Source organism: Neovison vison, chromosome 12 (genome assembly GCF_020171115.1).
Source record: "Neovison vison isolate M4711 chromosome 12, ASM_NN_V1, whole genome shotgun sequence".
Taxonomy (NCBI): domain Eukaryota; kingdom Metazoa; phylum Chordata; class Mammalia; order Carnivora; family Mustelidae; genus Neogale; species Neogale vison.
In genome coordinates, this window is record NC_058102.1 from 45,708,764 (window position 1) to 45,848,254 (window position 139,491).

Sequence of the window (139,491 nt, forward strand, 5' to 3'; positions counted from 1 at the left end):
ATATTTTTAAGTTAAACATCCCTAAAATATTTAGTGATAATTATTCACAATTAAGCAAAGGAATGCTCCTTCTGCCCATTATGAATTAAACACTAATGAAACAGTAAAATTCATCCAATTATTTTTTCATTCAGAAAATATTAACTGAAAGTCTACTATGTACCAAGCATTCTTCTAGACACTGGAGGTACAGCAGTGAACAAGAGGGGGAAAGATCTCAGCTAGAGAGATGTAAGAATAGAGCTTTTGACAACTATCATATGATCTCCCTGATATGAGGAAGTGGAGATGCAACGGTGAAGTGAGAAAAAGACTGAAACATTACCGTGAGGATCCTGCAATGTGAAGGTCTGACAATTTGACTAAGTTTCGGTAGAGTGGTAGGGGAAGAAACTCAGTTGGCATGAGGTCTAAAGAGTGGGAGAAGATGGACAGGGTCAGTAGGTATAAATAGCTCTTTAACAATTTTTGCTAAATAGGGGAACAGAGAAATGGGGCAATAGCAAGAGGGAGAAATGCAATTTTAAAAAGTATATTGGGTTGTTGCTGTTGCTTTTTAATGGTAAGGAGAATAGCATTGTGTTTTTTTCCTATGCTGATGAGAATGATCCAGAGGAAGATGAAAATTTAATGAAGGAGAAAGACAGAAGGTTGATAAGTGGGTGAGAAGACAGTGTAGATGGAACTAGAGCTAGAAAACAAGTAGTTTTGGATGGAAGCTTATGGAAAGCCTCTTGACTACTTCTATTTTCTCAGTGGAGTAGGAAGCAAGGTCAGCTAAAAGAGGGGATAGAGCAGGAGATATGTGAGTTTAAAGAGAGAGGAGAGGGGCGTCTGGGTGGCTCAGTGGGCTGGGTTTCTGCCTTCGGCTCAGGTCGTGATCTCGGGGTCCTGGGATCAAGCCCCACATCCGGCTCTCTGCTCAGCAGGGAGCCTGCTTCCCCCTCTCTCTCTGCCTGCCTCTCTGACCACTTGTGATCTCTCTCTCTGTCAAATAAAAAAATAAAATCTTTTAAAAAGAGAGAGAGAGAGAGGAGAAAGTCTGACATAATCAAAGAGAGTGGGAAAGTAGATGGACCACATAAGGTCAGGCTGCATAAGCGCCTCTTGGGGTGAGTGATCACAAATTTAAAGTGAGACCAAGCAGGGGTGCCTGGGTGGCTCAGTCAATGCGGCATCTGCCTTCATCTCACATCATGATTCCAGGGTCTTGGGATCAAGGCCTAAGTCGGGATCCCAGCTCCATGGTCTGCTTGTCCCTCTCCCTCTGCTCTGCCCCCGGCTCATGCTCTTTCTCTCTCTCAAATAAATAAATAAAATCTTTCAAAAAATAGAAAAATAAAGTGAGATCAACCACCGTTGTGTGTTTGTCTACAATCACATTCTGTTGCATGGTTACAGGCATGGAGTAAGAAAACAGTACGGCTTACCCAGGTTGGGATTTTCCCCAGCAAAACTCAGAAAGCGAGAGCGTCCATCAAGGCAGTTGAGGGTGTGTGCGTTATCACTACAATGACAGACCCTGAAATTTAAGCTGGAGAAGAAATGAAATGTATACAAAGGGCAGGTGAGGGAAAATGAAAAGAGGATACCAGGACTTGCATGGTTGAGGTCACCGAAGGGAGCTGCACAGTTGGGGCGGTGGTAGGAAGAAGTTGTTGGAAACAGAACCTACAGAGAGGTTGCAGTTACCGGCGACAACAATGTTGGGATACGCTGGAAAAGGAAGAGTCGTGGGAGGCTGGAAGTCAGGTTGCGTGGCGCAGAGGAGGGCAAGGAAACTCGAAGCTAGTGTATTAAAAGATTCATCCAGGCTCTGATGTTAAATTGCAAAGAATCCCACCAAGAGGAATATTAGAGAGAGAGCCAGTGGAAAAAAAGATAAAAATCTTCCAGAAACTCAAATTAAATGGTTTGGGGTTTCCGCAAAATATTTATTTCCCACCTTAACTGAGTTCATAGTAAGTAGCATTCAAATTTACCTGTAACACATTTAACAGGGATCCTAGAAGTCAAGTGGAACTCTGTCAACCAACCTCCACTAACCAGTTTGCCAGGTTAGCTGATACTCCCGGGCTCCCTCATGGAGCCCAGAGCCGCAGAAAGCCGTGGGGCCGAGGCCACGCCCCAGGCAGTTCACTCAATGGGGCTCCCATCAGCAGAACTGGGTGCTTGCCAAGGGCCTCTCTGTTTGTTCCCAATTCTGTTGATGCCATTTAACCTTGCTTTTGTAGTTGTATAATTGCACAATTTAATGAAATATCATGTAAGTTCATGATGTTGAATGCAAAAAAAAAAAAGCCCTGTCTTTGAAAACCATGTTGAATGTTTGGGAAAGACTTCATAAAGGTGAGTCACTAAAAAAAATATGCTGTCAGATTAGATGTGAGTGAGACAATCGTAAAGTATCTTTAAAAGAATCATAAAAATGAAGGTGTCAGTACCCAGGCTGCTGTGCCCATGTCTTAGGTTATTGCTCTACTTGAAGAAGCCAAAGCAGAACTCATAGACAATAAATTATGGTTGGGGCTGATGCAAGGAAGATGATGCCGAACTCCAGCCAGGGGACATGGACCCGAAATGAAGACGGCGGATCTACAGGAGAATGCTGGGGAAGGAATATAAAAGTATACGTTTTTAAGGTAAGTAAAATCTTTAAAGTGTCTTTTTTAAATAATCTCCTGCTTTAAACAACTTCTCCAGTTAACCAATTTAACTACTGCCCTGAATGCATTAGATTAAAGGGCTTCTGATGTTACTTTAAACTAGACCGGTATCTAGACAGGCAAACCACAGAGATGAAACGATTCATTCCTGAAGTAAGTCCATTCCAAACACGGAAAGAACATTACCTGGTTGAACTGGGCAGTGACTTTGATCTTCGCTGTTATTTGTGTAAAGTCGTACCATTACCAAAATGGGAACCATGTTACACAAGCATCAGGGCCACACACTGGCCTTTAAGGCAGGCTGCTCCTGAATCCCTAAATAAATGAGAATCCCTGCCTTGAAGTTTCCCTTTGATTCCTTTCATATCAGAATAAGAGTTTGGGTATGATGAATTACGTTGTAACGTTACAGTCATCATTCACCAGGGTAGGCTGCGTGAATGTGGTTACGAGGAACGTAAATAATTAAACTTGTCCAGAAGGATCTATATCAGTGTGACATCGAAATATGACCGTGATTATACTGCTGCACAATCTGACCAGTATTTCCACCCAAGTCCAGAATGTTAGCTGAACCAGGCAGTCCAGAGGACAGAGACAGACGACCCTACAGGGCAAACGCTGCCAGTATAGTAAGGAACAGATGAGAAGCATTCAGCGTGGGGAAAAGAGGAAAGCCATGTCTTTTGAACACTGTGATGGACTCTCTATTTTAAGAAACAGAAGAAAATGAAAAATTTGTTGCAAATGGTAAGAAATGTCCTGTTCAAAGGAAGCAGCCTTCCTTCTAAGTAGAACAAGATCCCCATGAGATACACAGAAAAGGATAAAAGAAAAAAAGTTGTGTGATACAAAGAAGAAAACTGGAACCAAAACTCTTTGCTCAGCCACATTTAACTAAGGTTTCTGCACATTCTTTACTGAGGATGATTGAAATTCTCATCTCATTATCATCATTAAAATGTACCACATGTGCTTAGACTGAGGTTAACCAAATACTACACTTTATATAGTTTTCATCTCAGAGCATGAATTCAGTCAAAAATTTCAAAAGTAAGGAACCCTTCCAGGTCTTGTAGGAGCTATGATTCAAGACTGAGTTATAACCTTATTAACTACTGCAAGCAAGACCCTGGCACTCACAGATGATGGTATCTCTTTTAGAATAATTTAGTGGTATCTATCAGGTACTATGAATTCTTCATACCTATTCACCAAGTGATGATACCTCCAGGAAGCTAGTCTATAAAAATGGAGAATGGACAGGCATTTATACACTAAGATTTAGAAACAATTCACATTAAGAGCTTTAAAGAAATGGTTAAGTAATACAGTGGTGCATTTGTATGTTACTGGGTCTTCAGCAGCCTCACAGAAGTCCCAATACATATGCATAGAGATGAGAATACTTGTTATTTTGAGAGTTGGGCCCCGAGTTCTTATTCACATAGAAACTACTTCATCATGGGAAAGAAGGAGCAAGCTTATATGCTAAAAAGAGAGGAGCAAGTGACAGAAGTGAGTGAGATGGCCCAGGTCTAAGAGATAACATGGAATAGTGGGAGTGGGGGTGAGGCTCACTGAAGGGTGTTTCCCCAGCTATAACGACAACCAATCCTCAGCTCCGTCTGATTGTATCTGGGAATGTGCACTTGTGTAGCTGGAAATGTTGCATCTCTTCTGATCTTTTTTTTTTCTTTCTGAAGGAGCTAACCACCTGAATTTTTTTTTTAGGCTTTTTGTGTAATGGCCAATATTGTAAAGCACCACTTAGAGCTCAAGGGCTGCCAGGGTGACTTAGTGAGTGTGTGTATGTGTGTGTGTGTGTGTGTGAGAGAGACAGAGAGAGAGAGAGAGAGAGATAGCAAGAGAGAAAGAGAGGGAGAAGAGAGCTAAATGAGGATAGCCTGGGTAGACTGAGACTAGCCAAAGAATACATAGCTAGACTATGTATTTTACTGCAAAAAAGTTTCACTTGGGGTTGAGGGAAAAAAGAAAAAAAAGAGAGAGAGGAGAGAAAATAAAAAACCAGCTAATATAGCCATAGACGGGGTACGAACTTGGAAGAACAAGGATTTTTTAAATATCCAATTCTTAGGGGTCACACAAATTTTCAGCAAAGAATGCCATGTGCACAGGTAGCCTGGGTACAGTATTAGGGGGAGAGAAAAGGACAGAAGCTCTTTGTTCTTCCACCTGGCTTAATGTGGTCAAGAAAGAAAGGAACTACCTTACAAGTGGAGAGATAAATGAGTTCTAAGCTTTAATAAGAGGAAATCAGAGAAAGAGGTATCATAAAAATATAATCCTCCAAGTCCAGAAATCATTGCTAGCACATTGGACAGCCCACGAGACAGAAATCAGTGAGTGTATTAAGGTAACCTTATCTCCTATTCCTAGATCTCAGTGGTTTAAAACAATAGAAATCTATTTCTACTGCACATCACAGTTCACTTGGTGATGCAGAAGAGACTAGTAGTTCTGCTCCACACAGTTATTCATGTTCTCAGGCTGACAGACAATGTGACACATGAATTCCAAGGTCACCCAGGGCATTTGGCTAGCTCTTGGTAGGAGAGGGAGAGAATAGAGAACCATGCAAATTATTTCTATTACCCACATTCTACTATCCATAATTCAATCATATGGCCATACCTAACTATAAAGAAGGCAGAAAGTGTGGTCTAGGTGTATGCCCAGGAGGAAAGGAAAACTATCTTCTCTGACCCAGTTAATTCAAGCACATTTGTTTAAATCTTAAGGAACTGGGTAACATGTACATGGATGGATGGTTGGATGGATGGATGGATGGATGGATAATATATAGATTATATATTGGATATTATATAGATATTATATATATTATATAGATATTATATATTGGATAATATATAGATTATATATTGGATATTATACATGGATATATAGATTTGGAGGACTAATCCCCAAATATTTGTGTATGTATTTATATGTCTGTATTGGGGGGAATATATATCTTCATACATAATAGAAGTTTGTATGTTTGCTCCTTCTTAGTCTTCTCCCAGAACCTCTATGATGTTTCCATGGTTCACATGATCCTGCCTCCCCAGACAAAGATTGACTAAATAAGACTGACTAAATACCTTACCCATCCTAGACCAGTCAGAGCCCCATTATGTAGAGTTTGGAATTAAAGAAGAGAAGCTGCAGTTTGAGTTCTTTTTTTCTTTTTTTTTTTTTTAAGATTTTATTTATTTAAGGGAGAGAGAGAGTGAGTAAGAGAGAGGCAGAGGAAGAAGCAGGCTCTCTGCTGAGCAGGGAACCTAACACAGGGCTCAATTCCAGGACCCTGAGACTGACCAGAGTCAAAGGCAGACACTCGACCAACTGAGCCACCCAGGTGCCCCTGCAGTTTGAGTTCTTGAATTGGGAAGTCCTAGCAGAGACTGCTAGTTGTCCACAGCAATAGGGTTGTAGCTGGATACCTGATAGCACCTTTGACATTTCCCAGCTTCCAGTGGCAAAGTGTAGTTAAGTAGTTTAGTACAGATCAAAGGACTGAGAACAGAAATTCGGAAATTCGGTATGTAACTTCTAGATTATCTCCTACTTGAAAGATAAGCCCTTTCTCCTAAACAAGTGCTGCCTCGACTCCATCCCACAAATTGAAAACTTGGATATGCTAGTGAGCAAATTTCAACCAGGCAGACCCTGTCAGTACCCCAGGGAACGGCAGAGCAAAAAGACGGAAGAAACCTAGAATCCAAAATGGCTACATGGAGCAGACCTACCCCATCACCCTGGAGAGAGACAGAAATACACTTCTTTTAAGCCACTGCATTTCAGAGGCTCTTTGAGGCAGGAGCTCAGCTTTTACTGAAATAATACAAAGGCCATGAACTAGAGTAGCCACATGCATGTCCAAAACTGAAAAAAAACCAGTATTCAAGAGCAGAAAAACACCAAAAGGAAGCAAAGATAAGAAAACGTTCTGTCTTAGAGAAATGAAAAGAGTAAACATTATTGCTGTCTTGTCAAGGACCAGAGCCCTTCCTTCTTGATGTTCTTGAAGTTCATGGATAGCCTTTCAATAAATGTCCACTTTTGCTTAAGCTAATTTGAATTTCTGCTGCTTATAGCTATAAAACCTCTAAAACTGTAAGAGAGCATGAGTTTCAACAGCAGCTGTGTCTGTGAGGTATATAGGTCATATATTTTTAAGTAGGCTCCACAGCCAGCATAGAGCCCAACACGTGGCTTGAACTCATGACCCTGAGATCAAGACCTGAGCTAAGATCAAGATCAAGAGACTTGAGCCACCCAGGTACCCCAGTGTACATATCATTTATTTACATTTCGTTCAATTTCCCAAACATCTTATAATGAAAAGACATTGCTTTTTTTTAATAGGAGAAAGGTTATATTGAAATTTTTTTCTACTACAAGAGGGCTTAAATAGGAAAAATAACCCTTCTAACAGAATTCTCTCTTAGCTATACTTCTTGTCTGGGTGTGCCAGATAATACATTAATAGTAATGATACTCTTCACCATATATCTATCATGGGCAAGACACTGTTACTATAAATTTTTAATATGTAATCTCATTTAATCTTTGCACCAAGTGTATAAGAAAAATAATATCTGCATGTTAAGAATAAAGAAATTGGTTAAATAACTTCCTCAAGGTAAGCAAAATTAAGCCACCCTCTAAAATGTCCATATTCTTAATCTCTGGAATCTGTGGATACCTTAGGTGAGGGAGCAAGAAAGAACTAAGGCTGCAGATGGAATTAAAGTAGCTGATCAGCTGGCCTCAAAATAGGGAGATGATCCTGGATTAGCCAGGTAGACCCAGTGTTCTCACAAGAGTCTTGAAAGTGAGGAAGGAAAGTAGAAAAGTCAAGAGAAAGAGATGTGATCACAGAAGCATGGTCAGAATGATGCAAGGTAAGGACTCCACCTACCATTGCTAGCTTTGAGGACAGAAGAAGGGGTCATGACCCAAAAAATGAATTTAAAAATCTAGAAGCTGGAAAGGGCAAAACAGAACAACAGCAACAACAACAACAAAATGAGATTCTCCCCTACAATCTCCAGAAATGAACACAGCCTTATCAGCACCTTGATTTTAGCCCAGTCAGATCCATGCCAGACTTCCAACCTAGAAAACTGTTGTTCTAGCAGCTAAGGTTGTGATGGTGTTAGAGTAGCAATAGAAAAAAATAGAACACTATTTCTGTGAGAGAGCGGCTTGTGGACGTGGAAAGAAAAGAAAGCAAAAAAAAAAGTTTTATCTGCCCATGTGGCTCAAACTGGCCCCAGAGAAGGTCTCCTAAAAGTGGTCAGAGAAAGTTGCAATTGGTGATTGAGGTATAGTAAGGTCTGGTGTATTCTATGGTGGGTGGACCCTGAGAAATAGTCAAGAATCTTAATACACTTTCTGGCAGATTCATCACCTCTGAAAACCTTCAATGACCATATGACAGAAGAATAGGTAGGTTTTATGGAGTCTGGGAAAGATCTGACCTAGAGATATTGTTATAGATATGTTAAATGAATTTTGAAAGTGGAAGTAGTTTAGTGGTTATATAATCCAATCCTCTTTTCCAATTTTTTTATTTATGAATATTTTAACAGCTTTACTGAGGTATAATTGAGATACAAAAAAACTGCATATATGTAATGTTTATAATTTGATAAATTTAGACACACGGTGAATCCATCAGCACAGCTAAGGTACTAAACATATCCATCACCTCATATCCCTTTGTTTTCATTTTGGCTTTGGTTTTGGTTTGGGGACTGGGTTTTTTGGGAGGTGGAGATAAATTCTGGTAAGAACACGCAACATAAGACCTATGCTCTCCCCAAAACTTTAAAGTGCATAATACAGTGTTGTTAATAGGCATAGTGTCATATAGCAGATTGTTGGAACTTATTGATCCTGCAAACTGAAACCTTCTGTCCATGGATGAATTCCCTATTTCTCCCTCCTTCTCAAACCTGGAAATCACCAGTTTACTCTCTGCTTCTTTGAGTGTGACCATTTTAGATACTTCCTATAAGTGGAATCATGCAGAATGTGTCCTGTGGTTGGCTTATTTCACTTAACATAATGTTTCCCAGGTTCATCCTTGCTGTTGCATATGGCAGGACTTCCTCCTTTTTCAATGCTGAGTAATATTCCCTTTTCTGTATAGAAGAATTAACCTCATGTTCCAAAGAAAGGAAAATATCACTCCTGGAATAAGGTAGAAATCTGAGTAGGAACATATGGTCCACATGCATGGAACTTGACTGACTATGCTCATGATTATATCCAGGACACAGGTGCTCCATTCATACCTCTACGTGCCAAGGGCCCAGTTCTTTGGAGTCCATAATCCCTTAACCCTTAAAGTTCTTCTTCTTTGGCTTCTAGGACCACACATTCTTGATCCTCCTACTTTTCTTCATGCTCCTCCTCTGTTCTCATTTTCTTTCCTCTCTGCTCACCACCTTAAGAGCCCACCAAGGGGTCTTTCTAGTCTGCATGTTAGATGATGTCAAGTATAAAAGTGGGGAGAGAGTAAAGAGGGGGAGAATGGACTGGCCAGTGGTGGTGTTACCACTAGTATAAGCTCACTTCATCCACTCAAAAAACTAGGACATTAGATGAGAAATCAGTACATGCAAAAGGGAGTGATTAAAATGAGATATCGGGGGTAAAGACCCACCTGAAGCCTCATCATTTAAGATCTAGGGACAAGCTCCATTAGGCACAATAATTTTTTTTTTAATGGGGCAATAGATATAGTCTGGACAATAAAAACCTGTTTGAGTTTCTACCCAATCCATCTTCTCCCAGAACCGACTCCCTGCTCATAGGAAACAGTCTCTGCAGTCATATTTAAGCCACATTACTCTTCCATTCTGTCCACGGTCAATTAGACCATAAACAGAGGCTGACCCATACTGGAGCAATCAGATTCTCTTTCCGAAGAACTTGAAATCTGAATTTAGATGCAGTGAGTCTGTCTTTAGCTAAAACTACAACATGTAAAACTCGGGAGTTCTGAAGTCCCCATATTCTACCATGCAGATGGGTAAGTATGAAAATCCCATCTGCAGATTTTAAAGAAGATTAAAAAAAATAAAAAGTCCCAGAAAGTAGAATGAAGCAGATGTGCAGAGAAGGCAAAGGTGAAAACAGAGAGCAAATCTAAAGTCTTTCCAGTTACCAGCTCTTTTTGCGGGCCCACTGCACCCCTGCTCTTGGGCTCCATGAGCCATATGTATGAAAGCTCCCCATCATTGGCCAAACCAACCCAAATGATACAAAATAATACAAAAACAAAAGTCAACAAAATAAACATTCAGGAATGGAAGATAAAGTTGATCAGTTTTTGATTACAATGTTTCCTGAAATGAGGCTTTATTTCAGTTCACATGTCCAATATCCCTTCTCCCCACATGTCAGTTTTTGTCCCACCTAAACTCTGTCCTCATGTAAAGGCGATCACAAGGATAATGTCTACACTGGTGGTTAGAAAGAGCACTATATTCAAGTTGTTTAATTTAAAACCAAGATGACAAGGATGTCAGAATAAAGCTCCAAGTAATTCTAAATCCAGCTACAGCTCCCCTTTCCATATTAGAATATTTTTCTGAAAGTGAATTCTCCAGGGAAGAGGACATCACAAAGGAAACAGATGGTTATTTTAAGGCAAGTAGGAGACACTCCATATTGCCTTTCCCTCGCTCCTTCCTTAAACAGGAAGGATTTAAGCAGTTACGGCTATTTCTCACACACATTTCAGCCATCCTGTTTATGCAGTGCAGTAGATAGACAGATAATTGTGCTACAGCTCTACAGAACAAGCAGCTGAATGTGCAATGGGACTCCGAAATGGAAACCTCGTCGATTCGCGTTAGCGAATCATCACATGAAACAAATTGTTCACTTTTTGTTCAGTCCATTAGCTGCAAGGATGAAGGGAATTGCTCTCCCAATACATAATATTCCAATTTCCTCTTTTCACTTAGCACCTCCCTTTCCTGCTTTACAAATAAAATGCATTTATATTCTGAACTTAATTTGTTCCCTCTGACCAGGACTTTATTCTCATTAGAGACAGCCCTAAGCAATTGCTCTCTGAAATGAAGCCTTGGGAATGCAGTGCCTCTGAGAGAGAAGAGGTTGGCTGGGCCTGCCTTTTAGTAGAGGGGCTGATGACTAAAACATGGACCCACCAACCATTCTGCCCTCTGGCTCAGTTTTTCTGAGATAGAGTTGTAGACTGGCCCAGAGCCAATTTATCATGATTCAATGAACTTTGAATAATAGTTTGATCTTCTTAGTGTGTTTCTTCCAGAAAGTTCCAACCTTTTATATTGTTCCATTAGTTTAAACAGGTTTTTATATTTTTAGCCCCATTTCATAGATACAAATTTTGATGTCCAGAGAGAAATTGAAAAACATCTCTGAAGTCACTGAATCAGGGAATATCTGTTGTCTTTGAATTTCCAGGTAATGAGTTAAGGCCATCATGCAAATGATCACAAGCCCACAGATCCACATCTGAACAAGACTCAGTTCTATTAACATCTGGTCAAATGGAAGTATGAAAAGTCACAGAAATAAAAACAATGACCCATAGCACTGGATGGTACTTCTTTGGGCCATTAAGATACAATGATTTCATAATCTAAATTGTGAGAAAAGCTAGAGATGTTTAAGGGTTCATGATTTTAAAACAAGAAGAGAAAAAAATTAATGTTTGTGATGTAATTTTTATGGTTAGAGATATATATATGTAAAATTAATTTTTATGATAATTCTATAAAAACAAATTCTCATTCCCCTTTGCAGAAAACGAAACTGGAGCTCAGAAAGTGTCAGTATATCCATAGAAATCACCCAGCTAGAAAGCAGAGAAACCAGACTATGTACTTCCATTTACCTGACTCCAGAGCCCATGTTCTCTTCCTAGAATCTGAGAATTTTTGTTTAGAGCTGCTCAATTCAACTGCAAACCAGATCCTCCTAACACTTACAGTAAAAACAAAAACAATGACAAAAAAAAAAAAAAACTGGCACAAAAAGTCTTATCCAAGTATCTTAAGTTTAATTAGCCTTGATGTTCTTTTTCCATGGGACAAATCAGTGGCCTCCAGATTGAATCTCAGAGAGCCATTTAGAATCCAATTAAACCCTTCCATTGAGCAAGTTTGCTGACCACATCTTACCGGAAGAAGTCATACCACTTCCAGCATTAGAGGAGGATAAACAGGTCAGACATCCCAGACTTCTATGGCACAGAATAAACCAAAAGGATATAAATAGTACTTCTTCAGGAAGCTGTGATTTCCAAAACCAAGAGGAAAACTGAAAAAAAAGCACGTCTAAAATCTCCTGCCTCTCCTTTTTGTGCTTTTATCCTAGGCATGAGTGCTTTTTTTGGAGCCCATGGCCACAGCAGGAAAATGAGAGCAAGGGAGGAGGGGCCATGCATTAGCTCACAGACCTGGCCAAGTCCAGGTGCAGCTAAATCCATGAGCTTGACAATAGCATTAAGACATCATCTCTATCTCTTGCTCTTGGTCCTACATTCTCTGCCTGGTGGCTCCTAGAAATTCTAGACTCATAAATTACCACCTTCTAGTCATGGAAGAAAGACAGCAGCACGCCTCTTTCCCAAGAATTCCAGAAAAGGCCAGGGTTTGACTTTAATTGGCACACCTCAGGTCATGGCCCATCCCTGTACCAGTCACCATAATATATCTCACTGACAAAGCCTTGGCCATAAGCCCATCCCTGGAACTGAGAGAGTCAGCTTTACCCAAGGTATGAACAGAGTGTAGGGGGGTGTTCCCAAAAGGAAAGGGAGAGTCACGGTTACTGGTAGAAGAGAGGCAAACAGCAGCTGGCCAGTGTAAGCAGAGCAACAACCATCCTCAAAGGCATAGTTCCAACATGGAAAATCCTCTGTCCAGGCTCCGTAGGAGTCATGGGACTTTTCCCTCTGTTCCCAGGCAGAAGCTCAAGAGGCAGACTCATCCTGGCAATTAGCTGTCAGCTGATCACCAATGAAACATGCTGGAGTGGGCTATGCTGATGATCTGTACTTGCTGTAATCATTTGGCTGGGTGAATCAAATTATACTTTCCAATGCCACTTCAAATCAGGATTTCTGTGTCTGCACTGGTTTTCAGCAGTAAGTATTACCCTGCAAGTTATTTTCTTTGATATTGACTGTACGTAGGGAAAGGGAGGAATTTCAGCTTCTTTTAAACTCTGTTCCATGGGAAAGACCAAAAAGTTTTAGAGATTTGTGAGGAGGCTTAATTAGGATCCATTCCAACTTAATGGCTAGGCTTTCACACTGAAATGGATAGGGGAACATGTTCTGCCCTGGCAAGGTAGAGATTTTTCTTCCAAGTACCTATCTGATTGGGGAACCTCATTCTTTCATAATGCCATGTGCCGTGATCAATCAGATGTAATGATCAAACGGAAGTTTGCCTCGATCGATCCCAATAACAAATAACTGCTATAGTGGCAAACCTAATGTGTTCTTCACTTCAAATTCACTTGCCAATAATTGGCCTCATTAACGTCTGTGAAGTTAGCTGTTCACTAAAATTGGGCAAGCTGTACATTAGATGTGTTCAGTGGTTTTCAATCCTTTGGGAATAATAGACCTACTGAATCAGCATCTTGCTAGTTCCATGAAAATTAACAAGCTAAAAAGTAGGAACTGCAAGGGATCTGGAAGGAGTGAAGGAGGCACCAGGAAATTCCCACCACCTTCCTATTATTAATATTATCTTTCCTAACCTAAAACTGAGGGCTAGGTTTGCATCTGTTTTAAAGATTTGATTCTGACAGAAAATGAACTTGATTTCTCAGTGCCATGAGCTTTGAAATTACCCTACCCACATCTGTCAGATGTTTTCGTTGTTCAATTATAAAAACTGTATCCAGACTGGATTATGAGACTGCTATTTGCAGGCATATCATGACCACAGATGCCCTTAGGTCAAACATCAGGCTCACCATGATCTTCCCCAAGAAGGAAATATACACCCTGCTGCTGTACCAGACCCAGCCTTCTTGGTGAGAGGAAGAAATCACAATAAGGGAAGCTTTCTGGGGTACCTGAAATATGTATCTGGGGAGATGGGAAGCAGCAAGAAGAATGGAAATAGACAACTGACTCACTTAGACTTCCATGATCCACTCCCACCCAAATGGCTGGATGGCATGGTGAACACAAAAGTTCAGTGTACCAGGAGATGAGGAAGCTTTTTTGTCCTGAATTATCCTATATGTCAGCACTACCCATCAGCACCAAGAATGCCTCATTTTCTACTTTTTTTTTTTACTTACGCAATTAGTATTTGTGATTCACAAGGGGAAAAAATCGGCATGGCTTTTTACCCTTAAAAGTTGGCCATGGAAAGTGTAACATGATGTTGCTTTGTCAAAGGAAGCTTTCCATATTTGCAGAAGACACAGGATATCATTGAATATCTGCTTCCCGGTCAAATGATAATCCAGAAACGGCAGTTTCCTAATTTTTCATCTGACAGTTCTAATCCACGCACTAAATTTAGCAACTTGTTTAATCACAACATCTTTTAGTAGTGTCCACCATGATCCAGCAAGATACTGTATTGCAATGGCCTCCTAACTGGTTTGACCCCACACTCCCATCCCATCCCTCTTCAATTCATTTCCACACCACAGCCTGAGTAACCTCTTAAAAATGTAAATCAGATCTTGCCACTGTCTTGCTATGCCCCCCCCCCGTTACTTTCCACCCCATTTAGAACATAACTGACCTCCAAGCGCTCCTGAGTGGGACAGTCTGCTAAGCAACACACTCTTGGTTTCTGCCTCAGGTCATGATCTCAGCATCATGAGATCAAGTCCCCTGTTGAACAATGTGCTCAGAGGAGAGTCTGCTTAGGATCCTCTCTCTCTCCTTCTGCCCTTCCCACTTGTGTTCTCTCTCTCTCCCTTTCTCTCTAATAAACAAATAAATAAATAAAAACTTAAAAAACAAAAACCTGATCCCCTCTGGAACCCTGTATTCTCTCATCCTTGCCTCCAAGACTGCCCTCTTGTCCTTCCTCTGAAGCCTTTCCATGGCTATAATCTCACTGCCCCCTCTTCCAGAAACCCTCTTTCCATGGGTCTCTTCATGCCTGGCTTCTTCTCATCCTATGGTTCTTAGTCAAATGCCATCTGCTCAGAAAAGCTTTCCCTGACCACCTTACTCCTTCCCCCTGCCCATTGCTCCTTATCCCTCCAATTATTTTCTTCATAAAACTTGCCATGGTCTCAAATAATGTTTTTTTTTCTCCTGTATCTGTCCACCAGAATATAAGTTCAAGATGGGCATAAACTTCTCTGCCTTATTTACCACTATATCCTCAGTGTCTAGAAAAGTATCTCAGATAGTCCCCGATATGGTCTAAGCCACTGAATAAATGTTTTGAGACCCCAAGTCATATTATAAAGCATCACTGTTTGATGTTCCAGAACTGGTTTCTTTTGAACACACGTAAATCTAATATTAGAAGAAGTGTAATAGTCTCACTATTAATTCCCTTGCCTCTTCCCAGAATACGTAATCTACACAAGAATCATTTCCCAAAATAAGAGAATGCCTCTGGAAATTGAAGAAGGAGAAAAAGAAAAAAACAAAACAAAACAAAAACTCAGACACACTAGAAAAGTCTGGGCTGCTTTCTTTTTCATTATAAGTAAGACAAGGTTCATGAGAGTAAGCATCAGTGTTTGATTCTTTAGAAGTTGAAAATTAGATCAAATGAATTGGAGGACAACTACATCGAGTGTTAATGTTTTCTTTCTCGAATGAAGAAAATGAGATGATGTGAGCCATGACTCCATTTGAAAATGAAACGTTGTATTTCCATTTGCTCCCACGTTAAAGCACACTGTTTTTCATTTTAGACTTTTCATGTTGGTAAATGTTGCAATACTTTACATTCATTAGGCTGAGGCCCATTTACTACGTGCAAGCAAGACAAGCACAAATATATCATCCCCATCAAGCATCATTTCTAAATTACACAGTAAATAAATGAGACTAAACCAGAAACTTAAGTTCCACAACCTTTACCACTAGTGTAATAAATAAATAAATAAATAACAACCACCTTGGGTCAAAGTTCCCTACTTTAAAACATGTAATTTATGGGGCACCTGGGTGGCTTAGTTGGTTAAGTGTCTGCCTTCGGCTCAGGTCATGATCCCAGGGTCCTGGGATCAAGTACGGCAACAGGCTCCCTACTCAGCAGAGAGTCTGCCTCTCCCTCTGTCTCTACCCCCTGCCTGCGCTCTCTTTCTTTCTTACTCTTAAATAAATAAAATCTTAAGGAAAAAAAAAGATGCTATTTATGAACAATCTATTGAACTCTCATTATGCCAAATAAACTGATCATCCAAGAATGTATTGGATGCCTGATCCTAACTCATAACAGAAAAAATGCTCAAAAAAAAAACCTGGACTAATCAGATTCCGGCTGTCTTTTGCTAATTTGTGATGCATAAAAACCTGGTCTTACTAGAAATCTCTTTTTGATTTCTGATTAGCTTGTTATAGAATTTAGCAGCAAAGTCAAAATAAAGTAGCAATGCACAATGAGACAACAGTGAGCAAGTGTCTTCAAATTTATAATTGTCCTTGATTCTATTTCATTTAGCTTTAAGTCATGAGTCATAATGGAGACAAATGGTTACACAGAGCAGGTATCAAATATGATGAGAAGCTAGCTGTGATTATCTTGTTGTACGATTTCCATTTAGGGACTTTTTCTGCCAACACTTTTCCTACGATGGCTATTAAATTTTATAGGATTTTTCCCACCATTAGTTGTAATGGCATTTGTGTGTTAAATGCTCACAACAAATGAAAACCATGATTCCATTGTTTCACACGGTGAAAACCATCATTACTGATTTTCCAAATGGAGAACAAGACTAAAAAGAATCCAGTAATTCCTCCACCGTGTATGATACCTACATAAGCTCTGTGGGAAAGCCTATTTACTTTGCAACTCTTCTATTTTTGAAACAACATAGATTTTGCACATATTAAAAGAAAAGAAAAGAAAAGAAAAGAAGATGCCACTATAAACCAAATCAGAAGATAGCTCAAACATTATTTTTGTTGAGGGTGTTTGTTTATAATTAATTATAATTCTTCTTTTAGTCCACTTAGCTGAAAACCTCGCCTTTCATGGGGCTGGAAGGGAAAAAACTAATGGCTATTTATGGCTTTTTTGTAAGGGTGAGTAAAGCAAACCCAAATTATGTAAACAACATAGAAGGCAAACAATAAGAGTTTCTCAGCCAATTTCCTTCTTTGAGAAAATTCAGCAACTAGTTCTGGAAATTTCTGGATTTATTGTTCTGGGTTATTCTAGGTTAGTATTTATAAATAAATAATTACTCAGGATCATCTAAATCTAGCGAACAAGATATAAAAAATTATGTATTTGGGGACCTATAAAATTACTGAAATGCGCAACTACTAGATCATTCTAGGTCCTCTTGGTTCAGCTAGCTTAACATTTCTCTAACACCAATAATTTTTCAAGGCACTATCTCTTTCATCTAAAATAGCATTGAAGTACTAGGTGTTATAATTAACTAATGAATCATTGAAGACTACATCAAAAACTAATTATGTGCTGGGGCACCTGGGTGGCTCAGTGGGTTAAAGCCTCTGCCTTCAGCCTGGGTCATGATCCCAGGGTCCTGGGATCGAGCCCCATTCTGGGCTCTCTGCTCAGCGGGGAGCCTGCTTCCCTTCCTCTCTCTCTGCCTGCCTCTTTGCCTACTTGTGATCTCTGTCTGTCAAATAAATAAATAAAATCTTTAAAAAAGAAAAAACTAATTATGTGCTATATGGTGTCTAACTGAACATAATTTACAAAATTGCATTTTAAGTTGCATGACTCTCACTTTCTGTCTACCAAATCCCCTTCCAAAACTCAGTTGTTCCAAGAATCCTTCAGAAATGAAAGATCCTCCCTCAGGAGTTAAGGAACCTCTATTCAAACCTCTGATTTATTTTCACCTACCTCTCTCTGAGTCATATTTTTACTCTTTGTCATGTCCTCCCTGAGTATATGTAGTCCAAAAGTTTCTGACTCCAAATGGCCCCGTGTGAGTATCAATTAGTTTGAAATTACATGCAATTTGTTATTAAAAGAACACCTTGGAAACTGCATAAGTAAATATTTTAGAGCTGTTAACTTAAAAATCATTTGGTCATCTTTTTCTTCTCTTCTTTTCCCCAGCCCCCCTCCCCCCACCCAGCATTCTGTATGACGAAAGGAGCGAGAGAGGAACCGTGGTTGTTTTTGTTCAGAGAATCAGAAGAAACTTATTCACTCATTCAGTAGTTTTTTATTTGTTCACTTAATCACCTGATGATACCTCTTAGGGCAGAGATAACCAGACATGTGTGGTGTATCACTACCATTTGCCCAAATCTGCCCAAACTTTGGGCAAACCGGACAAGCCCTCAAGAGACCTGGCTTGGCTTGGAGCTGTGGGGGGAGACAGCTGTACTACTGGCAGCCCTGGATCACAAACCAAATCCTCTTTAGTGATAAACCTTAGTTGTGAGAAGTATCAGTTTCCCTTCTCTGACTACACACAAATCCACCAGGTTGAACTTCTCAGCGATCCAAAAGTGGGGTGCAGCGGGCTGTAAATGTTAGTGCATGCTGACTGTGCCTAGCACTTCAGCTCTCTGAGATCCATTTCCACAGCTCTGAAATCGAGGCTCTCTGATATTAGTGTTCTCCAAGAGAAATGGGCTAAACAATTGAGCATGATAATCTACTTTATTCCAGCATAAAATTCATAGTCTCAAGATTTTTTTGCCCACCATTTAGTGTTTCCTAATGGCCCCTCTAGAAGGATTTTCTTCCAAAATTCCTTGGAAAGCATGTCACCCCTCAGTTTCTACGTGGTCAATGTCCCCTATCTGTTCCATTTGTAAGATGTTCTCTTTTCTTACATTGTATAAATACTCAATTGAAAACCCATTCCAACTAGTGTGCTCACGAGTTTTCCCTTTTGAAACAGAATACTGAATCTTTTGTTAATGTGGTGGGAGGTTTCACACAATTCTGGGTTTATCTCAAATAATGCTGTGGAAACACTGGGGCTATAGAAACAGTTTACTGCTATTTTCATTTTATCTAACGAACATAGGGGAAAAGCTCAGATCTGAGAAGGAGAGAGTAATAAGCTAGAATCAGAAGAGGACTATTTGTTACCAAGTTTAAAGAGCTGCAGTTTGGTTAAAGACACCAAGCAGGAAAGGTCAAATCTATTGAAGACGTTTAAACAGGTTACATTTCAAACAATGAGTGGTTATCTGTAGTCACTGGGTTCCTTATGATGTTTCACACATTAACACAGTAAGTTACACGTAGATAGAGATATACAGAATTGCATGCTTACTAGCCAAGCCATGACACAACACAGAAAGTCATCAGTGTTACATGACATTGACTGAATTGCTGCTAAGCCCCCAAAAGATCACACTGGCAATGACACTGGTTCCAGGCATCAAATCCCCAGATACTGGTTCATTTTGTTCAAGGCATCACACACTGTGTTCAAATCACTGCGAAGGTCCTGCACCACATTTTCAATACTTCGGGTGTCTTTCAGAATTTCAATACTCTGTGTGTAGGGATTGAAGTACACGGAGAAGGGACGGGTAATTGACTTTGCAAAGTCCCTGCAAAATAAACGGAGATAGAAGGATATGCGATCAACTCTCACTGGTAGAAGAGACACAGAGAGAAGGAAGGAACAGAGCCAGAAGAAATAAAAAGGTATTTTCTGTAGATGGAAGAAAAACAAGTCTACCTCATCTTTTCTTTGGCTTCTTCAAAACTTTCTGAAACAAAGTAGGCTTCCTGGAAAGTGGTGATAAGGCATTCCTGTAAGCAAGTTGTCTTTGGGTCAAAGGCTTTCACACATGCCTTGTCAGAAAGAGCATGCTGCAAAACACACCACAAAACCTGTTAAACTCCATAATGAGACTTCCAAAGTGCCATGATGTCGTGTTTCTACAACACAGATCAGTATTTTTACAGAATTGTTCAGTTGCTAGTCGGCCATGAAATACGGTACTCTCCCTTACGCAAGGTAAATTGAGTGTTTGCGTTTTTGTTTGCTTTTGTTCAAATCTTTTCGAAGCTGGGGGGGGGGATGAGATTATGGTATTACTTTATATATTATCAGACAAATTCATAGGGAAGGACAGTTTGGAGCTATATCCCAAAAGAAATGGAATTTTAAAGCTATGCTATGAATAGAAGCAAGGAGAGAACATAAATATGGCCCTCAATTTATTGCCATAAGCAATGTACTGAAATTTCACTCAAATGGCAGAAGTAATAATTACCTGCGTGGAAAGGTAATTGGGACTCTGACTGAACTATTTGTGGCCTCATTACGAGACATTTTAAGGCCAGGTACTGTGTATCAACAGAGTCTGGAGTGGGCTTGAATATTTTAAGGATACTTGCAAAGCATTCATTTCCCTTCCAGCAAGCAGAGCAGAGCAAAATGCCACAGATAAATATTGTCAGGTAGGCAAAAAGAACTAATATTAATAGTTATAGTTATGCTCAGACCAGGCGTTAGGAAAACAGGGAACTCAGTGCAATTACTCTTTGAACCATCATTAGCTCCATTCAACTCACTACATGACTGCCACAGAGAACAGCAAGGAACAGTGAATGATTATCTCCTCGAGATCAGTTCAGCTAGGCTAAAAGTGAGTGGTCACTTCCTGCCACGTGCCACCTGCCTTTTTATAAGCCCTGGGTTAATGGTTCTCAACCCTCATGTGCGTAAGAATGACTGAGGGGCTTGTGAAAAAAAAAAAAAAATACAGATACCCGGCCTCAATTTTATTTAGCAGGTCTGGGTAAGTCCCAGAAATCTGCATGGTAGAGGCATCCAAGGTGATTCCGCCCCCAGGGGTTGTGAAGTCTATTTTGAGAAATATTCCTCTAGATGTTGTGTTTTCCTGAAAGGTTCAATTAGCTGGGGGAGAGTGGTGGACTGAAAGAAGGGGCAGCAGGAACCTCCCTGATCTGAGAGAAAAGGGGCTTCACTCGAGATGTTGCTGCTGTCACGCTGGGTAACTGCGCCATGGTCTTTCACCTCTCTGTGCCTCTGTTTCCCTAACTGTAACGGAGAGGCTTGGGCGGGATGATTCCTGAAGACATGGCATTCCAGCTTCTGGGTTTCACCCTAAGTACTTTTCCACCTTCCAGTGTAAGAGGTGCATTGCTGAATTAACCAGAGAAATGCCACAAACCTTTCCCGTTTCATTTCTTGGTATATTCCCCAACAATTTCAAAAATGCACGGCATGATTCGCACCCTTCCACGAATAAGGCTGCAGTTCCCTAAGTCTGAAAATGTAACTGCAAACCAAAAAAACTGGCATGTCTGAGAAAGGGCACGCGGCCCTGGCCCACATGTGATTTGCATTCCCGCAACGTTGTGTTATCCACATCGATGCATCCGTGCATCAGGGGACGTGGAGGGCCTCTGGGAATGAACGCATTCTTTTTGGCCCACAGGACAGTTTCATTAGAAGTAGAAGGTCACTACACCTGCAAATGTGTTTGTGCTAGATTCAGTCCAGGGCAGTGAACATCAGGGGATTTGGGTTCCACATGACTAATAATTCTGTCCACATTTTATTTTTTTTTTAAGATTTTATTTATTTATTTGACAGAGAGATCACAGGTAGGCAGAGAAGCAGGTAAGGAGAGAGGAGGAAGCAGTCTCCCTGCTTAGCAGAGAGCCTGATGCGGGGCTCGATCCCAGGACCCTGAGATCATGACCTGAGCCGAAGGCAGAGGCTTAACCCACTGAGCCACCCAGGCGCCCCCTGTCCACATCTTAAAAACAAATTCACAGTTTCAAGAAACAAATGTCTTTTTTGGAGAACTGGCGCCACTCTGCAAAGAACAGGCTTCCTACCGACTTGCTGTGGTGCTCAGAATTAGAAGCGGCTTCCTTCGCGGCCGCGGACTCGGGGCGTGCTTGACTTCGGTGCGTCATTCTAAGTGTGCGGTCCCCCACCAGCACGTAGGAAAGGAAGGACAGTGACTGAGTCAGTGTCCTTGATCTTTCTGTTTTCTCATCCTCACAATCAGGGACATGGGCAGAGCAGCAGCCGGACAGACTGTGAGAACACTTAAACCACTGCTGATGAGAAGGAGGTGAAACTCATCTGCTTGGGTCTGAGAGGCTTGGATGGGCCCTTAGCAGGCTTGGCAGCCACCATGTATAACAGAAGCCTCCCGAATGTGTGTCTACAGCAACAGGGACGGAAGTCAGTGTAGCGGTAGAAAGAACTGTCATGTGACATTCCACGGGATACTCAGATGAGCCTGTGTAGTCATTTTAACTAGTAAAGAGGAGGAGAGGGGACCAGGAAAGAGCCCAGAGGGCAGAGCCCTCTGCCCCAGACTTCAAGGACAGTCAAGGACAGGCTTCAAGAAACCTGAGGCAAAGACCATCAGGCAACGCATTTCACACTTGCCGAATGTAATATTCCAAGGAGAAACTGGGAGCTGAGTGTTGCAAGCTCTCAACAAGGCAGTCTACCCTCGGGAGCCTGCTGGGTCCAACATGCTAACTACCTACTGGGGACCCTCCACCCATGGGGTGTGGGACCAACGCTGCTCATCGGCTATTACAAAAGGGAATGATAGTGGTACCTGTATTAGCCTGGAGCATGACAAGAGCCTGGAGTTCGGGGGGCAACCGCCGAGTGAGGCCGACAAATGAGGGGCTGCTCACGCCTGTGAGGGGTCGCATTTCCCCGACAGCGAGCTCTTCTGCGGGCTGCCTGCCAGGGACATCCATGCAGCCTGAATACTAGAGTGTGGCCCCAAGGCTAGGAAAGGTCCACGTCTCTACTGATGCCCCAGGGGGTGAAGCCCTGTTGAGCTCCTGTCACGTCTCTCTCTCCGCTGCCTCAGCTTGAGGGAGCAGCCCTCCCCTCTGTGTCCACAGTGGATTCTCTGTAAACATTGAGCCACACTGCTTGATGTCCCCAGGGAACTCTGTGGTGCCTCCTTCCCAAAGTGTTAACAGTCTGGTATCCTGAAGTCCACAAGAACTCATCCGGCTTCAGCAGACAGAGGCCTTCTAAGGCTAAGAGAATGTGGCCGACGGTCCTTTAGTCTTACACCACTTTAAAAGTGCAGGAGTGCTTGAGCATCACCTGCCGTCATCCAAAGTCTCTCTAAAAAGACTATTTTGGATTTACCCAGAGTGCTAAAGTGAAGTAGGCAGGACTGGGAGCTGTGATACCTGGGTCCTAAACACACTGTCCCAGAGGCATGATATCAGAGGAGTGAAACTTCCCCAGGTGGGGACAGAATTTCCTCTTTCAGAAACTGGAAGGACCGATCTACATGAATTCCAAAGCTCTCCTTGCAGTATGCTTTGAAAAGGGCCTGCAGATACATTGCATTTCCCGGCCTCTCCTCCCTCTGCCCCAGGTGGCCCAGACTGGCCGTGGCAGCCTCTCCCACTGGCCTCAGCATGGCCTTCCCCTCCTTCCCAACAGAGGTGGCCATTAGCAATTAATCGGCTTCGGTGCACAAATTAAGGCTTATTTGTCATTCCAGCCTTTTAAATACAAAAATCTTTTTGCAACATCTAGTTTCCTAGAACCAGTTGTTATCTCAAGTTTCTGCATGACTTTGGGTAAGTTATCCCACCCTCTAAGTCTAGTCTAGTATTCGTCTTGGAAATGGGGATACGAATAGTATCTGTAAGCCAGGGTTGTGGTAAGAAACGAGGGGCACCTGAGTGGCTCCGTCAGGTGAGTGGCTGACTCTTGACTTCAGCTCAGGCGGTGGAGATCGAGTGGCATACGGTGCCCTGCACTCCACGTGGAGTCTGCTTTTCTTTCCCTCCCCCCAGTGGCGCGCTCTCTCTCTCTCTCTAAATAAGTAAGTCTTTAAAAAAGGGGGGGCGGGGGGATGGGACGCCTGGGCGGCTCAGTTGGTTAAGCAGCTGCCTTCGGCTCAGGTCATGATCCCAGGGTCCTGGGATCGAGTCCTACATCGGGCTCCTTGCTCGGCAGGAAGCCTGCTTCTCCCTCTGCCTCTGCCTGCTTCTTTGTCTGCCTGTGCTCGCTGGCTCTCTCCCCCTCTGTCTCTGGCAAATAAATAAATAAAATCTTTTAAAAAGGGGGGGGGGATTAAAAGAGGTAATGCATACAAAGCATCTGGCTCATGGGAGTGCCTGGTTTCCTAAGTGATCATGGACAGTTCAACCTGGAGATGATGGCATTCAACCCCGCCTGTCACCACTGGTGTGGCTCTTCTCCCCCAGGGGTCCAGAACCCACAGAGAAAATAACATGGCCCCTGCTATGAGGCTTCCAGGTTTCAGACTACAACAGTGCCTCCCCTAAGTTCAATTTAAAATCTTCCTTCCTCCCAGCCACCTGCCTTTGCAGGCACCGAGTTACTATCTCAACTATTCTCCATGGAAATCCTGTGATCATCACCCTCTATATTAGGACTGGTTTAAGCTGGAAAAAAGTCAAGCGTGAAGTCAGGTTTAGAGGTAATTTGGGCCCTAGATTCTAAATAAGAATTTGCAAACACTCCCATATTCACATTGTAATCTTCTTTTCCCCCATCAGAACAGCAAATATATACATCTATATATGTACATAGGCATGCATGTAGATAATATTTTTTGAACTTCCCTCAAATGTCCCTCCTAGTAACCAAGTACAAAGTGACATCAACACTGCTATTGCTCAATCGGGTGATAATGGCATCACACCTTTTTTTTTTTTAAATCAGTGATGTTGCAAGTTTCATCAATTTGAATAAGCTGCAGGCATAAGGGGAAAAAACTCTCTCTTCAAACAATCTCTTTATAAAAGCTAAAGACCTGTTTCCAACTACTCATGCTCCAGAGTTTGCTCTGTCTTTACTAACAGTGCTGGTTTCAGGAAAAGTTGGGTCGGGGGGAGGGAGGTATGAGCCATCTGTGCAGGGGAAAAGTGGGAGAGCTCTGCAGTGGTGAGTCCTAACTCTAGCCATACTGGTGACAGGATCCACAGGTGCCTCCAGCCTCTTCTATACGGCCTAGTGGGAATTCTAGCCACTGGACGGAGCTGCTGCAAATGGCTATAAACAAGAATGATTGTAATAAACACAAGTCTGTTCTTTGAATGCTAATTAGTCTATTAAAAAGGCAGTATGATAAAGTCAGTGTGCAAGGAAGTCCTAAAACTAGAGCTGAAAAAATAATAATAATGAAAAAATTTAAAACTATCAGCTTTGTCAAAACCTGAAAAGCAGAACAGATGGGTTGGTATGTACTATTTCAGCAGCTACTACGGGGTAGGTGCTAAGGCTGTTTACAAAAAAATCTAATCCATGCCCTTAAAGAAATAGAGAACTAGACTTTACCTTTACCCATAAAAAAAGGAGAAATTGCCTTTTTGCTTTTTAGACGTATTAACGTTTTAGGATAAGACTCAGCCGTTTCCTCGGTTAGCAATCAAGTCCTTACCACCACCAGGAACAAACTTCACTGCTGCTTGCCTATGACGCTTGAATTCGACAGCGACACCTATCAACCATTTTCTTAGAATCTCCCTACTAGAGACTCCAAGTTCCTTGAAACATTAGAACTTTAATTGTGGGTTTGTTGAATAAAGTGAATAAATAAATGAGTGCATAATAAATTTAAAAATGAGACATAATATAGTAGGGTCACTTCGGAGATAGAAAAAGTGGGAAAGACATATGCTATGGATAAACACCAATCGAGCATCCTACTTTCAACTTTTTTTAAAGTCAGACTTCCAAATGAGTTAGCTCATTATCAGCCGCTCCCCAGAGTGAGGAAGGTATGGTAGAGGCCCTACCAAAACACACTTTTAGAATTCCCAAAAATATATCACAGAACAGAGAAGAGAGAGGGCAACCACTGATGAGGTTAAAAGAAGTCTTTGTGCTATCAGATGTAGCTTGTACAAGCTTTTCCATATTTAGTTTCTCTCTCCAAAGACTGTCAAAAAACAAGCATTGTAATCATTGAAAAAATAAGAGGAAAAATGAAAGTTATCCTCCGAACTATACATACACCCCTTGGGAGTACTTGGTCAGCTCTGAAGTACAACACCTACGCCCAGGAAAATTTAGCCTCTTAAAGCAAATTTTAAAAAGTGTTCTGTTCAAGGAAAGAAGGTGCATTATGGATATTTATGTAAAGTAATAAAGATTACACCAAAACCTCCCACAGCTTAGCTGGGACCTACATTTAGGCTACAGTTGGAAACAAGAGATCTTCCACTGCAAAAAGTAACTACTTTTGAAATTGTTAAGTGTGTTTTACACAGGAATTTTTATAGTGCTATCACTAAAGCTTCTCCCTATCCTGAGTTCAGAATTATCATGTGTCCGTTCAATTAGAAGTTAGACAGAAGTACTCAGAAGCTGTGAGAGAGTTCTGGACATTTGCAGAGATTGCAGTGGAGATGAGGAGAGGGAAGTAGGTATGGGAAGCATCTTGTGTTATGTATTCTCTGTGAGTAATCAGAAGCTACTTCTCATAGCAAGAATTTCTGAATTGTAAAAATGGTCCAAAGTAGCAATCACTGGGAAGTTGGAGTGGAGAAGTTTGAGAATGGAAGAATGCTAATGACCAGAGGTGATGGACCAGAACAAGATTCACGGCAGACAATGCCCTTTGGTGTACGTAGCCCTGGCTGATTTCCATTTCCAGACATTTCTGTCCACACCAATTGGAACAAAAACAACACACTCAACCCAATGCTGCCTATACATGCCCCATTAACCTGATTAGAGGACCCTGTCGAAAGTCAGGGCAATGAGAGAGATTTGTTTCTTTTGTTTCTGGCATCATTTATAAACCTTCTGAGAATGTAAATAGATGTAGCTCAAGAGCTAAACCATTTTCTAATTCTTTTCTCATGGAAATCAAGAAGCATTCTACAGAAGGCAGGGGTCTTCCAGGGATATGACATCATGCTATTGCTGTGGGCTTTGGCCGCTGTTTTGTTGCTGTACAGAACTTTGTTTAAAAAAAAAAAAAATCAACACATTACATCAGGCTTTTGTCATGTGAAATGTTATCATCTATTCCAGCTACATGGAGCTCCAGCAGCTCCCCAAACAGGCCAGGATTTGACAAGAGCACACATGCTGCTGTCCACTCAACTGTTCTGTGCATCTCATTCACTCCTCATTCATCTTTTCCACTCCTCAGGAGTCAGCGTGGGCAGCAAGGCCCTTGTCCGGAGCCTTCCCCGGCATGACCCAGTAAGTGCCAGGCCCACCAAGTGCCTGTCACACTTGGCATTATCTGATTGGCTGCTTAGCCCTTGCACTAGAAAGTAAACCCTCTGATAACAGGGACCCCAGGAAGTACAGCCTACTGGTTAAGGGCTGGGATCCTGCAGGGTAGACCACCTGGACTTGGGTCCAGCTCCAACATGCATTAGCTGTGTGATCTTGGGCAAGCTCCTTAATGTCTTTGTGCTTCCATTTTCTCATCTATGATAATAATACTGATAATCTCATGGGGTTGTTATGAGCAATAAGTGAGTTAATATGTTTAAAGCACCTACAATACTAATTGAGGTCTGCTTAAGTGTCCACTTAAGTGTTGTGGACACTTCTTCTTCTTCTCCTTCTTCTTCTCCTTCCCACTCCTCCCCCTCCTCCTCCTCTTCTTTCTCCTCCCTCTCCTTCTCCTCCTCCTCTACTCCTCCTTCTTCATTATTTCTATCCCCAGTGACTGGCACAGTACATGGCACATAGTATGTACTCAACCAAATGTTTGAGGAATTAATGAATGCCTGAATGGAATTATAAAGTGAACACTCAATAAGACAACAGTTAACACTGTACCTTTCAAGAATATAAACAACCAAAAAGTTCCAATAGTCATCTATTTCCCAACTATATTATATAAGGATAAACAAGGTCCAAATAACAACCTCTGCTTAGTCAATAATCCTGATCTTAGTCTCAGTAATCAAAGAGAGAGTAAACTATGTTTAATACCATTTCCAGATTATACATCATATTGCATTCTAAATTCACCAAAACTTGTTACCTTCCCATGGTATGCACAGCAATTCTTAAGTAACCAGGATATTTAAATTATCAAATGATCCAGGCCCCAAAACTTCTGAATAAATGACCAATTTACTGTATTTTAACCAACTGAGCCACCCAGCACCCCTTTATTGTCTTTTAAGACCAAAAAAAAATACCATTCCTTAGGCATTACTATACATATTAGCTACCTTTCTGAATGTAGGTTCATTTAGGGTTTTTTTTTCCCAAATTGTATATGTCCACAAATGTTTTAATACACATTAATTTTGAAAAGGCTAAAATAATCTCAAATTTCTCTTGGAGGAGTAAATTCTAGGGTATCCATGGGAGCCACGGGGATAACAGAAGTGAAAATACCCAAGATATCCTTGCAAGGAAATTTCAATCAGGAGGATCACTGCTAACTTGGCTGCCTACTTTTCAGCACTCAATTTAGGCCAGTCATATGTTATCCAACATTTAAGCATACATTCGTCCTTCCTGTTGGTCTGCGCACATGGCTGCTCGACCATCTGAGTCACACCACAAACCTAGAAAGGCATGACCCATTTTCAGAAGTGCAAAAAGTTAGGTCAGTACCCACATCCGAGGTGCCAAATCCTCTGTATTAAATATTTATGGGGTACCTAGGAGTAGAACTGCTCAGACAAACAAATCAATATTTCCATGACCTTGAACCAGTTTGCCTGGGAAGGATGTTTTCGTTCACAGCCTCGTACCTTTAATTCTCCAATGGAGGAAAGGAGTCCTGCTCCATATGCCCGCAGTTGCCCTTCTTGCTTGCAAAGGCCAAACTCGATTGTGAAAAAATAGCACTGAAAAATAAAAAAAAAAGAAAAAGACATGGACATACATCCAGCGAACTAGTCAACGTTGTTCTTCTATAGAATAAAATGGCACCCAAAATAAAATGGTGCACTGGGCATAGTTTCTTCAACAGTGTTAATTTAAACACATTTGAATTAAGAATATTCATTGAAATCTATTCCCTTGCTTAATAATCCCTCCCTAGGCTAAATGTGTATGGAAAACATATTAATTACTAAGAGATTTATGCTTAGCAGATTCAGAAACCCCATAAGTCAAATCATATCCCCAGCAATAATTTTTTAAAAATCACAGACTTAGAAATAAATAAATATGTCACAGTCATAACACTGCAAGAATATGCTACTGTTGAGGCACCTGCGTGGCTCAGTCTCTTAAGTGTCTGACTCTTGGTTTTGGCTCAGATCCTGATCTCATGGGTCATGGAATCAAGCAGTGCACAGGGCTCCATGCTCAGCAGGAGTCTGCTTGGATATTCTTTCTCTCTGCCGCTCCTCCCACGCACACTCTCTATTTCTCTAAAATAAATAAATCTTAAAAAAAAAAAAAATAGAACATGTTACTGTTTACCAAGTTGTGTTTCAGCTAACATAAACAAAGTTCATGGAAATGTGGAAAAATAACTTGGAACCCAGCAATTCCAAACTGATTTTTGCAGTTTGTTTATTCATTCAGCCAACATTTGGTGAGTACCTACCAGGTGCCAATGCTAGGCAAAGAATCGTGGTAAAGAAACAAGAGTGAGACCAAAAGTCTCACACTTACCAAGTTACCCAACCAAAATTTTAGTATGATTTTTTTTAAGATTTTATTTATTTATTTGACAGAGAGAGATCACAAATAGGCAGAGAGGCAGGCAGAGAGAGAGAGAGGAGGAAGCAGGCTCCCTGCTGAGCAGAGAGCCTGATGCGGGACTCGATCCCAGGACCCTGAGGTCATGACCTGAGCCAAAGGCAGTGGCTTAACCCACTGAGCCACCCAGGCGCCCCTTTTAGTATGATTTTTTTAGCAAAATCTTCCATGTATATCTACATATGTTACACACATAGATACATGTATCTGTGTGTATATGTAAAAATATATATATATGTATACATATAGTAAGAACCACTTCATTGACTGAGTTTTGCCAGCATCAACTACTACAGCTTTCCCAAGATACTGAAGTCTATAACTGTTTCCGTTGATTTTAGGAAACCAACCTAGACAGACAGAAACCTCTGTACAACCAAAAATCTCAGGATGCTCTTGAGAGAGACTGAAATCACACTACTCTTGCCCAAGAGAAAAGTGAGAAGTTGACAATGAGTGAGCGAATTGCATCAAATTAACACTGTCCTGCATGAGTAACGACAGAGCACTGACAGTGTTGAGAAGGAAGAATTTACACAGCCCCGGAAAGTGGAAAATGGTAATTATTTCTGGCCCACGGCAGTTTGCTCTATTTTCATTTGGAGGTTGAGATGTCCCCTGGCTCAGAAGGGTTTTATACTTCTTAGGTGTGAGGAGGATCTGGGAGGTCGAGTGGGTTGACCCCGAAGGACTGGTCCCTGCAGGTCGTGGCGCTCAACCTCTCGAGGAAAACTTCCTTTCCTGATTCACCTCCTCAGAGGGCTAAAATTAGAGTCCTTCCTACCCCCATCAGTACCCGCAATGCCCGTCTGCTCTCCCGCTTACCCTGCTCTGAATGTTCTCTCTTTTCCATCATACCCTCTTTTTGACATGGTCTTTAATTTCCGTATGTATGTTCCCCATAGTCATGTGTCTCCCCACCCTAAACTCTGTGCTACTTTGTAGGACAGCACCCCCGACCTCCACCGACGAGATGTCAGCAGCAGCCCCCACCCTGCTTGCAACAGCTAAAAAGGTCTCTAGACATTAAAAAAATGTTCCCAGGGGACCAACATCTCTTCTGCCTCAGAACCACTGATACAGAACTGTGTCTGAAACATACTAAGGGTGCAATAAATAGTTGGTGAATAACTAGCAAATGAGAGAATTATCTCTAAGTCAGGTTTGCTGTGTGGCAGGGTGACCAGGAAGAAAGACAGGCAGGGGCCTGAGCTCTAGTCTCTGCCCTGCTTCTTTTTTTTTTTTTTTTCTATTAATTAACACATAGTGTATTACGAGTTTCAGGTGTCAAGTTTAGTGATTCATCAGTTGGGTATAACACCCAGGGCTCATTAAATCCCATGTCCCCCTTAATGTCCACCACCAGCCACACTCAAGTTTGTTCCGTACAGTTAAGAGTTTCATGGTTTGTCTCCCTCTCTGATTTTGCCTTATTTTATTTTTCCCTCCCTTCCCCTATGTTTATCTGTTTTGTTTCTTAAATTCCACGTATGAGTGAAATCATACGATATTTGTCTTTCTCTGACTGACTTGTTTCACTTAGCCTAATGCCCTCTAGTTCCAGGTTATTGCAAATGGTAAGATTTCATTCTTTTTGGTGGCTGAGGAATGTTCCATTATGTGTGTGTGTGTGTGTGTGTGTGTGTACACATACAATATCTTCTTTATCCATATATCTGTTGACAGATATCCGGGCTCGTTCCATGATTTGACTATTGTGGACATTGCTGCTATAAACACTGGGATGCAGTTGCCCCTTCAAATCACTATGTTTGTATCCTGTGGGTAAATACCTACTAGTGCAATTTGCTGGGTCATAGGGTAGCTCTATTTCTAACTTTTTGAGGAATCTCCCTACTGTATTCCAGAGTGGCTGCACCAGTCTGTGTTCCCACCAGCAGTGCAAGAGGCTTCTCCTTTCTCTGCATCCTCATCAACATCTGTCAATTCCTGCCTTGTTAATTTTAGCCATTCCGAATGGTGTGAGGTGGTATCTCATTGTGGTTTTGATTTGTATTTCCCTGATGCCCAGTGATGTGGAGCATTTTTTCATGTGTCTGTTGGCCATCTAGATGTCTTCTTTAGAGAAATGTCTCTTCATGTCTTCTTTGGCCCCACTTTTAATTAGCTCTGTGACCATAACCTCTCTGGCATGTAGTTTTTCTACCCATGACATCCATCCATTCATTCATTCATTCTATAAATACTCCTTGAGCACCTATTATATTCCAGAATTTGCTTTAGCTGCTAAGGATATGCAATGCACACAGCAACAAAGTCCTTAATCCCATGAAGCCTATTTGCTACTGGGATGATATATAACAACAACAAAAATCGATATACAGGATAGTTGCAGGTGGGATATGCTATATAAATAATAAATCCACATAATGTGTCTGGTATTAAGCAGCAGAGATGACTGCTTTAGACAAAGTGGTCAAGGAAGGCCTCTCTGGGGGAGTGATATTTAAGCCGCAACCCACTTGAAAAGCAGCCCTTTGTGCAAGATCTTCGAGAAAGAGCATTCCCAGCTGAGGAGGCAGGTGCAAAGGCAGGAACAGATTTGTATTTCTAAGGGCAGTGGGAAGTCATGGGAGGGGTTTCAGGCAACAGACAGACATATTCTGATTTCATTTCAGAAGATTGTGCCGATGCTGGGTACAGAACAGGCCGTTGGTGGGGCAAGAGTAGAAGCAGAGAGATCAGTGAGGAGGCAGAGGCAGCCAAGGAGCTAGGAGGTGAATGACTTGGAAAAGGACTTGGGCCGGGGGGTGCAGGGCTTGGGGAGAAGTCAGTATCACAGAGACCTCAGCAGAAGAACCAAAATAAGAGATCTGAGTATGTGTCGAAAAGTTAAAATACAGCCCTCAAGTCTGTCTCCCCATCCCAAATTTTTATATATATATAATGTTTTTATTTTTTAAAGTAGGCTCCATGGCCAGTGAGGAGCCCAACACGAGGCTTGAATCACAACACTGAGATCAAGACCTGAGCTGAAGTCAAGAGTCGGAGGCTTAACCGACAGAGGCCCTCAGGCACACCCATCCTCCAAAAAAGTCTTGCACAATCCTGGGCACAATGAAGAGAAGTGATTGTATTGTCATAGAACAAGAGTTCTGGAAGTTCAACCTCCCATTTCACCAAAAGGAAAATTCAAGTTTAAGGAGATAAAGTGATTTACCCCAGGACAGGTCTAGATGGTGACATTTAAGAGATCCAGAGCTCCAACTTTGAAAGAGCTCGACCTCCGTCACCTTGGAAGTTTCTAGATAAAAGATTAATAGATGCGTGGTTCTCCCTCACCACCAAAATGGAGAAATAAAAGTCTAAAAGAGGAAAACTAGAGTTTCAGGCAACTTCTTAGTGTGTTTTTGGTTGATTTCCCTAATATATATTCCATTTATAGTGCATGAGGTAAAACCCTTGGAGGCTTAACGTTAAATACAGAAGAGTTTGTAAAAAAAAAAAAAAAAAAAAAAAAGAGAGAGAGAGAGAGAGAAAGAAAAAAAAATAAAGAAAGAGGGAGAGGGAGAGAGAGAGCACGCTGTCATGTTCAAAAGCCTCCAAAATAGCCATACGGAGCCAGCTACAGGAGCATTCAGGTCAGCCTAGTAAGGGCATTTTTAATTTTCCTTATGCGACATCAGTGCATACAGAATGATCTAAATCAAAACAGGCTGAGAGAGCCCCTAAGAATGTCTGGGGAGCCACACGCACGGTCTTCACATAGATCTGGCAGCCCTAACCTATTTTAAAACAGGAATTTAAAGGTCTGCATCGACTCAACTAAAGGTTCAAAGTTACATCTATCAGTGTGTCTTTGGTCCATGTGCTTCTAGAATCAGGGCAAGCTCAGAGGAAAGAGTCACTGTGAATCTTCCTTCGCATTATTCCGAGTGTTCTCTGGCCCCATACCTGGTCTGGGAGTCCTTCCAGAAACTTTGACCTTACAAAGCTCCATCTGCTCTTTTACTCTCTGTTGTCCTCAACCAAGGAAAGCCTACATGCTAACTTCTACAGCCTCTTCCCCGGAGAGAATTAGACCTTTGGCTTTAAGACGGTTTTCCATTTGCAGCTCCATGTGTGGCTAACAGATAAAGAGAAATGGTAAGATGTACCTGAACCTCAGATGTTGGCAAAATTTTAATTATGGACGTGCTCAGGACAATTCTTTTCTGTTTTCAAGACTAGTGGAGATCTCACAAGACAGTGCCCTGCGCGTGATCACTGACGGAGAAGCCAGGACAGATGCATCTTTCTTCTGCCTGGTTTTAAAAGCAAAGCCTGCTTAGAGTTGGACTGGCTGACCCCTTGGAGACCTTTTGGAATTCAAGGATAACTAATTGCGTCCCCAAATTTTAAGAAAATACAATTTGTTTTCTTTAGAGCATTCTCCAGATGTGGATCTATAATATATGCCCTAGAGATTTGCCAAATAAATATCCTACCTATTAGTAAAACAAAACAAAAACAACAACCACAAAAAAAAAAAAAACAAACAAACAAAAACCACAAGAACGTTTCAAGAACACCTGTAAAAGAGAATTGCAGATTCTTGGCCACTAATGTCTTTCAAACAGAAACAAATAATACTGAGATTATCACCTCCCAATTAAGAGGTACCTTTCATCAAAGCCGATGTTCATGAATTCCAAATTTTACATACCACTAATATATGTAATTATTTCTAAATATTTTACTTGAATATAATTACATATAATCATTAGCTGAAAACCAAAACAGGAGTGATAGAGCGGACCTCTTCCACAGAAGAAAAGCAGAACCATTTACATACATGCAGTCATTAAGCAGAAAAAAAGTCTGACTGACAATCTGAAATCCAAATACTGCTATGGAACAGAGCTACAGAATGTACCAGGCAGAGCAGGTGCTTAGGAAAATGAGATAGGGCGCCCAATGCTGCCATCTTCAGGTCAGTACTGGTAGTACACCACTCTCACAACAGATCAGGTCTAGCCACGCGGGCTGTGGTGCAAGCTTGAGGGAACCAAGTTCATAGACATTGGACAGACCAGCAAATACACACTGGCCTGACATGGTGACTTTCAAAATCAAATGCTGCAACATATTTTTGCTGTCTGGTGTTAGGCACCTGAAGATTTTGCTAAGGCACATATTCCAATGAGAGAGAAATACAACTTTTTCAAAGAAATCTTTTTTTTTTTTATGGTTTTATTTACTTATTTGAGAGAGGGAGAGAGAGGGAAATCACAGAGGGAGAAACAGACTCCCAGCTGAGCAGGGAGCCCAATGCGGGACTCGATCTCAGGACCTGATATTATGACCTGAGCAGTAGGGAGATGCTTAACCGACTGAGCCATCCAGGAACCCCTCAGAGAACTCTTGATGAAAAAGACATTTAGTATTCCAATTGCCCTTCTAAAGAGCCCTTTTGCCTCCCGCTTCCCCCCACTACCTGCATCCCTTGAAATAACTATATCTCCTTTTCCTGAGAGTCATTCTGTATTCTTAAATTGGATTGAAAGAGTGCCCACAAACTTCTAGAAAGAAGCCCAGTTGTCTACTTCTTTCACTTTCTCCAGGAAAGTGGTTTCCACACATCACTTAGGAAGTGCCTGAAGGAGGGAGTAAATGATATATTTTCTCTACCACTTTGACTAAAAATCTGATCTTTACATATAGGTAGTATATATTTTTAAATAATCACATATATCCTTCCACATATAGAATTCAGTTATCCACATATCCAGGACACAGGCACAAAGCACAAAGCTAGCAAAGAAAGTTTAGAAAAGTCCTGAGATGTGCTAAACATAAGAAAAAGTTCCATGCTAAATTCGAATTACTTTACATCTAAAAGAATCTCAGGCCCTCACTGAAATCTTATTTATCCTTATCTTGTACACAGTCCAAAGTTTACTTATGTAGTGTTAAACCCATACCCTAACATAACAGGAGAACATGAAAAAATACAGAAAATTCAGACCAAACAACTCAGAAAACACAAAAATATAAAATTTGACACTTGAGCATACAAACCTAAACATTTCCATACTTGAAGTTATCACTAAGCAGTTTAGCAATGATGCTAAAACATCAAGATAACAGGAAACTTAGCCAGAAGATGCCCCAGTTTAATCAGGCATTCTCATGGATTTCACTTTACTACAAACTCATTATCTTACTGTAACTTGAGATAGAGCAGTTATTACTACATGTTCCCATTTTATAGATAGGAAGACTGAGACTCAACATTCCAGTGATTTTCCTAGATTCCACAACTCGGAGTAGGCAGGGCTAGGAATTAAGCTCATTTCCTAACTTCAAATCCACAGTTCTTTCTCCATCAACAAAGCACACTTATGAATGTAGGGTGCCGGTCAGTCAGTCACAGGGGCAAAGCAGTTCCTGCTGTTGAAATAATAAAATCCGAGAGTGGGTGTAGACCTATAACTCTGCCCTCCCCAAGTTCCCCACTCCCATGCTGCCCCAGCTTCTAGGTTCCATCCTCACACCCTCCCTACACACCATCACCACTGCCCTATAACCTGGCTCATAATACTCAGCGCCTGACGGGACGCCTGGGTGGCTCAGTGCGTTAAGCCTCTGCCTTCAGCTCAGGTCATGATCTCAGGGTCCTGGGATCAAGCCCCAATCAGGCTCTCTGCTCAGCGGGGAGCCTGCCTCCCCCTCCCCCGCCCTCTCTCTACCTGCTTCTCTGCCTACTTGTGGTTTCTGTCTGTCAAATAAATAAATGAAATTTAAAAAGAAAATACTCAGCGCCTGACTATAGAGCTGGGACCTCAGAACCCCATTCTCATACAAGTGTTGCATGCATCTGTTCTATTTGGTGTTGTATCCTAACAAATGAATAAAGGAAGAATGCTCTTCAAAGATGTTCTAACATCAGGGTCTGCACCTCTAATAGGTGCAAAAAAAATTCTTTTCAAACCCCCCATTCACAGTGCTTTCTCTAACATCTCTCCACCTTAACCCAAACAAGTAGCACATCAAAATACACACTTGAGGACTGCTTGAAAGGTGGAACCATTCCAGGTCTCATCAAATTCACCCCTCTCCCACCCAGTCCCAGCTACTGGGGTTTGAATTTTAGTTCCATCAACATAAGCAGCAGCAGGTAACTTCTCTCCTTTGACCCCAATTCCCTTCATCTCAATTAAATTGCAAATGACAACAGGATTGGGACTGGAATGAGGTGTGATAGCTAAGCCAGAAGCTTTGGGACAGAAATGTCAAGACAATACAAATCACCATCGGCAATCAGAAGTGAACACAGGGACTGCACTGTTTCAGCCACAGAAGAGGCTCAAGTCCCTGAAATGTGTCCCCTGCCCCAATCACCAGATCTGTTTCTGTTGTCGTTTCTTTGACCATTTAGTCTGCAAACACTCCCCAGAGTAGCACAGAAAACCACATCCCACTAGGAGGCTGTGACTACTGCAGGGCGATGTCCCCAGAGCAAGGCGTCTGGAGTGAGGGGAGCTTCAAGAGACAGCAGAAAGGCGGATTTCGTGTGCTTTGATATTTGGCCCCAACTAGTCCTGTGTAAAACACAAGTGTAAGAGACACTCAGAACTGAGAGCTAGAACCCATCCGTTGGTCAGCTGCAGTCCTGGGGTTACAGGCACATCTCAAAGCCCCTCCAGCAGAAGGAAGCCGCTGCTCCCATGTTCACAGACCTGGGGGGGCAAAGGGGGGGCGGTGCAGTGGCTGTGCAGATTCCAAAGACTACTGTCCTGATGCCTTGTGTGATGGTAGCTACACCCTGATCTCTGCACTCATTTTACCGCAAGCTTCTGAACGAACATCTCTGTGGCTCTTGGCAAGCCACAACCTACTCCAGACACACTTTCTGAATTGATATTTACTCAATTTTCCTGTGCTAAACTCCAGGTGAGACTCCAAAAATAGAGAAAGATGTGGTCCCTGTGCTCGAGAAATGTGCAATATGGCTGGGGAGACCAGATTAATATAAAAATAATAATTAAAGAAAACCTGCTGTTTTTTCTCTTGCTGCAAACTCACTCTGTCTTGAAACTAACTGCACTGTGCTTATCTGTCTCAGAGCACAAAGAACATGAAGTCTGTACTGGACTTTGAAGGATTAATAGGATCTTAGAAGGGCTTTGGGAAGTGTGGAAGTTACCAGAAAGAGTTGTATCAAGAGGCTGGGTCAGGGGGTGACTTCTGGGGACCCAAAATGAGCATCAAAGGAAGGTAGAGGTGAGTCAAATTATGGAATGTACTAGATCATAGGATCCACTTGAACTGACAGAGACGGCTTCTTTCGCCAGGGGTTCTCCTCAAATCACGACAGACAAAAACAAGTAGAGAAAAAGAGGACAGTTGGGATTTGAGTAGCATCTTGTCAGCTAGAAAACAGTGATCCTGAGTTGTGGAAACGGCGTATATTGTCTTAGGTTAAGAACTGCCATTGAATGAATTAAAATGTAAAAACCTAAGCTCTGAGGAAACATTATAGCAAACCTTGTGGAAAATTGATCATCAAATATAAGAGGAACATCCGTAGGGGGAAGAAAAGCGTCAGCAGAAAACAACTTTTATTGAAGAACACATCGACACAGGCGATTTCAGCGGCTCTGCTTTCATTGGGATTTTTTCTGTGCGTTTCTTAACTACTGCTTCCCATATCTTTCTGGTTGCTTCCACGAACAATTGGATGATTTTGTTTAAGAGCCCTCTGGCCATTTCAGTTTTATTGTCCATCCTTCAGCTTATCTCTGAGCATTTTCAACTTCCAAGAAGGCCACCTTACTTATCACTTAACATTTACTCATTTTTACATCAGGCTTTAATGGTTTGTTTGTTTGTTTTTTTTAATTTTAACAAAGGAGAAGAAATAGAAAAAAAAAAAAAAAAAGATGTATCATGGACTAACAGGAATGGTGAGCATTCACTTAACATCAGAGCCACCAGAGCAATTGGACCAGCCCTGAAACCCTGGCAAAACTCAGTCTAAGACTCTCTATCCCCAGAGCTAAATATCAGGTCACAGTGGCCATGTCCTGGCCCAATTACAGACCTTCACCAATTATACTCCTTCTCCATATGGCAGAAAAAGACCCTCCCCAACCCAGCCCCTGTCTCCTCCAGCCTCGTCTCTGAACCTTCTTCCTCCCTATTGTCCATCCCTCAGGGAATGATATGCTGCTGTGCAGATGGGCCATGTTCTCCTCAGCTCCCCACCTAAGCCTTTGCACGCTGCCTTCCCCCTGCATGGAATGCTCTGGTCATTGTCCAGGTCCCCTGCCTAATTCCTGCCGGGTGTAGGCGGCTCTCTTCTCTCTCCCAGTGCGGCCCTGACGGGTCTGCATGGAAATCGCCAGTCTTCTTGCCTGTCCTCTCCACCAGGCTCTGACTGACTGGTTTTGGTTGTTCTTATTGTTTAATATCTGATCGCTAGCATCGTGCCTGACAGGTAGCAGGTTCTCAGCCAATTTTGAAGGAGGAAGGAAATGGTTAAACGAGAAGAGTTTCCCAGTGGCCCGAGCAACGGAGGAAGTGCCAGTCTTCCAAGCAGTAACTACTACCATCAGCAAATGCTCCAATATTATAGACTTTTCTGTAAAGATGAAAACCCTTCTACAGTAGCCAACATCAATTTTCACTTATAGCGTCAGAAGTGGACCTGCCCCCCGACCTCTCTTCAACAACAGCCAATGGCCCCCCAAGTCAGCGAGGATGGGAGGAGCCGTCCTACTCGCAGGCCTTCGGGAGCTGGCCGTGCCTGAACCCGGCGGCCAGCCGGAGACTCGCCAGGAAAAACGCACACTGTGCTTTGTCGGAGTAGGGAGAGTCCGACTGTGACAGACCCGGGCCCTGAGGGCCCTCACGGCCCAGGCTGCTCAGAAGTAGCAGCCATGAGAGATTTCTACTGGCCTCACTGCCCAGACCTTCCTTTAGCAGATGATGACACATGAGATCCGACAGACATTATTTTCTCCCAGAGATGAATTTGTGAGACTGACCACCCATCCAATGCTATTTTCCACAAAGTTCTGGTGGCTCTTTAAAAGGTATTATGAATACAAACTAGGCTTCTCTTTAATGCCCTCTGGGCCTAGAGGTATTCTGAGTTTCACAAATCAAAAGCTGGCTTTATATTCAGCAACATTACTCCTTGGACCCTAGGTGTAGTACATGAGTCTCGATACATCTGCACAACAAAGCCGTTCACATAGTTTGGCTCTCTTTTTAAAGCAATTGCATCTTTTTTTTCCAAACGACCATCTACTGAACTTATCATACAACTAGCTACCTTGAAATGCCTAAACTTCACCTTGAGGACAGACAGACACACAGACACACACGCACACACCCGAATTATTTTCATACCAGCTGCACAGATCAGCATTCCATTTATATATATCCTGCACAGAAGACCTATTTAAGGAAACGCTATAGGTTTGGAAGGGTCCAAGAACTGACTTTTATAACCTAAGCAATTCTGAGCTCCTTGAAGGAGAAGAAAACTGATGAGCACATTCTGAGCCATTCATCCTATGGCATGTCCTAAAATGTTCTGCATCAAATCACACATTCTCCCCAGATGTGGTGATTTTAAAGGTCAGCTCTCGGAGGCTGGTATGAAAAATGAGGTTTTTACCGACTCCCTAGTAAGCTGTGGGCAGCCTTTCAAGGGTCATTTTATTTTTATCCCTGTATTACTAAAAGCAACACCCTCCCAGACATTAGGGCTAAGAGCTTGCACTTGCTCAACTATTTCTTTACGGGCAAAGCCCCGAAATCCTAGAGACGATTCTATGTCTGAAAACTGACCAGAAAAGTATGTTTAGTGGGGAGAGCCATTCTCGCTCCTCCATTGCACCAAGCAGTCTTCTATTTTAGGTTTTTATTACTGAAGTTATGTTTCTTTTCTAGTCACTAACCGTCAGCACTACCATCATCATTTCGCACACTCAGAGTCGACACTAACCATCTGTATGTGTAAATGGGGCTGAGAAGATTTACCTGTGAATTGGGGTCCCTGTCGTGAGGGTCTACAGGTAATTGAACCTCCACGTAGCATTTCAGCTCAATTGAGCTCCCCTCTCTCTAGTAATAACCACTGCCCGTTACCGAAAGCTACCGTCTACCATGGCACCAAGCACATTACATCGTGTTCACAACTCCGAGAGGCAGGCACTGTGACGGTAATGTGATATGGTACCTTGAGCACTTTGACACTGGAGTGAAAGATCAAGCTTCAAGGGCAGACTCTGCCATTTACTTGACCTTAGGAAAGTTATTTAGCCTTTTTGAGTCTTGGGTTGTCCATAAAATGGAGAAAATAAAATGAATAACTAACGTATCTTGAATTCTTACTATTTGCCAGGGCTAAATCCACCATTTTACAGCTGGGGAAACTGACACTTGGGTTCAATAACTTGGGCAAGTAGGGGTGATAGAGCTGGATTGGAACCAACCAACTCCCCAAGTCAGTGACGTTTGCCCACAATTTCACACTGTGTTCCGCTCTTGTCGGTGACAGTACACTACAGGCCCCTAGAATTGATATTCTTAAGAGCCGGGCATGGCATATGCCAGGAAAGCTGTCTAGCTTGCCTGCTGCCATCCTTCCATGGCTTTCACTGGGCTAAGAGCCTTCAACTCCTCAGTGGCCCCAGAATCACACAAGAAACACAGCACACACCTGTCGAGAGCCAGAGAAGAGCGCATGGTCATAACTAGTCATTATAGGAAGCCATGTCTTCTCAGTCCTGCAAGGGGCAAATGGTACTGCTAATAGCCTGGCTCGGGAGACCTGAGATACAATCCATTAGGCAAGGACATAAAGTACATTGTGCCCGGAGCACCAATTCCTCTGTTCCTTTGCCTTCCTCTAGTCAGTAGATTCCCCTAATCATAAAGGTGGGGGTCAGGCAGGTGACCGAAGATGAACTTTTACTTCTCAGTTCAGGATCAGGTACCCCTCCTAACAGAACAGCAAGCCTGCTCTGGCCAATTGTCTCCTTGGGTAAAAGCAGTCAGACTCCCAGAGACTCTGGTCTTTTTGAGAGATGCTAGGAATCCGGATGTTCATGTGCTAGCCTCCGATGTGTACATTCATACCCCTTTTTAAATTTAATTAAAGGGAAGGCTATATATCTATATATTCTCCCCCACACTTCACTCCCTGCCCCATCCCCCTCCACACTACTCCCATCCCCACTACCCCACATTAGCCTGAATCCTGATTCTGTAACAACAACTTGCCTCCAGGACACTAAGCACATGTCTCTGCTGCCCCACCTGGTCACACCTTGCTCTGACATCCTAAACTCCTGAGAAACGTTTGGGTGCACTAGTTGGAGACTCGAAAAGTCTCGTAGCTCAGACCCTAGCACTATTTTACTGGACGGTCTTAGACAAGTCATTTCACTTATCTGAACCTCCCTTCATTCATCTGTATAATGGGGATTCCTTTCCTCACCAAATTTTAATTGAGCGCCCGATGTGTGGACGCCAGGGACTGTGTTCAGGGGTAAAGGAGTTCCGCCCAACCTGAATTCTCATTGTGAGACTCAAATGGATACACACATCCAATGCTCAAGCAATGCAAGTGCTGTAACTCAGACGAAGCTTCCCTGCTCTGAGGCGATGAAGACCACAGATGTCTTCACGGCTGACTTGTCCCATCTGAGGGCTCTGACTCTATCTACACAGTCATCTCCACAGAGAAACTACCTTCCGGGTAGGCAACTGTGGGCTTAATCACAGGTCAGCGGTTCCTGAAACCCAATCAGAGGAGCTTTCTGATATGCAGACAATCCACTAAGATGCAGAAGCTTCCTAAAGTACTAGTATCTCTTCCATCAGTAACCATTTACAACAGCAAATAAAAAAGGGAAAGTCTTCCCGTCAGAAACCACCCCTGATCATCCCCAACCTCCATTCCTTCTCTTTGAACCTATCAAGTTATATCAAATCCCTGTTCACTGTGTGTATCCCTCACTAGACACTAAGTCCCCAAGGAGCAGGACCATGTCTGCCTGCTAGGACCATGTCTGCCTGCTTCCCGGTAGAATCGCTACTGCCTGACACATAATAGATGTTCAGTAAATGTTTACTGAATCAATAAACGAATGGGCCACAATTGATTCTGTCAGAGTCATGGATATTAGTAGGGATACAGCAAGGTCACACCTTGGTTAAAACACCTTTGCAAAGAAGCGGAATCCAATGTCCCTTTTCTCACCAATTAGAGCTTTGGCTTTTATCTTGGAGGAACTAAGTCTTCTTCGTTTGAGTTGGGGGAGGAAAAGGTGAACAGCCCAAAAAAAGGTTTGGGGAGCGCTGAACATTTAAATTTTTCTAAAGTATGCCATTTTAAGGTATCTCCCCATGTTTTACCATAGAGAACCTTTAAACCTTGCTAATTAGACACCGACATAGGACCCCTGTGTACAAACACAGACACATCCAAAATGCATCCAGAGTAGAGCAAACGACATCTTTTGGAACTCTTCCAGTAGCTTCTGTGCATACTTTTATGTTAACGCAACGGTCTTACAGCCAAAACAGCCAGACTACAAACACCTGGCATGCACTCTCAGAAACTTGAACTCATCGGGAGGAGCAGCCAAGATGTGAAACCCCAAATTTATTGCTTTCTTTAGTTATTAAGGGAGTGCAGCATGTATCAATGAGCAGCATCACTCCTAATCTGCTTGCAAAGTTTAATCAGGAATTCATATTTCATGTGCTTTCACGGGCACAACAATATTTATTCATTTGTTCTCCGAAGCTGCTGCCTGCAACCAGCCCTTCTCGTTGTGCACTCAGGGGAGGTGTGCTATTAACTCCGGGGAGGCCTCCTCCATCTCCAGGGAGAAGCCTGACATCTTTTAGGGCAGGCCTGACCGTTATTATTTATGGTTAAAACGCTTTACGTTGCGAAGGGGCACGCTACCTCCATCTAAAACCCCTTTGTGATATACACTGCACAGTCTGCATTTCGGAAGGGAAAACCTGAGTTGTTGCAAGGTAGAGAATTACTCAAGGTCACACGGGGGTCCTTTCTGCCCTTGAGTCTTACCGATATGGCCACCTTGGTATCTAAATGTACAGTCACGTCGAATATGCTAGCTAGCAGGAACTGAACGCCCGGCCCTGGGTTAAGCAGCTTTGCAATGCATTAGTCCTCAACGGCTCTGCAAGACTCAGCCGTATTTCTAGTCTCACTTTAAAAGATGAAGAAACGAGGGCACAGAAAGTTTAATTAACTTATCCAACATTGCCCAGCAAACCAGTGATGGAGCCTGGATGTGATCTGACCCTCAAGCTTGCACCCTGAATTACCGACCCACAGGACAGCCTCGCTAGCAGGTCCCTAAGTTCACTGGCTCAAGGAAAACCACATAGTGTTGTACGGGGTGGGATTCACTCTATTTTATTCCAGCTTTCCCTTGTGCTCCCTACCAGAATGCTTCTCTGAGATGGAGCACTAAGGGGAAGGATACTGATGACTTTACACAAAAAGAAGAATAGGAGGGATGAATATGGATTAGATAAAATTAGCCCTTACTGACAGGGAAAACCTAATGCAGAGTCAGAAAATGAAGATTAAAATATGGAGGGAGGGGCGCCTGGGTGGCTCAGTCAGTTAAGCGTCTGCCTTCAGCTCAGGTCATGATCCCAGGGTTCTGGGATCAAGCCGCCACATCAGGCTCCTTGCTCAGCAGGGAGCCTGCTTCTCCTTCTCCCTCTGCTTGCCTGCCTGCGACTCCCCCTGCTTGCGCTCTGTTTCTCACTATCTCTCCCTGTGTGTCAAATAAATAAAACATTTTTTTAAATATGGAAGGAAACCAATTTTTAGTTAAAAAGTCAAATCTGCTAACTTTTTTCTCTGACATAAAGGAAAAAGGAAAAGCCAACAAAGCTCATTAACAACAGAGGATGTCTACCAAAATACTCTGCAACTTACCTGAGTGAAAAGTCATAAGCCCCATATTTCCAGAGTACTTCCAATTTATTCTTGCTTCTGGAGATGTAAAAGATACAGTCTCTCCTGACAGCACAGGTGTTTGATAAATGGAGGAACACCTTGTTGCTCCTTTTTCCGAAGGCACGACTCCCTTTCCTAAGTTCTTATTTGGCGTGGCAAAATGACTTCGGAAAAACCAGAAGGCTACATACCCAGTGTTAACAGCGGTGATGGCTGCTCTGATATTACAAACGATCTGTAGACTCTCTCCCTTCCTTATCCATTTTTTAACATTCTTTTTCCTACAGTGAATATATGTCACTTTTGTCAGAAGGAAGAGAAACAAAGAGTTTTTGTAAAGACTTTTTCATAAAGGAGTCCCCAAGTCACCCTGCCTCAGCCCTCCCTTCATCGCCAAGGGAATGATTGTTTATGGACACTATAAAGGACAGACTGGCAGGCCCTGAAAACAGCGATGAAGCCCCGTGGGTGATTTATTCCCCTCCACCCTTCTAGCATTTCTTACACCCACTGTGGATTTAAACCCTCAAATGACAGCATTTCCTTCTCTGGGAAACCTTTCCCCACTAGGAAATCCACTCATCGGAAATATTCCAGAAATGCCCATCTTTACAGTGACAAGCATATAAAACTCTAAGCAAATTACAAGACTTCTATGAAGGAAACAAAGAGATTTTTAATCACCATGTGTTCAGTCTCACGTCGTGTTTCCATTCATTGTGGTGGCTCATAATGTACAGTAATACATTTTACATCTACTAAATGTGTTCTGGGTTTTTATATCACAGTTCAGAAGAATAGCTTCGAAAATCCTTTTGACTCTTTTATTTGAAAACTACATTTGTGGAATGGGGTAATTAAATTCCTATAGTTCGATATAATATTACCTCTGCTATTCTAGCTCATAAAAAAAAAAAATCCCAACCATCTTCTTCCTGCTTTTGCTAGAAATAGAATTACACCACAGATATTTCTGTTAATACAAGTCTAAGACTTTGAGAGCCTACTCCATTGTAGTTAAACCAGAAAACTCCCTCTTTTGTACATCTTTATGAAAATTAAAATGACTGCAGAAGTCTTCTGTGCTTGATGAATGCATACTAGCTTACTTTGAGGAGAAAAAGAAAGAAGGGTTCAATGTCAGGGTTTTGAATCACAGGAAGAAGTTTTCTCTAGATGAAGAGCTGGAGGATTTAGGGCCTTACAATTACTCTAAAATTAGGAAATCAAGAATACAGTGGGATTTCTTGGGTAAAGGTAGGATCAAGTACCCTCATATCTGAGTATGACATAGATAACTGCATGGCGTATATGTCACAGAAGTATTTCATTTCATTTGCTCCTCATTTAGTTTCAGGTGATAGGAGAATATTCTCACTTTAAAGAAGACATTGGAGGCATGAAGTGGTGATGTAATTTGTCCCAGAATACAAGTTTAGGAAGTAACCAAGCTGGTATTCTTAGCAAGAAGACAAGAGAGAGGGGCGCCTGGGTGGCTCAGTCTGCTAAGCATCTGCCTTCAGCTCAGGTCATGATCCCAGGGTCCTGCGATCGAGTCCCATGTTGGGCTTCCTGCTCAGCGGGGAGCTGCCTTCTCCCTCTCCCATCTGCTTATGCTCTCTTTCACTATCTCTCTCACCATCTGTCTCTCTCTCTCTCTCAAATAAATAAATAAAATATTAAAAGAAGGAGAATGAGAAGACAAGAGAGAACAAATGTTGGCAAGGAGGTGAAGAAAACAGGACTCTTTTGCCCTGTTAGGAATGTAAATTTGTACAGCCACTATGGAAAATAGTATGGAGTTTCCTTATGATTGAACAGTCCTATTTCTGAATACATATCCAAAAGGAATGAAAATAGGCTATTAAAAAAGATATCTAGTTCTCACTTTCGTAGCACAGGTACTAAAATTGGAACGATAAAGAGAAGATTAGCATGGCCCCTGCACAAGGATGACACGTAAAAAAGATATCTATGCCCCCATGCCTACTGCAGCATATTCAAAATAGCCAAGATACAGAAACAACATAAGTGCCCGTCGATGGATAAATGCACAGCAACGTGGTATTCAACGGAACATGACTCAGCCCTGAGGAAGAAGAAAATTCTGCCATTTGCGAGAACATGGATGGACCTGGAGGGCATTATTCTAAGTGAAATAAGTCAGAGAAAGATGAAAACAGTAAGCTATCACTTACATATGGAATATTAAAAAGTGAAACTCATAGGAACAGAGACTAGAAAGGTGGTTACCAGAGGCTAAGCAGTGAGAGAGAGGAAGAGAGCTTGCTGGAAAGGTACAAATCTCCAGATAGAAGATGAAAAAGTTCTGGGTCTTAATGTCCAGCATGAACGTTAAAGAGTTAAGAATACTGAATTACATATTTGGAAGTCGCTAAGAGAATACATCATCACAAAAAAGAGATGATAATTATGTGATATGACACAGGCGTCAGGTAACTACTCATTCATATTGTGATATAGAAGTATATCAAGTCAGCACACTACACACCTTAAACTTCCACAATGTTCTATGTCAATCATATCTCAATAAAGCTGGAAAAAGAAAAAAAAAAAAAAAACTGGCACTCAGCCCCACAGAGACTAACTTCGGGTTCAGGCCCTTTCCATCACATCATACCACACCACACACTGCCCATCAGACACCCCCAAAGCAGCTTCATCGAGTGCTGAGGGACTCTAGCCGCTGGCTTGCAGTGCTCCTACCCAGATAAAATTAAGTGGGCTCCGCACTAACTCAGCCCACAGACAAAAGGAACTGCTACAGAAGCAGCTCTATGCGTACGAGTCTCCAAATATCTAAAGTCAGTTGTTGGGCTTGTTTCCCCCTCATCTGCAGTTATGCGATGGCTCTCTGAAGCCCCTAGGATACAGTTTTAAATGATAAATGAAAGATTGGGGTTTCAAAAATATACAACTATTCTAGATTGCAAATCAATTTGTTTTTAACCATAGCGAACAATGTAGAGCTCACTGGTTTTTGGTTTTTTGTTTTTTGTTTTAAGATTTTATTTATTTGAGAAAGAGACAGTGAGAGGGAATACAAGCAGGGGGAGTGGGAGAGGAGAAGCAGACTTCCTATGGAGCAGGGAGCCCGATGCAGGGCTCAATCCCAGAACCCTGGGATCATGATCTGAGCTGAAGTCAGACAATGACTGAGCCACCCAGGCGTCCCTAGAGTTCACTTTTTAATTCCAAAATACAAAGGTGTCCTCATGATAATATAAATAGATGGCAACCCCCTCATAATGGCAAGGATGAATATATAACATACACAGAGAGAAAATAACCTTCCCAGTTCTCAGAAGAGAGCTATAGTCAGAAGGAAGCGTGCCCAGGCAAAAGAACACCAAGGGAAAACACTCAAAAAGTTAAGTTTTATGGGGCCAGCCAAAGAAATACAGTGTTCCTACAAGGTGTTACAATTTTTCTATATGCATAGACATGGAAGTGAAAGTAATGAGTTGGAATAGACACCATTAGCTTTTAATTAAGTTACTCAGAAATAACACACACACTGGTCATCTGCCCAAACATCTCAATTAAGGATGTATAAAAGTGCATTCCTTCCAGCTTTTTGTCAGCTCTGTATCAAATGATCCAAACAGCTGAACTAGTTCAAAGACTCTACATGGAAGAAATAAGCCTGGGGCTTATTTCAAACTTTCCGTAGAGATACTGAAATGGTCATTTTTAATGTCATCCATTTTCAGAAACAACTAGAACTGGGCATAAGTCTCTTAAAAGCATACATAAGTCTCCCCCTCCCAGCCAGGTAGTCAAAGACTAGATATCAGGAAACAAGTTAATGTCCTCCCACAGGTAGGAAAATATTAATTAGCAATTCATAAACTAAGGTTACCTTTACAAGTGCACTTCTAGTATGAATTACAGTCGATTATGAGTTTAAGACTGACTATACATTTCATTACCACTCCCAGCATGAGAAAGTCCTGGTTGTAACTGGAAATTCAAACACACTTGATTCATGACCATCAAAAGCCCCAATCAATGCAAACTCTTTTACTTGGAACAAATAAATTATTTCTTTTGATAAAGTACAAACAGAACCTTATATTATTAATTTCCTGACAATCCTATTCTGGGGGAAAAAAATTAAGTTGGTGACCAGTTCTCTGTTCACAATGAATTCTACCCTTTCAAAAATCATTCTAGACCTGTATCTGCTAAACTTTGATCCTTGGAATATTAAAAGCTTAGGATGCTAATATGCATTCCATAAAGAGACTTCTGTGGGGCAGCTGGGTGGTTCAGTGGGTTAAGCCACTGCCTTTGGCTCAGATCATGATCTCATGGTCCTGGGATCATGCCCCGCATCAGACTCTACTCAGCAGGAAGCCTGCTCCTCGCCACCCTCCGCCCCCCCCAACCTACCTCTCTGCCTACTTGTGATCTCTGTCAAATAGATAAATAAAATCTTAAAGAGAGAGAGAGAGATGTCAGCAACCATATAATGTATTTCCTTAATTCTCAAGTTCACTGTTTTCACATTTTTAACATTTCCAAAATGGAGCTTCATATTACAATGTTAAAAACTGTTAACTAAATTCGTTTTTCCCTTAGAAGAAAAAAACTATTAAATTAAGGGTATATTTTATAACTCATGATCTCTTAAAATGGATGAAAATGGTAAGTTTGGAGAAATAATTTTTTATTACCTGTAGAGATTCACATTACCACATTAAAGTCTCTGAAAAGTCCTACACTCTACAAACAAAGCTGTTTTCTTTGTTTGACTCAATGTCTCCCAAACATATTTACCCATAGATCCCTTCTTTTCTAGAACTCATAATAACATTTCCTGAGACTAATGTTCTGGGAACACATTCTGGGAAAGACCGCTGATTCTTTTATTACCCTTGGCCAAGACTCTTTGCTCATCAGCTTTCCAAGACCCAGTGACAGGAACCTTCAATCAAAAGTGAAGGTAAACGTGTTTCAGGGTCGACAGCACTGAATGGATGACCCAAAACTCTGTAGAGAGAACATTCCAACTAGGCCAGAGGCCTATTTATTCTGCTTGGAAACATCTGTGGTGTATTCATACTGATTGCTTTCTCCACAAATGATGCACAGCTTTGTCTGTTTCGAATGCCTTTATGACGTGAGAAATGAATAGACAGAATTGAAGCCATCTGCGTGGTAGCATGGGATGCACCATAGGATGGGATGCACCGCTGGGTGAGAGACATCCCTGCACCTTGCCCAACATTTGGAGGGAAGAGAAATCAATATTTTTCCAGAACCAGTTCCTAAATTTACTTCATCAGCAAGTTACTGTTTGTGCATTCCCATAAAATCGAATAAAATAAGTCATATGGTCACAGAGCAGGCAGCAGGAGAGTTTGAGCACAGACACTCAAAATGGAACCAATGACATGGCTCTAACTGATGTAAGCGCCCATCTTTAGGCCCATACTAAGTCTTAAAGAAACGCATCTCCTACCACACAATATTTATCTGCCAATACCCTATTTATCCAGTTTGTAGAAAAAGTATTGAAATATGGAAACAGGACTGGAAGATTACCATGTGCCTTTTGAAAGACAGACTCAAGCACTGTCTAACAGGCCCACCTGTCTAGAAGGCCAACTGATTCTCTTGGACTAGCAGCATTGACATTGCATGGGATCTTGTCAGAAACTCCAGATCTCAGGACCCATTCCAGACCTATTTGATCAGAATCTGAATCTTTGCAAGACCCGTAGGTTATTTCATAGACATTATGGTTTGAGCAGCATTTTCTGACTTCCCAATTATGACTCATTGGGGCCCAGATGTTGTGAAGCTAGATGTTCACTTGCAAAGATGGCTAAACAGCAAGTTATTTTTGTCTACTAGACATGCAAATGCTTTCTGTCCAGTAGGAAAGACACCCTTAAGGTTATGGGGGTGGGGGGTGCTGCCCTGTAGAATATAAACCATTTTGCACCTACTCCAGAATTCTCTTTCGGGGAAGACATGATCTCAGCCCCCCAATTTATCATCCTGCTTTTCCCTCATTAATGAGTTAAATAAACCTTTGACACGTGCTCCCCACACACGCATGACAAGCATGCTTGTAACTGTTGACAATTTAATTCAAACCTAATCATCTCTTGACAGAGAAGGAATACTTATCTCCAGTGAACACTGCAACAGCCACCCTTTCTTGGGAAAAATCATCAGCAAACAGTAATTAAGAACATCCGCTCTGACAGAGAGATGAATCTAGCATCGGTTTGTCCCTCAAGGATGGTAGGTTTAATGTATAATCTAACTTCAGATACAAGGGCTGGCAACTGAGAGCCTATAGTTCTGTTCCGCCTTGCAGACATGGTGTGCAGCTGAAGAACATTTTGTTTTGTTTTTAATTTTTGGATCTGAAGGCCTTTAGGTGTAATGTGTATTCTCCGGTTCTCCACAGGCTCCTATCCTCCTTATTATCGTATATCAGGCTGTTTCACACATGTTTGCTACCTAGCTGGCCCCTGAAGGCATAGACGTTTACACCCCTTAAAAAAGGCACTAATCTATTAAATCCACTTAAGCCAGCACTACGGTGGGAAATGGCTTGCCTCGAAATCATAGCACACTCGAAGGAGCCCTTACTGGGAATATTTTTGCATATCTATCATATGCAGACCCTGGACAGCTATGACAAGTATAAAAAGAGTGCAGCTGCCAAAACCAGTGGCCTTATTCATTATCCACCAGAGGGCAAATTATTTACAGGTATAACAATGCATTTGAAATACATTTACTAAGCATCATCATCAATTTCTCCAGATACAGAAGAGTTTCATTTAAATGGCTCTCCAAGCACAGAAACCACTGCTCGCAGAAACAGCAGAGATAGCTTCATTCTCAACACTGAGCATTACGGAAATGTCAAAACAAATATCATGCAGAAATACAGCAAGAAGCAGCACTCTAGTGATAGGCAATAGCCGGATCCCTCTGAAACCAAACCCAGGAGTCCAAAAGCGGCTCTGACAAGACAGAGTGTAGTGGGGCCAATCCGTCCTAGTGGACGTTGCTTTCTTCCTTGGATGGACTTGCTGACAGCGCATCACAGAAAGTTCTCAAGCATCTGCCTTCACAGGCGTGACTCTCCGTTTTATAAGCACTTAAATTCACTCAACAAGGAAAAGCAAGCACTATCTAAACAGAGTCATTAATAATATAAATCTCACCTAGAGGAAAAGAATAATACGGCCTGTCTCATTGCGCTGCCTAAATACTGATTTCCCTGGTTTTCCATTTGTCCTCTCTATGGATTTTTCTCCTTTGGTACATCTCGTCTCTCATTTTACTCCAGTACTTCTTCAGGGGACTTAATGGGAACAACTTTGAGGAAATCAGCTAGTAACCCCTCCATTTCTCATCTGGACAGCTATGAGGCCTCGCCAACCATCACCATCCCCCACCACTGGCCTTTCCACACTTCCCAGCAAGGCCTTAGTTAGCCCTTGATCTCTTAGTCTTTGTACCTGGGTCACTAAACTGGGCGTTTAGCTACAGTATATGGCTTGAGGGTCATTAATATACAGTTATCGATAGGTTATTTATCTCAGAGTTTACTTTGCAATTGTCTAGCTGGAATCTGAGTTTTCTTTCAAAACCACCTTCCAGTAGTTTTCCATTCACTTTGTTTTTCGCTGAGAGACGGGATGTGGTTTCAGAATTCAAGAGGAGTTTTAGTAGCATTTCAGGGAAAATCTCCCTAGCCTCCTCACCCTGTGAATTTCCCTTCCAGACTCCCTACATCACACAGAATAAAGCTTTCCAAACTTCTCTTCGGCCTGCAAACCGCTTTTCAAAGTAAATGGGCAGTCTCTAACACCGGAAGGAACTAGCGGAACCGGAACTGCAAAGGAACGACAGGAACCGGAACTGCAAGGCCTGGGAGAGGCAGGAACTCACCGGAGTGGGGGTGGGGATCGCTCAGACACTGCGAGCCAAAGAGGAATGAGTGGATCAGGCAAAACTGTGATGAGCACCACCCCCCCACCCCCTCAACTCTCCCCTGCGTTTAAAAGAGATTCCATGAGAGACTATGGACTCTGAAAAACAATCCGAGGGGTTTGAAGTGGCGGGGGTGGGGGGGTGGGGGGGGGAGGTTGGGGTACCAGGTGGTGGGTATTATAGAGGGCAGGGCTTCCATGGAGCACTGGGTGTGGTGAAAAAATAATGAATAATGTTTTTCTGAAAATAAATAAATTGAAAAAAATAAAAATTAAAAAAATAAATAAATAAATAAAAGAGATTCAGAATCTTTTGTCTTAAGGTCTTTCACAAGTTCATACACACTTGGGTTTGTTTGTTTGCTTGCTTGTTTGTTTGTTTTAACTGCCAAAGCTACTGTAAGATTCCAGGCAGGCTGGCTCCCCTGGGGCACACTTGATCCTCCTTAACCTGTCACGTTACTTTTTTGTTTTTGATTTTTTAAGATTTCATTTATTTATTTGACAGAGAGAGAGAGATCACAAGGAGAGAGGCAGGCTCCCCGCCGAGCAGAGAGCCCGTTGCAGGGCTTGATCCCAGGACCCCGAGGTCATGACCCCAGCCAAAGGCAGAGGCTCAACGCACTGAGCCACCCAGGAGCTCCACCAGTTACTTCTTACATAAAAATGAATCTGTCTGCTGGCCCCTGCTCCCAATTCTGGATCCCAGTCTCCACCACTGAACTCAGAACTCAAACACATTCCTAAGGTTCACCTTAAATCCACTTCTGCATAGCTCTCTTAATAAAAGCTGGGGGTGCGTGGGTGGCTCAGTTGGTTGGGCATCTGACTCTGGATTTTGGCTCAAGTCATGATCTCAGGGTCACAGAATCAAACTCCATGCCAAGCTCCATGCTCAACACAGAGTCTGCATGAGATTCTCTCTCCTCCTATGCCTCTGTCCCTCCGCCTGCTTGCACTCTCTTAATTAATTAGTTAACTAAATCTTAAAAATAAAAAAGCTGACACTGACTCTGGGTTTTCCATATTTTTGTGTACAAGGTCATATGTTCCTTGATGCAAGTACTATCTTTTTGTCCTTTTTCTATTCCTACCTCATGGTACCTAGTGCTCTTTAGCCATTTAAAGACTAACCATTGATTGGTTTTTCAGAGATGCGGGTATATTCCAGGAAGAAGGCAATGAAAAAACTGAGAGAAAGAGAGAGACATGATTAATGACCTAATGATCTCTAACAGATGGAAGCATTTTTGGCTGTTGGAGCTAGGGCAATCCATAGCCAATGGTACTAGAATTATGCTAAGGAATTTAAGTTCCAAAAGAAAACTTACTCATACTACAAATGTACTGGTCCTAGCAAAACAGGTTTCAAGGTACAAGTGTTTGTTCTTTCTTGCCATTGTAAGAATAGAAACAAAGAATAATGCCCCCCCCCAAGGTTGTCCTGCCCTCATCCCTAGAATATATTCTCTTTCCAGATATAGTTAAGAATACGGACCTTGGGGGTGCCTGGGTGGCTCACTGGGTTAAAGCCTCTGCCTTCGGCTCAGGTCATGATGCCAGGTTCCTGGGATCGAGCCCCGAATTGGGCTCTCTGTTCCACAGGGAACCTGCTTCTTCCTCTCTCTCTCTCTCTGTGCCTGCCTCTCTGCCTACTTGTTATCTCTATCTGTCAAATAAATAAATAAATAACTTTAAAAAAAAGAAGAAGAAGAAAAGAAAGAAAGAAAACGGACCTTGAAATGGGGAGGTAATTGTGAATTATCCAAGGCCGGGGGGTCCTAATCTAATCGTGTAAGTCCTCAAAAGCAAAAAACCTTTCCCAACTTTAGCCAGTGAAGAAAGATGTGACAGTGGAAGAAAGATCAGAGACATGCAACACGGGTGGCTTGGAAACAGAGGAAGAGGGCCACGAGCCAAGGAATGCAGGCCTCTAGACTCTGAGAGAAGCAAAGAAACAGATTCCCCCTAAGGGGCCTCCAGAGAGGAACCCAGCCCTGCTCACACCTTAATTGTAGCTCAGACTTCTAAGCTTATGAAACTGTAATATAACAAATTTGTGATGTTTTAAGTCACCTGTAATTTGTTAATGGTAGTGACAGAAAATTAATACAAAAGGCAATCCTCGTTTTCAGCATGGCCCTGTAAAGTGGTGAGTGGGAATTTACGGCCAGACCCCCAAACCAGAGAGCTGTCTTACTCTGGCTGAAACTGTCCCTTCAGGCCCCTTTCCCCCTTTGCCACTTGGCTGACTTGGTCATCTTTCAAGATTCTGCACCAACTTTCTCTCCTGTGAAAAGTCTTAGTTTTACCGATATAAGCTATAAATTTCCCAGATGTGAGGCCCATGTTATATTCTTGGTGAATGTTAGTTTAAATGATGGACTTAAGTATCATTTGATGGAGTGTAAAAATAAGGCCCAGTAAAACTACTTTCTTGTCACTGCTTTTACGAAAGGAATAAGATCCCTTGCTAGGATCCACCTACATTCACACCCATGAAGTCTTACCTTATTCCTTCTCCTCCTCTCTTTGGACACACACACACACACACACACACACACAGCCTGGCAGAGTTGAATCCCAGTTGGTGATTCTTCAGAGTCAGATGAGTAAGGAATACATGCATCCCTGATGACGAGTACGAGCTGTAGGGGGTCAAAGACTGAAACCAGAAAGTTGCAAGGGAAATTTCTAAGGCATGGAAAAGGTTCTTACAATGTGGAGATTAAAGATAGAGCTAAGGTTTGAGAATGAAATAACAGAACTCAGCAGTATGCTGGTTTTAAAATGTGTCTACAAATACTCCGACACTCCTTTCTTCACAAGGTGGAGACTAATTTCCCTCCCCTTGAATATGGGCTAGAGGGAGTCCCTTCTCATGAACACAGTATGGATAACATGAACAACGTGTGATCATGTCACAGGAAGTCATTACGACTTCCTTCCCTCCATCTCTCTCTTCTCTTCCCCACTCCCGACCCCCTCATTACTTGCTCTAGAGGAAGTGATTTGCCAATGGCCACATAAGTGAACTGATTTGGCAGAAGATTCCTAAATCTTCAGAAAACTGCAGACCCAGCTTACATCTTTTTTTTTTAAGATTTTTATTTCTTTATTTGACAGAGAGAGAGAGAGGAGAAAGCAAGCACAAGCAGAGGGAGCAGCAGGCAGGGAAGAAGGAGGTTCCCTGCTGAGCAAGGAGCCTGATGTGGGGCTCGATCTCGGGACCCTGGGATCATGACCTGAGCCAAAGGCGGAGCTTAACGGACTGAGCCACCCAGGCACCCCCCTCCGCAACCAGCCCACATCTTGACAGAAACCACTGGGTGAGTCCCAGAGCCAGAACCACTCAGCTAAGTTGCTTTCAAATTTCCAAACACAGAAACTATGAGATAATAAATGTTCGCTATTTCCAGCCACTAAGTTTTAGAGTTATTTATTATGCAGTAATAGATAGCCAATATACATGAGACACAATCCCTCGGGCAGAGGTTGCAAATTGGAAGTCAAGATCCTGGTTCAGTCTGCAAATATATTTTCCTCAGCTCATCATGTTTTTTATGAGCCAAAATTTAAAAATCATTTAAATTCACTTGGAAATCTAGATTTCCAGTCTCTCTCAAAGATGTGGAAATCTGGCAACACAAAGGCCTGAGCTCTGGTCTGGCAGCTGTGAGGGAGAACTGAGGACCGGCCTTCTGCTATAGGCTCTCCCAAGCTCCCCAGAGCCCCCATTATCCCCGTTAGCTATTCATCTCTATGCCGCCAACACTAACAGCATGGCTTTTGTACTGCTCTTTCTCTTGTATTAGAAAAACATTTCTCATTTCTTATACCTCTGAAAAAACTAGGAAGCAAAAGATAAACTGAAAGGGCTTATGTGTCTTAAGAAATCTGGGAGAACAGGGGTGCCCAGGCGGCTCAATTGATTAAGCATCTGACTTTGGTTCAGGTCATGATCTCGGGGTCCTGAGAGCGAGCCTCACCTTGGGCTCTCTGCTCAGCAGGAAGCCTGCTTCTCCTTATCTCCCCCTCACTCATACGTGCTCTCTCTCTCATATGAATAAATAAAATCTTTAAAAATTAAAAAAGAAAGACAGAAGTCTAGGAGAACACTTATTTCTCGGTGGGAGAGAAAATCTCCCTGCATGCCTAATATGCCATGACTGAACGTCTGTGTCAAATACACACAACTTAAGATTCTAGAAGCTTTGTTCATTTAGGCAAATGGACTGGCCCCCGTAAATGCGTTGGGTGAAGCAGCTCTTTCTCACCCTGGGCTCTTTGAAATGGGGGGAAGGTAAGGATGATGAGTTTGCTAGACTTGACTCTGAGCATCTTAAAAGAAGCCACCAACAGGACACTTCTCCTCTCATACTGTTTGCTGTTGAGAACATGAGAGCTATCAAGTCTTCCGGTGTTGTACTAACAATAATTGCTTAGCTTCACATTCTTATAGCTGACTCACATCGTGTAGGACCACATCCGGATTGACTAATCAGAAATAACCTCAAGCACACCCCCTGCTTTTCCATAAATGCATATATTATTTTTCCTGTTGTCTCTAGAAAATAAACACTGAACTAGAACAAGAGTCAACGAATTTCAGCACACAAGCTAAATCTGGCCCACTGCCGGCTCTAATAAATAAAGTTTTATTGGAACACAACCACACTCGTTCATTTCCATGTTGTCCGCGGCTGCTTTTGCCCCTGAACTAAGTGTTATGACAGAGACTTTATGACCTGCAAGCCTAAATTTCACCATCTAGAGACACCTATGTGGCTCAGTCAGTTAAGCCTCTGCCTTCAGCTCAGGTCATGATCCCAGGGTCCTGGGATGAAACCCCCAATTGGGCTCCCTGCTCAGCAGGGAGTCTGTTTCTCCCTCTGCCTGCCGCTCCCCCTGATGGCATACACACTCACTCTCTCTCTCTCTGACAAATTAATAAATAAAATTCTCAAAAAAAATTAATATGTAGCTGATCTTTGAACAAGAAAGATAAAATACAAATATTTTGATAGTTAATAAGTTAAGAACACATTTTTCTTCAAAGGAACACAACATGGGAAACAGTGAAGTCACCACACCCTCTCCGGAATATTTGCCTTCTAATTCCTTGTCAATAACTCTAAAGCTTGCTTTACCTTACAAAGAGACTAAATAAGACAATGGTTGTTTTGTTTTGTTTTGTTTTGTTTTTTAAGACAGTGTTTTAAATTGAAAATGAACTCACGGTGGCTAGTTTCTGAACATCTTCATCAGAGGCTCCCAGAGAGGCCAGGCCTATTTCTTGTGAAAACTGAGCAAACTTGGGATCCGCAAGTAGTGGAACATGTCCCAGGAGTTCGTGACATGTGTCTCTGACAAGAAAAACATTGTAAAAAAGTATTATACGAAAGGCTTTAAACTATCACTGGTAGAACAAGCTTAAAATCCTAACTGTAACCCTGATATTATAATTAATCACTGTGACCAAATTTCATCAAGTCTAAGACTTCTTTTATCACAGCTCTGAAACCCAGACACAACTTACAATCCACGGCATCTTCAAGTATATGATATCCAATATTTGTAATAAATAATAGCAACAACTATTTTCAAGGGCTTACCATATGTCAACCACATGGTAAGTTGGGTTTTTTTGGGTTTTTTTTTGTTTGTTTGTTTGTTTTAAGATTTTATAAGACAGAGCATGATCGGGGAGGAGAGGGACAAGCAGACTCCCTGCTGAGCAGGGAGACCAATGCAGGGCTCGACCCCAGGACTCTGGGATCATGACCCAAGCTGAAGGTAGATAACCAACCAGCCGAGACACCCAGGCACCCCACTGTAAGTGTTTTATGACATACACTATCCCTCGTAATCCTCAAGAGAAACTTAGGAAATTAATGTACTTTAATAGTGCACAATCCTATAAGAAGGGGTGGGCAATCTACAGTCACAGGACAAATCAGGCCCACCACCCGTTTATAAGTAAAGTTCATCGGAATACAGCCATAGCCCTTTTATTTATGTACTATCTAGGGCTCTTTTTAACTAAAACCGCAGGGTTGAATAGCTGTGACTAAGACCATATGGCCGGCAGAGCCTAAAATATTTATTAGCTCGCCCTGTGGTGATCAAGCCAAAATTTGAATTCAGCTTATGGTGATTCAAAACTGTCGCTTTTAACGCTGAAGTTACACAGCCTGCCGTGTTACACTTTGCAGACACTGGCAAACAACGGAGGATCATATCATCATCATCAAAGTGCCTTTCCCACCAAAGAGTTATCTGCCCATAACACAAGCAACTCCCTCGAACCTGCCCAGTGGAAAACCTTCCCAGTCCTCTGCTTTGGTTAGCCTGAACTAGGAAACAACAGACGCTTAGATCTGCTCTCATTTGCCCCTGCTTCTATTTGGAGCCAAATGATGAGGCAAAGACAGGTATGTGTCACAGGGAAGCGAGGCAGATGCCTTCCTGAGTCATTGCCATGAATCACAAAGTGTTCCGTGATCCCGAGCTATATTGGAATGAATCCTCCTATGATTCTCTGGGAATGGATCAAGAAGCTGCAATATTTTATTTTCCTGGCAAAAAGTAATTAGCCAGGTAGTATTTGAAAGATGTTTCCTAACTTCACCTGGGCTCCTCTCAAGTGTTTCACTTCAAGAAGATGCTAGAATATACATGCCAGGGGCTGCCACTATGATTAAAAGTATGAAGTATGCTGGGTGATTCTGTGGTTGAAGCAAGTCAATGGCGGTCAAAGGCACAAGATCGATGCCCACATACAACAGATGGTATTACTCAGTCTAAACATCTTGTTCCCACCACTCAAACCACATCCCCAGCCTTGGCCAGCCACTTCACAGGTACATCGGGTGGAACGGGTAGCCAAATGAGAACGTGGAGATAGGACGCTAAAAGAAATTCCCAACGTATTCCCTGTCATCTGCATGCCAATAGCTTTCTTTTTACACAAGACTGAGTACATGGAAGAGAATACATGCTTGCTGCTTTCCAATCCTATTGCTTAAGGCAGAGATTCAGACTCATTGAACTTTAGGGTATAAAGAGAATTTAAATATTATCTGAGTCCTTCATATTAAAGATAGGAAGAAAGACAGAAAGCTAACATATTCTGAGTTCTTATTATGTGCTGGGTACTGTACTAAATGTTCTCATATCATATCAGTAATTTATCCTTATCTACAAAGAAGTCTTAAGATTCCCATTTGATAGAGGAGGAAACTATAATTCAGTAAATGTAAGCATCTTTCCAAGGTCACACTCTTAAGAGACAGACAAGATTCGAAATCAGTTTCCTCCAACTTAAAGCTGTGCTCTTCCTCTCCATTGTTTTAACTAGCAGATGTGGAGAAAACAGGAAGGGAAAGGTCAGGAGGTGCCGCTTACATTGTAGGGACAGCGTTTAACGAAGCTGGTCAGCACAAGCAAAAATGTAGTCAGTATGTTACAAGTCTCTTTTCCTGCTACTCAGTGGCCCTCAATCTTCTAAATTACTTGAGCAGCATTTTTAAAAATACCAGTGACCGGGTCCCATGTAAAACCAATTCAATCTGACTCTCGGGGACAGACCAGAGCATCTGTATTGTTTCCAGAGCTCTGAGGGTGCTAATAAGACACAGCCAAGGTAGAGACCTACTGTCATAACAGATGATCCTAGGAGCTCTCCTAGCAGGCTTCCAACAGCAAGGAATTGGAACAAAACCAAAGGTGATTTTGAAATTTTGAGCTGCCCAAATTTAATTCCACTGAAATTACATCAGAATCCTGGGGCATAATGAAAGGTGGTTGAAAGAGAGTTTACTAGATAGCTAATTACTCCTCCGTGTGCATTTGATTCAGTGAAAGCATCTAATACTCTATGCTGGGAGTGGACCCCATCGATGTACTCCTGTGATGAGTTTTTTTAAAGGCCGTGCAGTCTGCACTGATGTTGGGATCAGGATCAAGTGGCCCACCATGGATAAATTTGCATACCTCCATTGTAGCCTATAATGTAAATACTAAAGCACCCCTACCCATCCAGGCAGAAAATATGACAATGATCATTCCAAAATTAGACCAGATGTCAAACTTTAGGGAAACACTGAAGACAGCGTAAAGAAAGTAGGTAAGCAGAAACTAAAATAGCAAGTAGTGTGACCAAAATATATAGAACGCTTGCTAGGAGCCAGGCAGTGTGCTAAGGGCTTCGCTGTGCGAGGGCAAGACAGGTCACGGCTACCGTGGCAGTGCATTCAGGGTGCAATACTGGATTTACTTTTGAACTTGTCAAATCCTTGTGGAAGGCTGCCGCACACAGCCTTATATCTACCTAGGTACTAAATGAATTCGAAAACGTACAGGTAGAAGGAAAAGTGAGAAGATGGCAGTCAAAAAGGAAAAAAGAAGGAAAATACTAAGATCCAAAGACATGAAGGGGTCCATTCTCTGGAATAAAAAAGGCAGCTATCACCTAGATTTTAAGTCAAGATGTCATTATCTGAAACCTGTAACTCACAGCCAACCTAAGAAGGTTTAATAGCATCCCAATGATAAGGTAATCCAACTATTCGTGGAAGAGGATGAAAGAAAGGACTTTGAAAGAATGAAATCGTGCAATATGGCAGAATATACTGCTTCATTAAGAATGAAAGTCTCAGAGTGCTTGGATGGCTCAGGCAGTTAAGCATCCAACTCGATTTGGGCTCACATCTTGAATTCAGGGCAATGAAATCAAACCCCATCCCCAGCTCCGGAGTTCAGTAGGGAATCTGCTTGAGGTTCTCTCTCCTCTCTCTCTCTCTCTGTCCCTTCCCTTACTTCCGCCCATGCTTGCACTCTCCCTCTCTCTAAAATAAAAAGGTAAATCAAAAAAAAAGAGGGAACCTGGATGGCTCAGTGGGTTAAGCCTCTGCCTTCCGCTCAGGTCATAATCTCAAGGTCCTGGGATGGAGCCCCTCATCAGGCTCTCTGCTCAGCAGGGAGCCTGCTTCCCTCTACCACCCTCTCTCTGCCTACTTGAGATCTCTGTCAAATAAATAAATAAAATCTTAAAAAAAAAAAAAAAGAATGAAAGCCTGAAGCCAGGTGTCTAATAAAATTACCGATGGAACAGGAGGGATGCCTTTCACCCTGCTATAAGTAGAAATGATAGCATCTCACTAGTTTGTGTCCGCTTCTCCGCTCCATGTCCCTGCAGAGACCCTAAAAACCACCACTCAGGCTCAGCGAGTGTGTGTGTGCACAGCGTGGGCAGTGAGCCTGCCTCTCATGGAGCCAAGGCTTTAAGCGCTTGTATTTCAAGACCAGAAGCAAGGTTATCGTCTTTTATGACTGGTGAAGCCGTCTCAGAAATAAACTCTATCCCAGAGTCTTTGGCTTAGACATGGGATGTAGACAAAGGAAACTGAAGTGCCAAGAAACCCTTCAACCAAACAGCAAAGAAAGATGTTTAATGTTACTAACAAAAGCAATTACTTAACTTCAGTCAGTCTCAATAGTGTCTCTGACACCGAAGGATTTAGAAGCTGGAGTTGACTCTGACTCAGAGACTGAAAGAGGCTCCAGACTTTTGGGAACCTGAAGGAAAAAGGCTATCTTTTCTCCAACCTTTGTATCAGTCAGGTTCTGGTGGGCTGAAATCACGCGGTTTCGCCCTATTTCACAAAGCACAGCTGTTATTATGTCCCGCATATAAAGTAGTTCACGATCCTTCTGTGGGCTGTGTCGTCCACAGCTGGACCCCTGAGTACCTAATTATGAACAGGTTTCCGAGGTGAGTCCACAACTATTGCCTTATCACACCAGATCGCTCTTAAAAGATTCAATTATTTGGCTATAATTGCACCTGTCAGCACATGCTGCCTCCAATCTCTACATCGGCAAACTTTTCTCTTTTTAACTCGCATCCCTTTGATGCATTTTCGCCTGAATAATGCTTTCAGAAGCCTTTTCACAAAAGCGCTCTGTTCACTGCAAATGTAGGACCTTTCAAAACTGTTAACACTGTAAAACATCATGTCTCCTTTTGAGTGGAAAAAAAAAAGAAAGAAAGAGAAAGAAAAGCGAGAGCTGATATCAGACTCTAAACTTTTGCTGCTCTAAATTGGAATCTTTTCTGATAAGCCCCGTTAGGAGGATTTTAAAGCCTGCTGAAATGGGCCCACAGAAGGGCCTGGGCAAAATGCCTGCGGGGAAATCTTAAATCATTCTAAGAAAGTTGCGATCATCTTGCTGTGGGGAAATAAGGGTCCTGGTTGTTAAGTTCACATTCAAAATGAGTCTGGCATTTTTTCTCCTCTTATCAGTTTTCAAAGCTGACTCCTCACGCTACATGTTGAACAACTCCGTTTTATTTCTGCTGTAAATTAAAGCCTTTAAGAAGCAGTGAGCCAGCATCCGACATTGGGTTCTTATCCCAAATCAGTGCATCTGTCTTTTAAATCATATTGCTATAGGTTTTGTTTGTTCTAAATGACACAGAAGCCAACACAGTAGCTAAATCATGAAGAGAAGGAAAGCAAGACGAGCGGCAGGGGTGGGGAGTTCGCAGGGGTGAAAAGAAGCAGGAGGAAGAGCTGGGAGGCAAAATTGGGTATCTCTTTAAGCTTTCACACAACATTTGGTGGGTGAGTGCAAGTATCTGGGATAACACTCCGGGACGCACTGAGAAGGGGGTGACTTGGTTTGTTTTCACTGCACCAAGGAGATGATAACGGGAATTAATTTGGTATCGAGGCAATTCTTCTACAGCGCTTGCCTTGAACCCATATACAGAGTTCCTTTGGTTTAGATTTAAAATAGCATACTGCAAAATCTGGCCCAGATAAAATTCTAGGCAGCCCTTATGATCACTACCTCTTCTATCTCTATTGCCGTGCAGATAAATAGATATGTGGCCCTCTTTCTAAGAAGCAGAGCACTTAGATATCGTCCTGGAGGAAATCTTCTTCATTTTTTTTCCCTCTAGGAATCATACGGAAGGCCACCAGTGTTACTTTCCTTCACTACAATTCTTTTGAGACTGACAGAAGATACTGTAGTGATCTTTCTTGAAATTTCCTTCAAGAAGCATTTATCGTATGCCTATTCTGTACCAAGCACTATGTTAGGAACCAATACTTAAAAGTAAATAAGACATAATCCTAGAATAACTCTTAGCAGAGTCATGTTATGGTTCCATAAAAGGGCAAACAGCAAATACTAACTTTCCTGATCCAGGGAGAGACCTACTTTCTAGCTCTTACAAGTCCCATAAAAGGGCTGCAAGGGAAACCGTGGCTATGTCTCTAGTTCCCCTATCATCTCAGATAGTTCTTATTTCTGGGATAAATAAGAGATTTTTAATTATTTCCCTGATGCCTCTCAAATCGCACTAAAGATTAAGGGTGCAATATAACAGAATGGTTAAAAGTCTATCTGGGGGCGCCTGGGTGGCTCAGTGGGTTAAGCCTCTGCCTTCGGCTCAGGTCATGATCTCAGGGTCCTGGGATCCAGCCCCGCATTGGGCTCTCTGCTCAGCGGAGAGCCTGCATCCTCCTCCCTCTCTCTCTACCTGCCTCTCTGCCTACTTGTGATCTCTATCTGTCAAATAAAAATAAAATCTTTAAAAAAAAAAAAAAAAGTCTATCTGAAGTCAGATCCAAGTCCATGTTCCATATTCTGCACAGGCAAAGGACTTAGACAAGTTCTATGCAAAAGGACTTTCTTCATCGATGGAAATATTTTATCTCTGCATTGTCCATTGTGGTAGCCCTTTGGCACAGGTGGCTCCGGGACACTGGAAATGTGGCTTGCGCTACTGAGGAACTACAGTTATAGTGAATTTGATTTTAATTAATAAATTTAAATAGCCACATTTCTACCATATTGGACAGCACAGATGTCTTGTTTTCTCATCTTTGGAATGGAAATTACACGGGTCCCTATCACATGGAGTTCTTTTTTTTTTTTTTTTTTTAAGAAATTAGATTTTATCTTTTTTTTTTAAGATTTTATTTATTTATTTGACAGAGAGAGAGAGACAGCAAGAGAGGGAACAAAAGCAGAAGAGGGAGAAGGAGAAGCAGGTTTCCTGCTGAGCAGGGAGCCCAATGCAGGGCTCGACCTCAGGGCTCTGGGATCATGACCTGAGCTGAAGGCATATACTTAATGACCGAGCCACCCGGGGCCCCTTTCATGGAGTTCTTAAACAATGTAGTAAGATAACACATTGAAAACATCAGCTCCCAACGAGTTATGTATTATTCATCATATTACATTAAATTATACTTACACCAACATCTATTTTGTACTTCAGTAAGGTTGCCCTTTTGGAAGATACTTTCTCACTTAAACAAGAACTTGTAATCTTCTCCAGGACAGATGTCATGCCATGGTCATCTTTGGATGCCTGACACATAATAGATGCCCAATTTAACTGTCATTTAACCCAACCAAACAGAGCAGGGATGATGGGACTCCGTGGCTCCATAAAGAGGTAAATCCAAGTGCATCCCATGTACAGTTTTCCTAATTTCCGGTGTAGCATCAGGGCATCAGACTAGGTCTGGGTTTTGCTATATCCTAGTTGTGTGACCATAAGGAAATTACCTGACTGCCTTGAACTATGGATGTGCCGCCTGTTAAATGGTGACCGTCCTGCCTACCTCATAAAGATGAGTGGAACGATGCCAGCCCAACAGAACATGTGTGGGAGAGGTCGGATCCCTCCTTCCTTCTCTTTTGCGGTATCTTCTATACCTGTCAACAGACGTAATTCTCTGCCCAGCAGTGAAGATGTCTGACCAGTGGTTGCCTCTTCCTTGCCTAAAATTCAATCACTTTAAATTTCTTCTTCTAAACTTGCAATTGAAAAATACAAATATTCCCAGAAAAAAAAAAAAATTCTCCCAGGTCATCTCGGTCTTCCACACCTGAAGGCACAGAAATGGGCTCCCCCTGACTACACGGCACTGAGGGAATGAGAACTGTGGTTCGGGGGCGGCATTAATTTCTAGATGACGAGCACCGCACAAGGAAGGCAAACCTTGGAGGGTGGAGGTGGGAAAGGGATTCTGCTTTGAATCTGCAAACATATACGTATTTATATCTGAAAGCTTTACCCCCAGTCACGGTGGGAACAGCCTAGAAGAACAGAAACAGCCCCAGCAGGCACTTAGATATAAGCTTGGTTTCAAAATGCACAGGTTTTAAATAATGTATAGTGCTTTTTTTTTTTCCCCCCCCATAGAATATCTATTGTTAGAGTGCTTGGGGCTCTTGAGACAAAAGGTCCTGTAAAAAGTCTTAGGGGTTATTTCTGTTTTTAGGCACCTCACAAAACAAGACACAATTTTATGATTGAAAACTCAGGAGTCCAGGTCTAGCAACATACGTGGCCTTGTAACTAGGCTGGAATTGTATGAGGTCCATCAGCCTCCTCATGAATTTAAGAGGAACCAAGAAAGAGTGGACCTATTTGGTATTTATATAAAGCTTTTTTTCTCTCTGCAAAGATCAAAGCATTATTTCATTATCCCTCACACAGAGAGGTTAAGTGGCTTGCCGACAGGCACACTGAGAGCTGATAGCAGGGCCTGGATTTCCAGCAAGCCGCGCACAGGTCCTTCTGCCTGAGGACACAACACAGCAGCCTCCTATCTGCATTTCTACCCTGGAGAGAGGAGCTAGCCTCTTTTTCCCAGTGAAAGAGGAGATGCCTCCTCTTGATAAATAGGGCAGGTTCCGCCCCTGTGAAGATCAAAGGAAAAGGAGGGCTTCTAACAAAGACTGGTAGGGGGACCAAACTCTAGATGGGACCTGCATAGCTCTAAACCACCTGAGAGACACAGACAGGGCTTAGGGTTCTAGCAAAGCAAGGGCCACCCAATTAAAGGAAGAGTGTTACTGTTGACTCTCTTACATAACATTTATAAATGAGAAAAACCAAGAAAGAAGCTATTCAGCTTCACACGTTACAGGTTCTGAGTTTTCCTGTTGAATGATACCCTTTAACATGGAATAGTGGCTAATCTCACAGTCGCGGACACAGACTACTTGAGTTGAAATCCTGACTTCCTTGCTCCCCACCAGCTGGGTGCCCTTGGGCAAGTTGCTTAACCTTTCTGGGCCTCAGTTTCCTCATCCATAAACTCAGAATAATAAGAGCAACAACCCCTCAGAGCGTTGTTGTATTAAATGAGTTCAATCCATATACAACACTGAAAATCGTGCCTCGTCCATAATAGTCAATAAATACATACGTGTTGTTAAGAGAAAAAAAAATACTGTTGTCACTTCTGCTCTACCGATATTGTTGCTGAAGTTATCTGTTAGTCTAGAAGGGACGACAATACTTTAGTCTTAGGGCCTCTGTCTAACGTCTTAACTGGCCCGGGCAGAGCTCAAACCAAACGTCTCCTGAGGGGGACCGACGATGGCTGCTGTGCTGAGGGTGTGAGCTCTGGGTTAAAACTCAGGAAAAGGAAGCCAGATGGGATCGGCTCTCTGAGACCATGCCATCCTCTGAGACTTGCTAATCCTTACGCTTCTCTGCAATCCCGAATGGCAGCGATGAGAATAGAGCGCAGAGGAGGCCAGGTGGCTAGGCAGGGAAATCGGGGCTGCGCCCCCCTTCCCCCCCCCCTTCCTCTGGGAAGGAGCAAGCTGAAGCTAAACTGAGCTCATAGGAATGAAGGTTAAACTCTCTAAAGTTCTGGTTTATCTTCCCAGTGCCGCAGTAAGACCTTACCCAGACTTCGGCCAGGCCAAATATTAAAAACACCTGAGGGGCGCCTGGGTGGCTCAGTCGTTAAGCATCTGCCTTTGGCTCAGGTCATGATCTGGGAGTCCGAGAATCGAGCCCCACACCGGGTTCCCTGCTCATCGGGCAGCCTGCTTCTCCCTCTCCCTCTGCCCCTGCTTGTGTTCCCTCTCTCGCTGTGTGCCTCTGTCAAATAAATAAATAAAATCTTTTTTAAAAAATAATTAAATTTTTTTTAAAAAGTAAAAACACCCGACACAGTCAGGGCTTACGTCAGACAAATCCTCATGCCCAGAACCTCTCAGATGGCAGCAAGGAGGGAAAACTGAGACTGGAAAGAGCCTCTTTTTCCTCTCATTTCAGACCTAGTGAGAGGCATCTGTTAGATCACGAGAGGGGCAGCCAAATTTTCTTATAAATGTGGAAGCCTACATCTTTACCTGCTGATGTTATTACTTAACAAATGAGGATTCATGTCTGAGCCACAAGAAAATAAATGACATCTTCTGCAAGTTTTAGGGAGGGTTCTGTTCTAATAAGCAAGGGCTAAACATAAAATCCATTTACTTAGAAACAGATGAAAAATACTGTCAGAAATAATTCACTTTTATTTTTCTTGTAAAATTAAAATGCAGCACAAATTATAAGAAAAATCACCTGAAGGCAAAGCTTTTTTTTAAACTTTAAACAGTTATATTTAAAAATAACATTAATTGCCCCTAAAATGTTCAACGGCAACAATAAAGAATTTCTCGATTGCATTCAGTGGTATTATGGCAACAGACGTTGCAATATTAGTCAATGGTGTCACAAATTATTTCCTAATGGTGGAAGTTTGCTCTTTGATTTGAAAAGTGACATACCAGGAAAGAGCAGAAGAAAATAAACCCCCATAACTCTGTGCTGAATGATCGATCATGCCGACAGAGCTCAGAGTCAGGGACTCCCTGACTGATGAAGTTTATGCTATGTTGAGTCAAGTGTATTTTTGTTACTAGTATGTTAAGCCCAACATTGGAAAATAAAATAGAATGAATATTTTTAAACATTTTCACTGAAACATTGTTTAAAGGGATTCCTGGTGCAGAATCACATTACTACTCTGGCAAGTGTTCTTCTGGAAAGACAGATATTGTACAGGCTTGACCTCAAAGAATGTAGGTTTCTATTTAGAATTCCTGGTTGCGGGGCGCCTGGGTGGCTCAGTGGGTTAAGCCGCTGCCTTCGGCTCAGGTCATGATCTCAGGGTCCTGGGATCGAGTCCTGCATCGGGCTCTCTGCTCAGCAGGGAGCCTGCTTCTTCCTCTCAATCTCTGCCTGCCTCTCTGCCTACTTGTAATCTCTCTCTGTCAAATAAATAAATAAAATCTTAAAAAAAAAAAAAAGAAAAAAGCATTCCTGGTTGCTTCTCCCTGAGCAATAGACAATGGGGGAAAGCCTGTGCTATGGATGTGTATTTCACCATTGCCCTGGGCAAACTTTAAAGTTTCAAAGGACACCCAGTGCAGAACCATGAGGAATCTGGCCACCTCCGTCCAGAAATCTAGATCACAGTAGATTTGGCCTGTATTGAGAAGAACAAAACCAGATTATATAGGGAAAAAAAAAAATATATATATATATATATATAATATATATTTATATATAATATTTATACATATATAATTATTATATTTTTATTATATTTATAAATATATAATATATAAATATATATTTATATATTATGTTATATTTATCATATATATTATATATATGATGAATGCCTTAGAAAATCGGGTCTGCTTGCCCTACCCTTCTTCATTCCTAAGATTTCAGTCAATCCACACAGCTTCTGAAGGAAAGCATAAAATTTGGCCCCCAGAGAATAGAACAGTTTTCTTCAGCTATACATCTCATTAACAAGCTCTGTGCTTCTAAGATACCACTGGGCATTGGGACTATCGAAGGCCCTGGAAATCATATACACAACTACATGTGCACAGGCAAATTAAGCTGGCAGGTGCTCAACCTCCACCTTGCACAAAACACATTCAAGAAATCTGTAGGAACTATGAAGAATAGAGACCACAAATCCCTTCAAAGGAAAGGCCCAAGGAAAAAAAAGGCAAAAGACTTAAAGCACAAATAGGGAGAGGGGAACATAGACCACATCTGAAAATCCAAAACACCTTCTGGAAACCAGAAGCCTGACGTCAGAGACCCAACCAGAGAGGGAGGACAGGTCCCTCCCTACCACTTGCTTCTCTTCCCAGTATGACTCCTAAATTGACTCACCACCAGTCCAGCAAGAAGCTTTGAGAGACAAATCCAGAGATTCCACTACCTCTCTGGTGGTCCATACTCCTCTCTGGGGGAGGGTTACCCACTCATACCAGATGTGAACGACACACCCATGCACATGGCTGCCCCTGGGGGGCCTGCATCAGTGCTTTCCAGAAGGTGTCAATCTCAGAGAATTTCTTAATGCAGTAATTTAGGTATTAGTTCAAATAGAATTTAGAGCATGTTACAGAATGACATTCTTGTGAAAGCTAGGGCCATGAGCTTCCCTGCCTTTTAAGTGGGACAATATTTAGGATTAGTTACCCAAAGGGGAGAAAATATACTTTTTTAGCACCCTGAAAAGTGCAGTTTCATTCCTTCTTTCTCTCTCTCCCTCTCTCGTTCTTTCCCTCCTTCCCTCCCTTACCCTTTTTCTCCCGTTTGACTAAGGGGGAGGTGGGGACAACTTGCACATTTCCTCTTGTCCCTCTTCTTCAGCTTCACAGTGAATAATCACCTTCTTATTCTGAAACCATCTTTATCCCAAAACAAAAGAGAGGAGCAGAATAGGTTTCCCCTTACTGTGCACGATGGAAGAGAGGACTCACAGCCCTCTCAGCTGCAGTTGCTGCCCATAACCCCACCAGCAAAGGTTCAGGATTTTACCTGAAGACACTGAATGTGCAAAAATGCCTTAATCCCAGAAAGGTGTCCAGATCAGTCCCTGAAATCAGAGTAAAGCTACTGGGGAGAGTGGAGGGCACTCCCCAATACAGGGCTGTAGCCTTTCGAAAGAGGTCTGACCACCACAGCCTGCAGGCCAGGACTTCCAATAGCTCCACAGCACTTAGTCCCCTGTACTCCCTCCCTCCACGGATCTCAGGTTGGGTCTCTGAGTAGACCTTGAGCCTGACGCATCCTGGTGGCAGTGCCATTCACGGCTTCACCCGCCAAAGACTCAGTTCTCACCTTATGTGCCAGGTTTAGGGATCCCCTGCAACCTTGGTCTGATCTCCTTGTTTCTGCATTGCCTTTGTTAACTGACTTTGGGTTCATTATAGTCCTATGAAGGAGACTGAGACATGAACAGATAATAACTACTCCACATTGTAAGTACTAACATAGAAGGCAAAGTGTTACAGGAACACCGAGCTCTGCCCAGACAAATTTCCAAGGAGAAGGCTGTGACTGAGCTCTAACCCTAGAGAATTAAGAGGATTTTACTGGAGTCACTCCAGGCCAAATGAACTCCCTGCACAAAAGGGTGAAGGCATGAACCAGGAGGATCACTGGGATGGTGAGAAGTTCAGTGTGGCTGGAGCATGCGGTTTTGGAGGAGGCAAAGAGAAGCAGAAGATATGGTTTGATGAGATCAGACTTTATTCTCTATTTGCAACAAAAAACAACACGTTAAACAAGGGAATTCTATACTGCATTTGTGTTTCAGAAAGGAAACAGGGTCTACAGACTGCTTCAAAGAGAAAATAAAGCAGTAATTAGGGGCACCTGGGTGGCTCTGTCGGTTAAGGGTCTGCCTTTGGCTCAGGTCATGATCCTGGGGTCCTGGGATAGAGCCCCATATTGGGCTTCCTGCTCAGCAGGGAGCCTGCTTCTCTCTCTGTCCTTCCCTGACCCACTCCCCCTCTCTGTCCCCCTGCTTGTGGGCTCTCTCTCTCTCTCTCTCTCTCTTAAATAAATAAATAAAATCTTTAGGAAAAAAAAAAAAGAAAGAAAGCAATAATTGGTAGACAGACCAACAACGTTAACATGACCCATCAAATTTCTTCTAGAACAGTGGTTCTCCCTGGGGGCAGTGTTGCCCCCCTCAGGGGACATTTGGCAATATGTGCAGACATCTGTGGTTAAGTGGAAGGGTGCTCTTGACATCTAGTAGCTAGGGGCCAGACATGCTCTTAATCATCCTACAATGCACAAGACAGCCCCCACAGCAAAGAGTTAGCTGGCCCAAAATATCAATAGGGCTAAGGAAGAGAAATCCTCTTCTAAAAGATGAGGTGGCCAGAGGGTGTGAGAAGACACAGCCCCTGTGGATTTCCCCAAGAGGCAGAGAGGAGACGTGGAGATGGAGATGTGGACCTTCTCAAATGACCCTTCTGCTACCATTCATGGGCCAGGTCGTGCTCACACACCTAGGTGACTTGGAACTCTGTATCTTTCCCTCTCATTCCTCAGAGCGAGAAGGACTCATTTTTATTATTATTTCTGGAACATTATTATATTATATACATATAATATTATATATTCTGGAATAATAATTGTAAGGGCCAGAGCGATTCCATCCGGTTAAACAGAGATTTTGTTGTTTATGCAGTAAAACTTAAACTGACCCTGCCCACCCCCCCAGGGGAACCTACTTAAAAGCAAGCCCAGGAAACCAGTAAAATATGGTCACCAGTCCCAGATAACAGAGCCCAAATATAAGGGTGGGTCAGGTCAGGCAGAGATAACAGAGCCCAGATGCAGAGATGAGTCAGGCCAGGAGGAGACATCCAATCAGTGGGGTGCACATACTGTCTCCCTAGCTACCAAGGAGTGTGGGCCTTGCCTTTTGGGCGCCCAAAATTCTGACCAAGGTAATAGGCTAATTCAAATAGCTACTATGGGGTGAACTGTAATTCAGTTGGCCACCCGTGTGTGACCAACCATGACTGTGCAGCTTTCTCTGTGTGTTGCAATCTTATTGGCCATCTGTGTGTAGCCAGGCCCAACCACATGGCCTTTGCTCTATAAAAGTTAGTCTGTAAGGCAGGGAGGGGTCGCCCTCTCTGTAAGAGGTCCGTTTGATTCTCTATGCTTGGCGCAAAATAAAGCTTTGCTTGACCTTCGCTTTGTATCAGTCTCGCTCCTTTGATTACGGACCTCACAATAATATTATTACTTCTGGAATAACCTTGAATTTGACCCAATTGATTTACATAAAGGAAATTATTTACACACTTCAAAGTTGCATGTGATCACAGCTGATCAAAGCAGACAGCCATGCAACAACAAAGTGCAGAATCACAGCCCTGGCCTCGGGTGCCGAGGAAGGGGGGAAAGATGGCTCTCCACTTCTAGCAAAATCAGTGGCCTTTCAGTCTAGGTAGAAACACATGGAAAAGCAAGTCCTCCCACCAAGAAAACCAAGAGTCACTGACTCTCCACAACTTTCACTGCTGTCCGCTGGGCCAGAAAACTTTCTCCAGGGAACCAATCCAATCTGCCAGCACTTTTTAAATTAAAGTCTCACTCTCTGGCCAAGTTTAGGGAATACAAGAGTCTTTCAAATGTAAATTGTGAATAACAGTCCAAAGACACATTTAAAACCCAATATTTGTTGAAAGCTAGGATCTCAAAATACATTCTCCCCAGACTGAAAAGGAAAATAAAATTCTTTTTGCAGATAATGTCTTTTTGGGGCTTTCCCTCTCAATTCTACCAGTGTCAGGCATCTTCAAGGGCTCACCTTTGTCCCATTAGCGCTGCCTCCAGGACAACAGTTCAGCAATTGAAGGCAGTTACTTGGAAGCAGAGTACAAGCACCAAACACAGGGGCCAAGTTGAACTTAGCAAATTGAAGAATCTGCCCTCTCCTTGGTTTTCAATTGAGGAAATGGGACTTCATTACAAAGACAATGCCTGGAAAAGTGCTTGGGCAGGAAACAGCACTCCCAGCATGGGGTCCCATCCATTCAATGCTGCAGCTGGGAAGGGATTTAGGACTAGGTGATACATCTGGATTAAAGGGCTCTTTACAGAGAATTGTGTCTGCATAGTGTATTTCTGGAAGGTGCAGGGGAAACTGGCAGCAGTGGTCACCTCTGGGGAAGTGAAGTGGGTGTCAAGGGAGCAGGGAAGGTTGTTCATGGTACATTTGGAATTCGGAATCATGTACGTGTATTACCTACTCATAAAATAATAATTTTAAAAAACGAATGAAACTTACACACACACAAAACAGATGAATGCCATAAAATCCACTCTCCCAAAAAAAGAGTCTGTTCAAAAAAGCCCAAGTAGATGAATCCCATGTTTTCACCCTCTGACTTAAGCCTCGTGGTGTCTGGGTAGTGATGGGAGTTGCTGGGCTGGCAGAAAGGGCTACTTAAGATGGCTAAAGTTCCCGCCACAGGACCTGAGCTCGGACAGGAGAACAAAGGCCCAAGCAGGAATCTAAGACCCCCGCCCCAGGCTCCAGCGGACCAATGGGACTCCAACGAGCAGGCGAGATATCCAAATAAGGGAAACTTGCCAAAAGACCCCTGCGCTCCCCTCGAGACCCCTTAAAAGCCCCCTCCTCCCTGCCTTGGGCGTGACTTCCGCCACTCTGCTTTCCAGAGTCACAGAACCTCGTCTGAGGGTGCTCATCTTCTCCCGGTGCAACTTTCCTGGCTCCCCTTCTCCTGAGCCCTGAAACTTCGCCGGAGAGTGTTTTTAATAAATCTTGCCTTGCACCCACTTTGCCTGGTGTTGTGTTTATCTCGCCGAAAAAACTTTACAGGAGTCATGGAAGAGGAAAACACTCACATCTATAGTGGGAGCTTTAAATTCACTTCTGAACTCCCGACACTTATTTCTACTATCAGGGACTTTTCCAGGACACCCCAAACCTGAGCACTTCAAAAATAACGCATCCCAAACCCAAATCCTCCTCTTCTCTTTCCTCCTTTCTACCCTCTTCTCTCCAACACTGATCCTGCTCCAATAGCCTCAGTCATTATTAGAAAGAAAGGGAAAAAAAAAAAAAACCCAAACTACCACTCGGCTTCTCAATCTAAAACCTCAGTGTTACCTTGAGGACCCTCTCCTCACCCTCGTTATAGTCACCAAATATTGTTAATTCCATCACGATGCTGTTTTTCAAATAGATGACCTCTTGTCCTATTTCACTGACCTTTTCTAGTTCAAGAAACTATGAACTACATTCCTTCACTGGAACGGGAGCACCTGCTGGTTTTCCAAATAGTTCATTTTTTTTTAAGATTTTATTTATTTATTTGACAGAGAGAGAGAGATCACAAGTAGGCAGAGAGAGGAAGAAGCAGGCTCCCCGCTGAGCAGAGAGCCTGATTCAGGGCTCGATCCCAGGACCCCGGGATCATGACCCGAGCTGAAGGCAGAGGCTTTAACCCACTGAGCCCCCCAGGTGCCCCTAGCTCATTCTTTATGCTTCCCTACCGACCACCCCCACCCCTCCACCTCTTCTTTCTCGGACACAATTATCCCATCATGCTTCAGAACCTTGGATAGCTCCCTAGTGCCTCCGGAATTGAGCCCACATGTCCTAGTTCGCCAAATGATCCCTTACACTGTGGCCTGAAGAAAACATGCCACCCCTAACACATACCCTATGCTCTGGCCACTCTGGTGTCACCAGCCTTGCTCATTTATGCCTCTTTCAAGCCTCCAAACTTTCACTTGCTGTTTCCTTAACTTGAAAGCTTTCCCCTTCCTCCCCGCCCTGCCTTAGGCAAAAACAATTTCCTATTCTCCCCCTTCCAGACCCCTACTCAGTTTATACCCTCTCTGAAAAGCCTTTTCAGGACTGCTTCCTCCTCTGTACTCCTCTAACACTTTGCACACACCCTCGTCATCACCCCAACCACACTCTTTCGTAATTATTTATGTTTCTTTCACTCCTGCCAGAATGTGAGCTGCTTGCTATATTTTATTCATCTTCGAATCCACTGCACCTCCCTGCTAACACTGCCCATAAATGTTTGCTGAATGAATTGGCTGAAAGTACTTTGGTAAGAATGTAACACATTATCCCAAAATTTTATAGACCTCTGTGGCTAAAATCTCATTTCTTTGCCCTCTCTCTCTGCATACCTATTGGCACGCTATCACAGGTCCCCGGGGGGCCAGTTATTCAAAAGGAACTAACAAAGTGCCTGCTATTTGTAAACAGGGCCATTTGTAAACCCTCTGAGCTAGATTTAGAGATTGCCTTTCTAAAGCTGACAATGCTCCTTTGAGTACTCACTCCACTATAAGAAGCATTTCTTTTCCGAATGTCTTGAGTCCTATAAGTAACCTTTGTTTACCCTGAAAACACTTTCCAGGAAGCTGAAAGTAGCCCAAAAAAAAACCACTGTAGTGACCTGGCAGGGACCTATCTGGTCAGTGAGCTTCTGGCCTGCCTAAGAGGAGAAGGGGTGATCAGGGACTCTACTTCCACCACCAGAGGCTACTCAACCACTTAAACCTCCAAGGACTCTCTGCTCCCCAGAAGATCGTGGAAGTCCATAATACAAAATTATTCTAAGTAAGCATCACAAGGGAAGTGATAACCCCAGTGTCCTGAATAACAGTAGGTAACAAATTCGGGTATGATTAGGGGTAGACTCATTCAGATGGAGCCCGAGGGGGCAGAGATCCAATGATAACTTCCAGCCTCAGAGTTTTTGGCTCTTGCTCTACCAGGAATATTCCACCAGGAGGTATTTACACTGAGGTCTCTGCTTGAATGTGACCTCCCAAGAGGCTTCCCTGATGACTCAATCCAAAAGAGCACCGTCAATTACTGGTCATCTCCTCACCCTACTTTATCTGTCTTTCCAGCATCTTGAGCACATCAAAGCACTGGTAACTGATATCATCTTGCCTATGTGTTTGTATGCTGCCCACTGTCTCCCACTCCCACTCATTCACCCCAGAGAGCAGAGACTTGTCTTGTTCTAGACCAACCAAGCACATAGTAATCTCCCCATAAAGGTTCACTCATTTTCTCTAAAAAAGCATACAAAGAAATATTCAAATAGCTGATGATTTCAGCAAAAACGTAAGACCCAAGTTAAAATGTTTAAAGCTAGCAAGGCTAAATACATGTGATAGATGGATTAGGAGGAAAGCAAATGACAGATTTGGTGAGGAAGGAGTGGTTGTGCATGGGGATGGCAAGGGAGTATTTCCCAGAGAAGATGAGATTCATGTCGTGCTCAAAGGCACTGGAAAGTTCAGTAAGCTTAAGAAAGCAGGCCAGTGTTTCACCCTGGGAGACGACACAGTCCTTGTGTGATAAGGCCAAATGATTAACCCATGAGGGTTCACAGCTTATCCAACACTTGGCCACGCACTGTCTAGGAGAGAAAGGATAAAAGCCCCTGAGGTAGATTCTCTCAAGGAAAGCTGATAGAGTCAAAGAAGAATCACAAATCCCATATATATCTAGAAGTGATGGGTGGGACGAGAGGAGAGTTCAAGAAACAAAGACGGCAGGAAGAGCATAGCACAACGTTCTTAGTTTTGGGGAGGGATGAGAAACAATAAGGGAGAAGAAATCAGTAATGAGCCTGGAGAAGTGCCTTGTTGGGCCTGTATGAACGCCCTTAACTCACAAGAGAGGGCGTGAGTCCTGGCTGTGCCAGCGTTGACTTATCCCTTTGTGCCTGCCTCTCCTCATCAGTAAAACCGGAAATAATAAATAATTTACACGATGGGACTACCGTGGGGATTAAGTGTGTTGATGAGAACAGCCCCTGGCATGTCAGGCTTGTCCTTATCGTTAGGATTTTGGGAGCCCTGATTCTTTAAACTCAACATTGATTTAATGGTCTCTATGGATCGTAGCTTTATACAAATTACCCGTTTTAAGGAGCATATCATCAACAGCTTGGCCAAAGCAAAAGGTTCTATGTTGGGATAAAGTTAGAGAGACAAACCGAAGTGAGCGTATTGGAGGGCTCACTGAGCTGAGGAATCCAATCTTTCAGTGAGCACTGGCCTCTTTGGGTGAGCACGCTAGCTCTTGGATGAAATTATTTTGCAGGTAAAAGAGGGCCTGAGTAGCTTTCAAGTAGAGTGAGCATGGGCCGCTTAACAGAGCGGTGGGCCCCATCCAGCCTAGGAATGCCATGTGGGTACTCACGGTTCTGGGGTGTAGAGGGGGTCTGAGCCATGCCGGACGTACTGGGTACAGTGGAACACCCTGTAGGCCAGTCCCGCCAGAAAGTCTCGTGGACTCAGGTATCCAGCCACCGGCCTCACAGTGAAGCCCGATCTTTCTGAAATGACAACAGAAAGAGCCAACTAAACATTAACTGAACAAGACTTGAGGGCCCAAGCAGGGTGTCCTATTATTTATAAGGACGTCCTAGAAACAAAGTAATCAAGGTCTTTAAAACCCTTGACAGTTGAATGACATCTACGGTTAATAGCTATCACGTTTGTGGCTTCTGATTACTAAAATATACTCCGGCATGATGGTTTCCAGGGGAACAAGACATTCATTAAAATGGAAAGAAAGGTGAAAAAAAAGATGTTAAAGATTTAAATTCAGAAGCTGAATTAGGATAAGAAAGCTCAAATTCACAGGACAAGATTACAATTAAAGTGATGTTTACCACGTATTACCTGGTATCTTTCTCAAAGACACACCCATACTGTCTGTCTATGTAAAGTTCACCCACAGCTAAATCAGCCCCCTCACAAGCCTTGTGGAATCAGTTCACACTATGGCTTTCTATTGTCAACACCCCCTACCTCCCTCATTCCACGTTGCTGTTTTCTGTGATATTATGAAAACAATCATATTAATTACTATCATTTGAAGAGGTACACTAAAGCTCTACATGCTTTATTGGCTTCTGGGAGGAGGAGACAAAAGAAGCAGAACTCAACACGATGTATGAAGCTGCCCTATACCGCTAACCCAATTAGGCTGGGGGTCATCAGTGTTCTTGGTTTAAGGGCTACCTAACGCTTGCTTGTGGTGACAGCCCAGGAAATTTACAACAGAAGAGCTACCCTTATCTCTGACACCAGCATCGTGAAGGCTCCCATTCTGAACACCTCGTCTCATTAGGAGAGCACCTCAGAATGGTTAGAATGGTTTTAAAAGGCAAGGACCAATTAAGCTTATAAATCCCATCCTGGGATTTCTGGTATCTACGTGAAAAATATTCCTGTTCTCAGGCCTCCTCGGACCCATAATTCTAACAATATTATGCTCATTCTAAAAGCTTTTACTTTGGATTGTTCCCTACTGAATATCAAAAAGATAAGTGTACTTTCTTCTTTTTCTATTTTATGTCAATTAAACCAGTATATCCCACATGAGGGACCTGAGGGGTGATACATAGAGAAATGTTCTTTATTTGAAGTTATATATCTTATTTTTACATAATTTTTAAAAAAAATATGTAACTAACACATCAAGAACTTTGAATGCATGGATATCATTGCTTTAAAAGTTTCCTTTTTAAATACATTAGGCATTTAAAAGTGAGTCAGTCAAAAAATAATAAAACAAAATTTTAAATAAAACATGTACATTTACTTGCTATGTGCCAATGAATGATGCAGACTGAGCTTCCCGTGTCCAGCTCACAGAGGTCTTGAAAAAAAGGGGCGCCTGGGTGGCTCAGTGGGTTAAAGCCTCTGCCTTCGGCTCAGGTCATGATCCCAGGGTCCTGGGATCGAGCCCCGCATTGGGCTCTGCTTCCTCCTCTCTCTCTGCCTGCCTCTCTGCCTACTTGTGATCTCTGTCTGTCAAATAAATAAATAAAATCTTTAAAAAAAAAAAGAAAGAAAAATAACAACAAGAACAATAGCAGTAATAGTCAAGAGTCTGCTATGCTTAAAATGTATCAAGAAATAACTTTAGGGGGCACCTGGGTGATTCAGTGTATTGAGTCTCCAACTCTTGCTTTGGACTCTGGTCATGAACGCACAGGTCATGAGACAGAGCCTTGCCTTGTTCTGTGAGGAATCTGCTTGAGATTCTCTCCCTCTGCCTTTCTTCTAACTCCTTGCACACACATGCTCTCACACTCTCTCAATAAATAAATAAAATATTTTTTAAAAAAAGAAAAGAAAGAAAGATATAGGGTCACCTGCATGGCTCAGTCAGTTAAGTGTCTGCCTTAGGCTCAGTAATGATCCCAGGGTCCTGGAATTGAGCCCCTCATTGGACTCCCTGCTCGGTGGGAAGCCTGCTTCTCCCTCTCCCTGATGCTCCCCCTACTTGTGTTCTCTCTCTCTGTCAAACAAATAAATAAAATCTTTAAAAAGTTAAAAATTAAAAAAGGAAATTAATGGGGCACCTGGGTGGCTCAGTGGGTTAAGCCTCTGCCTTTGGCTCAGATCATGATCTCAGGGTCCCCGGACAGAGCCCCACATTGGGCTCTTGGCTCAGCAGAGAGCCTAGCTCTCCCTCTCTCTCTGTCTGCCTCTCTGCCTACTTGTGATCTCTGTCTGTCAAATAGATAAATAAAATCTTAAAAAAAAAAAAGGAAATTAATATTTTTTAAAGAAATAACTTTAGGGCTTCTAGGTATATCAATATCAGTTAGTGTCCCTTCCCTACTACATTTTGAGGTAGATAAAATGACAATCTCCATTTGCAGAGAAGAAACTGAGGCACAGAGAGGTTACGAGAACTCATCTGAGGTCACACAGCCAAGACCTGGCAGAGTGGGGACCCAGCACAGGCATTCTGCCGCCAGAGTCCACGCTATACCATATGGCCTCTCATAAAAATATTAAGTTGGGAGACAGATGTGGCAAAAATTATGGGATGGTATTCTAATTACTGGGGTTTGGGAAACAACGCAGTAAAAATCAATTCCCATATATGAGTAATCAAGCCCATAGTAAATCTATAATATGCACATAACTGTGGGAAACAAAAAGGGACACGTCAGAGGCAAGGCCGTTAGGGAGAACATAAGCCACTTAAACAACATAAGGCATTATGTAATTAGGCACTAATTAAGCAACACTGATTAGTGGTCTCAGTCTTTTTCCTGTTGTAAGAAATATCATGGATGATGTTTACACATGGGGCTCTCCCATTGCTCTGGACGTGGTTCCATATACCTGCTCTCAGACCCTGCCTCCTTCTCCCCTGATACACCCATGATCTCAGAGGAACTCTGAAAGGGAAAGATTGTGGGGACTCTTGGGATCAGGATTTGGAGAGGAGACAGGACTTGCTCTGAGTCTTAAAGAATAGGTAGAATTTGTTAGGTGGAGAAGGGAGGATTTTTCTAGCAAGGGAGAGAACCACAGAACCTGGGCAAAGGTATGGAGAGCCCACAGGTAGAATGGAGGGTTTGCACGGCAAAATCGTCAAAGCACACCATCTGGGAAAGCCAGGTTGGAGCCTTGAGTTGAGGCTGAGCAGTTCAGAACAGGAACATATAAACCAGAGATCAGCAAACTATGGCCCGTAGTCCAAATCCAGTTTGTTGTGTGCACCCCACGAGCTAAAAATACTTTTTAGATTTTTTTTTTAATAGTCACACTTAAATAGTTATTGAAGTACTGACAGAAGAGCCTCCATTTGTCTCTTGGCCCACAAGAACAGAAAAAAAAAAAGTCTAACCCCAGTAAAAATCAAAGGGGAACCACTGGTAGCTTCTGAACAGAGATGTCTGGAAGGAAGTGATGCTTTAGGAAGCTTCATCTGGAAGCAGAGGCCAAGAGAGTGGAGGGGAGAAGATATGGACATCAAGGTTGTAGAACAGGGACCTCAGTCTGGGTGGTGGCAGTTGGCAGGCTGACAATGGGTAGCAAAGCTAGAAGTGGCCCTACGTGGAGGCTGCAGCAAGCTGAGGCATAGCCTCCGAAGATGCCCGTGACCTCACAGACTGAACCAGGGACTATGCAGCAAAATGGGCTTTGTAGGTGTGATTAAGTTAAGGATTTTCAGATGGGGCGATTATCCCGGATTACTCAGGGGAGGTCTGAGATAATCATGAGGATCCTTATAAAAGGGACACAGGAGGGTCAGAATCTGAGGAGGATACGTGACGAAGGAAGCAAGAGAACGGAGCCATGTAAGGAAAAGGCCAGGAGCCAAGGAAGGCAGGTAGACTCCAGAAGCTGAAAGAGGCAAGGAAACAGAACCCTCCAGAAGGAATGCAGCCCAGCCAAGACCTTGGTATTAGACTTCCCATCTCCAGCACAGTAAGATAATACATTTCTCTTATTTTAAGTCACGAAGTTTGTGGTGTTGTCTTATAGCAGCAATAGGAACCTAATACAAAGATTGATTACCTAGTGGGGAGGGTGGGGAGGAATTCAGAGGGGCTCCTGGGAGGTGGGCCTGAAGAGTCTAGAGAATAAAGTGTTACAGATAGAGGGTAGGCAGGCGAGGAAGGCAGTTCTGGGAAAGAAGAAGAGCAGCGAAGGTTTTGCTTTTACAACTGCTACACTTGAGACGGGGGTAGAGGAAAGAATGGAGAACCCAGGCCTCAACCCCAGGGAAGCTCAGAGGGGGAAGCAGGGCCACCAAGAAACCGGCTTCCTGCTGCCACTCCTACAAGTTTCCCCTGTTGCTGTCCCAGGAAAGCCAGTGAGGAGAGTGACCACACAAGGACATGAACTTGAGCTGACACTGTGTCTCATCTAGTTGCCTACTGTATCAGGCATGTGTATAGCCCCTGGCATATCACATATATGTAAAAATATTTCTTTGATTAATTGACTGGTTTCCCCCAAAGGAAAGTCACTAGTGTTCAACATTATCCATGATATTTCTTATGCAATACTAATTTTTAACAAAGCAAATAAAATGTCACCTTTGAGGTCCTTCCATCCCCACGTAACCCCACAGAGTAGTTCCTGGATCAGAAAGAGCTCAAAGCTGAACTTGCCAATAACCTTTGGGGTTTACCGCCTAGAACAGCCAATCACGAGAGAGGCCACCAAAGCCCCTGAGCAGTGTAAATAGTGGAGTCCCTCTCCCTGCCCACGGTCTCTGCTCTGCTTCCCGCAGGTGGCCCTGGGAGTCAATGGCTCAGTGGCTCAGAGTATACTCCTCTCTTTAAATCAAAGGGAGTGTTTCTTTTTTTTTGTAGAAAGGGCCGTTTCCGCACCATGTGTCCTTGGGAGGCAAGCAAGGATGCTGGCTAGGAAGGCAAGACACAGCCTGTGTGAAGACCTACCTTTCAGAAACACGGAGACATCTTGGAGTTGAGGCACATTGTCCTCCCGGTAGCCACAGTATTTAGTCAGCAGAGGGAAGTTTTTCAAATACTCCCGGCAAGCATGAGTGGGGTAGAGCTTGGAGAGCTCGCGGAACACAACGCCCCACGTCTTCGTTTCTTCCTCTGTGTACTCCACCCTGGGGATGGGCTGGCCGCTGGGCGGGAGAGAAGAGCAGTGAATGACTCTAGCTCTGGAACAGAGTTAAACATCTCATTGCATACCTACCATTAGTCAAGTTCTTGTAAAGTGGGATATTGTCTGAAAGGATCCCATGCAGAATTATTTTTTAAATAAATGGTAACTTTTAATTTTGTATATTTGGACTTCCATACAAATGATTTGGTTAAGTTACATCTTCACACAACCTTATGGAAGTTTGACAAGACTTATGTACTTACACTGAGATCAGTAATGAATAAGAGCTCTGGGTTGGAAGAAACCGGTTTGGGTACAAAGCTATGCTCTGGAAGCCTTTTCTGTAGTCACCTACTGAAGTCAATAAACAGATGCTGCCTCTAGAAAATGAAATTGCCTGTGGGTTCTCTCTGTCCTTGTGGGGAAACCGCCCCAATCTCCAAGTGTAATTTTGAGATTTTTCGTTCAGTGAGTAAAATGTCTGGGAACTATGAAAAAATATATATATATATATACTGAATTCTTGGGGTGCCTCGCTGGCTCAGTAAGTAGAGCATGTGACGCTTGAATTCAGGGTTGTGAATTTGAGCTCCACATTGGGTGTGGAGGGTATATAAATATAAAATCTTAAAAAAAAAAAATGCTGGGGTGCCTGGGTGTCTCAGTTAAGTCACTACATTCAGCTCGGGTCATGATCCCAGGGTCCTGGGATCGAGTCCCACATCAGGCTCCCTGCCAGGGAGCCTGCTTCTCTCTCTCCCTCTGCCTTCCCCTCCACCTGATTGTGTTCTCTCTGTCTGTCAAATAAATACAATCTTTAAAAAAATAAATAAATAAACTGTACTGAATTCTAAAGTGAGAGCTTTGCACAATGCACAATAGGGGAATTCATTACCTATCATGCTGGGAGGGTCATACGTTAAGCTTTCTCACTTTAGCACAGGGGTCAGAAAACCTCTTCTGCAAAGGTTCAGAAAGCAAATTAAATATCTTAAGTTTTTGTGTGCCACATGGTCTCTGTCACAACTGTTGAATTCTGCCATTGTTTCTCAAAGACAGCCAGAAATGACATGTAAACAAATGAACATCGTTGTATCCTCATCAAAGCTGCATTACAAAAACAGACACTTGGCTAGAGTTGACCTACAAGCCACAGTGTGCGGACTCCTAGGTCAGAATAGTGAGAGGTGGCTCGAGACTGGAAAGGGCATGGAGAGCTTCCTGGAGGAGGCTGAGCCTCATGGGCCGGATAGGATCTGCAAGTTCCTGGACAGAAAGGTGATGGAGGGAAAGCTGTTTTAATAGCAACCAGCAGCCATGAGCAGGAAACAGCTTTGGGGGGGGGGGGGCGGAGGCCGGGGGGATGAACAGTAGAACAAAAGCAGTATGGACATGTGCTTTTGCAAGCTATTGTTTGACAGACCTGAATCTGAATTTAGCCTCTGACTAAGAAACCTATTTTAAAAGTGAAATTAGGGTTTTGAAAAACCTCTCAAGACATCCTCAACAGCCACCTGCAGCACTCCTCCCTTCCCCTGCTGCCTACCCTGGCCATCCGGCAGAAGTTCCTTCCGCAGATACGTACATACAACATATGGAAGTCCAAATAGACACACATGAAACTAGGAATGCTACCTCGGCCATCTACAGAACCCAGCCTGCAGCAGGCAGCCGCCACAGGAAACCAAGAGCGGGCACCAACAGCCACTCCCGGCTGCAGCAACTGCAGGGCCCCTTCAACAAGCTGGGACCACCCGGAGTACCCCCCCTCCCGCGGCCCCACCCCCACCTCCCCACCCAGCGCCCCGCCTCCACGCCGTCCCCCACCAAGGCAGTGGAAAAGGGAAAGAGGACATTAACAAGATTAAGCTAACACACAGATCCCCCACCCCCCAACCATCTCTATACTTCAGGGTGCTTGTGCCAAAATGCTTTCTGTTTAAACTTTAAGTTCAAATGTGGTTCCTACTGCCCCAAATTACTTTTATTAAAAAAAAAAAATAGAACTGCAGTATATGAGGGATAAGGGAAGAACACACTTAAGAAAGAACAAGAAATTAGCCTTTGCTTTCTCTAAGTACCAAGAGTGGGGCTCACGCAAACCGAATTAGAAAGAGATTAGCCTTGTTTAAATTTGGCTGTTGATAACAAATAAAAAATTACAACCTGGCAAATATTTGCTGAGAAGATCAAGACTGCTAAGGCTTAGCATCTGTGATAAGTTTAGAATGAAAGCTTGAAATGGGGAGATAAAAATAGAAAGGATGCAAGGAAATAAATATATAAACGGTCTGTCTCCAGTTCCAGAAAATTCAAGGAAATCAATTGGAGTCAGGTAAGCCAATAAAGCTAATAAGAGCTGGGCAGGAGCACGAGGCAGGAAGGCGATGAGGCTGAAACAGTAAATGAAATATTGAGAAGCCATTTGAAAAGAATCGTTAGGTCAAACTTTTCCCCTGGATATGAATCTGCAAAACCTTCTGCATTTCGAAAGGGGAGCTGAATATAGCCAACAGCAAGCAACAGAAGGAAAGCAAGTGTGAGCTAGAATGGGAGCAAAGAGCTTTACAGATCTGTTACTTAATAACGAATTTCTAGCATAGTCATAGTACATTTTCATCCCCACCACTCCCTCCCCCCATCCCCCACCCGGCATCCCTTGTCTGTCCTGCCTGAGTGGCTCACTGGCCTGATCTCTGAGTCTCCATGCCTGTGTATGTGACTGCTACCCTGATGGCCGGTAAGTCTGACTCTGACCGTCTGGAGCTTTCTCGTTCCACTCCAGCCACTAACCCCGGGTCACTCTTGAAGGCAGATGTTTAAAAGTCAACTTCATCACAAAGTAAATGCTAACTTTATCCATTTTATTTCTCTGATTAATAGCCAAAATACCAAGATTGAAGAAAAAATAAGAAATTTCCTATTTTTCTTTGCAGCTAATAAGATTATATAATAAAAACCCATCTTTGAGAGTTCACTATGGGCCACTTTTCTAAGGCTTTTTAAGTATTGTTTTTATGAATTAATCCACTTGATTTTCACAACAACTCTGTGAGGTACACACTATTAGTATCCCCATTTACACATGAAGAAATTGAGGCTCAGAGAAATTAAGGTGTGTGCCTAAAATCATGGGGCCAGGCTTAAAACCCAGTCAGTCTGGTTCAAGACTGGTTGTAGTCTTAATTGTTTGGTGTATACCAAAGAAATAAATTATGTATTCCAGAAACCAACTTACTTTCATATACCAAACCAAATAAGGCCTATAGGTATGTGTATTTATACATAAAAAATCTCATATAATCACATGTAATTACGGTACTTGCTGCATTTGTAGATCATGGAAAGTTCTTCCATATTTACTCACTTATTAATTTCTCTCAGTAAGATCAGAGATAGTGGTTGGGGCACTAGGAATGCATATATGTTTTTAAAACATTGAGATTTGACATTTGGAAACATAAAAATTGTGGTCATGGGAAAAACAGAATGCATTGCCCTTCTTTGCCCTTGTCATGGATTAAGGTGTTTTGGTGTGAATCGTATATGAGAAGAATGACAGGAGGGTCTCCTGATCTTTTCAGGGCCCAGGATATATACCCATAATCACTTCACATCTATCTGGGGGCACATGTTTTGATGTATATGTCATAGGTGTCATAGTTCAGCATCCTAAAACTCTCCTCTGGCCCAAAATCGAAATCACTCAAGTACTTCACATTCTAGAGAAAGCCCCCAGCAGCTAGAGTCAGCCAGGTTATTAAGAGTCAGTAGAGCAAAGGGTGCCTGGGTGGCTCAGTGGGTTAAGCCTCTGCCTTCAGCTCAGTCATGATCTCAGGGTTCTGGGATTGGGCCCCGCATCGGGACTCTCTGCTCAGCAGGGAGCCTGCTTCCCCCTCTCTCTCTGCCTGCTGCTCTGCCTACTTGTGATCTCTCTCTCTCTCTCTCTCTCTCTCTCTCTGTGTCAAATAAATAAATAAAATTTTTAAAAAAGAGTCAGCAGAGCGACTCCTGGGTGGCTCAGTTGGTTAAGCAGCCAACTCTTGATTTCAGCTTAGGCCAGTGAGATCAAGCCCTGTCTCAGTCTCCACACTCAGTGGAGACCGCAGGAATGGCCCTACCACTAAATAAGTTCTCTCAGGGGTACCTTGCTAGAATATGTGACTCTTGTTCTCAGGGTTGTAAATTCAAGCCCCACACTAGGTGTAGAGATTACTTCAAGATAAAATATTTAAAAAAATAAATTCTGTCCAACCACCCTTCCCACCCACCCACAAACTCCTCCACTAGTCTAACGAAATAAGAGAGGCACAGGATTTCGGGGAAGGCCAGTGTTTGAGGGAGAGGGCAGGTTCTTTCCCCTCCCCACAGTGAGGAGAGTAGACTGTACCCTGACAATCATTTAGGAGGACTGCCCAGGAGAAGTGGGGCCTGACATCACACTTCCAACCTGGACCACAGCTGAGCTGAGGACCCCGGACCCTCCTGCTATGGCCACCAGACTAAAGCAGGAGAAAGACATGAGGGAACCAGGAAGCTAGGAATATAGTGCTCTGAGATAGAAGGTAGAGGTAGAAGAGGAAGTCTGACAGGCGTCCTCTGACATTTGAGGTTCACATGAATATGAAGTCAGATGCCTTGTAAACTCTAGAGATTTCTGTGGAATCCAATATGATGTGCCTGGGAGGAAAAGGGAGCTGTTCTGCTCAGCTCTCAGGAGACAGAAGGGGCTCCATCACTTCCATCACACCTGATCTGTGAGGGGTTCCCCAGCTCTATAGTGTGCACAACCTAGAGAAAGGGTCAGAGGCGTGACCACTGCCAAGGCCACAGGGATGCAGGGTGCATGTCTCTAGAGAGGTAGAGGGAAGGGGGCTGGCCTAAGAAGCTATAAAAAACACTCTGCAGAGACCTCCACAGAGACCAGCCCATCAGAGAGAATCTGTCTAAGCCAGCGTGAGTGTGGCCTGCAGTCTGCCCACCACCGATATTCTAACAACCCTGTAAAAAGCTCTCCGCCGCCTCCCTCCCTCCTCTCAGCTTCCAACTCCAGGGAAGCGAGGTCATGGAAGAGAGAAGGGAGGATGTCTCAGAACCAGCACACACACACATCTGACACACAGACGCATTCCCTCCAAATAACAGAGGGCGGGGGAGGAGGATACACTTTGAATCAAATTTGAGATTAATCTTTTTTTTAAATGAATGGGACGAGGCCTTAAATACCCAAATGAGACTACACTAATAATTGAAAATGACAGCAAATTAGATGTTGCTAAGGAACTTGCTTCCCAGCAGGAAAGGAGAATTCAACACAATACAGTTGAAAGCAGCGAGTGGGAAAAATAAAACCATTTTGCCGTTGGAATAAACCCCAACAACATGAGACTTCTCAACAAACTAATGACATGTAAATATTATAATTAGATCTTTAGGGAGTCTCCTCCATTTATATGGAATTAGTTGGGATTCCAGAATTCTCAATAACCACCAAAATTATTATTCACAGATCCCTAAATCACTGGAGGGAAACAGATGCGACTTTCAGTAGCTTCTACTCACTGCAGACTCAGCCCTCATGCCAAAGAATGGTAAACTAAGGCTTTAGAAACTCGACATGGAACCAGCGTTCGGTGAAGATGGAACTGGAAAAAGCATGACAGTGGTCACCACAGAAATCGAGGCTTGACAATGGGAAAAATCCCTGATGCAGTAGGTTACTCAGGATGAAGAACTTTCTTGGGAAATACTGAAGGCTGTGGGAGGCGTCTTTCTGCCTGCGAAGTGGAATGCTACTCTTCCTGGAGGCAGGGGGATGATCCTGAAAAACCTGTCCTGTCCCCCCCAGATGGAACAAAGTAGACATTGCAGGGGCAAAGGTACCTTTATAGTTCTAAGTTCCGAGCTTGTTCAAGTTGTTTAACAAACATGTTGTGGATCCTGACTTCCAAGGACACGTACCCCACTAAAGCTGAAAATGCGGGAATTCTTTCTCTAGCCACATGAATAAGCAGTAACCCTTTTGTTTTATTTAATGATTTCTTTGATCTTCTCCTCCAGCAGGTCCAACCACAAGGATGGACTTTTCTTCTACCTTTTTTTTTTCCCCCTAATTTGGGAGATTGGAAAATATTTGATTACAGTGGCACATCCTGGCTGTCTGCTGGAGGCCTTGCTGCTAGAATTTCACAGGTGAGATGCAGTTTCTTTGTTTGCATTATGGTTAGAAGAACCCCAGCGCTGGGAAGCAGTTCCCATAGTCCGTGGAGGACAATGTGACAGGCTGCAGTTGGCGGTATTTACATGGAGATGGCAAGACTACTGGCTACAGCACAAGGCGGACTGTGTTCTTTTAAACAGTTGGGTCTCCTCAGAGGCAAGACCCAACCAGAGCAGAAGGTAAACAGAGAATCCGTTAAGGGGGTGGGTGAATCTGATAGAAGCAGTTAGGAATGAACTCATTTTTTATTTGATTTCATTACATGTTCCTCGGGCCAGGAGATGCCTCACTTATTCAACAGCTGTTTATCTGCCTGGAATAGACTGTCCCTCTCATCTCTGCCTCATCTTTTCTTCCTTCCCTACCTTAGGCAGTTCTCTCTTGATTGACACTTCCACCTGGGAGTTTGCAGAAGGGAAATGAGAAGAGATGAAATGTAAAACCCCATCAACTTTGCAACTCATTAGCAATTAGCAGCTCCTCTACGGGTCTGGACAGGGCCTTTGGAGAAAGAGCATGGAAATGTGAAGGCAGGAGGTCTCTATCTTTGTTCCTTCTTGACTTATGACACATGCACGTGCTGCCTCCCCAATGCGCATACCCAGAATTCTGCGTAATTTTCAGGGAGCTATCTGTAATTCATCCTCTTTCCTTGCCATGCAAGGAAACATAAGAATATAGAAGAGGAGATTGACATTATTCTAACATCATAAGAATAGTCTTTATTTCAATCCAATGTTATTTTTTAAAGATTTTATTTATTTGAGAGAGGGAGAGCATGAGCAGAAGGGAGGGGCAGAGGGAGAGGAAGAAGCAGACTGCCCACTGAGCAGAGGGCCAGGTGCGGAGCTCCATCCCGGGACCCCAAGATCATGACCTGAGCTGAAGGCAGATGCTTAACGAATTGGAGACACTGAGGTGCCCCCACCATGTGATACTTTTTTAAAGAAATATTCATCATTCACTAAATTTACTATCGATTGTTACCAAGCCTTTGTTCCACGTCTCACAACTGAAGTGACATACTAGTACACAGAAATTTCCATCAGTACTTGTAACCTCATGTAACTGGTGACCACAATGCCACCTAGTACCGTGCCAGTTGGTCCCACCTTCATGAAACTGTATCACCTGCAACCAGGTGTCTCGAGCAGAGAGCTGTCTGGTCCGTGGGAGTTCAGCAGGAAGATGGCTGACACCTCTGAGACTAGAAACTATGTTGACACGGGCCAGGAAAAAACAAAACAAAACCTAAGTGGAGTCCATGGATTCCATTAAAGTTTAACCAGAAAGCAAATGCCATTTTTTCTACTGATTTCCAAAAGTCAATGAGAAAAGTGTAAGGCTCCTGCATTTGATAAAGTTACACTTCAGAATTCAGACCATAAAGGACAGTCAATAACTTTATGATGAAATAGTGTCAATAATCCAGGAGGGGCAGGGCACGGGGAGTAATAGATCCAAAATATTAGTCTGCTAAATCTATCCCCCCCATTACCAGGTATGTTCCTTCAAGGCAGGGGAGTTTTGTTTGCTCGTTCCTTTTTATATCCCTGCTACCCAGACCAGAGTCTGGAATATATAGGTGTCCAACAAATATTATTTGTCAAATAAGTAAATCAATCCAGCTGAAACAAGCCACATATTTAAAGGTTAAGAAGAGGGGTACCTGAGTGGCTCAGTGGGTTGAACCTCTGCCTTCGGCTCAGGTCATGATCCCAGGGTCCTGGGATCAAGCCCCACATTGGGCTCTCTGCTCGGCAGGGAGCCTGCTTCCCTCCTCTTTCTGCCTGCCTCTCTGCCTACTTGTGACCCCTCTCTCCATCAAATAAATAAATAAAATCTTTTAAAAATAAACAAATAAAGGTTAAGAAGAATTATAGTGGCGTATCACAAAGCCAGACAGATATACATTTGTCTTACTTCGTCCCTGCCTCGTATTTTAATTGCTATGGAAGAAGCAAGACCAAAGACTTTGAAAGTCTTCTGGTAAGTTTTCTGGTAGCTCCTGATTATCCTCATGTACTACATACTTTATATGTAAGTGTTTCTTTTTTTCTAATTTTCTTAACTCAGTCTTCCTAGGCATATCCTATACTTGTAGCCACAGTTTTCATGAGGAAAGAAAGGGACATAAAACCCAAAGGGACATAAAAGCCAAACTTGGCTGAACACAAAGATGTTTCCTTTGCTGGACTTCTTACGGAATGAACTTGCAAAGATGTTTCCAAAGCTACAGAGCATGATGATCAAATGCAATTTTTCAAAAAGGAAACTCAAAAATCAGTACAGTGACATAACAGCCATCTGAGTTATATCCAGATTTCAAACCGTTGAGTTGTCTGACATAAATAACGTGGCTTGATGAGGGTCATTTGGTAAGGAGATCGGGCAGCCCGAGACAGCTATGCCACACCACAGGGTAGACGTAAAGGCACAAACTCATTTTCAGCTAGTCCCCTAGGCCAGTCAGGTAAAGAGCATTTGTGATCACATATTTTATTTGCTTTTGCAAATGAGTTTTGCACACATGAATTTTCGCAAATGAGTCTATGGGCCCTAAGGAACTTTCAGATGGTAGCAAACAAAAACGTTAGTTTGTTTTGTTCACATTGTTAATATTGGTGCTGCCTTTACAGAAGACATAATGAAAATAAACTACTACACCTTGGGAGCCTCAGGGAGAGTGAAAATTTAACTCCTGGAAATTATTTGTTTTTATTTGTCCCGTGCACCCCAGGATAGGGCTTCCCACTATTTTCTCACCTTGCAGAAAGCCCTCTTCACATTCTAGAGGAGTGATTTTCTTCCACAAAAACCATCATGAAATTAACTATGAACAGCCACAACAATGGGTCTCACATCCATCGCTACGTGCGTGTTCAACACACAAAAGGAAGGGGAACTCAAAAAAATGCAATCCAGAAATGAGCTGAAATGCAATAGCGGCCAACAATCTCAGGGCATGGATATGGAGAGACCCAGGCTGGAGGCTCCAAGGCCTCCAGATTGGCCTCCCACCCATCTTGCACCCTGGCCAACAGGGACCAGAAGTTGCTAACTACTGGACCCCCGCGATGTCGTATATAAAGTGGTGGGTGAGGGAGTGTGGTTACCCTACAGGTCATGGCCCTAAGAAAATTAATAAGAGCATCCATCCATTCATCTACCTGTAATAATAACAATATAAACAATAACAATATAATAGCACCTCACCTGGAGAATGTCATATTACTGCTCACCTTACAGAGTGATTAAATAACTATTAGTCTCCCTATTTTATGGTGAAGGAAACTGAGGCTCACGCACAGTAATCTAAGATCAAACAGTTGGTAAGAGGCACCGCTGGGACTCGGATTACAGAGGGCAAGCTCTAGAGACCCCCACTCTTAACCAACACACCTCAGTGCAAGGTACTGAGTACCTAATGTGTATGAAGCATTGAGTTTGGCCTCCGTCTCCCCATTTGAAACTCAGGGAAATAAGACAACCACACAACACTTAGAAGATCAGGTGATGTCATCTGCAAACCCGCCCCCCCACACACCCCACTCCCCCACCCCCGCCATGCCTAACACCTAACGGCTACTCAGTTTAGCTGGATCCCTTCCTCCAGGCGTACAGGAATGAATGCAATTTCATCCCTTCCCTGCAGGGTAGGGAATAGGCCTGGAGATGACAAAACAGTGCTCTTCTGTGTGAATCCATTCACCTCTCAGACAGAACTTGTGGAAAGTAATTTCAGCCCTTCACATTCACGGAAATCATTTTAAAGTAAAATGCCCCTACTTCATTCCCCGCGAACGGCGTTAGAACCTGGTGCAACCCCTGTCCTTGTCAGGAAGTGACACCGGGCCATACTGTGCTAATGTTTTCCCCAGCTGTAGGAGCCACGTTATAATCAGACAACATCCTACTGAGGCATTCACGCACATCTAAAAAACCCGCCAAGCTCCAAAAATGAAAAAGAGAAACCTTTTCCAAATAAATTTTCCCTTTTGTCTTTCTTTCCATTCTCAGGCTCCCTTCCTTTCAGCCATTGAGCTGAACTTCAGGTAAAAAGAAACATTTGGCATGAAAATGATTCTTCCATAAAGCCTGACATCTTTTAAATACTTTGAAGAACTGTGCATTTCAAATATGCTGAGAATTCTGTAGAGATCAGAGTAGCTTTTATAAAACCCGGTCATTTAATTCTGTTGCTCTCATTTTTTAACTTGAGGATGATACCACCTATGTCAAAGGGAAGTTGCTATGTGGATTGAAAAAAAGGGCAGGGGGTGGCGGGGGGTGGCCTCTTGAGTGGAAAAAGATACTCGGGTTCTATGGAAGAGGCCCTCTTGAAAACCCTAATGTGACCTTCCTCAGAAACCATTCCAGTCATTTGGGAAATGACCCCAGCACAACAAATATTTGGTTTTGTTCTACTTTTCAATTTACCGCTCCATTTCAGAGAAATTAAAGCATCAACAACTGGTGTTTATGCAGGAGTCACAAAAACCCAGCCACATATATCTCAGTTTCATTCAAAACCTGGGAAAGCAAATCAATGGGGGATAATGGAATGGGATAAAATTAGCTCCGTCGGGGAGAAAACATATTTGCCTTCTAAGATGCGTCTTCTCAAAAAGGCGGAAGAGGCAAAAAAAAAATTAAATCTCGGTCCCATCTCACAAGAGCCCACAATTCATCAAGGTGCCCATCTGCCAATGAAACCGATGAGAAGAACAGAATTAAAGACAAAAACTTGCAACCTTCCAGTTACGTTTTCTTCCCTGGGAAGAAAGCGTAACTTTTCCCTTTCATCCTTCCTGCACCTTCTGTTGTGATGTTTCCAATTAAGATTCGCCTACCTAAAAATAGGTAATGTGGCACTCACAACTCCTGTTAGTAATGTATTTCTTTTCATTTTTCGCTTCTGAAACCAAGCAGGATCCATAAATCATGCCTCTTCTCGCATGAAATGAGAAATACTAAGGTCAACGGAAATTTCTCGGAAGGTGGAGAGGTGGAGCCACCCCAGTTACAGTTCTGCAAGTTGCAATAATTGCACATGCCTCCTAAGAAAGACTCGGTGTCAGTAATCCTGCAGCTCAAACGAAAGCTAACTGGTCACAAGAACCTGGGAGTCTGGAAGGCCCCCGCGTGCCCACGGATGGGAGGGCACAGGCAGCATCCGCTACCCAGGATCAGTCCTACTCACTGTCTGGAGCCTACCTTTGTTTGCCGCCGATCATCCACCTCCTTCCTCTTCTTTGCAAAACTAGAGTGACTCCCGCAGAGTCCTGTAGCACAAGTCTTGTAAACAAGACCTCCTGCTGGCGTGGAAGGCAAATCCATTCCCTATTATGTGTCTATTCAGTGTCTTAGAGTGCGTGGCACTTCTGTCCCAGAGAGCCTCCTGTGGACATGGAGCATCTGGGGCTGTGGGTCGGGGGAGAGGAGGGTGGCAAAAAAAAAGGCTTCCCTCTGCTTTGATAGGGAAAGGAAGTTAGAACCCTCTCCGCTCTGTGCAGAATGAGAGGCTTCTCTTTCTCTCTCTCCCCCTCTCTCTCTCTCTGATGGAACGGAGTAGAATATTCACAAGCTCCCCCAAATTGAATGAGACTGCTGGGTTGGTGATTGCACTTTTCAAATATGCCAGTCCGCATTCGGACGGTTTTGTTTTAGGGTCTCTGTTTAACTGTGTACTTACGCTCAGAGCAAATGAATCACAAAAGGGTGCGATTCTGTTAAATCAAAAAATCAAGAAATGAATAGTCTAGTGACTAGAAAAAGCCAGAGAGGGACAAATCCCTGGCAGTCGTCTTTCAAGCGTCAGCCCAGCTGTGTTTATTTCCATCCATCATTTATCCCACGGGGGTCAGGCCCTGACAGGCAGGACAAGAAGCGGGCAGGACCGGGCAGAGCCAGGCAGAATGGCTGAGCAGGCTGGGGCGTGGCTCTGCCCCCACCGAGCCCCGCCCCTGCCCCGCCCCCGCCAGGGACGTGCCGGAGACTCGAAGTCACACCCTGCCGAGTTGAGTCCTGGCTCCCTAAAGCCTGGAGTGAACTAAATACAGACAAGAACCGTGCATTTCAAATACGCAGAGATTCTGTGAAGGGAATGACTTTTTAAAATGCCGAGTCTCCGTTCTGTGACTGCTCTTTTCAACCGGTGTACAATACTGCCTATGTCAAAAGGAAGGGTCACAGAAGACAAAGACCAGACGTGGCTTCTTGGGCAAAGAGAGAGAGAGAGTCTTCAAGAGAAGCACACGACAGCCCCGGAAGTGACCTTACCCAGAAACTATTCTGGTCATTTGGGAAATGAACCGAGGCCGACAGTATTTGCTTTCGTTCCCCTCTTCGACTGCTCCATTTCAGAGACATTAAAGCATCCACCGCTGGTGTTCATGCAGGTAACGTGGTCAGCTCTGTCGCCTTCAGTAAGTTTCCTAATGTCTCTGCAGCTCAGTTTCCTTGTTTTCAAAATGAGTCCAAGAACGGCACTTATCCCAAAGGCTCTTTGTGAGCTTAAATGAGCGAACAGGAGCAAAGTGTTGAACACACTGCACAGCACAAGGCAGGCATTTAACCAAAGGAGGCTAAAACTACCCAAATATGCCAGCTGAGAGGTCCCTACCATGACTATTTCTACCACCCTCAGCCCTTCAGGGACCGATCGAACACAGTCCAGTGGCAACCCACACCCTCTAACCTTCGCTGAGACTTCCTGGCCTGGGAAGGCCTTGGAGAGGGCCGCTTTGTTAACTGAGAAGCAAGCTGTATGCTTGAGTTACAGGAAACTGAAAAGTGTACACACACATGCACACGTGTACACACACACATGTTTTTGAAATGCTCCTTTAACCCAGCCCACCATGGAGCCTGAAATTTCATAATTCATTCACTCCTTAAGGTCCTTTATTCATTTTACCTGAGCTCAACAAATGATTATACGGAATTGAGGAACCATTAGCTACTTAACACATGATAATAAGAATCATATCTATCATAGATTCAACCCCAGCTTGTACCAGCCAGCATCCGGGCCCTATAATCACTGCTAATCTTCCCAACCACACATGGTAGAAATATGCGGTGCCCATTTTAAGGTAAGGGCACTGGGACTCAGCAGCACCCAGGTGGCTCAGTTGGTTGAGGGTCTGACTCTTGATTTCAGTTTAGGTCATGATCTCAGGATCATGAGATTGAGCCCTGCATTAGGAGTCTGCTTGAGATTTTCTCTCCTTCTCCCTCTGTCCCTCTTCCCTCCCTGCCCATGCTCTCTCTCTCTCTCTCTGCATCTAAAATAAATAAATAAACCTTAACTTAAAAAAAAAAAAAGAGCACTAAGACTCGGAGAAGCTGGGTCAATGCTCATGGCTACAGAGCAGGAATTCAAACCCAATGCTATCTAGCCCCAAAGTCTATACATTCTGCCACATGTTCTGCCACACCTCTGCTTCCATAAGGATTACTTCTACAGATAACATCTTAGCGCCCATTGTGGTAGAGCTGATAGAGAGGGTTTTGAAGAAAAATTGAACACAACTTAAATGTATATCATAGCCAACCTCCAAGACGGTCCCCAGGGAAGCCTGCCTCCTGGCTTTCATCCCCACGTGTAATGCCTTCCCACAATATAGCAGGGTTGGCTATGAAACCAATAGAGTCTATCAGGAGGGATGGTATGCCACTTCTGAGGCTAGGTTATAAAAGGCAGGCTAGGTTCTACCTTGCTTTCTTTGGGACCACTTGATCTGGGGGAATCCAGTTGCCATATCTTAAGGACACTTGGCAGCCTTATTGGAGGGGCCCATTTTGTAAGAAAATTTGGCCTCCTGCCAATAGCCATGTACATGACCATATTGGAAACAGTTCTTCCAGCCCTAGCCTTCTCTCGTCAACCTGTTGACTCCAGCCTCGTGAGAGACCCTGGCCCAAGACCAAACAGCTAAGCCATTCCCTAAATCCTGACCCTCAGATGTTTTGTGAGAGTTGGGCACCTGGGTGGCTCAGTTGGTTGGACGACTGCCTTCAGCTCAGGTCATGATCCTGCAGCCCCAGGACTGAGTCACGCTTCGGGCTCCTGGCTCAGCAGGGGGTCTCCTTCTCCCTCTGACCCTTCCCCCTCTCATGCTCTCTCTCTCTCTCTCTCTCTCTCCCCCATTTGCTCTCTCAAATAAATAAATAAAATCTTTTTTTAAAAAAAAACTTTGTGAGATAAATGCTTGTTATTCTAAGCTGCTCAATTTTGGAATAATTTATAACACAAAGATAATTACCTAAAACAGTGTAAAAATCAGACAATTTTAGGACTTAAAGAGTCTTGGTGAAGGGGAGTGGAGAAGGATATTAACCGAAAGTTAATAAAAAGATCTGGAAGGGCGCCTGGATGGTTCAGTTAGATATATACTCAAATCTTGATTTTGGTTCAGGCCATGATCTCAGGGTTGTGAGAGGGAGCCCCACATTGGGCTCCACGCTCAGTGGGATTCTGCTTGAGAGTCTTTCCCTCTGCCCCTCCTCCAGCTCATACGCACACATGTGCTCTCTTCAAAATAAATAAATAAAATCTTAAAAAAAAAAAAAAAAGACGTGGAGCATGAGGGTAGACAAAAAGGAGAGACAGCTGAAGTCAGAAAAATTATAATAATATTAGCAAATACTTACGTAGCATTTCCTAGGCAGTGTTCTAAGTGCTGTTATTATGTTAGCTCACTTAATTCCTATAACAATCCTATAAAGCAGTAGTAGAGTTATTCCCCTTGTACAGATGCGGAAACGGAGGCACAGAAGGCAAATCATTTGCAGGAGTCACTCAGCTGGCAAGTGTCTAAGGTTGGAATTCATCCCAGGCACTCCAGTCCAGCTTCTGTCCTCTTAAACACACCACGCCCTGCCTCTCAGATTGAAAGAAAAACTGGATAAAGCAACCAAGACCTTCAAGTGGGCCAGGGGCTAAGTAAACCCCAGGCTTTTGGTCTAGATTCTGTGACTATATTTTGAGAGAGAGAAGGATAAATTATACTGTGTAGCAATGCTCTACTGATTTCATTTACTCCTCAAAATACTCCCAGGGGAAAGGCAGAGGAGATATACTATTATCCCCATTCCACAGAAGAGAAAACTGAGGCCGAGAGATGGATTCAAGTGGCTCCCCCTGAATTTGAAGTCAAAGGAGTTTCCTTAGCAAGTTGGGGAATTTTCCAACTTCAAGCAAATTCTGGTCTTTTGAAACTCCCTTGTTTAACTTACTCATTGACATCGCATTGACCTATTTACATTTCAGATTCCATGGACTAAAATAACTAATAAATCAGAGGAAGCAGCCCCATGAGAAGGACATGAGGTTCGTGTACCACCTCAATTTCAGTCAGAAGAAAGTACATTCATAGCAAAACACAATCACAATAATATTCAAAATCAATTGAAGCAAACAAGAGTGGCATAATTAAAGTCAGAGCTCAGGGCCTCTTTCCAAGAGAGTAAGATGGATTGAAATAACTACCACCACCCTCACCAAAAATATAATTAAATATGTATGCGTAGTGTTGAGGAATAATCATTATAATAGCCTCAAAGAAAAATGTGTTTATTTCTAGCCAATTGAAAAAAAAAATGTATTACTGATTCTTCTTCTCCAATAATACAGCAATTGTGAACCCTACAGAAATGCAGCAAAGCAAATGCCAAGGTTAAAATATGAAGGTGCCAATGACAGAAAGCTGGGTGGTTGCAGACAAACCTAACAGCCACCCCCTCCCCGTCATCATTTTCTGTTCCTCAACCCCCACATCTGCCCCACACACACTTGCGTAGTCTCTGAACTGTCTGTACGTGTGCTCCACATCGTCTAATCACAGGCTACTTCTTTCTCTGCTTCTCTAAGAATTTCTGTTATTTGGGTCCGGGCAGACAGGGTGGGATACACACCCTCTTCCCTGCGAATTCAGAATCAGTGCCCTCTCAAGCCAGGGCAGGCATTCGGGGGTCTTCTATGGAGAACGTATTTGCACTAAGGAAAGTTTCCTCTGCCATTATTGAGGCAATCAAGCCTCCCCGACACGTGGCCAGAAGCGTCTGCGGGCATCGCAGGGCCCCTGGGTAATCAATCCTGTTTCTCAGCCGCGCTGTCAATCAGAACCGCGCCTGAGTGCCCCCTATCGACAGCTCTCAGCGTGCGGCCGCCTCCCCCGCACCCGCTCCTCCTTCAGGTTCATGGTAATACAGACCTCCAGCCTGCTGTTTTTTCATCAGAGACTGGAATTTTTTCATTTTCTCGGCTTGTGTTGATTCTTCCCCCCTGCCTTCTCCTTTCAAGACTATCATAGAAAAATACAGTATTCAACACGAATCCCCCAGGGCCTCTTGGCCATGGTTTCAATATCTATCAGTCTTCCATTCCTTCCCCTCTGTCCTTACCTTCAGACACCTCAGACCGCAGCCTGCCCATCTCTAGAACAACCCCAAACATCTGGACTCCAGCTTCGTCTCTCTTTCCAACCATTTTTTGACCTGCTCGGGGTCCAGAAAGCCTTAACAAATTATTAGCAGGAAGCTGAATTGTTCTCCACGTGTCAGAATGATCCCTCATTTTAGCACCAAATTGTGTGCGCTGGGACCCCACATGCCAAATTTTTCAGGACCGCCTCAATTTCCAATAATCTTCTTCTCCGACTGGGGGTTCCAAGCATGGGTTTGGAAAATCTGAGTGCAGCATGCCGCCAGAAGCCAGTCTAATGAGCTTATTTTAAGTAATTATTGTGTACATCCTTTCCCTTTGCTCTCTCAGAAAGCCATCGGCACTAGAAAAATGCTTATTTTGATCAGAAATTGTATCTTTATTCTCTGTGAACAAAAAGAACACCTAACTTACTTCATGGCACACTGGAGACGACAGGGACAGGCCCACTTGGGATTTGCTAATACTTGTGCCCCGCACCCACCAGCCCCTAACACAAGCTTGACCTCCAGCTCTCCGTGTGCTTCTGTGAGCCCACACATGTGCACGCACACATGGATAGCTACCCCTTAACCATTCTCAGACTCATTCGGAGAGAAGCCACTGCAGCAATGGCATAGAAGACAATAAGGAACGACTCTTTTCTCTCTACTTTCCACAGTCCCTAGGTTTGTGCTTTCCCAAGGTAGCCACCCCAGCTAGGTACCTTCCTCCCTCTGTCAACTTATAAGAAACACCAAGGCTACTGACAATCTGTTATCTGTATTTTGGCAGCTTCACACACACACACACACACACACACGGGATATGTGATTGCTTTCTATGAAATATTTCCGTAAAGAAGGATGTTGGTCTGCCACAAAAGCTTCAGTATGGGCAACAGTCTTTAAATGGGAAACCGAAGAAGTTTTCATTTCATCCAAGGATGACTTCGAGGGACATTTGTTAAAGTGGCAGCTAAACCATGGTATTAACATAGCTAAAGAGTTCGATAACAGGTCAGCTGGAAACTGAAGACAGCCTGTGGAAAGGGGGCAGGGGAAGATGTAATGATACGGAGTGACACGATCACAAATTGCCTGCCAGGCCCTGCACTGGGTACAGCACATGTCTTCTCTTGGGCATCCCTGCTACGACCCCAGGAGACGGGCCGTACGTGTGCTGAGATGCTCTTTCTGGAGGAAGAAACAGGCCCAGTGAGGTTGATCACACTGGATTCCAGACTCTCTTTGGGAAACACCCTCTTCTTTCACTCCACAGCCACCAAATCGCCATTGGGTTAATGTTTAGCCTCTCCAGGGGGTCATGACAATAGGCAATTTTTGTAAATCCCATGAGAGTGGTTTCTCCCTGTAAATGATGAATTGACAGTTTTCCTGCCTACCTCAGCCTCTTGAACATCCAGTTACTGAGTCAGAGCCTTTGAAACAAAGCACTCCACAGCTCTGTAAATAGGGACCGATCCTGGAACACTCCAGCCGCTCCAGTGCCTTCTGTGTATAAAATCTCCACCATCTGGGGCACCTGGGTGGCTCAGTCAGTTATGCATCTGCCTTCAGCTCAGGACTTGACCCCAGAGTCCCAGGATCAAGCCCCATGTCAGGCTCCTGCTCCACAGAGAGTCTGCTTCTCCCTCTCCTCGTCCCTGCCCCCCAGCACGCACGAGCTCTCTCACTTGCTCGCTCTTTCTCTTAAATAAATAGATAACATCTTTTAAAAAATAAATAGGGGCGCCTGGGTGGGTTAAACCTCTGCCCTTGGCTCAGGTTACGATCTCAGGATCCTGGGATCGAGCCCTGCGTTGGTCTCTCTGCTCAGCAGGGAACCTACTTCCCCCTCTCTCTCCGCCTGCCTCTCTGCCTCCTTGTGGTCTCTCTGTCAAATAAATAAATAAAATCTTTAAATCTATAAATAAATTAATTAATAAAATAAAATCTCCACCATTTTCAGCTGGGGATCCTGTGGGTCTGTCTCCTCCCCAACAGTGTTTGAATGGAACAGACCCAGGGGTGCCCATTGCAGCCTTCCATGACCCTCCAACCTCTTTTCCAGTCACAAGGTTCAGAGCCATCTTCTCAGCACCCTCAGCCTCTGGAACCGGCCAACACCATCTTTTGAGCTTAGCTTCATTACTGGCCACCAACCATGAGCTCCCAGATTGGTCAGAATTATTCCCTCGAGGTGGAGGTCACCATCGAAGGCCTGGGCAGCACGCACCTGCAGGCGTCCCACACATACCTCTCGGGGCTTCTATTTCTACCATGCCGGTGTGGCTCTGGAAGGCGTGAGCCACCTTCTCCTCAAATTGGCTGAGAAGAAGCACGAGGGTGCCCAGCACCTCTTGTAGAGGTAAAAATGCGGCAGCCAGGCCCTCCTCCAGGACGCACGGAAGCCATCCCATGGAAGCTTCTGGGGTTCTGGAGAAGAACCTGAAGCAGACCCTTCTGGATCTGCCTGCTCGGGTTCTGCCCATGCAGACCCGCAGCTCTGTGATTGCTGGGGAACCACTTCCTGTACGAGCAGGGGAAACTCAGCAAGGAGATGGCAACCACCTGACTAACTCCGCAGGCTGGCAGCCCCCAAGCTGGGCTGGGTGGGTGTGTCTTCCAAAGGCTCACCCTTTGAGAGGCCCCTCTGGGCTCCCCCTGGTCTCCTGCCTGAGCCTCTCCCTGCAGCCGTGAGGCAACATTTTAGCCACCCTGGAACCTTCTCCTGAGTAGTAGACCAAACAGAAACAATAAAGCTTTTTGCAAGAAAAAAAAATCTCCATTTCCATCCACGAATTTATTCTTTTGCTTTCCACAGACACTGAACCCCGGTTTTCCTCTTTAGCTAAGGGAAGGTGGCAAATGCAAACTCCTGTTAATGCTTTGAGAACTTTACCCTCCATCATTTTCATTATATGCTCTTTTCCTCTTCTGCCCTTATCAGGATGTTTTCTTTAGAATGAAAAGACTCCCTATGTTCAATTCCCCTTGAGAGCGATTGAATATTCCAATTCAATTAGTGTCACCACAATACCAGCTTGCCTTGTCCTGCTTCTGGGCTCGCTCTCTCTCTCAGAAAGAAATAAGTAACCTTTGAGATAGTTCCTTGATCACCATGCTAACAAAATTCTTTAAAGACACACATACCTAGGGGTGCCTGGGTGGCACAGTGAGTTAAAACTCTGCCTTCAGCTCAGCTCATGATCTCAGGGTCCTAGGATCAAGCCCCATATCAGGCTCTCTGATCAGCAGGGAGTCTGCTTCCCCCTCTCTCTCTGCCTGCCTCTCTGCCTACTTGTGATCTCTCTCTCTGTGTCAAATAAATAAATAAAATTGTAAAAAAAAAAAAATGACACACATACCTACATACATAGATTTTTCACATAGGTATCATACATGTACCATCTATGCATAAAATACATATTTATCCATCTGTTCTACCTAAAGAAAAAAGCTCTGCCAAGCACTGAGCTTTTATCATGTCATGGGCAGGTGACGCCCCAAACACCAGTCCTGCCTACACCCCTTCCAAGGACCCGTGTTATGACCTGATTCCCCAGGGACAATCTGTGAACCAAAGGGAGCCAAGCTGAAGGCTCACAATCAATGATCAGACCCTGATGTGAACCAGTGAGCCCAGCCCGTAAGGATCCTTTCTTGGTAATCTGACTGGGAAACAATGGGAGAAGGGTCTCATGAGTGATGGTGCTGAGGGAGGGAAGGGGGCTTGGGCCGGGATAAGCCTCAGGCACACGGACATTGTGAGGGGGTAGAAAGCCACAGGAGGCTAAAGGCAGTCAAGAAGCTGCCTGGAACAGAGGAAGACAAAAATGGAGTAGACAACATGTGGGAAAAGCACATGGCAAGTGGTCCTGGTGTTTAGGATCATAAATACAGGAGAGAAAGAACGAAGGACGCTTGAGGCTTGGGAGGAGGAGAGAAAGAGGACCCAAAGCATGAAAGGAACTTAGAAATGAGCAAACAGCTGATGCAATCAGAGGTGTGATGTGGGATCCTTTGACTTGGCATTAAGCCTTTGTGTGTCATACTCGCTTAAAAAAAAGAGGAAGAGCAAAAAGCAGAGGCGGACATGCTTTCTAAAACACACGAGATGTCTGAAACTCTCACCAAGGACAAGCCTGCCCCACAGGACAGTCCAGCTTCTCACCTGTTCACAACTAAAATAAGAAAGAACATTTCCTATGGGGTATAGATTTACATTTTGTTCTGAAGACAAGGTTCATGTTGCTGATCACATACCAGACAAAGGAAAGGCAGCACCATGATGGTGGTCTACATGTTTTCTTAATGTGAACAGAATAAACAGAAGCCTGCGATCCATTCCTGCATCGACACATGACATTATAGCCGGTCTCAAACATCCTGTCCCACGGCATGCACCAGGCACCATCCTAACCCCAGTCCGGAGGTTCTCCGATTTCATCCCACCAGGGATCTGGGATTAGGCATGAAACTCTCCCATAAGCCCTCCAGCTTACAGGGGACTTCCCTTTCCATGTAAAACAAACACATTTCTTTTCTATTAAGGCTGCTTCCATGAACCCTCGTACCATTTCTGCTTTCCTCGTACCCTCCTACTTTCCCTGGGCAAGCTGGACATTGAAGGGGTTACTGACAAGTCAAATCGCAAGTACAATTCAAACGCATTTTCCAGACCCTGCAGAGTATATACAAAAATGGCCCCATGCCTTGGTAGAGCAGCAAACACAATGGTGAAAATGGAGTGCCTGGCATGTGGCCTGCTGGTCTCATTATGCTACAATTACACCCGCAAGTGAAAAATCAGTGTTGGCATTTAAACCCCACCAAGTTGGGGAGGGTTTAAAATGGTTCGCGTCTGCCTTCTGCAAAAGTTAAAGTGAAGACAAGGCTGGTCTGTCTCACACGGCACGGGCTTCCCCGAATTAGCCAGCCGCAAGTCGCAGAGAAGAGTTACACAGGTACTTACTATTTATAACCCACGGCCACGTCCACAAAATACTTTCTTCTCTGTCGATAGACATTGTCCTTAAATCCCTTAAACAGAAAAGAGATTAAGTTATTTAACAAAGTGCCGAAAAATCGGCCGCAGTAGTCCTGAAAGAAAATCGCCATGGTGTTTATTGAGTGTCGGAGTCAAATGTGAATTTTATCCTTGGATGACCATCTTGATGGCACAGGCAGAAGCGAACCGGGCTTACAGTAAAACCTCGTTCCATTTGGGCTGCACTAATTTGGGATGCATGGGAATTCAGGCTACAGTGAATGGTATCTTTGGTTCTCAAGTATCATTTATGTGTAATTGATGTTAATCACAAGTTAATCTTATCCTGTTCATTAAAACAGGTCCCTTTAACATGGTTATTCAGTAAGCTAACCTAAATGTAATTGCTTTGGGTACACAGCCAATAAATGCACATTTGTTAAAAATTCTATCATTCAGAATAATCACTGAATCCCCCAAATTAGCATAGATTAAAGAGGTTTTGCTGTTTTTTATGAGTAGAGCCACATAATGCAAAATCGGTTATAAGGGATTCATGCACAGGAGAGCAAGTGAGATCCATTCCACTCTGAGGCCCCCTCAATCCTGTTTAGTTTTTAGGAACTTCAAGACTTCTGTCCATCATCATGCACTTGGGAAGTTAAACATCCTGTCTGTCATTGTTTTGTCAAGTACAATTACTTCCGAGAGGAATTTTCCAGAATTTCAAGAATTTTTTCCCAGATTTTCAAGAATCTCTCCTCTTGTCAAAAGACCTTCCACTTCCCTTTCTTTCAGGTACCTTCAATTCATTCTTTCTGGGCTGGTTTCTTCAAACTGCTGGAAACCCGGAAGGAATTGTTTCCATTTAACGCCTTACGTCTGGAACCCTGCGATCTCAAAGGTAACCAGGAAGCAGCGGCCACTCTGAGAATGGAGGCCAGGTGAGACGGGCCTCGGGGATCATGGGCTCTGCGAGGAGAGTGGAGACAGGCCCACGAAGGCCCAGGTTACCTCTGCTCTGGCTTGCACGCTTCTGCAAAGTTAGGCTGTTCAAGAGGAACCTCAAACACAGAGAAAATCACCCTGTTCTCTTGTATGGTTGGCGGAGAACTGGCCTTAAGGACTGTCTGCTGGGCTGAGGTAAAGAACTTCCACAGTCAAAGGCCTTTCTCTTGTAAGAGCATCACTGTTAGCGGGACACAGAAAGAGCAGCCCGAGATCACCCAGACACCCTGCAGAAATGAGGTATGCCCGCCAGAGAAGCTAGCACTTTCTTCTGCTATGAATTGGTAGTTTTCAAACTGGTGTTCACATGCAGGCTTACGAGGCCTTAAAATCTGTCTACACAAAATGTTGTGACCAAGCTACCGCATTCACAGATGGGTCTGTGACCTAAAAAATGTTCTGTTCTAGAGGAGAAAGTACAAGTTTCAAGTTCCGAGAGTACCAAACAGCCGAGGACGGCAAAACGGAAGAGTTCCAAGCACCTGTACGACTCAGAAGGAAAGCAGGCCATGACGAAAGGCAAAGAGTCATGCGAAAACACAGCACCTGTTCCCCAGCTCCCGCCAAACCAGACACCATCCTGCAAGAATAGTTACCGCCTGGGCTTCCTGAAGATTCTCGACTGCCTCTCCTTGGCAAACACCTGCACCTTTTCCAGGCATGCGAGAGAGTGATTACTCATCATGCCTCATTAGCCTAGTATGGCTGCGATGATGCAAATATCGTTGGCGAGCCAGAGCTGCCAGGATTGAACTGTGGACTAGCAAAATAAAACAGGGACGCTGGCTACACCAGCGATTATAGAGACAGCATTCCTTGGCCATGGATTCTGGACTGAAGGCCGGGATAAGGTTACCAGATAACAGAGAGGACCCCCAAGCAATGGGGGGGCATACTTATACTACGAAATGATTCCTTGTTTACCTAAGATTCGCATTTAACTGGGCACCATATATATATATATTTTTTTCTCCCCTAAATCTGGCAAGGCTAACCCCCACAGAGTATCTGCAGCACACTCATGCTTCCTCCAATTTAAATCCAGAGGAACTGAAGAGCCCCCCAGCACCCTAAAACACTCAGCCAAGTGTGCAGTGGCACTCAAGTAGCTATCCCAGTTCGGCCCTGCTGAAATATTAGACTCCTCCAGGGAGTTTTAAAGAATACTCCAAAACTAGACACATTCCCGGAGGTTACTATCTAAGCACTTCGAGGTGAGACCCTGGCCTCAGTATTTTTTTTTTTTTAATTCCCCACAGATTATTTGAATGGAAAGCTAAGGTCGAGCATCACTGAGCCAGAACATTAGTTCTCAAACACTAAGGCTCACCAGAATCTGGCTCACCAGTCCTTTTAAATGCAGATTCCAGGGTCCATCCCGAAAGTTCTGATTCAGGGGGCTTCCGATGAGCCCAAGGACCTGCATTTTTAACAAGCACTTTGTGGCTGGTCCTTGAACCGCACTTTGAGAGACCATCCCACTCTAGATCCTCGCTACTCAAGGGGTAGCAGACCTCCAGAGCCAGCCTCAACTGGGAGCTCACTAGGCATACAGAACCCCACTCCGCACTTTGAAAAGATCTTCCTGGTGGTTTGTCTGGCAAAGTCAGACAGACGCTGAGCTAGATAGATGATTAACCCCTTCCAGCAAGCCTTGGCACCCTGCCTCTCCCATTCCGGTTCCTTCTGAGCCATCTAAGTACAAGGACACCAGCCTGACACAGTAATCCCTAGCTCCGAACGGGGAGTAGTCCCGAGCACCAAAAGTCCTTAGCCCTCTTTCTCCATGCTCACCAAATAATAACTTTTAAAAAACACCCACTTACCAATACCAGATTTTGCATCATGAACATTTGGTGTGCTTATAAAAGAAGTACATGGGGTTAAAAAAAAAAAAAAGTGGTGAGTGAGGTCAGAGATTGCTAAGCACTTGGAATTATTTCAACTGACTACACAGAAAATAAGAGAAGGTATCATAAGGTGGGTACAATTAGGAGTAATGGATCAGAAATAAACACAGGGAAATTTACACTGGGTATTGGAATCCATTTTTTCACAAGGTCAGTGGTTCCTATGGTTGTTCCTCTAAACAAAGCAGACCCTCTTTCTCCTGGTTGAGTAATTTAAGAACTAGACTAAGGGGAACATTTGGAAATAGGAGGTTAAGCAAGAAATCCTTTACTATCCAGGCATTGATCTGAATGATTTACTACAGCATTTCCATTCCTGGGATTAGGCATTTACTCTTGCCAAAATGCTTTCCAGTTGTTTTATTAACGAGGCCTTTCAAATGCCCGTTGGAGGTCAATAAGGATTTTATTTCCACTTTTTACATGAAGAATTTGAGGCGTGGAGGTAGGGGGACTTGCCCAAGGTCATCCTGCAAGTTAACAGCTGGTATCTGGAAAGTCCTATTACTGCTAATCTCTTAAATCAGGCTTCTGTGCTAAGTCTGACTCCTCTGAACACTGGGCTGGCTTGGGGGGCAGTGGGGAGATAACAAGTGGATGACCCTTTCAGGCACTTAGAGTGTTCAGAAGCCTTCCATGTGACTTACTGTGAATTATTCTGAAATTTTGGATTGGCAAATGTAACACACCATGTCTTTGAATAAATTCAGCTTCTTGAAAATAATGCCATTGAGTTAGGTCTGTTGGACCATTTGCTTGAGGGGTATGTTATGAATTGGTCTGAACTGGTATATTATGCCAAATGACTAATTCGATTGAAAATTTTCCTCTTTTGGAGGTTGTCACAGCTTTCTCTACAGCAATGGGTCTTAAACTTCCATGTGAGCTTGTTGAAACAAACTCGCAGGTAATGTTGGGGCAGCCGAGCCTGGGACCACACTTGGAGAACCACTGTGTAGGGTAATAGTCACACTTCAGGTTTCTAGATTTCCTCCATTTAAATAAAATGAATATCTGCAAATCATTACCATCAGACCACAAAGCACTTCTATAAGCATGGCCACTCTGCTTGGGTTTCACCCTTTCATCTGCCCATTTGTAGAAAGGGGCACTGGGAAAAAAAAAAAGTGCTTGCAACAAATGATTATATTGCTTACTTCTCGCAGACTCTTAACTGTACTTCATTCTGACCATAAAGAACTTCCAAGTCTCTTGTGTTAAATAAAAACTGATGTAAAGGGGAAGGGAGGAAATAACGGGAAATGCTTACCTACGTATCATATTTCTTTAAAGGTGGTCGTTTTTATTGGAAGAGAAGAGAGATCGTGGTAAATAGATTCTGGGTAGATGTGGGAAGAGATGTGTTTTCCATCATGACCTTATTCTAAAACTCTCTGCCTTTCCATTGAGACTGAAGTGCACCACATTACTGTACTCCTAACTACCTCCAGTCAAGGAAAATAGCAAGGGGAATTTTATTCTCTCACTGAGCCCCATAATGCCTAGTCCTCCCTCATTTCTCAAAGGGGTGATCAATTTCAGTTCATCGTCTTTCCAAGGGTCACCATCTGCAAGTATATTTCACGCTGTCTAATGCTACAGAAATATTCTCCAGGGTTTAGAATCTCCTCCTGTATCCAACCCTTTTAAGAACAAATGTTACATGGAAATGCCATCCCCTCTAATCTACTTCCAGCCAACGCACATGTATAGGAAAGCTTCATCATTGGAAAGCCTGCTCTGTGTGATGGGGAGTAAATAATAAATTGCTCTACAATGAGGCACGCAATATGGTACGCTGCCTGGCACACGCACGGAGCTGGGCCAGCATGTATGGAATGGATTTGACTGGACACTTACTGGGTGGTCGGCGTCCAGCTCGGAACCATACATGAGAACTCTGTGAGAGCATCTGTCTAACTCAGAGATCTTCCGGGGGAACCAGGGCACATCCTCTAGTTCTGTTGAAAACAGAGTGTGGGTTCAAAAATATTAGCTCACAGATTGTATTTTCCTTTTTGCAACATTTGTCAGATTGCTAAATCACCCGACAAAGAAAGGCTGGCCTTGCCTTCTTCCTCCGTCCAAATGTTCTCCGGCGGATTCAGCGTCACGATTGTAGTTTGAAATTTCAGCAACTGAATGAGCTCGTTGAATTCGGTTTTGCCACACTCGCAGTCCACGAAGATTTCAACCTCTGAACTTCTTCGCCGGGATTTCCTGGACTCAATATGAACCATGTTGACATGTTTTTCCTGTGGAAATATAAGCAACATCTCTAAATTACCTTCACAGCACAATAAAAAGGACTCCAAGGTCTCTTCTTGTTCAGCTCTTAAGAACAGGTGCCAACTGCCCACAATGGAGAAAAAGACAATCTTCTTGTTCTTTGGTTACTGAGACAGGGAAATGTTTCCAACCAGTTCCTCTATTCATAGGAGTAAAGACTGTATGTAGGTTTTCCTGTCTCGGTTTTTTTTTTCCAAGAGGGTATATAAAAGCATATAAAAGACCCTATAAGATGTATTATAATTATGAGTATCATCATTTCCCTGCACGGTCCACATCCCGTTGGGGATGTGCATAGTTACATGGGGGAAATATTAGCTTATTGCATCGTTGTATCATCCCCAAATTTATATTTTTATTTTCATATGTTTCCAAAAAACATAGCTAAAACTCAACACCCTGATTTAATAGTGGTTTCCACTACAATAAAGCTTAAAAATAACCTTTGAAAAAATAAGTAAATAGTATAAATGGCAGGCAAATGAGGCAGATATCGGGCAGGTGGTCTGCAAAGGACTGATAGCTGGGAGACAGAAGCCAAAGAAAAGGAAGAAAAGCAGCCAAGAAAGTATCTCTACAGGCAAAAACACGAGCAAAAAAAAACAACAACAACAAACAAGAATCAAAAAACACACCTCAGTGGGACCACCCATTAACTGCTCTGTTTCAACAACATCCAGACTAGCTTCATGCAAGGATACGTCATTGCAACCTTCACCCCCCAATGCGTTTCAGGGGTAAAAGTCTCCTTACACTAAGGTGTTTGGTGGGGGGGGAGGGGAGAGACAGCCATTTAATATTTAAACATTAGGTTTAAACTTTCCCCTGAGTTAACTGAAGATCAAGGTCTCATCTCCACCCTGACCCACCCCTGAATAAGCCCAAATCTCTCCATCACACTGGCTGATATCCTGTGATTATCAATTCACATTCCTAACACAATTCAGGATGGTCTTGGAATTTTCAGCAGAAGAGCCGGAGAGGTAGATTCCAGGGCCAGAGTAACATCAAATCCAACAGGCCCCTCCTCTGGATAGAGAAACCAGCCCTGTGACCGGGAAACTAGATGCTCCATTTCTGTTTTTATTAAACTTTATAGTCACGCCGTATTTTCTAAATTGGCTGATAATAAAGGTAAGACTCATATTAAGGTCAAGAGTCTTCAGACCCATTGTATCACTTTGGGCTTTTAATGTCCATCGGTTGAAGCAAAGTATATATTTTTAGACAAGGGAATGAAGTCCAGATGGGTTAAGTGGTTTAGCTAAGACCCCATGACTAGCTGATGACCAAGAGAAAACTCTGGGCTGCTAACTCCTTCTCCAGGGATTCCAGCCTGCCTTGGAGCACTGAGCAGAGACAGCACTGGTGGATATAATTATGTGTAAAATCGTTCCCCGGATTTCCACTACCACTGTTTATGGTGCCTGATCTTTTCTTCCAGGTCAAGAGAAAACAGGGAAATATTTGCCAAATCAGGCTGCTAATTCCCTCTCCCTGGTCATCAAAGAGACCTCACAATAGAGGCCTCATCTCTGTACACTTTACAAGGCACTTTCACTCATATTCCTGCATCACAACTACCTCGTTAGGTGGGAATTATGATCGCTATTTTACAAATGAAGAAATGGAAGCTAGGAAGCAGCTAGTGATTAGCCAAGCCAGGAGAACACAGCTCTGACTCCTGTGACTGCAATTCCAATCCTCTCCCCACTGTACCAGCTGCCCCAGGCACCGCGCAGAGAGAGGCTCCCTATCTGACAGCTCAAATCAGCACCTGGAGCCCCCAAACAAAATGCATTTGTAAGGGACGATGCTTGCTATAGGGTAAGGTAGCCATCAGGTTCGCCCTGGCCAGAGGGCAACAGTTTATCTGGGGTTCTTTAACCTCAGCCTCAACCGGGCTCTTTCTTCAGGGTTCAAGCCACCAAACTGGACCTGGAAAAAAAGGCTCCTGCATTTCTATAATATAAAGAGAGAGAGCTAGCCCTGCCTTCTATAGGAGGAGACTCATCTCCGCAAAGACATGTCTAGTTCATGTAACATTGAGGCTCATGGGAGTACCAAATGCCTCTACTCGCGCATCTCGGTAGATGTAATAAATGAGCTTTCAGACGTGTGCATAATTCAGATGTTAACACATCAAATCGGGCTGCAGTCTCTTGATATCTAAAGATACCCCCCTTGGCTCCTTTTGCCACACAAAAGGGGTGAGGCTCCCAGTTTTTAATTACTGACTTTCTTATCTGGCGATAGTCTGTGGAATTACTAGCAGGTTCACTTGGAATTAATAAAACACAGTTGACACAAATCTGCTTATTTCACCACTTGGCAGACAAACTTCCCTTATAAAGCTTCCTGAAATATGTTTTCTTTGGAACTTTGAACACATTATCCAGAAATGGTCTCAGTAACATTTCACGGCAGAGGACAGGTTTCTCATCCGGCACCCGGTCACTTGTAAGGTTTGGTAATGATGTTTACATTCACCTGGAAGAGGTTCAGCACTTTGACCAATCCGCCAACTTCGTTTTTCAGTGAGAATACAACAGCTGTCTTGCCACCTTCGGGACTCGTTTCACTTTTGCTGTTTCCCTTGCTGCCTTTTTTATCATCTTTTTTGCCAGAGTTAGCTTTATTTAACTTCAAGAAGGTAGAAACACACACACACAACAAACATTGGTTAGGATCCCAGAGTTCTCGTAACTAGATTTTCAGTCAAATAGTCCATTCATATGCTAGAAGCCTCAGTAATCATATAAACTCAAAGAGAGGTTGCCACATCACTTATAACTCTCGATCATAAATACCAGTCTAATTTACTCGGGGACACTATTTTCCAGTGTTCCAAGGTAGCCAGTGGTTGAAATTAAAGGGGGGGAGGGATCAGATTTGCTTCACTTTATTTAATAGCAACAAAAATCTGACCATCATAAAGTCTCATATATGACTACTTCCTGTTTTACTTTCTAGGTTTGTTTTACAGCATGAAACTTGGTCTGTTAGCCTAGTTGCATAATATGGAAACTCTATTAATTATTGAACATAACAAAAATAAGATGAAACATATTGTTCACAATAATGATTTTAGCTTCAGTTAAATCTTAAAAACAAAATATTCACTTCATTCTGAAATATGTCAGGACACTCCCTGAAATGGACAACCCTCCTTTCTGCAGTTAGATCCACGTTGTCGTGACTCTTATCTACAGAAGTTCAACACCGGGGAGTATTCAATGAAGGCCATCCGTGTCAGCAGAAGATTCCTGAAAAGCGTCTGTTAAAATCCAGCCCCAAATAGAAGAAAAAAGAGAGGGAAGGAAGGGAGGAAGGGAAAAAAAGAGAAAGAGAGGGGAGGGATAGAGTGGGGGTAGGAAAAAAAGAGAAAAAGAAAAGTAGCTAAGGAGCTAGAGTAAAATCTGAGACACTGAAAAGGATTAACACTTCAGTAGCCACTCAAATTACTGTAATACAGAACGAAGTGATGACTTTTGGTCCTATTGGTTAAAAACAAAAAGGGCAGATTTCAGAAACTTGGATCACACTGTCAGAAATACCAACTAAAAAAGCTGGAAACCTTCAGTTAAAAGACAAAGTGAAGTTAAGGTGTACTTTTTTGGTGTTCTTTATATGCTAATAAAGACTTGAGCAAAGAGAGAAGCTTCTCCCTGGCTAATAGTAGCACAGTGCAATCAGACCCCGTCTGTCACTGAGAAAAAGACATGTGATATGGGGCACAGTGAACAGGGACTCACCACTGTCTTCCTCGGATGCCCCCACTGGCTTTATTTTCACGTGTGTCACATTTTCCTATTGCCTCACTCACTAGATTTTTACATCATGGAAATGAATATTCTATTAGTTATGACTTGAAGAAGACAATGCAGACATTGGCGTTCGACACTACGTTTGGTCATTAAAAGCTCAAATGTCTCCGCACTCCCAGCATCTGCCTTCTTCCTACCACATAGCACACAGCTGTTCTATATTTAAGTAGAATTTTTTATATGAAAGGGTCATCTATTAACTGTAACTCTGAGTGCTTTGTTTTCCTTCTAGCCATTCATTATGACTTCAAAATTCCTCAGTGTAATATCTCATCCAAATATGCATGATGTTTAGATATTCAAAAAAATCTGTTTACATTTTTGGACTCATTTCTGAAAATTGATTTAGACAGTTCTACAAAACTTGCCCTGATTACTCTTCAACATTTTCAGCAATAATAATACACCAGTACAATATAACCTTCTGGCACATGTTTGGAACTATGATATTAAAATAGAATTTTCTGTGATACAGACTGAATTGTAATTGGTTTGGTAAACTCTGTTACAGCAATGAAAGAGCATTATTTTTCTTGTCTAGGAATCTGAATTTTTTGTTGTTCACTGTCTTTTTCATTAAATCCCATCACTATTAGCTCAAATTTTTTGTAGGAACTAAAATCCTACAAAATGTTAACTTTTTTCCTGTTAATATTTAAATTGAAAAACTGCCTTAAATACTAAAACAAGTCATGTATTGCTGTCATTACTCTAGTAATTAAAATGAAAAATGGAGTAATGAGGAAAACAGGAAAACTTTTTAAAGGAACCAATCATTCTTTTATCCCAATAATCAGTACCTATAAGACAAGATAAAAATATTACCTCTGTGTTTAAAGAACAGGCTTTGTAACTAGGAAAGGGTATAAGAGACACAATCATCTTGCAGGAACCATAGAAATCTACTTAATTTGTTCTCCCTGTTCCTACTCATAATAAGTGGATTTTCGAAATCCTACACTTTTTTTGGTTGTAGATGTTAAGACTATGGTTCATACAACCTCTTGCTCTTGGTGTTTAGGAACTCCTTTTACTTTCTGAGGAAAGGAAGTTTAGAACAAAGTGAACAGGACACCCACTTTACTTTATGGAGAGAGAAGGAAGACTGAAGGCAGACAGGATGGAGGCAGGGTATACAGACAGATGCTAGAAACGAGTTGAGGTGTGCGTGTGCTTACTCTACATCAGGTGTCCACAGGGCAAAGATAAGACGGTCGCTACCTTAGAAGGCACTCCTCTATAGTGCCAGCTACTCAGTACTCACTGTTAAGCTGCCAAGGAGCTGATGCTCTTCGGGTACCGCTGAATCCAGAGAAAACCCTCTCCTTGCCCAGTATTTACTGGAAAACATCATCATTGCCGGCTGCATGGATCCCGGTGTAATTTTCTTTCTCTCCAGCAGGGGGTACTAACGGGACAGCAGCCGCGCTCGCGGAGACTGAGAGAGGAAGGGAGGGGGAGGAATAGTAGCACGCTCCAGGCTCTGTCCAAAACCCTGGTGCTGAAGAAAGAGCAATGGGAATCGTCCTCTCCCCAGGCTCCTTTATATGAGTGACTGGGGACTGATGGAAAGCTGATTAGAGAGAAATTCATTTCTGGCTGCCGATGGCCACGATCAGATTACAGACCTGAAGCCTGGGGTTATCTGTGCTTCTGGTGCAGTCTGTTTCATAGGTCGAATAGATGCTTGGGCGTGGGTGGTGAGAACAATACATAATGGGGTGTTAAACGTAAAAGAAAACATCTGTCCCCTGATATTAGCTCTCATCTCTCAGACCTGCTACTGGCAAGCTAATCTCAGCCTTTAGGTGACTATGAGTTCAAAGGTTCTGTGCTTTCTTCCCAAAAGCAGGAAAATTAGAAAGATCAGCGTTACTGAATCCTTAAGCCATTTTGTTTTGTGTTAATCAGTGTTTTCTGCTCTGATGTGTTACGATTGGATGTGTGTGATGGCTTTCATAAAAGGCACTGCTTCCCAATCCTGTGATGCCGCTATGTGGTGATGTTCAGGCAATTGTACTGTAAAGGTAATGTAAGGCTTTGATTTAGCCACTGTATAGATATAGTTGAGACACTAACCTTAGAATCCTCCTCACTACGTGGAAGGAAAAGGAAACTAAATGCCTATATATCAGTCATTCCTTTGATATTATTGATGGTTACTGAATTTTTCCTCTCGACTCATAACTAGATCAAACCCAACAATTTGAAATGCATAGATCAAGTGAAGTACTTACAATTCAAAACTTTCATAAGTGATAAAAATCACCATGTCACAGGAAAATTTTACCAATCTCCCAAAAGATGGATGACTCTTGACCAAATGTGCTTGTTTGACTGCAAAACTAAACAAAACCTGGGGCTGGCACTGCTTTTCTGTACAGAAAATAAGATGAAATTTTTTCAAAACCAAAATGGATGACTTAATGTTAACTGGATGTTAATTGTTTCTGGAATCTTGAGGGGACATAATTATAATTTGACCTAATTTTGGAAATATTATTTGGCAAGAATTTCCTCTAAAAATCAGCTCTGATGAACAATAGGGAGGTGAAGGTTGGTTTTTGTGGGGGTTTTTTGTTTTTTGTTTTTTTAAGATTTTATTTTTAAGAAATCTCTACATCCAACTTGGGGCTCAAACTTACATCCCCAAGATCAAGAGTCACTTGCTCTATGGGCTGAGCCAGGCAGGTGCCTCCAGGAGTTTAAATACACTGATTGAGTTTTAGAATATAGGATTTTAAGATTGTCTAATGCTGTACTAAACCATTTAGTAAGGGGCACCTGGATGGCTCAGTGGGCTAAGCTTCTACCTTCGGCTCAGGTCATGATCTCAGGGTCCTGGGATGGAGCCCCACATCAGGCTCTCTGCTCAGCAGGGAGCCTGCTTCCCCTTCTCTCTGGCTGTTGCTTTGCCTACTTGTGATCGATCTCTCTCTCTCTCTCTCTCTCTGTCAAATAAACAAATAAAATCGAATAAAAATAAAACATTTAGCAAAACCATGCTACTTCTTTCTATTAAAAGATAAAATAAATACATACATTGCTTGAAGTAATGATAATAACAATAACTAATATTACTGAGTGCTTAGTATTTGCCAATCTCTATTCTAAGAAAATTTTTAGGTAAAAACATGATTGATCATCACAATAACACTTGCAAGACAGTAACGATTATTTTCATTTTATATAAAGAGACACTGAGGCATGAAGAATTTAGGTAACTTGCCAAAGCGTTCGTGCAATTAAAAAAGCAGGAGTTAAAACTCAGGCAGTCTGGCTCCAAACTCCATGTTCTCAACTATTACATTCTACAACCTCTTAAGTATTCCAAACAAGGAAACATAAGTAGGCTAAAGGGACCACACACAGATAATTTCAGCTAGAATAGGGTTTGGGATGATGTGTAATTCAACAAAATTCATTAAGTGGTCATCTTGTGTTAGGCATTGAAACTGAGTCCTGGCAATGCAAAGATGAATGAGATACAGTGTCTCCCTTCAAGGAAATCACAGACAAGCTGCAAGAAGCACACATGCAAATAAACAAGTGAAACAAAATATATCGACTTATCTACAGAAGACATTAGAAACACAAGACACAGAGTGCTCAAGGCTACCTTACGAGAGTCAGGAGAGGCTTCTAGGAGGCATTGCCTGAGCTGAATATTTAAAAGTGAGCTTTTTCTGGGTATTTACTCTAGAGAAATGATCTTATATTCAAACAAAAACCTGTACACACGTTCATAGGGTCAAATACTGGAAACAGACCAAATGTCCTTCAGTGGGTGAATGGATACACAAACTGGGATATTCACAAAATGTGATATAAAAGCAGTAAAAAGAACCAACTATTAACATATACAACCTAAATGAATCTCAAAGGCATTATGCCAAGTGAAAGAAGCCAGGCTTAAAAGGTCATGTACACTTATAGGACACTCTCAAAAAGATAAAACGATAGTGATGGAGAACTAACTGATCAGTAGTTGCCAGGGTTTGTGGGTGGGGGAGGGTGTTACTTCAAAGGGATAGCAAGAGGGTGTTTGAGGGGCAATATTTTATATCCTGATTATGGTGGTGGTTACACTGATTTATCCATGTCAAAATTCACAGAACTGTACAACAAATTGATTTTACTATACACTTATTTAAAAATAAAAATTTAAGGGCCGCCTGGATCAGTAAGTTAAGTATTTGCCTTCCGGCCCATGTCATGGTCCCAGATTCCAGGGTCCTGGGACTGAGCCCCTGCTTCAGATTCCCTCCTCAGTGGAGAGCCTACTTCTCCCTCTCCCCCGACCCCACCACTCATGCTTTCTCTCTTTTTCTCTTACTGTCTCTCTCTCTCAAATAAATAAATAAAATATTTTTAAAATTAAATATATAAAATAAAAGTTTAAAAGCTTCCCAAAAAGTGTGTTTGTTAAGCAAAATGGAAAGGGAGACAGAAAGAAGGCTACTCTAGGAAGAATATAAGAAAATATACAGAGAACTGTTGTTCAACAATCCTGCCATATGGGTTTGGGGCAAGGGTACCTGGTGAGAAGGAAGGCTGAGGAGGAAAGCAGGATCAAATCCTGCTAAACCTGAATGGCTTTGTACTTTATCACCTTCTGCTGTGGGTGAAAGAAAACAATTGTAAGGGGTTCATGCAAGTCAATAATATAACCTCATTGGTATTTGGAAAAGCAGTAGCTTGGAGGAGGACTACAAGACTGAAGGCATATACCACTTAGGACTTGAAATATGTAACCAGGAGATGATGACCAGGATTAAGGCAATGGCATTAAGGATGCCATGAAAAAAACAAGAGGTGTCAAGGGGTAAGATCCATAGAACATCTCTACTTGGATGTGGGAGCAGGAAAAAAGATGCCAGAACAACTTCGAAGTTTCTGACTTGTGGAACTGGGTAAATGATAGATGCCATACATTAAACTATACAACACATAAATACTAGCAATTTAGGAGGAAATTCCTAAAAGTTAGATTTTATACAGATTGCATGTGAATGGCCAAGTGAAGATGTCCAATGTCCATATATGTCCACTTAGATATATGGGTTTGTTGTTGTTCTTTTTTTAAAAAAATTTATTTATTTTCAGCATAACAGTATCATTATTTTTTCACCACACCCAGTGCTCCATGCAATCCGTGCCCTCTATAATACCCACCACCTGGTACCCTGACCTCCCACCGCCCCCCCGCCCCTTCAAACCCCTCAGATTGTTTTTCAGAGTCCATAGTCTCTCATGATTCACCTCCCCTTCCTCTTTGGAGAACAGTGTGGAGATTCCTTAAGAAATTAAAAATAGAACTTCCTTATGACCCTGCCATTGCACTCCTGGGTATTTACCCCAAAGATACAGATATAGTGAAAAGAAGGGCCATCTCTACCCCAATGTTTATAGGAGCACGGTAGCCAAACTGTAGAAAGAACCAAGATGCCCTTCAACGGATGAATGGATAAGGAAGATATATGGGTTTTAATGTAGAAATGAGACCTCAGCTGGATATAGAGGCTAAGGTATTGCCAAATAACTGAATTTATGTGAGTATAGCCTTACTCATGGAGAGTGTTGTCTGAGAAGAAGAATCCTGACCAAATGTAAGCAACAATTTAAAATAAGTCCAAAAAAGGGAAATAAAAAAGTTCAGAGAGGTAGGGGGAAAAATGTCAAAAGAAGATAAGTTTCCAGAAGACAAATATAAAATTTGAAAGACAGGATAAAGACTGATTATTTGGAAATTTAAATGGTAAGATTTCAAAAATTATATTTGAAAAGGAAGCATTTATTATTTTTGTATTGGGACTATAGCCTATGAAAGTGAAACGTTAGTGGGATTTAGTCTAGGCAAAACAACCAGTTAGAGGGAGGAAAAATGATAAAAGCTGGAACCCGATGGTGGCAGTTATGAGTAGAAAAAGGAATGTCAAAATGAGAATCAACAAGGAGTTAGAGGCTCATTGAATATGACCCCAGAAAAAGAAGGCAAAGTCATATATAAGCAAAAGATTAAACTATCAAGCTTCCAAAACTGGAAATAGTGGCATTTCCACTATTTCCAAAGAAGGAATAAGTTTTGGGATATAAGAAGATTTAGGGACAGGAAATTTGAGTTGACTGCAGTACTGTATTTATTTTTTTTATTGATCCATTTTTTTAAATTTTCAGCTATTGTGACGAGTGTTGTATCATGTATTTCTTTATTATATTTTCATTTTTTTATTTTAATTTCATATCATACAGTAATTTTTAGTTTCCAAGGTAGAGGTCAGTGACTCATCAGCTGGATACTACACCCAGTGCTCACGACATCACATGCCTTCCTCCTCAATGCCCATCACCCAGTTACCCCATGCCCCAACCCCATATCAAGTAACTTTACATAGCATACAATTATAAATGTGGGACTGAAGTTTAGGAAATAGATCATAGCTGAAAATCGAAAGTTTAAAGTAAATCAGTGAACATTAGCTGACAAATTAAAAAAAAAGTAAGAGGAAAGAAAGACTGAAACACTTGTGCACGGTTGGGGAAACTGTAAACTGGTACAGCAGCCACGGAAAGCACTATGGCAGTTCCCCAAAAAGGTGAAAACAGAATCACCATATGATCTAGCAGCCCCACTTCTGGATGCGTGTACACACACACACACACACACACACACACACACATTTTTGCCAAATAGTTGAAAGCAGGGTCTCAAAGAGATAGTTGTATACCCATGTTCATAAAAGCATGATTCACAATAGCCAAAGGGCTGAAGCAATCCAAACATCCATTGATGGATGAGAGGATAAGCAAAATTTGGTATACACATACAATGGCATATTATTCAGCCATAAAAAAGGAAATTCTGACACATGCTACAACATGGATGAACTTTGAGGATATAATGCTAAGTGAAATAAGACAGTCACAAAGAGACAAATCCTATATGATTCCGCTTACATGAGTCATCTTGAACAGTCAGTCTCAAGTAGAATGTTGGTTACCAAGGGCTGAAGGGAAAAAACAATGAGGTACAGATGGACAATAGGATACAGAGTTTCAGTTTTACAAGATAGAAACTTCAGAAGATTGGTTGCACAGCAATGTGAATATGCTCAACACTACTGAACCATGCACTTAAAAACGGTAAAGACGAAGGTGGTAAATTTTATTTATATTTTTACTTAAATTTTACAATTAAAAAAATTAAGAATAAACAAATAAAAACCAAGAGAACCCAGGAACTAAACCATTGAAGACACTCACAATTAAAGGTAGAGAGAAGCCATCAGGTGACAAGACGATAAAAGGAAGCAAAGCATGAAGGCTTAGGAAAGAGATAAGAAAGATTTGTGGTCAGTAGTTTCGAATCCAGCAGAGTAGAGGAAGGAAATGAGGATGAGAGGAAGACCATGAGATCTGGTATGAAACTGTCATTGCTGACCTTAAAGAGTGCAGTTTTAGCCAAAGAGGAACATAAAACCTAGATTATGGAGTTAGAGACGGGGTGCTCAAGGGCAGGCCCAGGTCTAGATCATCTATACACAGTATCAAAAGACTCTTCCTGAGAATGTACTTAACCACTTCTGACCCTTCTAGAAATCCAACTAGAGTGGTAGTATAAGATTTCCTTTACTTTTTTAAGGCACAAAAGAAGAGCATAAAATCAAGAAACAATAGCAACAGAAATTCAAAGCTGAAAGGAGATGAAGAGAGATCAGACTTTGCAGACAGCAGAAAGCCAAACGTGAAGCTATCAAAGACTAAGAAGCAACTCAGTTTATATTGTAGAATCCCCAAAAGGTTTAAACACCTCTAGAAGTGGGAGTAAATGGAGGAGACCGACAAAGAGTGGTTGGAAGTCTGTTCATGAAGCAGTTAATTTCAAAACTTAGTAAAATTATAGTCATCAAATCAAGATGCTATAGGGACAGCAAGAGGGACTTAAGTCCTATAAAGTTACTGGTCTGAGGCAAGAGTTAAGAGTTTCCATTCAGGGCGCCTGGGTGGTTCAGTGGGTTAAAGCCTCTGCCTTTGGCTCAGCTCATGATCGCAGGGTCCTAGGATCAAGCTCTGCCTTGGGCTCTCTGCTCAGCAGGGAGCTTGCTTCCCCGCCACCTGCCCCCACCGCCTGCCTCTCTGCCTACTTGTGATCTCTGTCTGTCAAATAAATAAATAAAATCTTTGGGGGGAAAAAAGTTTCCATTACAAATACCTCCTTCTAGGAAAGAGAACAAATGAGAGATAACAGCTGTTTGGAAGTAATAGTTGTCAGATCAAAATTAGAAATAACAATTTAAAGCCCGCTTGCAAAGTATTTCTATTTTCCAGGAGCCCTAAAGAACATTGACAATGAAGAAAAGCATCCTGTGACTGTCATGGGTCCACTAAAAAGTAAGGACAAGATAATGACCATGGGACTGAAGCACACTTCCCCACTCCCAGCCTCTCACCCTTTGGAAAACTGCCTTTATAAGCCTAGCTCACTACCCCTTTGGGGAGTGAAATTCCTCTTCTTGTTGGCTCCTTTGTATGCAAGCTCTCTCTAATAAACCCTGCCTCTTTTCTTTCTCTTGAGTTCGGTGTTCATTTATGTGACATAGAGACTCAAGAACCTGGTGCTGGGGATCTGGTAACAAAATCAGTGTGGTACTGCAAAAGGAGAGACATATAAATAACTGGAATCAAATTTAGAGTCCATAAATAAACCCTTACGTTTATGGTCAACTGCTTTTCAACTGAAGTGCCAAGACAATTCAATGGGGGAAAGAACAATCTTTTTAACAAACGATTCTGTGAAAACTTTGGATATCCACAGAAAGAGCAGTAAATTGATTCCTACCTTACATCATACACAAAAGTTAACTCAAAATGGATCACAGATCTAAACGTAAGAGCTGAAACTATAAAACTCTTAGAAGAAAATGCTGGACTATATCTTAATAACCTTGTGTTAGGCAATTGTTTCTCAAATATGATACCAAAAGCATAAGCAACCAAAGAAAAAATAGATAAGATTTTGTAAATGAAAAACATTTTCTTTAAGATTTTACTGATTGATTGATTGATTGAATGGAGAGAGAAAGAGAGAGAGCATACACAAGAGTGGGCAAGGAGCAGAGGGAAGGGAGAGGAAGGGATAAAGAATGGCAAGGAGACGCCACACCCAGTAGAGAGCCTCATACGGGGCTCAATTTCACCACTCTGAAATCACGACCTTAGCAGAAACCAAGAGTCCAATCCTCAACCAGCTGAGCCACCCAGGCATTCCCAAAACTTTTATTCTTCAAAGAACACCATCAATAAAATTAGAAGACTAAAAAAAAAAAAAAAAAAATTAAAAGACAACCCACAGTTTGGAAGAAAATATTTGCAAATCAAGTATCTCATTGGAGACAGTATCCCAAATCTATAAGAAATTCCTACAAATCAACAATGAAAAAACAAACCAATTTTTAAATGGGCAAAGGATCTGAATAGACCATTTCTCCAAAGAATATATGGCTAATATGCACATGAAAAAAAAGTTTAATATCATTAACCATTAGAGAAATGCAAATCAAAAAAGCTTAATGAGACATGGTTTTGTAAACCACTAAGATGGCTAAAATAGAAAATACACAAGTGTTAGAAATGGAAAAACTGGAGCCCTCATACATTGTTGGTGGGATTGAAAAACGATAGAGCCATTTTGAAAAAGTTCGGTAGTTTTTCAAAATGTTAAAACATAGTTACTGTATGACCCAGAAGTTTTATTCCTAGATATATGTGCAATGGCGTAGTCACTTTGGAAAAATGTTTGATAGCTCCTCCAAACATTAAACTTAAAGTTACCATATAAGTCAACAATCCCACTCATAGGTATACACCTAGAAAAATGAAAATATATGTCCCCACAAAAACCCGTACATGATTGTTCATAGCAACATTATCCATAATAGCCAAGAGCGGGAACAACTCAAATATCAACTGACAAAAAGATAAAACAAAACATGGTATGTCCATAAATGGCAACACAAAACAATGAAGTACTGATATGTGTAACAACACAAATGAATTTTGAAAACGCTATGCTCAGTGAAAAAAGCCAGTCACAAAAGACCACATATTTTATGGTTCCATTTACATGCAATATCTATAAGAGGCCAAAAGAGAGGGGGTGGGAAGAGACAAAGAGAAACACAGAAGGTAGATTAGTGGTTGCTAAGGGCTGGAAGGAAGGGGTTTTTTTTTTTTTGGTGGGGGGAGTAGGAATGACTACTAAGGGGTTTCTTTTCAAGGTAATGAAATATTCTAAAATTACATACTGGTGATGGCTACACAATTTTGTGAATATATGAAAAAACACTGGACTGTATACTTTAAGAAGGTGATTTTTATAGCCTATGAATTATATGTTAATAAAGCTTTTTCTTAAAGGCACTTAAAACCCTATTCTTTTCCTCCCCTATTCTATAGGGCCAATCCACTGCCCTTCCCGTCCTCAGTAAATGAGGGGAGCTTATTCTTAGGGGTAAAATAGAGGCCTCTGAACTGACAGGCACCAGACAGAGTTGAGAATAAGGGTATCATCCTGAAAGGAGAGAGATGAAATGAACATATGCGCTGGACAAGAGACTCACAAACCTCAGGAGGCTGACCACCAGGCATTTATCTACCCTCCAGTCAGGCAAAGGAAAAAACCTAGAGAATCTCAACAAAACAGAGCCATCAGATCACCTTATAGTGAAGCCCACAGTTGACAAACATTAAGTTAAAAAAAAAAAAAAAAGGAATTAGGTTCCAAAGGAACATGAAAGTTGAGGTTAAATTGCCTGAGCTAATTGCTTTACCCTAATCAATATTATGATATCAACTATATCAGAAGGTGGAAAGATAAAGAAGTTTGCATGTTTATAGTAGGGGTTGGGGAGGGGGGAAGATGGAATAAATCCACATCTTCCAAGATGGGGAGTCAGTGGATAATGTTTAAAACTGAGAATTAAAGTAGGAGCAACACAACCATATTACAGCATCAAGAGATACAGAAGAATCAGCTGAAAGCTGAAAATCTTGCCACTGGGGAAGAGGAATTGGAGTAAAGGAAAAAGTTTCTCATAACAACACATCTTGTGAAAACCATGTGCATGTGTGACATTGATTACAAAAATTTAAAAAGTCTAAGAATAAATGTTACTGCATCAAAAAATAAATAAATAAGTTATGCTGCATCAAAATAGGACATTGGTTTTGGATACACCTGAGTTTAAATCTTAGCTTGGCCACTTACCTGGCCATACTTGAAGACATGTTACCTCGTTTCTCAGCTTCCATTTCTGTTATATAGGGTGATTAATATTTACATTTTAAAGGACTGTTATGTCGATTAAATTGGATGTGTTTACAGTGCTTACCACAGTGTCTGACAGATATTAGATGCTCAAAATGTCAGTTATTTCTTCCCTATCCCTCACTGGTTCTGAAACGAGAGTGATATAAACTTGGGCACTGGTTTGGAATCTTTGGAAGGAATTTTAGAGATGTAGACACCTATGTTTTCATGGGGCAGCTGTTCTTATAGTCACGGTAAGAAGGCAGCCAACAGTCTTAAGATGAGCCAATAGAGTTGGTTTGGACCAAGTGGTTAAAAGAGCCCACATGTCAGAAAGTGAAAAATAAAGTGGGAACATATAAAATGAGATAGTCTCAGATTAAAAGACCTCCAAATACAAGATCTTACCAAGTGAAGAGGGACATGTAATCATGAATGGTCATGGAAGTAAACAGTTGAGAGATGAGACAGGATCTACAAAACTAAGTAAGTTTTATGTTAAGGATATCAATGAGTCTTGAACATAGGTATTTGTCCTCATTAAGACAGTTGTAAAAACAGGAGAAATAATATAAGCCATCCGTTAATCATCTGAAAATAGAAGTGGGTCCTGAGATGCTTTTGACTCTCAGGACAAAGATTTGGAAAAGAGGATATAGACTAAGGGAACCAAGGACTATACCTAGTTCATAGTTGGAGGACAGAACTTCCTACTCTATCAACTTCCCCCACTACACACACATACTTCAATTTTGTAGGCAAAAGATGAGAGAGAACCTGAGGACTTCCTACTTCTCCCTCACCATTCACCCCCATCACTCTGGCCAAATGAAAAGCCAACCAGGAATACAATGGCATCAAGAGAAAAAGAAGCTTTAGACACAGAAAGAAATGTGTTGGGGGAAATGATAAAAAGAAATAAATAAACTGAAATTAAGGAAGAGCTCCCCTAGCCACTCCCCAGGATGGATGAAGAAAGCAGGTATGAAGTTACTAAAGAACAAAAATGGAATGGCAGGTGGGTGTCTGGGTGGCTCAGTTAAGCATCTGCCTTCAGCTCAGGTCATGATCCTGGGATCCTGGAATTGAGCCCAAGGTCGGGTTCCTTGTTCAGAGGGGAGTCTGCTTCTCCCTCTCTCTCTGCCCCTAACCCTGCTTATGCTCTCTCTCTCTCTCTATCTCTCTCTCAAATAAACAAAATCTTAAAAAGAAAAGAAAGGAAAAGAAAAGAAATGGAATGGGAAAGCATGGAGATAACTGAAAGAGAATCAATAGTGACTATGTCAAAATTGGAAATCAACAAAAGTCTGATCTCTTTCCCTTAAATAACTTGTTTGGGTTTTAAGCCATCATTCCACTGTATCAAGTTTATGTCACATGATGTATGCCTTTTGTGCTTCAATTCATGTTGAACAAAGCAAAAGAAAAGGCTGAACTTTATAGCACAAAACCAACCTAATAATCAGTTTGGTTGGATTTTTTTCCCATTGACTTTGACTCCTAGATCTTACAGGGTGAACTTCAGGTTCTGTGGCAGGAATTGTTCCTTGTCAGTACCATCCATTCCTAGTTCCTCCAACTGAACCATATGAATACCATGCCAGTATAAATTTATACTGAACTAAGGTAGTTCCTTGGTTTAGTAGTAATTTATCAATAAAAGGAAATGAGATAAGTCTTAGGAAGCTCAACCAGGCCCATACACACCACCATTTTCTTTTCAAGGTATTCACAAACAAAAACATTACATACGTAGCACGAAGCAGCCATCTATCTGGTACTTTAAATATCTATAGAAGGATTAAAAAAAATAAGCCAGCAATCTGAAAAAACATGCATAGGTTCAACTGAAATCTTACAAAACCTCACTCTAACCTTTGAGTCTTCATAAAATTGATATCATGATAGTCAACCTGAGTGATGCTCTTGTGCTCACATGAAGAAAATTTCCAAATACCCCACAAGTGCCCTCCACCACTTCAACTCATATTACACCAGATGAAGGAATGGTGTAAAACATAATGGAAATGTGTTTATTCCTATTGAGTACCCCTGAATACCACAGAAACTATCATTTTGAGGGGAGAAAAATATAAACAAAGATAAAGTTCTATTTAAACTTTGCAAGGAGGTTGTCTAAACCCACCAGATAGCTAAACAATATAATCTGAAATTAAATCACAAAAGACAATTTGCTATCAGTCTGACTGAACTGACCTAACGCTGAAAAATAACCTAAAACAGCAGCCCACCACCTTAGGCATCAATTTGTTCCCTGATAAAATGTTCACTGTTAAATAGACACTGTAATTTCCCATACAACTAAAAATGCTTACAGCAGACAGGCCTTGTGATTGTTTTTAATTTTTGTGATTGCTGTATTTGCTACATTGAGGGTTGACTTGAGAGTTCTCAGACTTCATTAATAAGCAAAATATGAGAAATATCATACACTGGTGTTCTTACTACATTTTTGTAACAACTTTCACAAAGGGAGATTGCTAAGATGAACACATTTTATGCACAATTTGAACAAGAGGACAGAACTGAAGCACAGAGGAGACAGTACTTTATTTTGGAGTCAGTGAGGCAGGGACTCAGATGAAACCAGAACACATAGTTCAAGATTTAAACTCAACATAACCTCAGTCAGTGGGAAACACACCATATGTTGCCCCAAGGCTATTCCTGTAGGAAGGTATGTTTTGGGGAAAAAAAACAAATCACAGACCTTTAAGATTAAAAAAGGCAGCCTGTGGCAATCTCTATTTGGTTGTCATCAGTTAACAATGATAACATTTATCAATGCTTAATGATGCCATATTAAATAATACACCATATTAATACACCCTATTAATATACCATATTAAACACCATATTAAATGTTGTGTAAATGTTGTTTTCCATTTACTCCTCACTACTGGGGTATTATCATCACCTACAGATGAGAAACAGAGGGCTCAGAGAGAATAGTTATGGTCACAAAACTAGGAAGCATCTGAGCCAGGTCTCAAATCCATGACCACCAGACTTCAAAACCTGCGCTCTTACCCAGGTAGCTTAACTTTTTGGTTGCCCATTCCTAAGGACAGTGGGCATTCTCTAGTATAAACAATTCAATCACTTTGACTGAATCTTTTTTCTGACGTCTGACTCCAAGAGCTTATAGGATAAACCCTATGTCTGCAGCATGAACCTTATGAAGCAGGAGGTAACAAAAGCATCCACAACCTACTCTAAGCCACCTTGAGCTCCTTGAAGAAAAAAATGCCTCAATCAAGCTATACTATTTGTCCAGAAGTACCACCTATCAATTCATACTTTGTCTTTACATAGGTATGTAACTCTAAATTATGACTAAGGAACTTTGAATTGGTGATAAATAACAAGAAAAATAGGGTATGCTGGGGAGAAGCAAGATGGCAGAGAAGTAGGAGACCTAAATTTCATTAGGTCCCAGGCATTCATCTAGATAGTTATCAAACCATTCTGAACACCTACAAACTCAACAAGAGATCGAAGAAAAGAATAGCAGCAATTCTAGGAATAGAAAAGTGACCACTTCCTGGAAGGTAGGACGTGCAGAGAAATGAATCCAAGGTGACAAAGGGGAAGATAGACTGTGGGGGGAGGGGCCAGTTCCCAGCAAGCAGTAGAGTAGCAGAGCACAAAATCGGAACTTTTAGAAGTCTGCTCCACTGAGGGAGGTAGCTCCAGAAGCTAAGTGGGGGTGGAGCCCTCCCAGGGACAGTGTGGTCTCAGGTCCCTTGATCACAGAAAGATTGGGGGTGCCTGAGTGTGTCAGAGCACCCAGGTATTGGAGTAGGAAAACAGTAACAGAAACAGAGCTGAGGAGTGGGCTCTCAGCTTGGGGTTACCTTAAACTATGACCCAAGGCACAGTTGGACCACTGTTCTTCAAGCAGGGACCCCACAAGTGGCAGATCTGGGGAGACTCACCTTCTTCCCCCAGAGGGCAGTGGCACAGGAGCTCACAGCAGGAATCTGCTGGGTTTGGAGACTCCAAACAGCGCCAGAGATAGAAACGTTCCATCACAGGCCAGGTGAACACGGAGTGCAGCTGGAGACCAGGGACATGGGAGTGATTGAGTGCTTTTCTCCGAGGGCACACTGAGGAGTGGGGCCCCAAGCTCCCAGCTCCTCCGGGCTGGAGATAGGAAGGCCGCCATTTTCATTCCATTCTCCAAAACTGTACGGAAAGCATTCAGGGAATAAAAGCTCCAAGAGCGAACCTGAACAGATTTCTTAGCCTGGCCCCTGGCAAGGGTGGTGCAATTCCACCTCAGGCAAAGACATTTGAGAATCACTGCAACAGGCCCCCCTCGCAGAAGATCAACAAGAACATCCAGCCAAGACCAAGTTCAGTGCTCAATGAGAACTGCAAAACTTAAGAGCCATGGGAATACTGCACATAGAATTCATGGCTTTTTGCCCATGATTCTTTAGTCTTTCAAAGTAAATTTTTTGAATTTTATTTTTTTCTTATTCTTTTTTAGTTTTTCCGCTTTCCTATTTTAACCTTTTTGAACTATTTTATCTTATCCATACCTTTTTAAAAATCTTTTAATTTTCATTGTTATAGTCATATTCTATCCCTTCATTGTATTTAACTTTATAATTTATATACATATAAGTTTTTCTTTCTTTAAAATTTTGGGATACAGTTTCTTCTAACAGATCAAAATATACCCTAAATATAGATTGTGGCTTTGTTCTAGTCTCCAGCCTGATCACATTCTCTCCTTCTTTTTCACCCATCTTTCAATGAACTTCTTATCAATTCATTTTTTAAAATCTTTTTTAATTTTTGGGGTGCCTGGATAGCTTAGTGGGTTAAGCCTCTGCCTTCAGCTCAGATCATGGTCTCAGGGTCCTGGTATCAAGACCCGCATCAGGCTCTCTGCTCAGCAAGAAGCCTGCTCCACCCCCTCTGCATCCCTCTCTGCCTACTTGTGATCTCTCTTTCTCTGTCAAATAAATAAAATCTTTTTAGAAAATCTTCTTAAATTTTCATCTTTACAGTCATATTCCATCCCTACATCGTGTTTGCCAATATTTTTGTATATATATAAATTTTTCTTTCTTTAAAATTTTGGAAGGCAGTGGTGCCTGGATGGCTCAGTTGTTAAGCATCTGCTAGCAGCTTAGGTGATGATCCCAGGGCCCTGGGGTCAAGCCCCACATTGGGCTCCCTGCTCAGTGGGAAGCCTGCCTCTCCCTCTCCCACTCCCATTCCCTGTTTGTGTTCCCTCTTTCGCTGTATCTCTGTCAAATAACTAAAATCCTTATTTTAAAAAAATTGGAGGGAGGCAGTTTCTTCTAATAAACCAAAATACACCCAAAACCAAGTGTGTGGCTCTGTTTTATTCACCAGTATATATATATATATATATATATATATATATATATATATATATTTTTTTTTTTTTTTTCCCCTTTCCTTTTCTTCTCCCCCAAGTTTCAGGTCTCTTCTGATTTGGTTTGTGTATATTTTTCTGGGGTTGTTGCTATCCTATTAGTATTTTGTTCTCTCATTCATCTATTCTTAATTTGGATAAAATGACAAGGTGGAAAAACTAACCTCAAAAAAAAAAAGAACAAGAGCCAGAACCAATGACTAGGGACCTAATCAATATGGACATTAGTAAGATGTCAGAACTAGAGTTCAGAATGACAGTTATAAAGATGCTGGCTGGGCTTGAAAAAACCATAGACGATACTAGAGAATCCCTTTCTGGAGAAATAAAAGAACTAAAATATAACCAAGTTGAAATCAAAAAAGCTATTAATGAGGTGCATTCAAAACTGAAGGCTCTTATTGCTGGGATAAATGAGGCAGAAGAGAGAATTAGTGATATAGAAGACCGAATGATGGAGAATGAAGAAGCTGAGAAAAAGAGAGAGATAAACAACGACTGGACAATGAGGGAAGAATTTGAAAGATAAGTGATACCATAAGACAAAACAATATTAGAATAATTGGGTTCCCAGAAGAAGAAAGAGGGGCCAGAAGGTATACTGGAATAAATTATAGCAGAGAACTTCCCTAATTTGGGGAAGGGAACAAGTATCAAAATCCAGAAGGCACAGAGAACTCCCCTCAAAAATCAATAAAAATAGATCCACACCCCATCTTCTAATAGTAAAACTTAAAATTCTCAGTGACAAAGAGAAAATCCTGAAAGCAGCCTGGGACAAAGAGGTCTGTAACATACAATGGCAGAAATATTAGATTGGCAGTAGACCTATCCACAGAGACCTGGCAGGGACAGGCTTGATATATTCATAGCACTAAATGAAAAAAACATGCAGCCAAGAATACAATATCTAGCTAGGCTATCATTGAAAATAGAAGGAAAAATAAAAAGCTTCCAGTACAAACAAAAATTAAAAGAATTTGCAAACACCAAACCAGCCCTACAGGAAATATTGAAAGGGGTCCTCTAAGCAAAGCGAGAGCCTAAAAGTAACAGACCAGAAAGGAACAGAGACAATATACAGTATCAGTCACCTTACAGGCAATACAGTGGCACTAAACGCATATCTTTCAATAGTTACCCTGAATGTAAATGGGCTAAATGCCCCAATCAAAAGACACAGTGTATCAGAATGGATAAAAAACCAAGACCCATTGATATGCTATCTATAAGAAACTCATTTCAGACCCAAAGACACCTCCAAATTTAAAGGGAGGGAGTGGAAAACAATTTACCATGCTAATGGACAGAAAAAGAAAGATGAGGTGGCAAAGCTTATATCAGATAAATTCGATTTTAAGCCAAAAACTACAATAAAAGAGGAGAGAAAAAAGAGAGAGAGAGAGAGAGAGGAGGAAGGACACTATATCACACTTAAAGGGTCTGTCCAAGAAGAAGATCTAACAATTTTAAATATCTATGCCTCTAACATGGGAACAGCCAACCATATAAACCAATTAATAACAAAATAAAAAAAAACACATAAACAGTAACAAAATAATAGTAGGGGACTTTAACACCCCCCTCACTGAAATGGACATATCATCCAAGTAAAAGATCAACAAGGAAATAAACGCCTTAAATGACACACTGGGCCAGATGGATGTCACAGATATATTCAGAACATTCCATCCCAAAGCAACAGAATACACACTCTTCTCTAGTGCACATGGAACATTCTCCAGAATAGATCACATCCTGGGTCACAAATCAGGTCTCAACCGGTACCAAAAGTTTGGGATCATTCCCTGCATATTGTCAAACCACAATGCTCTGACGCTAGAACTCAATCACAAGAGGAAATTTGGAAAGAACCAAAATACATGGACTAAAGAGCATCCTACTAAAGAATGAATGGCTCAACCAGGAAATTGAAGAAGAATTGACAAAATTCATGGAAACAAATGATAATGAAAACACAACTGTTCAAAATCCATGAGACACAGCAAAGACAGTCCTGAGAGGAAAATACGTAGTGAGATAAGCCTTTTCAAGAAACAAGAAGATCTCAAACACACAATCTAACCCTACACCTAAAGGAGATGGAGAAAGAACAGCAAAGAAAGCCTACGCCCAGCAGGAGAAAAGAAATCATAAAGATCAGAGCAGAAATCAGTGAAATAGAAACCAAAAAATCCAGTAAAACAAATCAACGAAACTAGGAGCTGGTTCTTCAAAAGAATTAATAAGATTGATAAACCCCTGGCCAGATTTATCAAAAAGAAAAGAGAAAGGACCCAAATAAATAAAATCATGAATGAGAGAGGCGAGATCACAACAAACAACAAAGAAATACAATTATAAGAACACATTATGAGCAACTATATGCCAGCAAATTTAACAATCTGGAAGAAATGGATGCATCCCTAGAGACGTATAAACTACCAAAACTGAACCAGGAAGACACAGAAAACCTGTACAGACCTACAACCAGTAAGGAGATTGAAGCAGTCATCAAAAATCTCCCAAAAAACAAGAGCCCAGGGCCAGATGGCTTCCCAGGGGAATTCTACCAAACATTTAAAGAAGAATTAATACATGTTCTTCTGAAACTGTTCCAAAAAATAGAAATGGAAGGAAAACTTCCAAACTCATTTTATGAGGCCAGCATTACCTTGATCCCCAAAAACAGACAAAGATGCCATCAAAAAAGAGAATTACAGACCAATATCCTTGATGAACATAGATGCGAATATTCTCACCAAAATACTAGCCAATAGGATCCAACAGTACATTAAAAGGATTATTCATCATGGCTAAGTGGGATTTATTCCAAGGCTGCAAGGCTGGTTCAACATCCACAAGTCAATGGGATACGATACATTAATAAAAGAAAGGACAAGAACCATATGATACTCTCAATAGATGCTGAAAAAGCATTTGACAAAGCACAGCATCCTTTCTTAATTAAAACTCTTCAAAGCATAGGGACAGAGGGTACATACCTCAATATCATCAAAGCCATCTATGAAAAATCCACAGCGAATATCATTCTCAATGGAGAAAAACTGACAGCTTTTCCACTAAGGTCAGGAACATGGCAGGAATGTCACCATTTATATTCAACATAGTACTAGAAGTCCTAGCCTCAGCAATCAGACAACAAAAAGAAATAAAAGGCATCCAAATCGGCAAAGAAGAAGTTAAACTACCACTCTTTGCAGATGATATGATACTTTATGTGGAAAACCCCCAAAGATTCCACTCCAAATCTCAGAGAACTTGTACAGGAATTCAGTAAAGTGTCAGGATATAAAATCAATGCACAGAAATCAGTTGCATTTCTTTACACCAACAACAGGATAGAAGAAAGGGAAATCAAGGAGTCAATCCCATTTACAATTGCACCCCAAACCATAAGACACCTAGGAATAAACCTAACCAAAGAGGCAAAGAACCTGTACTCAGAAAACTATAAAGTACTCATGGAAGAAATTGAGGAAGACACAAAGAAATGGAAAAATGTTCCATGCTCATGGATTGGAAGAACAAATACTGTGAAAGAAGTGTCTATGCTACCTAAAGCAATCTACACATTTAATGCAATCCCTATCAAAATACCATGAATTTTTTTCAAAGAAATGGAACAAATAATTCTAAAATTTATATGGAACCAGAAAAGACCTTGAATGGCCAGAGGAATGTTGAAAAAGAAAGCCAATGTTGGTGGCATCACAATTCCAGACTTCAAGCTCTATTACAAGGCTGTCATCCTCAAGACAGTATGGTCCTGGCACAAAAACAGACATATAGATCAATGGAACAGAACAAGAGAGCCCAGAAACAGACCCTCAGCTCTGTGGTCAACTAATCTTTGACAAAGCAGGAAAGAATGTCCAGTGGAAAAAAAGTCTCTTCAACAAATGGTGTTGGGAAAATTCGACAGCCACATGCAGAAGAATGAAACTGGACCATTTTCTTACACCACACACAAAATTCGACTCAAAATGGATGAAAGACCTCAATGTGAGACAGGAATCCATCAAAATCCTTGAGGAGAACACAGGCAGCAACCTCTTCGACCTCAGCTGCAGCAACTTCTTCCTAGGAACATCACCAAAGGCAAGGAAAACAAGGGCAAAAATGAACTATTAGGACTTCAACAAGATCAAAAGCTTTGCACAGCAAAGGAAACAGCCAACAAAACCAAAAGACAACTGACAGAATGGGAGAAGATATTTTCAAACAACGTATCAGATAAAGGGCTAGTATCCAAAATCTATGAAGAACTTACCAAACACAACACCCAAAGAATAAATAATCCAATCAAGAAATGGGCAGAGGACATGAACAGACATTTCTGCAAAGAAGACATCCAAATGGCCAACAGACACATGAAAAAGTGCTCCACATCACTCAACATCAGGGAAATACAAATCAAAACCACAATGAGATAACCACCTCACACCAGTCAGAATGGCTAAAATTAACAAGTCAGGAAATGACAGATGCTGGCGAGGAGGCAGAGAAAGGGGAACCCTCCTACACTGTTGGTGGGAATGCAAGCTGGTACAGCCACTCTGGTAAACAGCATGAAGATTCCTTGAAAAGTTGAAAATAGAGCTACCCTACAACCAGCAATCGCACTACTGGGTATTTACCCTAAAGATACAAACGTTGTGATCCAAAGGGGCACATGCATCTGAATGTTTATAGCAGCAATGTCCACAATAGCCAAACTATGGAAAGAACCTAGATGTCCATCGATAGATGAATGGATAAAGAAGATGTTGTATATATATACAATGGAATACGATGCAGCCATCAAAAGAAATGAAATCCTGCCATTTGCAATGACGTGGATGGAACTACAGGGTATTGGGCTGAGCAAAATACGCCAATCAGAGAAAGACAATTAACATATGCTCTCCCCGATATGAGGAATTTGAGAGGCAAAGTGGGGAGTTTGGGGAGTAGGGAAGGAAAAAATGAAACATGATGGGATCGGGAAGGAGATAAACCACAAGAGACTCTTAATCTCACAAAACAAACTGAGGGTTGCCAGGGGGAGGGGGGTAGGGAGACGGTGGTTGGGTTATGGACACTGGAAAGAGTATGTGGTATGGTGAGCGCTGTGAAATGTGTAAGCCTGACGATTCACAGACCTGTACCCTCTGGGGCTAATAATACATTATATGTTAATTAAAAAATTTAAAAATTAAAGAAAAAAGACATGGCATATATATTCAATGGAATATTACTCAACCATAAAAATAAAATCATAAAAAGAAATCTTACTTTTGCAAAAACATGGATGGAGCTACAGTATAATGCTAAGCAAAATAAGTCAGAGAAAGACAAATACCTTATGATCTCACTCATATGTGGAATTTAAGAAACAAAATGGAATACTACTCAGCCATCAAAAATGAAATCTTGGGGCACCTGGGTGGCTCAGCCATTTAGTGTCTGCCTTCTGCTCAGGTCATGATCCTGGGGTCCTGGGATCGAGTCCCACCTTGGGCTCCTCGATCAGCAGGAAGCCTGCTTCTTCCTCTCCCACTTCCCCTGCTAATGTTCCCACCCTCGCTGTCTGTCAAATACATAAATAAAATCTTTTAAAAAAAAAATCTTGCCATTTGCTACAATGTGGGTAGAACTGGAGGGTATTATGCTGAGTGGAATTAAGTCAGAGAAAATTATGATATGATTTCACTCATATGTGGAACTTGAACAAAATTTTTAAAAAACAGAGGATCATAGGAGAAGAGAGGAAAAAATAAAACAAGATGAAGTCAGGGAGACAAACCACAAGAGACTCTTAATCTTAGGAAACAAACTGAGGGTTGCTGGAGGGGAAGGGTGAGGGCATGCAGTGACTGGGTGATGGACATTAAGAAGAGCACATGATGAAATGAGCACTGGGTATTATAGAAGACTGATGAATCACTGACCTCCACCTCTGAAACGAATAATACATTATATGTCTATTAATTGAATTTAAATTTAAAAAATGAAAATAAAGAGTAAAGGTTAAAAGACAATCCAAGAAACAGACTCATAACTATGAGAACAGATGGTTACCAGAGGGGAGGTGGTGGGGAGATGGGGGAAATAAGTGATGAGATTAGAGAGTATTCTCATCATGATGAAATAAAGCGATTTAAAAATTAAATAAAATAGGGGCACCTGGGTGGTTCAGTTGGTTGGGCAACTGCCTTCACCTCAGGTCATGATCCCAGAGTCCTGGGATCAAGTCCTGTATCGGGCTTCCTGCTCCTTGGGAAGCCTGCTTCTCCCTCTCCCTTTGCCTGCTATTCCTGCTTGTGCTCTTTCTCTCTGTGTCAAATAAATAAAATCTTTGAGAAAAAAGGAAAAAAAATTAAATAGACTTTTTAAAAAATTCTCCTTTTCTGTAAGTCCTTTGAAAAGATTAAGAAGGGAACTAGGGTCTCATGTCTAGAATGAGACATCCCTTGATCCCTGTTAGGACCAAGGGAATAGATTAGGGAAAGCACCCTGCTGAGGCTGTGATGGCCCCAACTTCCCATCACTTGAATTCAATCTGCTGGCTACCAGCTTATGCATTATTCCCTAAAAAAAGATGTACCTATGCCAAGGCTAACCTACCCATTTCATAAGTCCTAGTTTATGAAGCTAGGGTTTCTTTTGTCACCCTTCTTAGTTATGAAGTATCTATGGAAAAGGATTCTGCTCCCCTCTATTCTCACCCACCTGTAAAATTTTGGCACAAGTCATACTAAACACCAAAGTTTAAAGGCTGATTGGAAAACCAGGTAACAGGACGTGAAGGAAGCTACCGAGAGCCAGACTGGATTTCCCTTCCTTTAGGAAGTCCATTAGCCTTTATACAGAATCCTTAAAAGCTCTGTAAACCAAAAGGAAATAAGGATTTGTCCCAAAGTTATTCAGAAGTTGAATTGAGCAATTTAACAAAATTCAGTTTTTAGACTTCTTTACACCCTGATAGGTGTAAAAGAATGTATCTTGAATTTTTTCCTCCTTCTGGAAGAGGATATAGGAGCATCTATGTGTTTCTAATAGCTTGTCTATTACGAGCACAAAAAGTAAGAGTACTTAAACAATTTCACTCAGAAAATGTAACAATTTGGTCTTCACGTTGTCTATCTGGGTTAGAAGCTGCTAACTGCTAATGACTTCCTAGTCAGCAAATACTCCATTTGGCTCATTTAACACTCGACTCAGCTAACGAAAAGCATGTGGCCCAAATTTCCTCTGGGTGTACCCTGAATAGTTGTGCCCAACAGTGACAGCAGCATGCAGTGTAATTGCTGAGCACTGAGAAGTACCTTGATGGCTTCTCCACTGGAGAGCAATTTTCTTTACAACGTGAGCCTGTAACACTCATCAAAGAGATTCTAGTCCCTTGTACAATTGGGCCATACAACATTTAAAACAATCTACAAACAGCCCTATTTGTGTTTTTAAGGCAGTCTACTAACCCACTGGGTCTCATGCCCCAAATCAGACTAGCAAAAGCCCATCTCTGAGGTTAATACATCTTCTTAATTAAAAAAGCTGAACCACAAACGGATTGGTCATTGATCACAGCTAAGCTTATTGGAATGTTCTTTCATTCTGTTTTCTTTCCCACATAGATAAGAAGCAATATACCATATAGATATTTGAAAAGGAATAATAGCTGGCTCCCTACTATTCTAACATTCCAATTCTTAATATAAGCAAATATGATATTTCTGATTCCTGATAGTTGTTAGAGAAAAAGATCGTGATTGTAATCAGCTTTTCTTTACAGTGAGTTTGTAAATAGTGTAACTTCCCATGGGCTCAAAGTGCTTTGGATATCTTATAGAAGTTATAGAAATATGTCCAGTCTAATTGCCCTACCCTACCCTACCTTTGCTAAGAGCAACACAATGTTTTTCTCTGTCAAGATGGATAACCTAAAAACCAGGACTTGGTTTACAAGACAGAAAAATATTTGTAATCAGAACAATACTCAAATATCTACAAGTTAAATCCCCATATTATAAGAACCCAAGAGGAGAACAGGTCACAGACATTGCATTATTCATACAGCAGTGTCTTCACATTAGAAGTACAGATAAGAACAGATGTTTGGTATCAGGTAATGACATTAGATACTGATGGAAACCTCAGATTTCATTTTAAATTTAATCCTGTTTCATGTTTAGAAACGAAGTAATACTGGAAGTTTCTCTTCAAAACATACAATGGAAAAGGAAGTCTACCTAAAATAGGCCATGACAACCATCATCACTTTATACTAAAAATGGTGGCCCAAACCAGGGCAGATCCACCTTAGAAAATCAAGAAACTACTTTTTTAAAACTCAGGGACTTGTCTACCTGACAGTAAGTCAAAATGTTACCCTATGAAATACAATATATAATGGCAGTTCTCTAACTTCAGGGAGGCTCAGGAACCATCTGGATGCTTGGAGAAAACTATGTAACCTGTCTGCAAAAATATGCATACAAAACTTCAAATATATTAAGAGGTTCATACTTCTCTGAAAGTAAAGAAATCCAAGCTAGAAGGATATTACCTGGTTACACAGTAACACTGTGTACAAGTCGGGTAAAGTTTTAAGTTCTTCAACAAACATTCTGGGTTAATTTATATAAACTACCTTTAGTGATGGACAGAATTATATGAATATCCCATAAGAATTAGTTGGCATCTATAAAATCTTTGGAAAGGTCAGGTTCAGCAAGAATAACTATGTATCCCAAAATGCTCTTTTCCTTATTCAAAAAAAAGCTCTAGTCATCACCAAGACTAAAGTTCCTAACATACAAAGAGATAGAAGAGTCCTAGGCACATGAGACAATTGAGATAGGGATGGTCTTAAATGCAAAGAGGCTTCCCACAGACTCTCAGTTAAATTAGGAATTAAATTTTAACATTAAATATCACATTATAAAGCATATATATTATACATGTTATCAGGGTACGAACAGAACATCTTGTGAAAACTGAAATAAATAAATCTTTAAGAAGTTAGACTAACCAATTTACCTGACCTACCTGTTTTATCAATCTCAGTAACTCAAGTTTATATAGAATTTGCTAACTGGATTTTGTAGACTCTCATTAAGACTTTATCTAGCACTGTGCTGTATTATTACTTCCCCATCAAAAATGAGCTAGACAGAAATTCAGACTCTTCAGTATGTTTTAACAAGTAGTTTTATAATAAAACTTGACAAAAGTTCAAGTTACTAAAAGTGTTAAGATTTTTTTAAACTCTGAAGTAGATATGACATTACATAGTGGGGAAAAAACTCCTCCAAAGCCCCTGTCCAGGAAGAACAAGAAGGACATCAAGATGTTCTAAGCAATTTCCTGAACAGCAGGAAATGAAAGACTGAAGATGCCGAGTGTCTGATCAGTTTATGTTTTTGTCTAAACAGGCTTACTCATTATTAACTGATGAAAGATAACACACATATGATATTAAAAAACTAAAATCTAATAG

At 42.3% G+C, this 139,491-nt stretch overlaps 1 protein-coding gene and 1 non-coding gene across 2 annotated transcripts; one reads left to right on the plus strand and one right to left on the minus strand.

The window, feature by feature from the left end:
* Positions 1-18,385: 18,385 nt before the first annotated feature.
* Positions 18,386-114,610, minus strand: TPH2 (tryptophan hydroxylase 2). Its single transcript, XM_044226610.1, has 11 exons — positions 114,506-114,610; positions 111,905-112,057; positions 109,197-109,380; positions 108,986-109,086; positions 104,193-104,260; positions 82,389-82,585; positions 77,366-77,501; positions 57,730-57,856; positions 28,571-28,666; positions 19,563-19,696; positions 18,386-19,431 (listed from the first exon to the last, which is right to left on the minus strand). Exons 1-11 carry the CDS (start codon positions 114,608-114,610, stop codon positions 19,257-19,259), a joined length of 1,476 nt encoding a protein of 491 aa, XP_044082545.1. The 3' UTR covers positions 18,386-19,256.
* On the plus strand, positions 46,383-46,489 carry LOC122892790. The gene has a single exon (XR_006381477.1). It is a non-coding gene; the product is annotated as a U6 spliceosomal RNA (small nuclear RNA).
* Positions 114,611-139,491: the final 24,881 nt, after the last annotated feature.

Bases quoted from the DNA above. Each gene is read 5' to 3' on its own strand.
- TPH2 (XM_044226610.1), bottom strand. From the start codon at position 114,610: ATGCAGCCGGCAATGATGATGTTTTCCAGTAAATACTGGGCAAGGAGA. The intron at 109,381-111,904 runs GTGAATGTAAAC...ATATTTCCACAG, and splicing joins AAGTGCTGAACCTCTTCCAG to GAAAAACATGTCAACATGGT. The intron at 19,432-19,562 runs GTAGACTTGTTT...TTTATTTTGCAG, and splicing joins GAAGCCAAAGAAAAGATGAG to GGACTTTGCAAAGTCAATTA.